The sequence below is a fragment of the Bos taurus genome, chromosome 10 (genome assembly GCF_002263795.3).
Source record: "Bos taurus isolate L1 Dominette 01449 registration number 42190680 breed Hereford chromosome 10, ARS-UCD2.0, whole genome shotgun sequence".
In the NCBI taxonomy this organism is placed as follows: domain Eukaryota; kingdom Metazoa; phylum Chordata; class Mammalia; order Artiodactyla; family Bovidae; genus Bos; species Bos taurus.
The window spans coordinates 65,511,956-65,656,134 of NC_037337.1; the positions used below are offsets into that span (position 1 = coordinate 65,511,956).

The 144,179-nt window shown below is 39.8% G+C and overlaps 2 protein-coding genes across 9 annotated transcripts; one reads left to right on the forward strand and one right to left on the reverse strand.

Moving 5' to 3' along the window:
- Positions 1-7,582: 7,582 nt before the first annotated feature.
- LOC613752 (putative histone H2B type 2-D) lies at positions 7,583-7,958 on the forward strand (the record flags this gene model as incomplete). Its single annotated transcript, XM_024998220.2, is given in 2 exon segments — positions 7,583-7,858; positions 7,860-7,958. Coding segments are annotated over 2 exon segments (375 nt in total), but the record flags the coding sequence as incomplete, so codon positions are not given.
- A 17,830-nt stretch (positions 7,959-25,788) lies between these two features.
- Positions 25,789-102,956, reverse strand: FERMT2 (FERM domain containing kindlin 2). Of its 8 annotated transcripts, none has more exons than XM_010809381.3 (18): positions 102,710-102,956; positions 100,911-101,076; positions 74,281-74,514; positions 59,517-59,651; positions 47,826-47,858; positions 47,272-47,497; positions 46,809-46,911; positions 44,348-44,455; positions 40,774-40,908; positions 40,018-40,067; positions 38,625-38,749; positions 32,236-32,342; positions 31,746-31,967; positions 29,753-29,776; positions 29,200-29,220; positions 28,496-28,620; positions 28,032-28,173; positions 25,789-27,072 (listed from the first exon to the last, which is right to left on the reverse strand). In XM_010809381.3, exons 2-18 carry the CDS (start codon positions 101,065-101,067, stop codon positions 26,899-26,901), a joined length of 2,121 nt encoding a protein of 706 aa, XP_010807683.1. In that variant the 5' UTR covers positions 101,068-101,076; positions 102,710-102,956; the 3' UTR covers positions 25,789-26,898. The 8 variants fall into 8 exon arrangements, with proteins under 8 accessions (XP_010807683.1, XP_005211919.1, XP_005211921.1 ...); XM_005211862.5 differs by lacking the exon at positions 102,710-102,956 and adding an exon at positions 101,471-101,602; XM_005211864.5 differs by lacking the exons at positions 47,826-47,858; positions 102,710-102,956 and adding an exon at positions 101,471-101,602.
- Positions 102,957-144,179: the final 41,223 nt, after the last annotated feature.

The following is a 144,179-nucleotide window of genomic DNA, read 5'->3' on the forward strand; positions in this document are numbered from 1 at the left end:
TTTTCATTCCCATGAACAGTGTAGAAGAATTCCTTTTTTCTACACGTACAGCATTTATTATTTGTAGACTTTTTGATGATGGCCATTCTGACCAGTGTGAGGTGATATCTCATTGTAGTTTTGATTTGCATTTCTCTAAATTAGCAAAGTTGAGCATTTTTTCATGTGCTTATTGATTCTCTATATGTCTTCTTTGGAGAAATGTCTATTTAGGACTTCTGCCCATTTTTTGATTGGGTTGTTTGTTTTTTTGATATTGAGTTGTATGAGCTGTTTGTATATTTTGGGGACTAATCCCTTGCCAGTTCCATTATTTGCAAATATTTTCTCCCATTCTATGGATTGTCTTTTCTTTTTCTTTATGGTTTCCTTTGCTGTGCAAAAGCTTAAAGCATTTTTTTCTTTACTGTAGGATCAAGTTATCATGACTCTCTAATCTGGAACATTTCCACAGCATTTCTTTGACATGTATGACATAGGAACCATCCATTTTAATGCAAAACTTCCATGGAAATTGATTGCTTAGCTAATGCTAGTTTTAGCAAAACTCAGGGTCAGAGATAAATAAATTTAAGATGCAGTTTTCCTCCTAGAACATCATTAGGATCACACAGAATTCTGAATATGAAACACACACCCTAGGGATGCCTGCTTGAATCACTTCATGTCCCATTGTTCTCCCTATTACACTTTTCTAATCAAGGTTTTCTCTGCCCTGGGCATAGTCAGTGGGTAAGACAGACTTTGTGTCTGAAGTCCTATGACTAAAGCTTATTCTCAATTAGAGCTGGGTTTGGGAATTAGAACCAGATCTGGTTTTCTGTTAATTAACTCATAAGAGAAAACTAAGGGCCTGAGTTTAAAAAAAAAATTAATGAGAAGACATTGAAGTCACTGGGAATAGGCTTTTCCAAAATATGTTCTCTTCAGCTTTATTTAATATATTTTATTTAAAAAAAAACTAATACAATTAAGCTAGATTTAGCCCATAACAAGCTCTGGCTTTTTTCTTTCTTTCTTTTTTTTTTTTAAACAGAGAGGAACATTTGATTAAATTACTATTCATCTGAAAATATTATTTAATGGGGAAAAACCCATTAGATATATAAAGACAGACAACATTAAACAGTAAATTGGGAACAAAGAATCACATGATGTAATGTAGATAACTGAGAAAGAGCTCTTGGCTTTGAAATACATTTTTATGCAATGTCATGTAGCTAAAATCGCTGTCATGGTACCTTCTTGTCCAAAAATGGAAGTCATGTAATTTCCTCACTTTGGCTGACTCGCTGTCTTGGCATGATTTTTGCTGCAGATGAATATAGAGCTGGTTCTTGTCATACTTTAGAAAAATGTCATTGGCAAATAGAATGGAAGCACAAGTAAATTTCTGAATTTTTAGATTTTTTTTAAATAGAGAATTTATTTAAAAATATATTCTTGTGACCAATGAAAGTAACTATTTTTTTTAAACAGGAAAAACATTAAAATTTGATGGGTGATGATGCAGACTGGGGAGGGTTGTACATGTTTAGGTGATTAACAGCTAATTATCAGCCAGAAATCCGCCCCCACTGTGGATATTAGTTTAGTGAAAAAGAAAACTTTTTGTTTGTTTATAAAACTTAATGAATAAAATGATGGCCATTTAAAAAAACTGAATACTATTCTCATTCAGAGACCAACTAATTTTGGGGCCTATAACCAAGGTCAGGAAGTTAGTAATCAAGTTCATTAAGACAAATGGCTCACTTATTGAATTTAGCCAACACCCCTTGCTCTGGAAACCAGAATGGCCTCGGGGCTAAGAAAGATCTGCCCGTACTAAGGGTAAAGCATCTATGATGAATTAAAGGTGTCCAGACGCATCTCTAAGACATTTTGCCTTACGTACTACCCAGAAGGTTAGGCATGATGCAAGCAAAGGGTAGTTATTTTCTGTTTGTGAGAGCCACCCACATTTCCCTGGAACGCCTTTCTCATCATGTAAAGAGAATAAATTGTTTCCTTCTGAATGGGTCTGTACCCATTTGGCTCAGTGCACAAGCAGTCGTGTGCCCTGGGATAAGTTCTGGCCTCCAGCTTCTTTAAGTGGTATTCCACCCCTTAATGTACCTAAATGGAATTCTGAGAGGCGGCTCCCCACTTCCCCCCAGAGAGACAGCTTCTCCAGTGAGTCACGCAGACAGACACACGCCAACGTCTTGGGCGTTTTCTCTACTGAGCAGCAGGCTTGTGTTGCACCAGGATCCCGCGCTGCCTCCAGCGTCAGCAGCCACCTCCTGTTTCCCAGACGAGGCTGCCAACTCTGCTTGGTGCCACAGCCCTGAGGAACCAAGGGCTGGGTCTGAGGATTCAACAGAGTGGGAGGGGAAGGGGGTAACTGATTTCCAGTTCACAACAGGAGCAGCAAGGGTAGGTGCTGGAGGTGGGTAGAGGTGGATTGGTGAACACAGTAAGTGAGTCTAGGGGATTCAAGTGCCTGCAACAGTATTTTAAGCCCCGGGCATTGCTTTTTAAATCACCATGAATAATTTCTTTTCCATTCTCTCGGGAGACCTCGGATATGAGCACTAAATTTTCTTGATTTTAGAAAATTATGAACCTACGGGCTCAGCCACTGTTGGGTTTTAATTACCAGAACACAGTTAGATGATTGGGTAAATTATTGGTTATTTTGCCAGTAGCTTTGAACTCTCCCCGCCTCCATGGGATTATTGCCTTTAAAATGCTAAAATATTTTTAAGTTCCCAAATTCCTGCTGTTGTGTTAAAGAAAGAATGACTCTAACACTTGTCTAAACAGTAAGGAAAGCTTTTCCAGGGCTGTTGTAAGTTGGAGCGTTGCAGTAGGGAAGAGAGCCGAAGTTCAACTCCAAATACAATAGACAACTGGGAATTACAGCCAAAGAGCAGAGGGAGCTAGATGGAAAATTACTGAGAGGAGAGAGACTTCAAAGGTGGGGAGACTTACTAAACTGACTTGAAAGGATTCTTGCTGAAGGCAGGTCAAGGACACAAATGTCAAAGTTGGGAAATGAAGAACTTGATTGCAGCAAGGATGAGGGTTGAGCTCGAGGCTGGTGGGGGCAGCTTTGTCTTGTGTGGTAAATTGTTCTTTCCACTGCAGTGAGGGGCAGAGGGGCTCTGGTACCATTAATCTGAGAGGGAAAAGGCCCTTCTCAGACTTGTACTTGGCAGGTAATAGACACTGGATTGCTCTGCAAAGCCCAGGACTTCCCTTCTGGGCCAGCAGGATCAGAGAGTGGGCCGATGGTTTTCAGGGGCCTGACAGCTTCCAGGCCTCTGCCCACTATGCACCATCTTCACCCAGTCCAGCCAAGCAATTTGTTGTTAAACTGGATCCAGGGAGACTTAGGAGTTTTTAGTTTTATGTTCCAGAGTCAAAATGGAAGAATCAGATCAACTTAAAAATAAATGTTCTTTAGATTATTTCCTTATTACAAAAAATACACCCATTCATAGGAGAGAACAAAATTGATTTTAAAAATTAATTGAAAAATTAGAAAATACAAAAAAGATAAGAAAGACAATAAAGCAGCTATCATCCCGCTGCAAAAGACATCCTCTTTTTTTTCTGTCATTCAGGTCAGGCCATGTTGCGTTAGTCGCTCAGTCATGTCCAATTTTTTGTGATCCCATGGACTGCAGCCCCCCAGGTTCCTCTGTCCATGGAATGCCCCCGGCAAGAATACTGGAGTGGGTTGCTATTTCTTTCTCCAAGGGATTTTCAACACCCAGGGATGGAACCTGGGTCTCCTGCATTGCAGGCAGATTCTTTACCATCTGAGCCACTGGGGAAGCCCACAGGCTATGTTATGTTGTAGTAACACACAGCCCCTGCTTTTTTTTAATCATTTAAAACTGTAAAGATTTATTTCTCACTCACACAAAATTCCTTGGTGGGTTGGCACGAGTTGGGTTTGATAAGCTCTCAGTCAGGGATACACACTTGCCATCTGGAACAGAGCTGCCGGCCTCAGCTGAGGAACACCGCGTGGGGAATCACACCTCAGCTCTTCAGGTTGGCCACCAGAAGGGATCATCTGTCACATCTTACAAGCCAGACACGTGCCTGACTTCTAGGGGATCAGGAAGTACGAAAAAGACTAGAGCGTTGGCGAACACTAAGGATTACCGAAGCTGTCCTTTCCTTCTTCCTCCCTTTGTTTCCTTCATTCCCTCCTTTTCTTCCTTCTTTCTTTTAATTCAGGTCATGTATTTTACATTGGACATAATATTTTTACATTGAACTTAATTGATGGCCTGCTCGATCCTGGTGAAATAATATCAGATCAGTTTTATTAGTTTATATATTTAAAATACTGGAAACACAATTTTAGATTATAAACTTGAGCTTGTCAAGTAAAGCTTATTCCATTTTTTTTTAACTGAGGTAAATAAAATATACATGGAATACACGGAATAAATTTATCATTTCAACCCTTTCTGAGTGTATAATTCAGTAGCATTAAAGTATATTCATATTCATCGCTATCCATTTCCCAGTTTTCCATTATCCCAAACTGAAACTCTGTATCCATTAAACACTAATTCCCCATCCTCTGCCGCCCCTTAGTCCTGGGCAAACATCATTCTACTTTCTGGGTCTGTGTATTTCTGTCCTCTGTGAGTCCTTCTATCTCAAGTGAGTGGAATCATGCAGTATTTGTCCTTTTGTGACTAACTTATTTCTTACTTCACTTAACATATTGTCTCTTTTCATCAAAGTTGTAGTATGTATCAGAATTCCCTTCCTTTTAAAGACTGAATAATATTCCAACGCATGTATATATCATATTTTGTTTATTGATTTTTCTGTCAGCAGACGCTTGGGTTACTGCTACCTTTTGGCTATTGTGAGTGATACTGCTATGAACACGGGTGTGCCATTCTCTGTTTGTGTCCCTGCTTTCAAGTCTTGTGTATATATTAGATCATTTGGTAATTCTACTTTTTATTTTTTTTTTTTTATAGTTGAGAGTTATGTTTTATTTGGTGATCAAAACTGAGGACTTAAGCCAGGGACACAGCCTCTCAGATAGCTCTGAGGGACTGCCCTGAAAAGGTAAGATATAGGATATAGATATCGAGGACATAGAGGAGTTTTTGCAACAAAGACCAGATAGTCCGACTTCAAAAGATTACTGTCAAATAAAAAGAACTGGTGCAGGGAGGAAGCCAGTTCTGACTCCGTGTTGGAAACAGTTTCTTTGACTTGCTTTTATTATTATAATCAGACTCAGTGGCTTGCCTGGAGGACCCTGCCCCTCTGCTTGACTGTAAAGGAAAGTGCCTTTGTTCAGCTCAGGGAGAGAGAGTTTGTCCCTGCCCACCTGTGAATAGAAGAGATTAATACACCCAGTCCATCCTAAAGGAGATCAGTCCTGGGTGTTCATTGGAAGGACTCCTCTTGAATCTGAAACTCCAATACTTTGTCCACCAGATGCGAAGAACTGACTTATTTGACCCTGATGCTGGGAAAGATTAAGGGCAGGAGGAGGAGGGGATGACAGAGGATGAGATGGTTGGATGCCATCACTGACTCGATGGACATGGGTTTGGGTAAACTCCAGGAGTTGGTGATGGACAGGGAGGCCTGGCGTGCTGCGGTTCATGGGGTCGCAAAGAGTCGGACGTGACTGAGCGACTGAACTGAACTGAACTTTGAAGGCTGGACATTCCCTTGGAGATTTTTACAAGACTGAGGACCCTTTCACTTTACTTCCCCACTGCATCTCCCTCTCTATTCTGCCTTTTGACTTTAGTTTCTCACTGCTTCTTTCTCTCTGATCTATAAAAGAACCTGGCATCCAGATCCCAATAAGATGGTTATTTTGAGGTGCTAGCCTGCCATCTTCTCAGTCTGCCTGCTCCCCGATTAAAGTTGCTTTCTTGCCTCAGGACCTTGTCTCTTGGATTCATTGGCCTATCGTGTGGTGAACAGTGAGCTTGGACTCCATAACAAAACCAAATATCTCAAGTTAATGAATTTAGCACTTGTCTATGTATGGGAAGATGCAAGAGCTTATTATGCTCACTAAGATCACTCCTTTGATGTGCACCTTGGCTGTCTGGGCCCAGTGTCCAGTGCTTTTACTTTTCACTTTTGAGAAACTGTCGTACTGTTTTCCATAGTGGCTACGCCGTGTTTATATTCCCACCAGCAATACAAGAATCCCAAATTCTCCATATCCTCACCAACACTTGTCTTCTGTTTTCTTGTATATAGCATTCCTAATGGGTATGAAGTAGTATCTCATTGCGGTTTTGACTTGCATTTTGATTTCCCTTCTAATTAATGATGTTAAACACTTTTTCATGTGACAGTGGCCATTTGTGTATCTTCATTGGAGAAATGTCTATTCAGATCCTTTGCTCATTTTTAAATTGAGTCATTTGTCTTTTTGTTGTTGAGTTGTAGGATTTCTTTATATATATATATATATATATATATATATTCTGGATACTAATCTCTTATCAAATATGTGATTTGCAAATATTTTTCCCATTCTGTAGATTGGCTTTTCACTCTGTTAATTGAGTCCTATGATACAGAAAAGTCTTGGATTTTGACAAGATCCAATTTACTTTTCATTTTGTTAGGTAGTTAGAATAGGAAAAAGGAGTCCAAAATGGCAGTGGCTAAAAGACAAAGTAGGGAAAAGCCTGCAAAAATAGAACAAATGAAGGTCTGAGGACCAGAGTGAGGACCTCAGGGAAAACAAACAGCCCTCCTGGCTAGCCCAGTTTACACAGGGCAGGCCCAGCGGGGAGGAGACAAATGTATAAAAGGAGGAAGCCTAGAAGGATTGAGGCCTCTCTTCTCTTGTCTTTTGGGTTGGCCTGGCCTCACTCCTTGAGGGTGTACTGTCAAGGGTGTACTATCCTTTGCTTTTCCTAATAAAACTGAGCTATAACACCACTCTGTCTATTGCTTCAGATTTTCGCTGTGGTGAGACAGAACCAAGGAAATTACACACTCCCCTGACAATTTGTGGTCTGTGCTTTGATGTCATACCTAAGAATTCACTGCCAAAATCCAGTGTCATGAAGCATTTCTCCTATGCTCTCTTCCAAGAGCTTTATAGTGTTTAGCTCTCACATTTAGGACCTATCTTGAGTTAATTTTTATGTATAGTGTAAGGTAGGGGTCCAGTTTCATTCTGTTGCATGTGGTTATTTGTTTCCAAGCACCACTTGTTGAAAAGACTGCCCTTTTCCCATTGAATGGTCTTGGCACCCTTGTGGATTATTCAGTTTTATTTTACACTGAGAAGGGGAAACTGTTAGAATTACATCTCATCTTTTAGATTTCAGTCAGTTTAGTTCAGTCACTCAGTCGTGTCCAACTCTTTGAACCCCATGAACTGCAGCACACCAGGCTTCCCTGTCCATCACCAGCTCCTGGAGCTTGCTCAAACTCATGTTTAAGTCAGTGAAAACATCCAGCCATCTCATCCTTTGTCATCCCCTTCTCCTGCCTTCAATCTTTCTCAGCATCAGGGTCTTTTCCAGTGAGTCAGTTCTTCCAGTTGTTGGATGTTGTCATTATAGACATGCCTGAACCGGCTAAGTCTGCTCCTGCCCCTAAAAAGGGCTCTAAAAAAGCTGTGACCGAGGCCCAGAAGAAGGACAGCAAGAAGCGCAAGCGCAGCTGCAAGGAGGGCTACTCCATGTACGTGTACAAGGTGCTGAAGCAAGTCCATCCGGACACCGGCATCTCGTCCAAGGCCATGGAAGTCATGAACTCCTTCGTCAACATTTTCGAGCCCATCGCTGGTGAGGCATCGCGCCTGGCGCATTACAACAAGCGCTCGACTATCATATCCAGGGAGATCCAGACTGCCGTGTGCTTGCTGCTACCTGGGGAGCTGGCCAAGCACACCGTGTCCGAGGGCACTAAGGCTGTCACCAAGTATACCAGCTCCAAGTAAATCTAATATGCCTAGCCGCTGTTAACTGAGAAGGCAATGGCACCCCACTCTAGTACTCTTGCCTGGAAAATCCCATGGACGGAGGGCCTGGTGGGCTGTAGTCCATGGGGTCGCTAAGAGTCAGATACGACTGAGCAACTTCACTTTCATTTTCAGTTCTTTTAGATTTGCATTTCACTTTTTCATAGGTTTTCAATAATCTATCCATCTGCCAGTTTTTCACTAGCCCTTTGCTTGAGAGTCAATGGGGGTAGTAACTACCTCTATTAAGTCTGACAAAACTCTGCCAGTCTAATGGTACTTGGATGGCTTGGGGAAACCCAGATTGCTCCAAATTTTCTCTGTTGGATGTTCTACAGACTGAGCTTTCCTTCTAAGGAACACATTCCTTTAGCTTAACAAACTTTACAATGCCAGTGCACATGGGCGGTATATAAAATATTCATTACTCACATGCCAGAGTGAATTCATTTACAACATTGCTTTCTTTCCAGTTGATACTGAGAAGATGAGAATTTTAACTTTAACTTGATTTGAGGGTTGGGGCAAAGTAGAAGGAGAGGGAGAAATACTATTTTAAGGACAAAGCTGCATTTCAAGGCGGGCAGGCCTGGGTATGGTGTCACCCTGGGCAACATGAAGTATCAAGCATCATGTACGGACCCAGAAAGAGTGCCGTGGCCCAGACGGGGAAGTAGGAGAATCTAAAGATAAACTTTGCCTACTCCACAGCTGTGCCAGGGAGGGGCTGTGGAAGTAAGCGTGAGTAACCCTGGGATGTGCAGAGCCAAGGCCCGGCCCATTTGTGGTTATTTTTAAGCAGTAGCACATTTTCCTGCAGGCCTGGAGACATTTCTTTTGGTGTTGTCTATCTAATCCTTCTTTTAAGGAACAAGTGAAAAGAGTGCAGTGTTGAAGAACATCTAATAGAGAAAAGGGGGCTCTGGGACAGTTAACGTTTCTGTGACCCTCACCTCCACCTCCCATTCATACACACAAGCACACAACTTTCTTGGTGATTTGTCCTGATTTTGTAATAATTGTAATGTGAAATGATTGCACATATTATATAATAGATATTTAAAATGTAGACTACATTGTTGATGCTGGTGTACCTCCGGTGAGGACTGGGTATTTTAATAGTTTCATTCATATGTTTTGAGAATTAGAATGATTTTTTAATTATTAAAGATTGACATTTTATTCTGCAAACTCCTGTTTCTAGCCAACATCGTCCTTACTATACAGTAAAGTACTTTTACAGTTTGGTTTGGTTATCTTTAAAGCACTTTTTATTCACAAAGGGAAAGATGTATCTAGATCACATTCAAACTTGCATTAATGCTTTATTAGTCTAATTAATTTGGCCACATAAAACTTGACCTTTGCTGAGTCTTAGTCCCATAGAAACTGCTGCCGATGTTACACCCTTAGCAGGGAGTTAAGAACTGCTTAGAGAGTACCTTGAACTGCAAGGAGATCAAGTCAGTCAATCCTATAGGAAATCAGTCCTGAATATTCATTGGAAGGAACTGATGCTGAAGCTGAAACTCCAGTACTTTGGTCACATGATGTGAAGAACTGACTCATTGGAAAAAGACTCTGATGCTGGGAAACATTGAAGGCAGGAGGAGAAGGGGATGACAGAGAATGAGATGGTTGGATGGCATCACCGACTTGATGGGCATAAGTTTGAGCAAGCTCCGGGAGTTGGTGATGGACATGGAAGCCTGGCGTGCTGCAGTTCATGGAGTCACAAAGAGTTGGACATGACTGAGCAACTGAACTGAACTGAACTGAAGAACTACTTATCTCTCACTTCTCAGTCTTTGTACTGTTACAAGAGAGTTGACTTGTACCACTAGAGTGCAGGATATCACAAAGCACTCCAGCCCCATCCAGAATTTTTTTCTTTAACAAATCACACTTGACTGTTAACAAAAGAGGCTATCTTGTGCCATCAGCTAGGGCTTCCACTTTCCATTATCTTTTTGTCAGCATCTTTTTTTTCCGACTTATGTTGTCCAACACTTTGTGTGTGAGTGTTAATTGCTTAGTTGTGTCTGAATCTTTGTGACCCCAAAGACTGTAGCCCGTCAGACTCCTCTGTCTGTGAAATTCTCCAGGCAAGAATACTGGAGTGCACTGCCATCCCGTTCTCCAGGGGATCTTCCCAACCCAGGGATCAAACCCGGGTTTCCTGCACTGCAGGCAGATTCTTTACCAACTGAGCCACCAGAGAAGCCTTGTCTAACACTTCAGGTCCTCAAATTGTGTGACTAATTTCCCCGACTTTCAGGTAGACTGTGTGACCATCCCCTTATCAACTGCAAACACACACACACACACACACACACACACACACACACACACACACACACACATATACACACCGAACAAAGATATACTTGTTTCAGTAGTACACATTTTGTTTGATTAGCTCTTATATATTTCCTTTATTTACATTTTGAGGAACTCATTTTTTCCCTATTTGAAATTATTACTATTATTTGAGGTAATCTCTGACTAAAGTAATACAATAATCAGAAAGCTTTTGTGTAGGGTAGAATAGAATATAAAGCACTTTTAACCTTGGAATAAGATTTTTCTGATAACATTTTTTTTCCTTTTAAAGATTCCAGTGTGGTATCATGGGTGTACACATATGTCCAGACTCATCAGATTGCAACATTAAATATGTGCAGGGTTTTTAATGCATCAGTTATGCCTCAGTTGTTGTTCAGTCGCTAAGTATCCAACTCTTGGCAACCCCATGGACTGCAGCATGCCAGGCTTCCCAGTCCTTCACTATCTCCCAGAGTTTGCTCAAACTCATGTCCATTGAGCCAGTGGTACCATCCAACCATCTCATCCTCTATCACCCTCTTCTCCTCTTCCTCTCAATTTTTCCCAGCATCAGGGTCTTTTTGAGTGAGACAGCTCTTCTCATCAGGTGGCCAAAGGATTGGAGATTCAAGCTGCTTTAAAGAAAATAGCTTTGTTTCTGTTAGATAAATAGCGACTCAGTCTTGCCCCCCACCCAAAAAAATTCCAATAAATGGTAAGAGATACCATATTATTGATTGGAAGGCTCAATATTGTTAAAATGTCAGTTCTCTCCAAAATAATTGTAGCAATTCAATATAATCTCAGCAGGCTTTTTAATATCAAAATTGACAAGATAATTATAAAAGCTACACAGAAATGCAAAGGACCTAAGCTTTGCCAGAATAATGTTTAAGAAGAATAAAGCCAGGGAATAAAAAGGAAAGTACAGATTAAGGACAGACAGAAAGTCCAGAAATAGATCCTCACTGATGTGGTCAGTTGACTTTTTTCAAAGAGTTAAGATAATCCAATGGGGGAACAATAGTGTTTTCAACCAAGGGTGCAGAATAACTGGGTATCCTCGTGTAAAGAAAAGTGAATCTCAACCAGTACCTCACAGCATTTACAGGCTTAATTTAAGATGGATCCTCGACATAAATATAAAAGCTAAAACTATAAAGCTTTAGAAAGAGAACAGTAAACATTCATGAGGTGGGGGGAGGCAACTATTCTGATAGGACTCAGAAAGCAATAACCATAAAAGAAAAAAATTATGAATTAGACTTCTTTAAAATGAAATATTTCTGTTTATTAGAAATACAGTAAAGAAAATAAATAAGCATCTATGGCCTGGAAGTAGGCAGTGGCAAATATGTATCTAGTAAAGGATTTGTATCCCAAAGATGTAAAAAACTCCACAATTCAGTAATAAAGACGACCCAGTTTTTCTTTTAACCTCATCAGTATTTATTGAATTGTGAGTTATTGCAGACAGTGCTAATATCTCAGACTCACTCATTCTGATCCTTCTCTCAGCTTCCCCTTGAAAAGGAAGCCTGGAGCGGGACCACCCAAACACCAAAGGGTAGAAGTGAGACACAGAGGAATGCGGGGAGTTGCAGGGAGGGGAGAGGCAGGAAGCAGCAGGACTGGTGCATGGTTAGCCTCTTAGGACACACACACACACACACAGACAAAGAGCAGGGGTGTCCATTTCCGCCCTCCCCAGCAGCCATGTGCACATCAGGGTGGCATCTATGAGATGATTCAGTCCTTCCTATCATGAAGCAAAACACAACTCATTTTTAATTTATTTATTTACTCACTTATTTTTGGTTGTGCTGGGTCTTTGTTGCTGCATGGACTTTTTCTCTAGTTGCAGCGAGCGGGGGCTCCTGGGGCTTCTCACTGTGGTGACTTTTCTTGTTGCTTAGCACAGACTCTCGGGGACATGGGCTTCAGTAGTTGCAGCACATGGGCTCAGTAGTTGTGGCTCCTGCTCTAGAGCACAGGCTCAATAGTTGTGGCACATGGGCTTAGTTGCTCTATGGCATGTGGGATTTTCCCAGACCAGGGATTGAACCTGTGTCTCCTGCATTGACAGGTGGGTTCTTTACCACTGAGCCACTTTTGGAAAGCCCCCAAGACAACCCAGTTTAAAAAAGATGGACAGAAATCGTAAACACACACTTTACAAAGGAAGATAGATGAATGGTCAGCAAACACATGGAAAGATGCTCAACATCATTAGTCATCAGAGAAATGCAAATTAGAACCACAATGAACTGAGACTATACACCCATTCAGTTCAGTTCAGTTCAGTCACTCAGTCGTGTCCGACTCTTTGCAACCCCATGAACTGCAGCATGCCAGGCTTTCCTGTCCATCACCAACTCCTGGAATCCACCCAAACCCATGTCCATTGATTCAGTGATGCCATCCAACTATCTCATCCTCTGTTGTCCCCTTCTCCTCCTGCCCTCAATCTTTCCTAGCATCAAGGTCTTTTCAAATGAGTCAGCTCTTCACATCAGCTGGCCAAAGTATTGAAGTTTCAGCTTCAACATGAGTCCTTCCAATGAACACCCAGGACTGATCTCCTTTAGGATGGACTGGTTGGATCTCCTTGTAGTCCAAGGGACTCTCAAGAGTCTTCTCCAACACCACAGTTCAAAAGCATCAACTCTTTGGCGCTCAGCTTTCTTTATAGTCCAACTCTCATATCCATATATAACCACTGGAAAAACCATAGCCTTGACTAGACGGACCTTTGTTGGCAAAGTAATGTCTCTGCTTTTGAATATGCTATCTAGGTTGGTCATAACTTTCCTTCCAAGGAGTAAGCGTCTTTTAATTTCATGGCTGCAGTAACCATCTGCACCGATTTTGGAGCCCAGAAAATAAAGTCAGCCACTGTTTCCACTGTTTCCCCATCTATTTGCCATGAAGTGATGGGACCAGATGCCATGATCTTTGTTTTCTGAATGTTGAGCTTTAAGCCAACTTTTTCACTCTCCTCTTTTACTTTCATCAAGAGGCTCTTTAGTTCTTCTTCACTTTCTGCTATAAGGGTGGTGTCATCTGCATATCTGAGGTTATTGATATTTCTCCCCGCAATCCTGATTCCAGCTTGTGCTTCTTCCAGCCCAGCGTTTCTCATGATGTACTCTGCATATAAGTTAAATAAGCAGGGTGACAATATACAGCCTCGACGTACTCCTTTTCCTATTTGGAACCAGTCTGTTGTTCCATGTCCAGTTCTAACTGTTACTTCCTGACCTGCATACAGGTTTCTCAAGAGGCAGGTCAGGTGGTCTGGTATTCCCATCTCTTGAAGAATTTTCCACAGTTTATTGTGATCCACACAGTCAAAGGCTTTGGTATAGTCAATAAAGCAGAAATAGATGTTTTCCTGGAACTCTCTTGCTTTTTCGGTGATCCAGCAGATGTTGGCAATTTGATCTCGGGTTCCTCTGCCTTTTCTAAAACCAGCTGGAACATCTGGAAGTTCGCAGTTCATATATTGCTGAAGCCTGGCTTGGAGAATTTTAAGCATCACTTCACTAGCATGTGAGATGAGTGCAATTGTGTAGTAGTTTGAGCATTCTTTGGCATTGCCTTTCTTTGGGATTGGAATGAAACAGACCTTTTCCAGTCCTGTGGCCATTGCTGAGTTTTTCAAATTTGCTGGCATATTGAGTGCAGCACTTTCACAGCATCATCTTCCAGGATTTGAAATAGCTCAACTGGAATTCCATCACCTCCACTAGCTTTGTTTGTACTGATGCTTCCTAAGGCCCACTTGACTTCACATCCCAGGATGTCTGGCTCTAGGTGAGTGACCACACAATTGTGATTATCTGGGTTGTGAAGATCTCTTTTGTACAGTTCTTCTGTGTATTCTTGCTACCTCTTCTTAATATCTCCTGCTTCTGTCAGGTCCATATCATTTCTGTCCTTTATCGAGCCCATCTTTGCATGAAATATTCCCTTGGTATCTCTATTTTTCTTGAAGAGATCTCTAGTCTTTCTCATTCTATTGTTTTCCTCTATTTCTTTGCATTGATCGCTGAAGAAGGCTTTCTTATCTCTCCTTGCTATTCTTTGGAACTCTGCATTCAGATGGGTATATCTTTCCTTTTCTCTTTTGCTTTTCACTTCTCTTCTTTTCACAGCTATTTGTAAGGCCTCCTCAGACAGTCATTTTGCTTTTTTGCATGTCTTTTTCTTGGGGATGGTCTTGATTCCTGTCTCCTGTACAATGTCATGAACCTCCATCCATAGTTCATCAGGCACTCTGTATATCAGATCTAGTCCCTTAAATCTCTTTGTCACTTCCACTGTATAGTTATAAGGGGTTTGATTTAGGTCATACCTGAATGGTCTAGTGGTTTTCTCCACTTTCTTCAATTTCAGTCTGAATTTGGCAATAAGGAGTTCATGATCTGAGCCACAGTCAGCTCCTGGTTTTGTTTTTGCTGTATAGAGCTTCTCCATCTTTGGCTGCAAAGAACATAATCAATCTGATTTCAGTGTTGACCATCTGGTGATGTCCATGTGTAGAGTCTTCTCTTGTGTTGTTGGAATAGGGTGTTTGCTATGACCAGTGCATTCTCTTGGCAGAACTCTATTAGCCTTTGCCCTGCTTCATTCTGTACTCCAAGGCCATATTTGCCGGTTACTCCAGGTGTTTCTTGACTTCCTACTTTTGCATTCCAGTCCCCTATAATGAAAAGGACATCTTTTTTGGGTATTAGTTCTAAAAGGTCTTGTAGGTCTTCATAGAACTGTTCAGCTTCTTCAGCATTACTGGTCGGGGCATAGACACACTCATTAGAATGGCTAAAATTTAAAAGACTGACAACATCTAATGTCAATGAGTCTATAACCAACACCCATCAATTGCTAGTGGAAATATAAAGAGAGTATGTCCACTTTGGAAAAAGGCCTAGTAGTTTCAGATAAAAATCAAACATACACCTACCCTTTGACTTGGAAATTCCACTCCCAGAGAGAAATGAAACACATGTTCACAAAAAGGCTTGTATAAGAATGTTCACAGTAGCTTTATTCATAATAGCTTGAGAATGGAAACATCCCACATGTGCCTCAGTAGGAGAATGGATAGACAAATTGTGGAGTGTTCATACAGACAATGAGCTTGTGATATATCCAACAACTTTGGATAAATCTCAAAAAGCCAGACGAGGACATGCTGTGTGATTCCTTTTATAGAAATTCTAGAAGAAGAAAACCTAAGTTTAGAAAAACAACAAAAAAGAATGGTTGCCTCTGAGGACTGGGAAGACATGGAGGTTCTTTCCAGGGAGACAAAAATGTTCTGAATTGTATGAGGAATGTGGATTACAGGTTTGCATCCATTTGTCAGGCTGTACAGCTGAGATTCATGCATGTCAGTGAACATAATAATTGAGTGAGGAATAGGAAGAGGTAAAGGAGATGCAAAAATGATAGGATATTGGTAATTGTTAAATTCATATGATGGATACATGGGAGTTCATTATACTGTTTTCTTTATATATGTTTGCATTTTTCCATAGTAAAAAGTTTTAAAAATGTGTATAAAACTTAAAGGGCTTCCCAGGTGTCTCAGTGGTAAAGAATCCACCTGCAAATGCAGGAGATGCACATTCGATCCCTGGGTCAGGAAGGTCCCCTGGAGAAGGAAATGGCAACCCACTCCAGTATTCTTGCTGGGATAATCCCATGGACAGAGGAGCCTGGTGGGCTGCAGTCCATAGGGTCACAAAGGGTCAGACAGGACTGAGCATAAAATTTAAAAAGTGAATTGATGCATGGATCATGGGCTGTTCTGGTTGTTGCACTTTTCTAGGCAACATCCAATTATCCATATTAATGGGGGAGAACAGTGGTTGAAGATTACAAGCTTTGGAACCATTTATTAGCTCTGTGGCTTTGAAAAAACTCCTTAATTTCCCCATAGTTCCGATCCATCATAGGGTTTTGTGAGGTTTAAATGAGATGAAGTATGTGTAAAGTGCTTGGCCAAGTTCTTGCTCAACAAATGTTAGTTATTATTAGTGGAGAAAAATGGGGCAGAGATCACATTTTAAAAATTTATTTGTATTTGTCTTTGAAAAAACTTTTCTGTTTAATTCCAGTGTGACTGCCTCTGATATTTGGGGAATTGACGTGATGAGATCCCACTGGGGAAGGTTTGGCTGAAAAGAAATTAGAAAAGGGCTCCTGCCCTTTCAGTGAACTTGGAAGTTAATACCTTAATTTTATCTCCATCAGATTGGCTTCAAATTCCTAGCATGAAATGATAAACAACCCCCAAATCTTTTTTTCTTGTTTGCTTTTTTAATAATACTATTTATTTTTATTTCTTTTTTATCTATCCTTATTTAGGCATAACTGACAGATAAAAATTGTGTATAATTTAAGCTTGATATTTTGATGTATCCATATAATGTGAAATGTTTGCTTTTTTAATTTTAATTTTTTTTGTTTTGAGGGCACCTGTCTCTGGGATATTTTGCTGGGGCCAGTATTCCAATTGGCTCTATTTTGTAACTTCAAAACAGCTAGCGGTAGGGAAGAGAAGGCTAAGATTTTTGGACCTAAAAATAGTAAAATAAATAATCCCCAGCTGGCTAATAAAAAAAAAACCAAGTATATAACCATATTCACCCTCAGGCCTGGAGTACACTTCCTTCTGAGTATCTTTCATTAGCAACTGCCACCTCCCAGCCTTCACATTGTTAAAAGAAATCTTTCCCTTTTGTTTGGAATTCCTAACCTCATTCATTCAGGGAAAATGTTTCGAGCACCTTGTTTTTCCTAGTCCATCAGGCACTGGGGAGGCATAACCGGGCACCTCTCATTTCTAAGGCTGGCACTCACTTAATGAATAAGGAGGGTCTTGGGGGAACACAGAGGATTGTCAGGGCAAGTGCCTCTGAGACTCATGGTCGCCCACCCCGTGGGAAGAACAGGGCTCCATTGGTCTCTGTTTCTTGTTTTACATACTGTTGGGGTTTGGTGTCATATTTCTTTAAAGGACCTAGATGGAATTTGCCAGAAAGAACTCTCTTTGAAGACTTATTTGTGGTGACAGTCTTTTCAGATCCCTTCACAGAAGTTTCTCTTAGCACCACAACTTGTTGTAGAAAAACAGAACTCGGCCCATCTGCTCACGGTCAGAGTTCCCACACACTCACGTGAAGCAGGGAGCTTCCCACGCTCCACTCTGGGCGCCGGCCTGTGAGTCCCTCCTGCTCTGGATCCCTGAGGACACTCACACGCTCTGGTCTGTTTCCGGTGTCTCCCTTCTCAGCCTGAAATGCGAGGACCATCTTTTCAGATGGATGTTGGCCTTCCCAGGGGTCTTCTCCAGGACATCTTGTTTTGGAAGCTTCAGTGTGCTATCCTTCTTCATGTTGTGTTTTTATAAGACCTCTTTTCTTGCTCTTGTTGCCTTCTCATCTTCGTCCCTCCACTGCTTTTTGAAAATATGGATATTTACACTAAGGTTATAGTTGATGCTTTACATGTGTGTATTATTTCCCGTGTTTCTTCAGGATGATTTTGAAGGGCTTGTCTCCCTCACATTCTGGTTTCCCCATCTGTACTTCTGAAACAGGTGGCTAAATTTAGCTTCATTTGAATAACTCAAACACCACATTATTCCACCGATGTCTCTGAGCATTTTAATCATTTTCTTTTTTTTTAATCCCTCTTTTAGGGTTTCACATGTATTTATGAAGCACCTACCATTTCCTCATGTCAGGACTGGGATTTTTCTCAGTCACCTGGAACTTTGCTTCCAACCCTCTTGCTTCCAGGGCTGCCCCCCTTCCCCGACCCCTGCACCCCCTAGGCTGTCTCCATGTCCTTCAAGGCCCCACCAGTGTCCCTGTGGTCAGGCATTGCTACTGGGCTGCTCTGGCCCGTGGCCTCCTCAGCCTCATGAGCGCTTATCACTGCCATCGCTGGCTTGGCAGTTAGTCGTAAATAGTCATGTGACAGGTACCAAACCTCCTGTGCTGTCTTCCACGATTATTACAGTCTCTTCATTTCTGGACCCTACGTCACAATATAGTACTTTCTTCTTGATTGTTTTTAAGTTAACAGCTCTTTGCCTTCTACTTCTCCAGCTTCAATTTTAGGAATCTACATTGATTTTCAAATTACCAGGAAAATTTCTCCCTTTTTCAAAACACTAGTGAACCATGCGGCTTTACATGCTTCACTGAGGAACTCATCTGAATTTATAGATTCTTGGAACAAAATGAACTGACTGGCCTCCAGTAATTTGTGACCTCTTACTTAGAGACAGAATTCAATTAATCATGTACCAATCAGTTATTACACACACATAATAGTGTGTGTAATAGTTTTTTAAATAGTTGCCTAACAGGTTGCAAAATACTGTGACCCAGGCTTTTATGGAATACAACTTCTTAGTGCAGTTTCTCGGAATATAAATCAAGGGCAAGGTTTGTAATCACATCTCATAGGTTAGAAGTCATTTTTGCTTAAAAATCAACATAATTTGATCTCAGGCAGTTCTTGGGACTAGAAGAAACATTTAAAATTCATTTTGTTTGCCTAAAAATACAAACAAACAAACAAAGAACCCTATAAAATTTCTGCATTCCACAGATTTATCTTAACTAGTGAAGATGAAAGAAAACATCTGTCCAGTCCCCTCTTTAAAGATCTTCATAGGAGGAATTCTGGGCATGTGGAAGGAGTCAGGCTCACAGAGTAGGCCTCCATCTACACAGTACAACCAGGCCTGGGTAGGGCGTTGCAAGGAACTCAGTTCCGGCTTCCTGCTAAGGATAAGTAGACGGCATTTACTCTTCATTATGTGGTTGCTTTCAACAAAATTTATGAGAAAGCAAAAGGAAGTTTCTAAACTACTGCCAGATGGCAAGTACTTGGAGCACTGAAATGAGACTGAAACCCAATCAGAAAGAAGCATAACCTATTTAGGGCAAGACATTCAGGCTGCTTTTGAAACTGAGGCGTTTCCAAATCTTCTGTAAAGACATATAGGCTGATTATACAAACTTTGAATAATTTCTTGAGTATAACATTTAGAAATAAAAGTCGAACCTGAGTGACAAAGATGACCTCATAACAGTCTCCAGTATTTGCTGTCTGTTCTATGTTCTTGTTAAGTAAGTTTCTTCCCTGTTGAACCTACTTTTGAAGCTTCCTTTTCCCTGCCTTTGGTACAGATCAGCGGTATCATCACCCCCTGGTACAAATGATGGCTTTCCCAAATATACCCTTGAAAGAACACCTGATATGTATCTTGTTTAGTCCATGATTCTACGTGTCTTTTTCTATCCTCAATGAAGCAGCACTGAATTAGTCTTACTGAGCCATTATTTTTAAAAAGTCTTCTATCAGTTTTATTTACCTATCATCATTCCTTACTCTGGTACTTTCTGTATGAATAGGAACATTTTAAAAACAACAAATCAAAATAGATCCCAGGTATTTTCTGCCCTGCTTACGTAAGCAGTGGCTTTTATCTTCATTCCTATCTTGTTGTCTTCCTGATCAGATATTTATAAAGCACTTTCCAATCATAACAGCCTAATTTCTTGAGAATCAACATTTCGTTCAGAATCGCTGTCTTATAAAGTCAGCACCTGTAGAAAGCTGGATTTCAAGAACACAACTTAATACTAAAGTAGGCATCAAGGGAAAGTGTCAAGTAAGTTACCTGATTCCTCTCCTAGGACCTGGCTGGTTTAATAGGGTTTTGGGTTGACATCTTCACAAATGCTTAACAATGCTGGTATTTGTATATTGACCAGAGCCTTGAGCTAGCTTAATGTTGATTTTCTGCTTGAACTGATTGATCTGTTCTTGGTCTGTTCATTGGTCTCACTCATGTGACTCAGCCTGCATGTTTACAGAACAATGGTGCCTCCTGTGAGCATGAAACAGAGCAAAGCCAACTGGGCCACATGGGGACTGAACCCCTGACCTTGGGCTCGTTAACTCTATTCATAAACCAGGGCAGCACAACAGTCAACCAACTAGTGGTTCACTTGGCAGGAGGGGCCACCATGTGCTGATCTAGTTCAGACCCAGGAAAGTCTATCAGAAAGACAGAGTGTCAGCTGTCAAGAGCAAGACTCACTTGCTTCCATTTTTCATGTTAAAACATCTTGCACATTTTAAAACTAGAATCATATTATGTATTCTACAAACTAGATTTTTGATTCATTAGGTTGAGATTAATCTGTTCTTTTGTGTATTGGAATGTATTCACTATTTTGATTCCATTTTATGACTGTCTTATATTTTACCCATTCTACTGTGATGGATGTTTGATTTCTCCGGTTTTGCTTTATAAGTAGCTCTGCAATGTGTACTTGCATGTATGTCTCCTGGTTTGCACATGTGCGTTTCTCCAGGTTCTGCACATACTTAGGCGTAGGGTTGCTGGCTTTGAGGATACATCGTCCATTTTACCAGGTGATCTCAAAGTGTTTGTGCAGGGCTCTGTTCCAGTTTATACTCCACCAAGTATTCCGGTTATCTCACATCCTGGCCAATATTTGATATTGTCAGACTTTGAAAATTTTGCCAGTGTGGTACGTGTGAAGCTGTATTTTAATTGTATTTAAATACAACCAATTTAATTTTGCTTTTTCCTCCGTTTTCTAGAATACTAGTAGAGTTGAACAGATTTTTTTTTTTTTTGGTAGATTGGCCATTCAGCTTTCCTCTTTTGTCAAGTACCCATTCCAGTGTTCTGTCCAGTTTTTAAAAATACTTTTATTTATTTACTTTTGGCTACATTGGGTCTTTGTTGCTGCATGGGCTTTTCTCTAGTTGCAGTGAGCGGGGGCTACTCTCTAGTTGTGGAGCATGGGTTTCTCACTGCAATGGCTTCTCTTGTTGGGAAGCACGGGCTTTAGGGCTCATGAGCTTCAGTACTTGTGGCCCCCAGGCTCTAGAGCACAGGCTCAATAGTTGTGGTGCACAGGCTTAGTTGCTTCGTGGCATGTGGGATTTTCCTGGATCTGGGGTGGAATCCGTGTCTCTTGCACTGGCAGGTGGATTCTCTACCACTGAGCCACAAGAGAATGGACAACCATCACATGTCCATTTTTCTTTTGGCTTCATCAGCACGCATGTGTATTTATATTCCAGATGGTAATCCTCTGTCAACTATGTGTTGAAAATATCCGGTCCAGTGTGCCTTTTTACACTTCATAATATCTTAGTTTTCATCTTAATGTAACTGGTTTGTACTTTTTGTGTCTTAATACACAAATCTTTCCTCACTGAATGATCTCTTATGTTATCTTTTAACAGTTACATGCTTTCCCATTCTCTATTTAAATATTTAATCCATTTGGAATTCACCTGGACTACTGCATTCACAGATGAGGTCAGTGATCCAAATTCCTTCCCTAAACACCAGCAAAGCTCGGTGGGAAGTCCTCCTGTTTCACACTGATCTGCAAGGCTGGCTCTTGGAAATTGTTTCCCTATGTGGGCATGTTTGCTTCTGGGGTCTATTTGGGATCTCTGTGCCAATGTGACACTTTCTGTCTAGTGTTAAGTATACTATAGTTATAGGACTTCTTGCTGTCTGAAAGGCCATACTTGTTCTCTAGGAGTGTCTTGGCTATTCTTGGCCCTTTGTGCTCCTGGAATACAAAACATGCTGTTTTCTAAATATTCCTTCTAAGTGCTAACTGAATTTATAATTAGGCAAGGGTAGATGTTCCAATCAATAAACCTGATAGTTAATGTGTTTACTTCAATTTTACTTGGTCATAAAAATTAAGTTCATGAAATTTGGATTTGAGATGAGAATTTATGCTCAAGAAAGTGTTGTTTTTTTTTTTTAAATTGTCCAATATCTGCAAACCATACTAATACAGGTATGCTAAACCTGTCTGGTTGGTTGTGGTGTTTTTATCACAAATTTAATTAACACTGAACTTGGACCATTTCCCTGAGTAGTAAGAGATAATGCTTGGCCAGTGAAGCTGAGATTATAATTAGATCTCAAGAAATAATGGTCTCAAATTATTTTAAGTGCCTGTAATTTTTAGTAATATGCAGGCCCAGGCACAGACATCAAAAGAGAAACTCAACTAGGTGAGTGTGTGTGTGTGTGTGTGTGTGTGTGTGTGTGCTGATAACTGTTTATTACAAGAATAAATAGAGAATTTTAATGTACACACTCAGCCTGGGAAACTTAGTGTTGTTTATTAAATAAAGCAGAGAAAGCAAGAGAGGAATCAGCACAACGGGAAATCAGGTCACCAGATAAGGCTTTTTTGCTACCCTGTTTCCTGTGCTGGGTGGCTCTGCCATCCACTGGGAGAGATTCATTCCTCTTACCCAGATTGACAATTTCCCATTTCCTGTCACTCTCTCTGCCACCTCCCTCCCCCATTCTTGACCTGCCAGGCCAAAGCAGTTCAAACAGATAAAGTTAATTTGCTGAAGAGCACAGAGCTTTCAGTAAACAACTTTTTCCTAGGCAGTTCTGTGTGGAAATGACAGGAACTTTATCAGCAGAGTAAGAACTGAATCCACTTCTTATTGTACATGTTTATTAGGCCTACACCCCCCACACAGCAAGTCAGTTCATCCCTGCCTTTCCTTTGCAACTTTATAGCCACTAAAAGAGGGAACAGCTACAGGAGCCACAAAAACATTTTGGGAGAGGGGGTGGCGGGATTATTTGGAACCAGCATCTGCATTTTTAGAATAAAGCATAGATGATAGGCGGCAGCTGTGCAAGGTCATGGGTGGAGGAGAGGCATTCAAGAAGTATCAGTGATGATACTATGTCACAAAGGGATGGATCTCAGAAAGTCCTGTTCTTATTTTCTGAATTATCAGAGCAGTGAATGTTACCATGTTTCGACTGATGGTCAAACACAGCAGCAGCCCTTGTCCAACAATTATAGGGGGTAGAAACAAAAGTATAAGGATGCAATCCAGAGTATCAAAGAAGTTTTGAGTTAAAAAAAAAAACCCTAATATTTTGCTGGGAAACTACTACATTTAATACAGGTAAATTGTTGTGTACTTGAAACATTTTCTTTAACTCTGTGCAGTTATCTCCCAGATAAATTAAAGGCCAGGAACCCAGATTGGTCTGATCCCACTACATCACTAACTGATAAATGATTAAAAGCACCTCAATAAGACTTTTAACATAAAAAAGCACAAAACTATGGAATACAAAATGAAATAAGCACTATTTCTACATTGGCCAAGAACTGCCAAGTGGCTTTCCTTCCACAAAGTTCATGTCTCTGAGGTGGTGATGTGTAGAGTGTATGATCTACATCCTTCTAGATGTAGATCAAATCACCACAGTGTACACTGTAAATCTTAGTTTTGCAAATTATCCCTCTGTAATACCCGGGGAAAAATAAGTTCATGTCTCTAAGTCCTTGACTTTCGAAGTTCGAGGCTGCGTAAAAAATAATTTGTACCAAGCGAAGATTAGTGACCAACTGCGTCAGGGGCTTCCAGCTGGTCTTTAAACTGCTGTTGTTAAGAGAACGAGTTGCAAGAGAGCTTAGTCTCTTGTCCCCTGTGCCTTCGTGTCTACCTGAAAATGAGTTACTGAGCAGAAACCAGAAGCTGTTTCTGGAGGCCCTGCAGTATTCTTTTCATTGACTGCTGTCATCTCTGTAGAGACCACCATCAATAGGGCTCCCCAGGATTCACTAAGTACCACTGGATAGGGGGATGGAAATCAGGGTTCCACTTCTAGCTCTGCCTTGGCATGTCAGTTATAGCCATGTGACTTCAAACAGGTTACTTGGCCTCACTGAGCTTCATCTATAAAATGAGGTGGAGTTGCATGAATCTTTTAAAAAGGGCTTTCCTGGTGGCTCAGATGGTGAAGAATCTACTTGCAATCCATGAGACCTAGGTTCTATCCCTAGGTCAGGAAGATCCCCTGGTGGAGGTCATGGCAACCCACTCCAGTATTCTTGCCTGGAGAATTCCATGGACAGATGAGCCTGGAAGGCTACAGCCCATGGGGTTGCAAAGAGTCGGACACGACCAAGTGACTAACACTTTTAGAAGAGATAATGTATGTGAAAGCACTTAGCATGCCTCTTAGTGCAGACAGTATCCAAAATGTGTTTTCTCCATATTAAACTGAGGCTGAAAAGTTCCAAGTTGTAACAACCATCACTATATTCAATAAACAAATATATGTTAATAGATCCTAGGTAGAAACCATGATGCTCAGATCCAGTTCTCAAAGAAGTAATAATTTAAGTAATAATTTATTAGGGGCAATAGGATATACTCAATTCTAATAAGGATGACTGCTCTTAAGTTCCAAAAAGGACCAAATTCAGTGGCAGTTCAGAGGAGTAAGAGAAAATGTTTGGCTACAAGGAAAGTTGGAAGTATTCACAGATGAAAGAACATTCGACCTCTAAAATTTCTAAAAATGCTAGAAAGCTCAGATGTGAACAGGTGGCGACTAGAAGGTTTGGGGAATGAATGGAGATTGGTGAGTGCAGTGTGTCTGCAGTTGCCCCGTTTGAGCTGGGGAACAGGCCACAGAAGACCTCTGAGCGTTTGACTGGGGACCATTAGCTTTTATGCTGTGAGCAACCCCAGGATTTACTAGAGCTGAAATACAGTTTAGCTGTGTTGGGGCTAAACTAATCTCAAAATCCCTGGGAGGGCAGAAGGGCCACCAGAGGCCAAACAATCAGCACAGAGGCTATTCTCCCTTGTGGGGAGGCCGTGGGACCAGCAAGGACGCAGGTATGTGCCATAGACTAAATACATTTGGGGCTTTTAGCAAGTGACTGTATAAACTGATGACCTGTACTTAAGATGAGGAACGGGAACATATTATTACATTTTTTTTTTTAATGGGAAGGAGCTCTTAAATTTCTGAGCAAGGCCTGTTATGACCTGGCCTTAGAGTACAAAGAAAAGCCATGGAGAATGTGACATAGGCCAAAGATCTGAATTCAGGGGACAGTGAGAACAGTGATAGAAGAAAGACATTGGGCTGCATGAGCGAAATATCACCAGGGCTTGGCCTTATTAATTGCAAGGGGTAAAGGAGAAAGTCGAGAACTGAAGTTTTGAGTCTGAGTGATGATGTGATAGCAGTAACAATACAGAGTAAATTCATTTAAAAATGTGTTTTCTTAAACTGAGTCATTTTGCTGTTTAAAATCAGCTCTCCTCAAGCCAGCAGTGTCAGTTCATCTGTTATATTTCTATTTATAGCTACATTTCTAACGTAAATATTTTACAGTTCATCCTTAAGTAGTAGGAGAAATGAGGGGTTTCGACTGAAGTGGAAGACTCCATCTTCGAGATTAAGTACGCCTGTCTGGTGACACTGCAGAATACTAAGCACACTGTTCTCACGAGCTGCAGGTACAGCACTTACAAAAGCGCAAGTTCATGTCTACACAGTTAATGTCATGTGAACAGTAAAAACAAGAAGTACAAAAGAAACATTAAATAAAAGATTTTGCTTTTATTTAAAATAAAATGCATTTATACAGTCTTTAAACCATGGATTATTGAACAATACTGGTAATCTACCCCTCCCTGGCACCCTTTTGGGCTATGTGAGCTAGGAATTTTCTGACTAGCACCAATGCAGGTTGTAACAGCGCAACAGACTAGAACACGGCCAGTCCAGGCATTAGAGTTAAGGACATTGTGGCAAATCATGACTATAATGAAGTCATCCTTAATTTAGCAGATATTAAAACTGCACATTAATTATATTTTAAAGAGCATTTAATTAATGCAAAGATGCTACATCTAAGCCATTTGCTAGTTGTGAGTAGATTTTTAAAAAACTGTACAATTTTATAAAATTTGTGTTTGTACATTAGTTACACAAAATGCATACTTCATAGACCTTTACTTCATATTGTAATGCAAAAGTTGCATGTTTTAGGCAGACAGTGAATATGCTGGTGAATACTAAAAGTGTTGTAATACAATATGGTGTAAAAATAAAAACACAAGACAATATACATACATGCTTATTCAAGGACAAAAACAAACCAGGCATAACGACTAATAGCATTTTCCTTCAAGATCAAACAATGACATTATTAAATACCAGGCACCTTTTGTAGGCCTAATTTATTTTGGGGTTGGGGGGGGAACGCATGACAGATGGCTACCAAAAGTAGGATATTTGAAAAATTATGAGGTCAAATTAAACATACATTAAAACACATGCATTAAACATGATAAATAGACTTCATATAGCTTAAGCCCTGAATAGCTTTAAAGTAGATGGCTTGAGTTTCTTACAGTTCGGCTAGCTTGAATCAGTGATGTTTTGTTCCTAACTTACCCACTACTTCAGTTTCAATTCCTGGCTCTAAGGAACATGTGCCATATTCAAGTCCGTACATTGTATCATGATAGCAGATTAACAGTCGTGCTTGTTAGTGCACATATTAACTGGTCTGGTAAGGCAAAAAAGTTTTCATGATAAAATAATGAATTTCAAGCTTACTTTATTAAGCAGCATATAACAAACAACAGCTTTTAAAGTTAAACAACTGTTATGGCCACGGAGTTTCATTACACAGCATTTCTGTTCACACCCAACCACTGGTAAGTTTGTAGAACATCTCTTCATCTAAACTCTCATTTTGGTCTTTTGCACGTGTTGAGAGAAATATGTAGCCACCAATGAATTCATGAACCACTTTGCAATCTACTTCAGTGCAAATGAAGGACAACCGTACTTCATCTGCAAACTCTACAGTGACCTAGAACAAAGACAGAGAACCATCAGTCCCTGCAGAAGTCCAGACGGCTGGGTCCAAGTGAGGCCACTACACTTAAGGTCTGTCCTGATCACAAAATACTCACTGGTCCTCAAAATTTTTTTTTTTAAATCCTAAACTAATAATGCCTTCAAGTCCAAAAGCATAAGTAGTTTACTAGCCCCTCCCCTCCTCCTTTTTAATTTTCTTTTTCTGAAAAGGAAGGCTGAATGCAAGGGGCTTAGGTCATTAAGTTCCCAAAAGGTCTCTGGTGATTCAATTAATGAGTGTCTCCCTTCAAGTCCTGGGAGAAAACCTATTTCCTGTGTTTAGCTATTTAACCTTTAGATTTCATGTTTGAATATTTCAGAAATACAAGATTCTATGAAGTAATTGAAATCAGTACAACAAATCCAATGACCCTAAAACAAAGGACTTATTAGGGAAATATTCTGTTTAAATGAGAGTCATGTACTCCAAGGCGAGGGGTAGCATGATGTGTCAGGCTTTAGAGCCCCAAGTATCCCAGTTTGAATCCTAATTCTCAGTGTGTGGTCAAGGACAACGATGGCCTTCATTTGTACCATGGGGATAATCCATGTACCTTGCAGGGCTGGGGTAACGTTTAGAAATAGGGTACAGATGTAAAGCATCTAGTATCATGCTTGGCACAAAGTAGGCATTCACTAAAGAGTAGCTGCTATTTTTGAGTGGAAAGCGTTTATTCATTATAGAAAGACAACCTTAAAGATTAGCCAATATTGTAACATATTATGCTCTTATAAGTATCTGGGCTACTTATAAAATAGGCAAATAGGAAATGAACAACCAAGCATGTTTTATACTTTAAGAGGAAATGGCACAAAGAATCTTAAACATTTATAGGGCATTTTCTTCTTAATTAATTCATTTTTAGCAGATCGACTATGTGTGTGTGTTAAAGAAGCATGGTTACAGCTTACCATTTTTATTTCCCAGTTTACATTCCACTGTTTCATATTACTGAAACGCCAGGTTTTAATTGCATCTCCCGTGCTGGCGTCCATCCTAATCAGTCTATTGTATGCAATTCCAATAAGTTCTTCTTTTTTGCCCCCTTGGAACCTATAGAATTAAAAACATAAATACATGTTTTAAAACAGGGGTGGTAGGGGGACATGTTGGTCTGTTTTTCTTGAAGATATGTACTTTTTAACTCTTAAAGTGCTATTCTTGCCTGAGTAAAAAGAGAAATGAAATCACTTTAAATTTTTGATGAAAAAATGATAAGCATAGAAAATACATTCCAACATTCTTTAAATTTTACTGTGTAATAGGTTAATGGGTCTCAGTAGGTAGCTTTAAATGTTTAATTTCTAATTATACGAAGTCGATTAAGAAGGCACAGACTGAGGTTTACACACCAGTGCTTAGTAGAACCACTGACCTTGCAATAAAGTGTGTGATGCCGAATTCTGGTAATGATTGCCAAGCTTGAATAAATCTCATCTTGGCTTCAATTAAACTCATCTGAGCTACATTCTGATGGGCCTCCAAGATTCTTGCTGTTATCTAAACATGAGTAAACATCATATTTACTATCAGATATTATTCTTTCATGGTAGAATCAAGACAAAAAAAGATTAAAACATTGAATTATGTGCCCCATGCCCCAAAATTATGTATTGCGAGAGATGAAATTAGAAAATATCTGAAGCTACATTTGGGAATTTTAGTAAACTAATGACTTTCCAAACCAAACTTCAATACATAGTTTTTCTTAATTTTAGTTCCATATGTCAAGAAAGAATAAGTACTACTAGTAGGTATATATAATTGTTGAGACTTATTCAAGTACATACACATATGATAGCACAAGTTCTAATCCTCATATACATGATGGGTTTTAAGTTCAGTACCAAGATATCCGATCAGAATGAGTGCCTGCCATACAGGTTTCTAGCACTAGAAATCACTGCAATGATTTTAAAATTTTTCTAAAGGAGTAATTAGGTTAGTTTTTAAATTTATTCACTTTGGGGTGCCTATTTGCTCAAAGAGTAGAGGGAAATTAATTCATGAGGGGAGACTGTAGCTAGGGCTGTAAATATTTTTAATTCTTTCTTTTTTTTTTAAATATGGAGAACTTACCAAATCTCTTATATAGCCTGGCTGTAGATGGCAATGCGAGGAAAAGAAAAAGGAAGCAGAAAGAAAAAAAAGGCAATCAGAAAAAATGGCAATGAAGCAAAGAAAAAGTTGCGGTAACCTGTAAACCAAAATTCCAGCCAAAAACCATGCAAAAAAATGACTTTAGTTGGAAACCAAGCAAAGTAAATGCAAGTATGAAAATGAAAATGAGAAAGCAGTGATTACTTTTCATTTAGAATACTGAGAAACACTCCACATTATTTTAGATTGTTAAGTGTTACTAAAATTAAGGGTAGAAATTTGCAGGGAGAAAATTTAAAACGCAAATAACCTTTTCCCCTTCATGTACCAGTTCTTACTGATTAGGGTAAAGCTAATTATTTTAGTAGCAAGATAAAAAAAATTAATATTCAAAAGCCTTTAATCTTGTCTTATATTGAGTCAAATAATATGATCCATGCACAGCTTTTCAGAAAATAGTTGAAGGCATTAAATAAGTGCAGTGACCATACTGTTTCTTTATTTACAGAAGAAAAGCAAACCCCTCAATTACCATCTTTTTTTTGCATCCTTTTTCCTGGAAGGGAAAATAAAAATATGCCATACACTACACTAGGAGTGGTGGCTACAAATATATCAGTTCATTTCAATTTGGATTAACATGAATAAAACGAAGAATAAATCTTTCCTCTAAAATGTAAAAATCCAGTTTGGGAGTCATAGTTATGTAAAAAATATCCATAGCAAGTTTAATAGATAGTCTTGGGGAATTAAAATAGATTGTAACAAAGGCTATATGCGCCTGAAGACTTTATGCCCTGGTAGGGCTGAATGACCCCATGGCCTGCACAGCTTAGACCTACCTGACTCCTAAGTGCCACTGCATTATATAGTTTAAAAAATCCAATTACTGAGCCACTAAGTCCAACAAACAGTACAGTACATGACACACAATAGCAACTAAACTCTGCTTATCAGCACTTACTAGGTGTCAGGGCAATACTTGACTCAACCTCCTGGTTAGGGAAAGGAGAATTCAAAATGAATGTGCATTTGATAAGATGACAATGTGGAAGACAAGGCTAGAAAGCTCCTTAACCTCAGACCACACACATACTACTATCCTGTCAGTTAAGGACAGCCACACATTCTTTGTCCTCAAGAGAATCTTCAGTTGACTTGTAGTCAAGAACTCACCAAAAGAAAATTTATCTTTTTACAGCTAAACCTATCATTTTAAAGGCTTCTGGGAAGACAATTCAGTACCTGTCTGACAGCTAAACTAACATTTGGCAATCTTCACAATTATAGTTTAAGATCTTTTATTCCTAATACCTGATGGTGAAATGGTAAAACTGCTAAGATTTGAAACTATTCATTGACTTTGAAGGCAAATGAATCCACTTTTACAAACAAGTCTCTTCATAAATAACTTTAAAATGAATTAACCTAAGAATTAAAAAATGAAATTAGTACTCAATTCACTTTCCCTTGTTAACTTACAATCTACATTCCACTCAGCTCCAAGGGCATTTCCTCCATTCCTCACTACTCCCACATCATATGACTATGGGATAAACAATTTCCATGTAGCTTACACAACTTCTGCAACTTAAAAGACAACTACTTGGTGATTAAAACTTTTGAACATTTCCAGCTAAGGGATTTCAGACCCATATGATATAAACACTGTATTTAAAGTTAAGAATTAACAAGTGTTCTGGGTATATCATTGGGCCTTTCCCGTAACGTTTTAAAATTACTCCTTAACAAAGATAAAAATGAAACTAGATAAAAATGAAGTATTTATTTCAAAGTTCTTCTTCACCCCCTTCCTAAGTTGGAGCCTCTTCCCTTTTAAGGCATGATGTTGGGTATCAAGTCAAGAATACTGGGGGCTATCCCAAGTGAAACTCCCCTGGCAAAGAACCTTTGGTGTTGGACCGAAGAACCATTTTCCGAAATAGCAATCCTTTTACGGTAGTCATTTCCAGAAAAGGAATTCTAAACAGAGGGAACAAAAGCAGTGAATTTCCATGAAAATTCACCAAATGTTGTCACATGCAAATCGGGCTTAGGTTTTCACTGTTAATGTTAAGAAAAGGCAACATCAAACGTGGACTATAAACCACGTCAAGTTTATTTCCAAAGCTGGAAAGGTCCATTTCGACGGCAAGAAGAGTCATCAGAGATTTGGCTGGGAAATGCTGGCTGTGCTCTGTATCAGACTTACTTTATTTAAGGAATAAAATGGCATGGAACTGTGGAACACAAAGCAGTAAGACCATACTCAATTCCCTGAAAAGAATATCCTGTTAGCAGAGTGATTTCCTCAGGTGGCTTAGAATAAATATGCTCCCAACTACTCTACCTCATTATCCATCCTATTAAAATAATAAGACTTTTCTTAAAAGACCAATTTAAACTGACTGAAAGCTATTTTTTCCTTATATTTTAACCACCTGATACAAAATTAAGACTACCAATTAAGACTAAAAAGTTGTGTTTAAGAGGGGAAACTAAAGTATATGTAGAAAACCGTTTACCTGCTTGTTCTTGTACTTTTTTAGATAGCGAGGGGACACCAGACATTCAGGATTTATATCAGTTGTGATCTGCTCTGGTATTAACTGAGGATCTGGATTTAAATGCTGCATCTTCAGAAAGGAAAGAATATTCTGAACTTCTAAGTTGTAAGAACTGTCTGCCATGGTCTTGCCTTTGGAGGCCAATCTGCAGGCTGCCATCCAGTGTGCATACTGTTTTTCCTGTGAAAAGAAATACTGAGGTTTGGAATCTATCACATGATAAATCCTTTGAGTATAAAACATAAGAATGAATGATCAACTCACTAAGGAAGCAAAGAAAACCTAGGTTTACTTTTTTTTTTTTTGGCTGCACTGTGCATGTGGAATCTTAGTTCCCTGACCAGGGGATTGAACCCATGACCCGTGCATTGAGAGCGCAGAGTCTTAACCAATGGACCCACCAGGGACATCCCCCAAATTGAGGTTTATTTTTAATCAGAAAACTTACATTGTCACAACGAAGCCAGATTTCATTCATGCCCTCTGCAACCGGAATGAGGAGTTTAATGTTAAATTTTTGGCCTGAAATATTCACATCTGGGGTAACTTCACACCCTGTATTTAAAAAAATATATATTAAAATGGTTACATTTAGACTTAAGAAATCCCAAGCCAATACAGGCAGTTCCCATTTTATGGCATCTTAACATGCTGATTTTGCTGTCATGGAATCTACAAATCAGGGAATTCTTTATGTTCAGTAATTTCGTTGAGGGTGGAGCGAAGACTCAACTCAGACCTAATATACAAGAGATGTAACTGCACAGTTTGTGGCCCTCACAATTCACAAAACTTGATTGAGAAGAGAAGGAAAGAGTTCTACCCCTGGGACGACCCAGAGGGATGGTATGGGGAGGGAGGAGGGAGGAGGGTTCAGGATGGGGAACACATGTATACCTGTGGCGGATTCATTTCGATATTTGGCAAAACCAATACAATACTGTAAAGTTTAAAAATTAAAAAAAAAAAAAAGGATATTATACAAAGAAAATTTGCACTCCGTTCCCACAAGTTTCACACATTATTATTTTAATATCATTCAGTTCTTTGAATCTTAAGTTATCAGGGTTTTTTTTTTTTTTTTGCTAAGTTTCTAAATGTACAGGGATTTAAAAATATCTTTCCATAGTAAAATTCTAAAGTGTGTTCTGGTCAGAATAAATGACTTTATGATGCCTTTTAAGAAAGGCACACGTGTGGGGAACCAGCCAGTGTGAGCTAGAGTCCTCTATGAGGGCCCCCTCAGGGCCCCACTGCTCCCTCTCTCAGCTGCTCTGGCCTCCTACTGCCGGTGCAAGGAAGACTAATGGCACAGATGCAGGGGGCAGGGAGCACAGGCTCTCCTGATTTGCACAAAATTTTAGGAGTCCATCTGACACAGAAGGTAATATAAACTTACATACATGGGAAGTCAGTATGAAAATAAAGGCATGCAGGATTTCACTTTACTGTCAAGTTTTCAGGAATACGTACATTTATGGACTGTACAAAATCCCCGTAATGAACTCTGTTAACCATTAGTTTATGGCTTTATAGGAGAGAAAACAGATTTACTGAATGTATACCCAGATAGATAATGGGGCAATGGTCAGCCTAAACTAGTAACCAGAATAAAATAGTGAAGAAGAGCTCTGTAAACAGACAGATTGGGGTTCCAGACCTTTCTTGACCACTTAATAAGCATATCATATTTACTTATGCCCAAATTCCCTGACCTTAAGCTCTATCTCACAGCAGTGCTGTAAGGATCAGTAAGATAACGATTACGCCAAAGCTTCCTAAACAGTATTCCAATTGTTAGTACTTAGTTCATGTCACCCTCAATGCGTGTTAAGACCATCATGCAGACTCTGGGGAAGAATGCAAACTTGTTAGCAGGGCCTGCTGTTGCCTTTGTCCCTGAACTGAAGCAACTTCTCCTGACAAAGAAAGTACAAGCAACAAGATAATAAGCTTCTATGTATCTGAACAAATGTTTAAACTGTCATTTTTTCCCTCATCAAATAAATGTTTTAAATAGCAAATGAAAGAAACAAAACATTTTAGATAAAGGAGAGATCCTCTCCTCTCCAGAATTAACTTCAATCACTAATTTGATGAACTTTCCCTCCCTCTTTCTTTTTAGAATATTTACTTCACATTAATAGCTACCACATGTAACTCCTACACAATCATTACAAACACTCAGGAAGTTGTGTGGCAATGTGTTTAACCTGCAAAGTTAAAACAAAGAGATGTATCTTTCTTCATTCCTAAATCCCCTCAAAATCTTTGGGAGACCCAATCCTGTGACCCCACAACTCTCTCCCCATTGGCTCCATGTTTCCACCTTTTCTCTGCAGTCCAGCCTGGACCCTGCTTCACTAGCTGTCACCTCCAACTCTCCAGACTCACCGTCTCTCCATTACACACACTTTGCAAAACCTTAATCCTGGCTCAACCCAACCACCTACCTCTCATTTGCCTATGCTCTGGGTGCTGAGCACTCTAAGATGGGGGGGTGGGGGTGGGCGGGGAAAACATCTCAAAACTGAGCAGGTAAATTTCACTAGAAACATGTAGATTCCCAACATGAGTCTGCCCCTGAACATTTGCAACCCTTCTGTGTTGATATCCTCAACAATGTTTATTTCACATCTTCTCAGGCCTCCTATGCTACTCTTAGAGAACAACCTCACCTGTTATTTTTCCAAGAACACGAAAGCCATCAGAAATGAGGTCCCCCAACTTCCGGCCACCAAAACAGATAAACCTGGCCACCCTCACTTCCACACAGAGGAAAAGGTATCTCTCCTATCCGAGCAGGCAGAGTTTCCTACCATCTGTCAGGTAGCTTGTTCCATCACAGAGATCCTGTCCTCCCACCTCCCTGCCTTTCTACATGACAGTTCCATCAGCATTTAACTTCCTTGAGTCTCCCATCTTAAACCATAAAATACCTCTCCATTTTAGGCCTCTCTCTTCTATTACTGCCCTCTTTCCTCCTTGCCTGTCACAGATGAGGTTCATAAAAAAGCTATCTTTGTTTCCCATCTCAGTGACTGTACTTTGGCTCCCATGCATAAAAGCCCACTGAAATCTGCTAAATCTGTTCTTAGTAGAGGCCACGAACCACCTCCATGTGACTAAATCTTATGGAAGCTTAATCTTAACTTTTCTAAAGCATTTGATGCTACTGACTACTCTGTCCTTTAACTTCTATCACACCTCATTTCCATGGTCTTCCTAGACATTTGTTTGTTGTTGTTTATTTCCCTTGCAAGTTCCACCTCCTCTAATCTGCTCTGTCCCTTAAACATTGGTATCCTGCAGGGCTCTGCTCTCAGCCTTTTCATATTACAGACAACTACTACAAAGGTTGCATCTACTATGAATACTCACTGCTGCCACGTCAGTATCTGCAGCATGGATCCTACCCATGCTCCAAACAGATACACCACCAGCACCTCAAATTTAAAATAACCCAATTAAATTTAGCTCATCTTCCTCCCCAAACTCTGCTCTTATATAGTCTCAATCTCAGTATTACCCTATCCACCCAACTGTACAAGCCCGGATCAAGTCACTTCCCCAGCCTCTCCCAGCTCAATCATCCAGTCTATTGACTGAACGTCCTGAGAATCTAACAAAGTTGCGCCCTTTTCCCACCCACGCTGATAAGCGTAACCTGGATCGGTAGCACTACTCCAAAATTACTCTTCTACATTGCAGCCAATGTAAGGATGATGAATCTTATCATATTCACAATCCTTCAGTGTCACTTCATTGCTGCCAGTTTAGAAAACAATCTCCTTAACAGCTTTATCCTCTAGCTCCTGCTGTCACCTTTCTTCTTAGAAGGAATGGATTCAGCAGCTCTTAGGGAAGGATTCATCCTCTCTGCTTCAACTCCATACTCCAGAAGCATGCCCCCTCACCCACCCTCCGCGTGACTGCTGATGATTTTCCCCACACAATTTTGCACATCAGTCTCTTTTATCAACTCTCCTCCTTCCTCTCATGGATTGTAATTTTCTTTTTGGGATCTTAACTCCAATGTTATTTCCCCTATTAAGCTTCCCCTAATTCTCTCCAAAATCACTGAAGATTGATACAGCATCCTTACCTCTTTGTTCCTTTGACCTACTGTTTACTTTTAAAAGTACTACTATTGCCCAAATTCTAGTAGTTTATTTCCTGACATTCTCTGACATCCTAGGGATATGACTATAATCTGGTCTCGCTCATGACTCTAGTACCTGGCACAGTGGGTGGCGTGGGTGACCACTCAGCATCTGCTGACCTGCATTTTTTAGAACTGTGCACTTTAGATTATCTTAGGGGCCTTAGAGAGCATCCAGTCCAACACTCTCATTACTCAGAGAAAGATATTAAGGTCCTGACAGTTATTTTTCCAAAATCACAGGGCTTGTTTTGTGGCAGAGCAGAACCTAGGCCATTTGATTCTTAGGCTAGTGTTACCCTCACCAGTGTGATGTGCTAGAAAAGTACTCCTTTGGAAAGATGTGGGAGAAGTGGGATTAGGACACTCTGTAAACTGTTTTCCATCCAGGACTTAACTTCTCAGTCATACAGAGAGAAGAATAAGGATGTAACAGGGACAGAGAAGACAGGGTCCAGAAGACAGATTAAGCCTCTAAATAGAGAGTGGATAATCGGAGTGGATCCTGGGCAGCTTGGAAAGGAAGCAAGAGGACAGCTGCAATGTATTCTCAGAGTAACAAATAACAGTAAAGATCCAAAAGTTAGAACTCCTGACCTAGGGAGAAAGGCAGTAAGTCTAACTAGAAATTTTTGGAAAATTACAGAATTTCAACACATGGGCATAGCAATCTTCTACCCCAGAGCACAGGTTTTCCTATTTATTAAAATGTGGTGGTTGTGGTGGTGGTATAGTTGCTAAGTTGTGTCCGACTCTTGAGATCCCGTGAAGTGTAGACTGGCAGGCTCCTCTGTCCATGGAATTCCCCAGGCAAGAATACTGGAGTGGGTTGCCATTTCCTTTTCCAGGGGGATCTTCCCAACCCAGGAAATCAAACCCAGGTCTCCTCACTGCAGGTAGATGATTTACCAACTTAGCTATGAGGGAAGCCCCTTATTAAAATGTATGTAACTATAAATGGGCTTTACAGGTGGCACTAGTGGTAAAGAACCCGCCTGCCAATATAGGAGATATAAGAGATGTGGGTTTAATCCCTGGGTAGGGAAGATCCCCTGGAGGAGGGCAGGGCAACCCACTCCAGTATTTGTGCCTGAAGAAGCCCATGGACAGAGGAGCCTGGCGGGCTACACTCCATAGGGTTGCAAAGAATTGGACACAACTTAGCACACACACATGTAACTATAAAGCAATAGTTCACAGATGACTACTAGGCAGAATAGAGATAGGGTAGAGATTTGGACATTTTGCTGAAATATACTAAAAATACTCTAATACACAATGTACTAAAAAAATAAAGAATACAGATCTACAGATGTAACTCCAGAGCCCGGAAACACTTAAATCCTTTTCTAATTGCCTTTCCAACCCCTTAACTCAGTTGGGAATTCATCTGACTAGAATGCAAGAATGCATCTGATTGGAATCTCAGTCTCACTGGAAATGAGTCTGGAAAATGTACTTCAGTCTTCCAGCTTCTGCTATGAGGGAAGGCCAGTAAAAAGAGTGTGAACAGTGAGAAGCCAATGTGTACTGCATCCTTCAGCACACATGCTGGGGACCAAGGGTGTGGTGAGTGCTGTGTGAACCTGTAGGAGAACAGTTCTCAGGGGTATGGGTTCCTAGAGGAAGTGGTGTCTAAACTAGAAGTGAGCTGGCAGCTTTAAGTAACATCACTGCAAGCGAGAGGCTCATGGGCAATCTGCAAGTACAGCTGAAGGCTGTGTAGAGAGAATCAGAGTAAGGGGCAGCAGGACATCCTCCAGCTGCAGAAGAATCAGACCAGCCAGGAGAGGAAATGCTCCTCCCCCTGAACCAATGCATCCAACAGGTTTTTTAAAGAGGTGAAGCAGCAGCGTGAAGAACAAACAGAAGTCACTAAAACTCAAATGAAGCTGTAACTCCACAGACCTGAATGGGGAAAAAAAGACTAAAACCAGCAGTTCTGAGCCCTCAGCCAGAGTCAGTCCAGGCCACAGGACTGTGGGAACAGGTGCAGCAACGTGTGCTCAAATACTAGCCCCTGTTCTGAGATAGCTGCAGATCTACAGAGGCAAGAGGAAACCAACGAGATTTAGGCCGTCAGCTAGGAGGGAGCCTCAGAGGGCTCCTGGGGCTGCCCCGGGAGCTAGGATAAGAGCACTGTTGAAGACAACAAAACTGTGCAGGCGAGAGGTGTTGGGAAAGGGGAAGACCTCAGTTAAAACCCTGCGGTGGCTAACCCACTGGTAAGTCAGAAAGCCAAGAGACTGGGGACTTGAGCTGAACCAGCTGGTTACCTGTTAAGGTGAGGAAGAGGAGCAGGATGCTGATGATGAAGGGATACAGCAGCGAAAACTGGGAGAGGACTACAGTAGAGATGAGAATGAGGCAGAATCTGAAACAGATATGCGGGCGGCTCCCACAGAATGAGAAAACCTACATGTCCTCATGCTGAAGAACAGAAAAGGGACGCCACAGATTTACTTGGGATAAAAGTAGAAACACACCCTTCATGTGAGGCCTGCACAGAGATTAGAACAAAATATTCAAGGGAAGCTGAATACTGAACTTAAAAAAAGTACCTAAAGGAGCAAAAGGAACTGCTAAAAGCTTTACCCCCCAGCAAAATGAAGTTTAGTGAATATTAGCTAATAGATATTCTACCATCAATACGGTCATTCCAAGGCTTTCCTTACCTCTTAGGTTCATCTGATGAGCTGGTGTGCCACTGGATTCTTCTTTGCTCTTGTAACAAGAAATAGATGTATCTTTAAAGGTACACCAATACTGCTTATAACCTTTTAGAGTCAGCTTTTTTGGCCTATGTGTCAAACAGAATTAGAAGGGGGAAAAAAAAACACTTTTGAAATAACTTTATCAATGCTATATTTTAGCAGCAAAATCTCACAATGTTAAAAGTCTGAGGCCAAGTTTTATATATGCTGAGTTCAGTTCCCTTTTCGTCTTGTGTGTGATATTCAGTTGTTGCTGTTATTGGATTTTCCTCTTCTACTCAATCTGCTCAGGAGATATTACAGTGAGTGGGCAGAGGAAGACCCTAAGGATAACATTCCCGTGTTTCTGTCAGTTGTAACTGTCCCGATCACTAGCAGGTCACATGGAAAGGACAGGAAAGTAAAAGTAAAGGAAATGTCAATAACTGGAAGGTTCCTGGGTTCTGCAGGTTCGTGGTGTCCGCAGGGCTGCCTCCAGAGCCTCTCTAAACAGGCAAGTTTGCCTGGCAAGTCTAAAGTGCACGAAGTGCTTATCTCTAAGGATGTACTGCAGTGGTGACTTTCACTTCCCACTCCAAAGCCAAACATGAAGCATGGGGAAGAGGATTAGGAAAACTGTAGGTAGATGAAAAAGGTGGGTAAAAGGAAAACAAAGTGAGGTAGGGAGCAGCATCTGAAATCAGGTCAGTAGCTTAGAAATATTACTATGTGGAGCTGTTTTATGTTCAGCTACAATAAATGGTTTATTCCAGAGCTTATATTCCGTATCACCTCCTTTCCTCTTTCTGCTTTATCTTGATTCTGTGGAGTATGACTAGATCAACCAGTTAAAAATCTAGATAAGATACTCTGGAATCTTGTTGTAAAATATCCCATGAACAAATGAATAGAATCCAATAAATTCTGGGGCTCTGAACAAGGAAATAACCACAGAAAATAGCAGTTCATTATGTACTGCTTTCACCCAGGCAGGATGATTTATATGAACCGTATGTTTCAGAATTTGCATGATGCAATCCACCTAAGTTATACAATCTCCTCCCTGCCTTAAGTAAAATGTTTATCAGATAAAATAACTTAAGTTTTATAAGTACAGGAATTTTAATTTTGTAAAGGTAAAATTTTTATAAGTACAGTACTTATTTATAAGTTTTATAAGTATAGTACTTATAAGTACAGGAATTTTAATTTTCTAAAGGTAAAATTTTTCCGGGTTATAATTTAGTGTTCATAATAACTGGCAAAAGCTTTTAGAGATGCATTTGCCAGTCACATAAATTTCAAGAATGTGAACATGACTATAAAACTGACATTTATTTATTAATGTTTGGAATTCCTTCACTTTTGTACTTACTTGAAAACTTTAATATAGTCAGCAAGTTCAGGAATGGAAGTGATGTCACCCTAGGAAAAGAATGAAAACATTTTTTTCTCACTTTTAAAAAATCTGAAACTCTGTTTAGCATCTGATATTAAGAACCAGCTTGTTCAATCAACAAGGAAAATTACATAAATTACAGATTATAAAGATTTTAAAGGTATTATATACATGGTCATATAGTACAAAGGTATTTTCAAATGGCATAAAAAGCTATTAAAAATTTGATCAATACAGCAATTTAGACAATCCACAAGAATGTAGTGTTGATTCTAATATGACTAAAACTGTTTATAGCTGCATACAGAAATTTTCTGACTCTTAACAGTCCTGAGAATAGTGTTTCTTCTGTAATAACTAATATCTAAGCATTTAAAAATTTTACTGAGATCTATTTATTCTTCTTTTCATAATATTTCAAATTTGGAGATCAATAAACGGATTTTACCATGGCTTGAAGTTAACTTTTCCTCTGCAGAAATGTTCTCCCACTACTTGTAAGAGAACATGCAGACTGTACTGGCAGAGGATCTCTCTCTACTGTGTTGGAAGCACTAGAGACTAAACAGTATTGATGTAAAAAACTTCCCTGAAAATTTTCTGGAAAATCTATGTCTGTATTTTCTAAAGCATTAAATATTTCTCTATATGTCCCAAACACTTCATGAAAACCTAATTCCAAAAAAAGGTACAAGCATCAGACTAAATTAATAGGCAAAAGATTCACCCTACCAAAATTGTTGATGTTTTCCCCCCTTCCAAAGTAATCTCCAGGTCTGAAAGGGCAGCATCAACTTCATCAACTTCTTTGTCGCTGTTGTTCAGATGATTCTCTGACGTCATGATCGACAGCTTATTGATATGATACTAAAACCAAAGTGACATTTAAATGACTTTTTTGACTATGAATTTTTAAGTGAGATTATTATCTGTATCTATATTGAATGCCTTTTGCCACCTAATCTGAAAGGCTAAAAGTCTCCCAAGATTTAAAGGATAGAAAAATGGTGGGCATGGCACCTGAAATCAGTGTCCTAAACTTGCTAATGAATCTTTACTCAAAAAAGGATTTTTTTGACAAACACAAATGAATTTAGTTTAGGAATCCCTAGGATTTAGAGTTAACATCTCTTCCACTGAACTCTACACGAGCAGTGACTTTTAAGTGCTCCACTCCCCCTGCAGTATTCCATGTCTAGCACACAAGCTAGAAGCAACAGGTACTGGATGAATTGAACAGACTATGCATAAGGTCTGAATAAATGCATTAACACTGGTTACCTTATCTTACTTACTTATCTTACTACTATTACTACTTACTACTGCTAGGTACTATTACCCTGCAGCGGGAAGTTAGTTATCGCTATTATGTTGAAAACTAAAGTTCCACTGCCTCCCCCCCATCTTCAATTCAATGCTGAAAACCTAATTTACATTGTCATTTATACATAAGAATAAACATGTTTATATGTGAATACATACACCACCCTGACACACATGAATACTCGCATATACATATATGTATATACATAATAAGTAGTGGTAAGTCCTCCTATATGTACATAAAAAAATCTTTGGGTGTAAAACTAGTCATGATTTTAAACACACTTAGATAAATGGTTTAGAACAAATATTAATGATTAGATTCTGAGGCTAAACTTAAGAGGTTTTGTACAAAGTTAAGCAGAACTTTTAAATCACTTAATCATTTATCTTTCAGACCACTAAATAAGTAGCAATCATTGTTTCTTAAGGATTCATTCACCAAATACAATCTGTTCATGGGAACAATTAGTAAACTAATGCTGAGGCCAATTATCTAATTAACTAATAGAGGCCAAGAGGCTCCTCTATTTTAAGATTTAGTGAATTAATAATGACTAGTCTCTAGCTATGGTCCCTCGTGGCTCAGTAGTAAAGAATCCGCCTGCCAATGCAGGAGACACAGGTTCGACCCCTGGGTCAGGAAGATCCCCTGGAGAAGCAAATGGCAACCCACTCCTGTATTCTTGCCTGAGAAATCCCATGGACAGAGGACTACAGCTGGGCTATATAGTCTATGGATTACAGTTGGGATACAGTCTATGGGGTCACAAACTTAGCAACTAACAACAACTACTCTCTGGCTGTATCTTCAGTTGTGCTGAAATGAGATCCTTATAATGGTAGAAACTTTCATATTCACAAACCATGAAGAAGGAGGTAGGTTGAGGCTCTCAGGCAGTGGTCTCAAATATCAGAGTATAATAAGAAGCATATGGAGATCTGATTAAACACAGAGATGCTTAGGTTCACCCTCAGAGATTTTGACTCAGCAAATCTGGAGTCCAGCCTGGGCCCCAGGCTGCTAAGTGCCTTAGATGAATCTGATGCAGAAAGTCCTTATGAGTTATACTGGAGAAATCCTGGCTGTGAATGGGACTGGTCATAAAATCCAGCTTTGCTTTCAAATGATACAATACATGATTGGACCTAAATGCTTAAAAAACAGTGTTACTAACTTTTCTAACTTTTCAAAATCCACAGCTTCTTACTTTGAAGTACTTTGTTTCTTTTTACTATTGTAGATTTATTTTACACAAGGAACCAGAAGCTCTAATAAGAGAATAATTCAGGGTGCAGCCTATGTTTAAAATAAAAAATACTAGGCATCTCCTTGCCATATTTTCCGAGTTTCCCTGTTCTTGTGCTGGATGGCTTCCAAGAGGCTTTGGTCAGTCTCTGGGAAGGCTTCTGACAACTCAGGGGATTTGTAGTCCAAATTTCTCTCACTGAATCTAGATTCTAAAATGGTCCAGGGAAAGCTATGCTTTGGGGCATTTAGTCTCCATGAATTAAAATCCAGCATTCTGAGGTGTTTTTCTACTGAATTGAAATGGAATATCTAATGTTTACTGGATGGGGTGGGAGCTGGGGAAAACCGCAGAATAGTCCCATTTCTGTGACAATTTGACTATGTGTATACTCATTCAATAACTACTTTTTGAACACCTACTATGTGCTGGGCACTGCATGTAACTATTGGCTTTTTTTTAAAAAAATGAAATAATATATAAGAAAAGCTGTGGTTTTCTCCATATACATTTTACAAGTTTTCTTATTACTTTGTCATCAGCAAAATTTTCACTAGACAATTAAAAGCCCTTACTCTAAGTGGGAAAAATGTAGAGACAATGCTGTAACCAAGTGAGATATCTTCCAAAAACTATTCCAGAGTTTAATTCAAGAAATTCTTCAGGTAGCCTTAATGATCCAGAAACATAAAGAAGAGTCTTAACTGATTAAGCAAGTCTCTAGAAAATAAATAATTAAACTAATTCATCTGTCATTCATTTTCCATCTGGGGTTCATTTTGATTTCCCTCTTTTAGAATATAAACAGAGAAGAAATGAGCTGTTCTTCCTCTTGAAAAAACAATGTTGTGAGTCTTAACTGAGAAACTTCTGGGTACATAAAAGAATATGGAAGATGGAGAGCATTTTTATTTGTGTTCTAATGAAGAATTAAATCACTGTTAAAGCAAAAGACATTCAAAACTAAATGTTCTTTTTGCTTACAATACTCAAAGAACATCAACTTAATCAGAACTTTACACGAAAATGGAATTCCACCATAATCCGAGAACACTTAGATAGCTGAAATGATTCATCTAGAAAGGTTAATCTAGTGGTCAGTCAGACCTCAGTGTCTCTAAGAATGCGGAACTGTGGGTGCTGTCCTAATATTACTTTACCAGAGGGGAGATCAGTGGACATCAATTTCTTAGTAAGCCCTACTATAATTCTGAAATAGGTGGTATGCAAGATCCACATTTGGAAAAATACTAGTTTAATGTTAGTTACTTGCTTCTTAAGGAATTATCATTCTAAAGACTTACTATGTTTAGTTTCACTAGTCTATTAAAATTTTATCATCTTAAAAGGTATTAGTTTCTGCTATAGCCCATTTTATAAATAGTACCATTCCCAGTTATTTATGAAGTTATGCAAGGCTTCATTGCAGAAATCTGATTTTTAATATGGATTTTATTTCCAGGGGAAAAATGGATAGCTTTAAGCTAATATAGATCTGGGGGTCGGAGGATATAGAAAAGTAATTAAATATTTAAGTATGCCACTAAACTCTTACATAAGACAAAAAAAATTAAATTCACATATTTTGCCTTCTAAGTGTCTATTCACTTTCTACATAGCAAAAAATAAAACATTATATCAAAATACTACTGGAATTACTATGCCAGTTTACCATGTAAATAATCCCCTACTCATTCCCCTTTAAAGTCTAATTTACCAATACTCTTCACTACCTGCAAGGCTGCAAACATCATCATTTCTTCTTCGGTGCATTCAATTTCTTCCAAGAGAATAGCCCACTTGGCCTGCTCATAAAGCTGATTGATTCTGATTGCATCATACTGCAGCAAAAAGAGACACAATTCTTCTGTAATATGTTACCTTTAACATTAGCAATAAGGAAAAAAGCTACTCTTAGGGTTATACATATCTATATACACCATCTCTATTTTTTCATTAAAAATGGCATTAAAATATGCCAAAAGATTTTTACATATTCAGTATTAGAAGTAGACTCTGTATGTTATTTTCCAGGGTAATAACCATTAGGTATACTAGCCCTTAACAAAAGGAATTTAACTTGAAGACATTAAAGTAAGGCAGAACTGACTGCTTGTCAGTATTGTTTTGCAACTTACACTAACATGTCATAATCACAGAGTAAATTAATTATTTCAGGGAATATCTTGCTTACTGCAGAAATGTATACCCAGACAAAGCAGCAGGTCCTTGGAAACAGGAATTATTTTAAAAATTCAAAATAAAGGGCACACACACATTTGTGGAAAAGACTTACTTAAGTGTTACTGAATTATCCAGTTATATTAATAAAAACTAGTAGTAATATATCTTAGAATAGTAACAAAATGCATAGCCCCTTCCTACCCCATGCAAATGTAACTGTGTTCCCAGAAAACTTTGGGTTTACCAAAATTAGGTATGATATAGCCTAAAAAAGAATTAAAATGATTTTTTATAATTCTATATACATTTTAGTGTTGTACAAAGTATTATTTAAGCACATAATTTAAGACGATAAATACATACATTAAAATCTAGGCTATAATCTAGACATGAAAAGTATGACGGGCAGACAAGATAAGTCCCCCCACCCACAAGGATGATACGAAAGCAAAAGATCCAAATCTCTGTCATGTGTTTTCTGGGGGAAACACTCCAGATTTTATAGCAAATTTACATCTTATCAGAAAAGCACAGTATTTCAGTAGCAGAGATGATGACAACCACTTGACAGTAAAAACATATTACAATGTTTGGCTGTGAAACTAAGAGAAATGTAGACTTAAAAAGAATTTAAAAAAAAAATTTTTTTTTGAAGCAACATCTGGGATATGTAATTAGAAATTTGAAAGTAACTGAACAGGTAATCTTTCAGAAAACTTTTCTTCTACCTAAAGTAGAGTTGAAGAGAGATTTTAAAAAACATAAACTAACTTTACCAACTCTGTAGTAAATACAAACCATGGGACATAGTATGGAGATTCCTTAAAAAACTAAAGATGGAGCTACCATATGATCCCGCAATCCCACTCCTGGGCATACATCCAAAGAAAAACATGGTCAAAAAGGATACACGCAAGCTTATGTTCACTGCAGCACTGCTTACAATAGCCAAGACATGGAAGCAACCTAATATCCATCAACAGAAGAATGGATAAAGAGGACGTGGCACACATATATACAATGGAATATTATGCATATTAATATTGTAATATTAATTAATAATGATATTAATAATATCATTAAAAAGAATAAAACAGGGTTTCCCTGGTGATCCAGTGGTTAAGAATATGCGTTGTAATGCTGGGGACACCAGTTCAATCCCTGGTCCAGAAGATCCCACATACTGCAGAGCAACTAAGCCTGAGCACCACAACTACTGAGTTCATGCGCTCTAGAGCCTGTGGTCTGCAACGAGAAGCCTGCGCGCCACAACTAGAGAAAGCCCAGCACGCACAGCAACAAAGACCCAGTGCAGCCAAAACTAAAATAAAATACAGAAATCTTTTTTAAAAAAAGAATGAAATAATGCTATCTGCAGCAACATGGAGGAAACAGATTGTCATACTGAGTGGTAAGTCAGACAGAGAAAGAAAAGTATGGTATGATATCACTTATAAGCAGATTCTAAAAAGAAGTGGTACAAAGAACTTATAAAACAGAAACAGACAGCCTTACAGAGCAAACTTATGGTTACCAGTGGGGAAGAGTGGCAGAAAGAATAGTTAGGGACTGACATGTACACACTGCTGTGTTTAGAAGTTATAACCAAGAAGGACCTACTGTACAGCGCAAATAACTCTGCTCAATATTACCTAACAACCTAAATGGGAAAAGAATTTGAAAAAGAACAGATACATGTATAACTGAATTACTTCGTTATATACCAGCAACTACCACAACATTGTTAACCAACTATATTTCAATATAAAAGAAAGTTAAAAATACAAATCAACCAACAACTCAATTATCTTAACAAATAGAAAACAGTTTAGTTATGCTTCCAACCTATTAAAACAATAGACTTCTTTAAAATACCGGCAATTGTGTCCAAAGTTTTGAGTTTCTAATATTATATTCAAGACTTGCTATCCATATCCAAGCAATTCCTTAACCCACCAACTTCCAAGAAACAAAGAGAAACAAAAAGAGACCCCTCTAAACCCTCGGTACCTTTGGATTCAAATCAAAAAAGCTGTAATACTTGAATCGGAGCAGCAAGGCCTCATTTTCCTTCACATCTTGTTCCATGAGAGATCTTGAGGAATCAAGCCACCTGGACAAATTAACAAACACAGTGGAACAGAGCAAGATAGAATTAATTTTCTACCTCTATGTAGATAAAGAAATTCTTAAATTGTATCTATATTTTGAAACTTACCCTGGTTGGGAGGGATAAATTAGGAGGCTAGGATTAACATATACAAACTATTTATAAAATAAGACAATCAGCAAGGACCTATTGTATAACTGTGTTCAGTTGTACATACAGACAGACAGACACACATGCATATATATGAAACTGAACTGCTGTGCTGCACAACTGAAACACTATATTGTAAATCAACTATGCTTCACTTAAAAAAACCTTGTAATTTATAATAGCAAAACAACAACAAATGAAACAAAAACTTACCCTTGGTTGATTTTTGCTTTGTCAAGAAGGGCTTGAGGTTTGAACATTTTCGCCAAGATTTCTGGTGATGTTATCGGCTGACTGACAGCAAGTATACCAGGGTTGCCTTCTGACAAAGCACTGTCACCAAACCAAGCAGAAGTTGGTGACAAGGGGCTTCCATCATGAGCATCGTAAGTAGGGGTCATTGTTTTACTATAAAGTCCTGGGCTTGAATATATACTTCCTAATAAATAATGTGAAAAATAGGTAGTAAGTATGAAGGATAGTTATCTTAGTTTCCAGTAATACATGCTATAATGATGTATAACACATTGTGAAACACAAACTTCGTTCTGGAAGGGAAAGCTTTAGTACATTATTTTACCTGTCTTAGAAACATGTGAAATTAACTTTACTTGAATAGCATTAAGAACATGTAACAATAAGGTCAAAAATATAATTAAGTTGGTAGAAATTCTAGGGAAAACAGTTCAAGAGAGTTAGAATACGTTAAGGATATTGCTGAAGCAGACAGACCAACACTTTTGTTTTTTAATTGTGCCAAGGCTCACCTTTCAGAGGGCCAATGTAAAGAACATCAGTGCCTATAGAAAAGGAAAGAAAGGAGTTCAGAAGGTAAAGGAAAGGCAACAATAGAAGACAGAAACAAAGAATGAAAATGAAAAGAAAATAGGAAAAGGAAAACAGATTTTCCTGTGAATCATAAACTGAAATAAATATTTTAAGTGAATTTAAGAGTAAAGAACCTTAGAAGCTATAACCTAAAATGAGCTTTTGTTCAACGCAAAAAAATGAGGTTGTGCTCTTGGCACGTGTTTAGTGACAAACATGTATATTTATCACCCTCTGAAATCACCATACCCTGTTTTAAGACAGCTCAATGTAACTGAATAAATTCACATAAATTAAGATAATAATTTTATGTTGTTGTTTTCTCAATGAATAGTTGAACTGGCTCCAACAGTTACAAATAAAATATTAAAGCAAAAGGATATATAAATTTTGCCCTAGAAAGAGGCTAACAAAAGTGCATTTTATATTTAATCCCCTGAAGTTACAGAGATGTTATCTTTTTAATCTTTAGCTTCCTTAGTGTTAAAGGGCTAGGCATACATTTTTTTAAATACTTATTTTAAAAAAAGAGGCTACATTAAAAAAATTTTTTAATTAGTCCAGTGATGATCTATTCTCTGTCATTTAAACCACAAAAATTGAGACTTGATAAAGACTTTAAAAAAAAATTCAGAATGACATTAAGCAAAAGCACATCCCCTTCAAAGTTTCAACTCTGTTAATATATTTTATCCTGTAGTAATAATTTTTAAAAAGAAAATGTATAAATGGGTGTCACATTGTTAATGGATGCTGTTAATGAAATAGCTGTTTTCCTTACCTAACTTAGGAATATGCTTAGGAATTTCTTTCCTGTCATCTCTAACTATACACCACCCATAAGCACAGAATGATAGAAACAACTACCCATGAAAAAGTGATGGTAAGGCTAGAGATGTTTAAAGTTGTCAAGACAGAGTCTAGGAAGAGAACATAAAGTAAAAAAATAAAAAAACAAATCAAAAAAAAATTTTACTAACCACAGGGTTATCTGATTTGATACCTCTAAATGTGTTCTCCCAAAGAATACTAAAACAATTTGTAGAACGTGAACATGTAGAATGTGAAGAAACAAAGAAGGCTGTAATGTTGCCTTTTAGCCTTTGAGGAAGAAAACTGGAATATTTAGTTGTAAAGCAAAGAACCTTAAAATACAAGGGCATTTTGTGAAAGAATTACTTATAAAAGGGCTGAGAACAATACTCCAGCTCAAATGTGCAAAGGAAAATTCTGCTATAGACGATACATGTAAATAAGGTGTGCAAATGAAACTTCTTTATGAAGTTTCTAAAACAAAATCTATTTCCCTACGTTACGCAACACCTAATATCAGCCATTCAATCGATTCCCTTCCTTCTTATTTACCTATACTTTGTATAATCTACATTCCATACTTTCATTTCATTTTGCTATTTGTTGTTAGGCAGCCTACAGTAATAGCTCATATGTCGTCATTTGAGAGGAGCAAACTGAGGCACAGAGAAGTTCATATATTTGTCCAGTGTCAAGAACAATTAAGTTGCAGAGCCAAGCTATAAATCAGCAGTCCGACTCGACTGCAGCTAAACACACTGCCTCCCAGGTACCATAACTTATTTAAGCCATTTCCAATCTGTGTGCATTTATTCATTTTAGAGTTTTATTACTGATGTCACCACTGCTACTGCAGACAGTGCACTCCAATAACCATTTTTATACTTTTTCCCAATTCTAGCAGCACTAGGTCAGAGGGTATGTGCATTTTAAACTCCTTTTAAGTCCCAGTTCAGTGACAATCTCAACCAGCCTGTACTCCTGATTGCCCAATTTAAACCTGATTGCCCAACTTAATTTTATTTCAAATTAAATATTTGAAGCAGAAAACTAATAAAGGGTACGATGAGGTAGCATATGTACTCAGCAACAAAATATATGAGTTTGCTGGACACCACAGAATGATAACTTAAAAACTATAAGGGTGAAAAACAAAGACTTTATTTAACAAGCACTACAGTATGGACCACCTACTATAAATATTAAAGACTCATTACTTTTATAATTAAAGAATAGTTTTTAAAAAATGCTTTGATGTTTAAAATGGCAAATTCTAGTTAGGAACAATGGTATCCTGCATGGTGATTTTCCTGATTTTCTCGATTACCTTAGGACCGACTTTTCCTTTGTCGACCTGCCTTTAAGATTTCCTAGAAAAGTTCCTAATGAAATAATTTTCTACTTCCATAGTAAATCTTGATTTCAGTTCAGTTCAGTCACTCAGTCGTGTCCGACTCTTTGCGATCCCATGAATTGCAGCACACCAGGCCTCCCTGTCCATCACCAACTTCTGGAGTTCACCCAGACTCACGTCCATCGAGTCGGTGATGCCATCCAGCCATCTCATCCTCTGTCGTCCCCTTCTCCTCCTGCCCCCGATCCCTCCCAGCATCAGAATCTTTTCCAATGAGTCAACTCTTCGCATGAGGTGGCCAAAGTACTGCAGTTTCAGCTTTAGCATCATTCCTTCCAAAGAAATCCCAGGGCTGATCTCCTTCAGAATGGACTGGTTGGATCACCTTGCAGTCCAAGGGACTCTCAAGAGTCTTCTCCAACACCACAGTTCAAAAGCATCAATTCTTTGGCATTCAGCCTTCTTCACAGTCCAACTCTCACATCCATACGTGACCACAGGAAAAACCATAGCTCTGACTAGAAGAAACTTTGTGGGCAAAGTAACATCTCTGCTTTTGAATATGCTATCTAGGTTGGTCATAACTTTCCTTCCAAGGAGTAAGCGTCTTTTAATTTCATGGCTGCAGTCACCATCTGCAGTGATTTTGGAGCCCCCCAAAATAAAGTCTGACACTGTTTCCCCATCTATTTCCCATGAAGTGATGGGACCCGATGCCATGATCTTCGTTTTCTGAATGTTGAGCTTTAAGCCAACTTTTTCACTCTCCTCTTTCACTTTCATCAAGAGGCTTTTGAGTTCCTCTTCACTTTCTGCCATTAAGGGTGGTGTCATCTGCATATCTCAGGTTATTGATATTTCTCCCGGCAATCTTGATTCTAGCTTGTGTTTCTTCCAGTCCAGCGTTTCTCATGATGTACTCTGCATATCAGTTAAATAAACAGGGTGACAATATACAGCCTTGATGTACTCCTTTTCCTATTTGGAACCAGTCTGTTGTTCCATGTCCAGTTCTAACTGTTGCTTCCTGACCTGCATACAGATTTCTCAAGAGGCAGATCAGGTGGTCTGGTATTCCCATCTCTTTCAGAATTTTCCACAGTTTATTGTGATCCACACAGTCAAAGGCTTAGGCATAGGCAATAAAGCAGAAATAGATGTTTTTCTGGAACTCTCTCGCTTTTTCCATGATCCAGCGGATGTTGGCAATTTGATGTCTGGTTCCTCTGCCTTTTCTAAAACCAGCTTGAACATCAGGAAGTTCATGGTTCACATATTGCTAAAGCCTGGCTTGGAGAATTTTGAGCATTACTTTACTAGCGTGTGAGATGAGTGCAATCGTGCGGTAGTTTGAGCATTCTTTGGCATTGCCTTTCTTTGGGATTGGAATGAAAACTGACCTTTTCCAGTGCTGTGGCCACTGCTGAGTTTTCCAAATTTGCTGGCATATTGAGTGCAGCACTTTCACAGCATCATCTTCCAGGATTTGAAATAGCTCAACTGGAATTCTATCACCTCCACTAGCTTTGTTCGTAGTGATGCTTTCTAAGGCCCACTTGACTTCACATTCCAGGATGTCTGGCTCTAGGTCAGTGATCACACCATCGTGATTATCTGGGTCGTGAAGATCTTTTTTGTACAGTTCTTCTGTGTATTCTTGCCACCTCTTCTTAATATCTTTTGCTTCTGTTAGGTCCATACCATTTCTGTCCTTTATCGAGCCCATCTTTGCATGAAATGTTCCCTTGGTATCTCTAATTTTCTTGAAGAGATCTCTAGTCTTTCCCATTCTGTTGTTTTCCTCTATTTCTTTGCACTGATTGCTGAGGAAGGCTTTCTTATCTCTTCTTGCTATTCTTTGGAACTCTGCATTCAGATGTTTATACCTTTCCTTTTCTCCTTTGCTTTTCGCTTCTCTTCTTTTCACAGCTATTTGTAAGGCCTCCCCAGACAGCCATTTTGCTTTTTTGCATTTCTTTTCCATGGGGATGGTCTTGATCTCTGTCTCCTGTACAATGTCACGAACCTCAGTCCATAGTTCATCAGGCACTCTGTCTATCAGATCTAGGCCCTTAAATCTATTTCTCACTTCCACTGTATAATCATAAGGGATTTGATTTAGGTCAGACCTGAATGGTCTAGTGGTTTTCCCTAGTTTCTTCAATTTAAGTCTGAATTTGGCAATAAGGAGTTCATGGTCTGAGCCACAGTCAGCTTCTGGTCTTGTTCTTGCTGACTGTATAGAGCTTCTCCATCTTTGGCTGCAAAGAATATAATCAATCTGATTTCGGTGTTGACCATCTGGTGATGTCCATGTGTACAGTCTTCTCTTGTATTGTTGGAAGAGGGTGTTTGTTATGACCAGTGCATTTTCTTGGAAAAACTCTATTAGTCTTTGCCCTGCTTCATTCCGTATTCTAAGGCCAAATTTGCCTGTTACTCCATGTGTTTCTTGATTTCCTACTTTTGCATTCCAGTCCCCTATAATGAAAAGGACATCTTTTTTGGGTGTTAGTTCTAAAAGGTCTTGTAAGTCTTCACAGAACCATTCAACTTCAGCTTCTTCAGCGTTACTGGTTGGGGCATAGACTCGGATTACTGTGATACTGAATGGTTTGCCTTGGAAATGAACAGAGATCATTCTGTCATTTTTGAGATTGCATCCAAGTACTGCATTTCGGACTCTTTTGTTGACCATGATGGCTACTCCATATCTTCTGAGAGATTCCTGCCCTCAGTAGTAGATATACTGGTCATCTGAGTTAAATTCACCCATTCAAGTCCATATGAGTTCGCTGATTCCTAGAATGTCAACGTTCACTCTTGCCATCTCGTTTGATCACTTCCAATTTGCCTTGATTCATGGATCTGACATTCCAGGTTCCTATGCAATATTGCTCTTTACAGCATCGGACCTTGCTTCTATCACCAGTCACATCCACAGCTGGGTATTCTTTTTGCTTTGGCTCCATCTCTTCATTCTTTCTGGAGTTATTTCTCCACTGATCTCCAGTAGCATATTGGGCACCTACTGACCTGGGGAGTTCAGTATCCTATCATTTTGCCTTTTCACACTATTCATGGGGTTCTCAAGGCAAGAATACTGAAGTGGTTTGCCATTCCCTTCTACAGTGGACCACATTCTGTCAGATCTGTAAATCAGCACTAAACAGTAAAGTTAATTCTTACATGGAAAAATTGTTTTCCCCAGACATGGGATCATGCTACTTCAAATGGTTCCCTCCTCACAGGTACTTGGAGAATAGATATTTACCTAGTTACAGCCAGCAAGTGGCAAAGCAGTAGAGAGTGTGTCACCTGAGCACAGCCTGTAAACAAGGTATGTAAACACTCAGAATTTTATCATATTTCTGTGTAAGAATCTGACTAAAGCCTGAGAATCGCTAATTCACTCATGATCCTTTACCTTTTTAAACATTAAATAAAAAAAACTTTGTTGAAGTACAATTTACACACCAATATTTCACAAAGTATTCACCTTTAAATATTAAATACTGGAGAAATGATGTTACATAATGGTTTGACATATGAGTGCTAGACCCAGACCAATCTGGATTTGAATCCTAGCTGTGTCCTGATTAGCTTTGTGACCTTGGGCCAATTACTTAACCCTTGTAATGTTCTTTCCTTGTAAGTAAAGTGGGGATAATGCCACCAAAATCACAGATATTCTGTAAGGATGAAATGAAAATACACAAACACATAAATACATAATTGCTAACCATGCTCACATAGATGCTCATAATTCAGGAAGCACATAGGCACTAAAGGAAACTGAGCCTGTTTCTGCCTCAGTAGAATGAAAATTACACCTATGCCTTACCAAGCCTGCAGTACAGGAACCTCTGTGTGGCACTGAGCACAGTGTCTGACCCCCAGAAGACGTCATAAGCTGAGATGTACAGACCTGTTGCTATTTATATGAACATAATATGCAACTGATCAAATCTGTCAGCATTTGGTCCAAACATTGACTAATATGACTGACAAATCATAAAAGCAGGCAAACTTGATATTTAGTATTTCTTTTAAAAATTAATCTCTCATTACTTTTCATGTGTGTATGGGACTTCTCTATAGATAATCAGTCCTCTACATATCACTATCTTTGTGTACTTTCTTAGCATTTCACATCAACTCCTCAAATGTTTTTAAACTGTTTGGATGTAGACAACTAGACCTATTAAAAAAAAAAAAAACAAAAAACTCCTTCAACTGAAAACAGTCACTTCACAGACACAAGAGAGCACACCAGTATATGACTCCATTCACATGAGGTGCAAGAACCAGCCCAACACTATTCTGTGGTGAGAGAGGCACAGGAAAAGGCATGCAAAAGGCCTTCTGGGGTCTTGGTATCATGTTACATGCCATACCTAGTTCTGGGTGGTGACAAGTTGTATGCATTGGCAAATATTAATCTATAATTTAAAATCTGTTCATTTTACTATATGTAACACCTCAATTTAAAACAAGAAAGAAAAGAAACCCACAGTTACTTACTCTAAAATATTTGTAGCTTTCCCTTGTCTTAATTCATTATCTTTTGTCTCTAATTGTCTTTTCTTAAAGCACTATATAAAAGCTCTTCCTTGCAGTTCTAAGACCAACCCTGCCTGATTTCAACCACTCTAAAACCATCCCATAAATATACCTTTCTATGTAGTTCTTCATCTTAAGAACTGAGTGAGTTTTCATTTAAACAAACAAACAAACAAAAGACAACTGAAAGCAGAGAGTCTGTCTACTGTCACATGGCTTCATCTACATAAACCATCAAGTCTAAATCAGATTTCAATTGTATTCTAATGACAGACACATTCTTTTACTGTCTTTGCTTCCTTAGTCTGTAGGTTCTACCACTACTCTTTCCCCTCATTCCCTCCTCCACATTTTACTGGAATTAAAATTGATATTCTTTCTAAGTAATGATTTGCTCATTTTGTACCATATTCAGAAACCAGTGACTCTACAATGCACTAGCCTATATTTCTCGGCCTGACATTAAATACCCTCCAGTGTGATCCAAAAGTTCCTTGGAGGTCTCTCCCCCATGAACTGGCTCAAATGGTTTCTTTACACATCTTGTACTTTTCTTTTGCCAGGATGTTCTTTGTTAATATCATTCTTTCTACTTGGATCACCTATTCTTCTTATCAAAATCCTAGCCACTGGAATCCTAGCCAATTCACAAACTTACTTTCCCAACCTGAAAACTGAATACACCCTACTTGGAATTGTTTTGTCTTCTGAATTCTTACAACATTATTTCTATAATATTCATTTAACATTTATGTATTACCTCTTTAAATACAGTAACTATGGTTTCCCACTGCCTATAAATTACTTAAGAGTAAGGACTACCGTATTTCTTGGTAGCTCCCAGATATAATCAGTACATGAGCAGTGACATAAAGGTTACAAGGTATGTGACCTTAGACGTTCCTAATCTTTGCTGTTCAGTAGCTATGTCTGACTCTTTGTGACCCCATAGACTGTAGCATGCCAGATTTCCATGTCCTTCACTATCTCCCAGAGTTTGCTCAAATTCATGTCCACTGAGTTGATGATGCTATCTATCCATCTCATCCTTGGCTTCCCTCTTCTCCTGCCCTCAGTCTTTCCCAGTATCAGGGTCTTTTCCAGTGAGTCGGCTCTTTGCATCACATAGCCAGAGTATGAGACATTCAGTATTAGTCCTTCTAATGAACATTCAGGATTGATTTCCTTTAGGATCGACTGGTTTGCTCTCCTTGTAGTCCAAGGGTCTCTCAAGAGTTTTCTCCAGCACCACAATTGGAAAGCATCAATTCTTTGGTGCTTGGCCTTTTTTATGGCTCCTAACCTTACTGTTAAGAAAGAGCCAGACATGATTGAGCGAGTGAACTGAATCTTACTGTGCCATATTTTCATCCTTATATGTGAATAATAACAATCTACTTCGATGGGTTGTAGTGAGGATTAAATGAGTTTCCACGGGTAAGGTGCGTGAAATAGTTCTGGGCATACATAAGTCTGTGTTCATTGTTTACTATCATTGCCATCATCATGACCCCAGAATTTTAAAAAATAGGAATGAACTGAATTAGTAAAATTAGTTTATTTATTTGCTTCTAAGATCTATCCTAAGAAACTGATTTATAAATGTGCAGCCAATGGAAACATGGAAAATAAATTTTCAGGAACCAAAGAATCATGTAATCTAATTGATTAGTCATCTAACTTCTCAACAGACACTGCCCATGTTCCTACTGTATGACATACGCTGTTAGTTCCTAGTAACAGAAAGGTAAGAAACAGTCTCTTCATGCAGGACCTCACAATTATTAGGGGAGAACACATGATATAATACCAAACACAGAGAAGTCTGGTGACTTATGACAGCAGGATACCTAATTCAGGTTGGGGAGGTAATGGAAGGAAATCTGAGAAAGCTTCTTCAAGAAACAAGAGAGGCACTAAGACACTAGCGTATGAAAAGCATAGAAGTTTTAAGTAACCTGATAAAAGTAATAATGTCTTAACTAAATTAGTGGTGGTTTCCACAAAATACACCCAAAATGGAACTAAATGCTAAAAAAACCCTCCAATTTCTGCAATGCCGAGAACTGAGGCAAGTTAAGGTACAGTCTCCTTTTGACTTTTCCTGAGCACAGAACCAGCTTTTCTTATTATTGATTCAACTACTAACACCTGACACGATGATCCGCACATGACAGACTCTAGTGATGATTTAAAGACTGAGGGAAAAGATGCAGAAGGAGAGCGTTCTTTAACCTGACCACTCTCCAGACTATTCAGTCCATTTATACAGATATCAAAAACACACAGGAAGACCCACTGTACAGCACAGGGAACTGTACTCAATATTTTTTAATAACCTATAAGGGAAAAGAACCTGAAAAAGAATATATCATAACAAACACCCTCTTCCAACAACACAAGAGAAGACTCTACACATGGACATCACCAGATGGTCAACACCGAAATCAGATTGATTATATTCTTTGCAGCCAAAGATGGAGAAGCTCTATACAGTCAGCAAGAACAAGACCAGAAGCTGACTGTGGCTCAGACCATGAACTCCTTATTGCCAAATTCAGACTTAAATTGAAGAAACTAGGGAAAACCACTAGACCATTCAGGTCTGACCTAAATCAAATCCCTTATGATTATACAGTGGAAGTGAGAAATAGATTTAAGGGCCTAGATCTGATAGACAGAGTGCCTGATGAACTATGGACTGAGGTTCGTGACATTGTACAGGAGACAGGGATCAAGACCATCCCCATGGAAAAGAAATGCAAGAAAGCAAAATGGCTGTCTGGGGAGGCCTTACAAATAGCTGTGAAAAGAAGAGAAGCGAAAAGCAAAGGAGAAAAGGAAAGATATAAGTATCTGAATGCAGAGTTCCAAAGAATAGCAAGAAGAGATAAGAAAGCCTTCCTCAGCAATCAGTGCAAAGAAATAGAGGAAAACAACAGAATGGGAAAGACTAGAGATCTCTTCAAGAAAATTAGAGATACCAAGGGAACATTTCATGCAAAGATGGGCTCGATAAAGGACAGAAATGGTATGGACCTAACAGAAGCAAAAGATATTAAGAAGAGGTGGCAAGAATACACAGAAGAACTGTACAAAAAAGATCTTCACGACCCAGATAATCACGATGGTGTGATCACTGACCTAGAGCCAGACATCCTGGAATGTGAAGTCAAGTGGGCCTTAGAAAGCATCACTACGAACAAAGCTAGTGGAGGTGATGGAATTCCAGTTGAGCTATTTCAAATCCTGGAAGATGATGCTGTGAAAGTGCTGCACTCAATATGCCAGCAAATTTGGAAAACTCAGCAGTGGCCACAGCACTGGAAAAGGTCAGTTTTCATTCCAATCCCAAAGAAAGGCAATGCCAAAGAATGCTCAAACTACCGCACGATTGCACTCATCTCACACGCTAGTAAAGTAATGCTCAAAATTCTCCAAGCCAGGCTTCAGCAATATGTGAACCATGAACTTCCTGATGTTCAAGCTGGTTTTAGAAAGGGCAGAGGAGTATACGGCCATACCACCCTGAATGCGCCTGACCTCGTTTGATCTCGGAAGCTAAGCAGGGTCGGGCCTGGTTAGTACTTGGAAGGGAGAAAGGGCAGAGGAACCAGAGATCAAATTGCCAACATCCGCTGGATCATGGAAAAAGCAAGAGAGTTCCAGAAAAACATCTATTTCTGCTTTATTGCCTATGCCAAAGTGTTTGACTGTGTGTATCACAATAAAATATGGAAAATTCTGAAAGAGATGGGAATAGCAGACCACTTGATCTGCCTCTTGAGAAATCTGTATGCAGGTCAGGGAGCAACAGTTAGAACTGGACATGGAACAACAGACTGGTTCCAAATAGGAAAAGGAGTACATCAAGGCAGTATATTATCACCCTGCTTATTTAACTTATATGCAGAGTCCATCACGAGAAACGCTGGGCTGGAAGAAGCACAAGCTGGAATCAAGATTGCCGGGAGAAATATCAATAACCTCAGATATGCAGATGACACCACCCTTATGGCAGAAAGTGAAGAGGAACTAAAAAGCCTCTTGATGAAAGTGAAAGTGGAGAGTGAAAAAGTTGGCTTAAAGCTCAACATTTAGAAAATGAAGATCATGGCATCGGGTCCCATCACTTCATGGGAAATAGATGGGGAAACAGTGTCAGACTTTATTTTTGGGGGCTCCAAAATCACTGCAGATGGTGATTGCAGCCATGAAATTAAAAGACGCTTACTCCTTGGAAGGAAAGTTATGACCAACCTAGACAGCATATTCAAAAGCAGAGACATTACTTTGCCAACAAAGGTTCGCCTAATCAAGGCTATGGTTTTTCCTGTGGTCATGTATGGATGTGAGAATTGGACTGTGAAGAAGGCTGAATGCCGAAGAATTGATGCTTCTGAACTGTGGTGTTGGAGAAGACTCTTGAGAGTCCCTTGGACTGCAAGGAGATCCAACCCATCCATTCTGAAGGAGATCAGCCCTGGGATTTCTTTGGAAGGAATGATGCTAAAGCTGAAACTGCAGTACTTTGGCCACCTCATGCGAAGAGTTGACTCATTGGAAAAGACTCTGATGCTGGGAGGGATTGGGGGCAGGAGGAGAAGGGGACGACAGAGGATGAGATGGCTGGATGGCATCACTTACTCAATGGATGTGAGTCTCGTGAACTCCGGAGTTGGTGATGGACAGGGAGGCTTGGCGTGCTGTGATTCATGGGGTCGCAAAGAGTCGGACACGACTGAGCGACTGATCTGATCTGATCTATATATTCTACACATGTGTGTATAAATGAATCACTGTGCTGCAATACCTGAAGCTAACACAATATTGTAAATCAACTATATTTCAAATACACACACACTCACAGAGGCATACCCATACTTAGTCAAAGACTCACCTGATCCAGGAGTGATAAGAGGCCCCTCTAGTTCAAGTGCCTCATCTTCAGACTGATCATCTAGCTTTTTCTTTTTTTTCTTTGTTGGATCTCTGGGTTTTTTCAATAGAGAAAGCTCTTCAGGGTGTCTGATGTCTGTTACAATTAAGAAAAAAAACATTATTTTACTGGGATAATGGAAAGTTTAAACACATTACACTTGGTAAATCTACGAATCCATTTCAAAACAAGACCTGTAATTTCCTCCTGAGCATGTTTGTATTTTGCTAGATACTAACGCCATGCAAAACACTAGAATATGACACTTTCAAAAACAATATACCAAAGCACACTTAATTTGTAACTATCCAATAAATGTAGTTACCTAGTAGAAAGATAATACTATGGTACAGAAAGAAAATAATAGAGCTCTTATTTATATATGTTTTAAACCAAAACTCTATGTAAATAGGGTTTATATTATATGGTTGGTTCATTCTGTATATAAGTTATACTGGATATATGAAGTAAATGTAAAGAAAATATTTTCACACCATTACCAAATCTCAAAATTTTAATCAACTCAAGCTTTCCTACCTTGATACCAAATGTCTACAAGTTTCTGAATATTCTATTCATTTTCATGTGAAGAACCTGATGTGTACACATAACGAAAAATGGGCAAAATAACAAAGATTGATATTTTCCTGTGTCTGCTGTCTGGTCTTCTACAATTCCGTATCTCTAACAGTACAGTTAGTGATAGCTAGGAGTATAAAGTTGTCACCCATCAAAAAAAAAAAAGAAAGAAAGAAAATCACCAAGTGGGTTTTAAAAAACCAAAAAATATATAAGCAGCAAAATGGCTACACAAAAAGAATTAAAAATGACCCAAATAAGTTTATATATTACATTACATATTATATACCATGTCCATAAACAGCAGGAATGACTTAAGAAGTCAGTGATGTTGTTTAGACACTAAGTCATGTCCAACTCTTTTTCCACCCCATGGACTGTAGTCTGCGAGGCTCCTCTGTCCATGGGATTTCCCAGGCAAGAATACTGGAGTAGGTTGCCATTTTCTTCCCCAAGGGATCTTCTAGACCCAGGGACCAAACCTGCCTCTCCTGCATTGGCAGGCAGATTCTTTACCACTGAGCCACCAGGGAAGCCCAAGTTAAGAAGTCAGTTCCTCCCAAATTGAGCGAAAGATTTGATGAAATTCTAATCCAAATTCCAGCTTACTCTTCTGACTGTAGAATTGTTCTCATTTCCTTATAAATTTTATAATAGTGAAAGCAATTTTGAAAACGAATAAAATTGGAAGACTTAAACTACCTGATTTTAAGACATCATAAATCCATAGCAATTAAAACTGTGCAATTACTGGCTAAATGATGAGACATATAAATGAATGGATCAGAAGAAAGGACCCAGAAACAAATCCAGACACAGCCAATTATTTTGGACAAAGGTGCTATGGCAATTCAAAGGAAAAGGGAAATCTCTTAATTCAGTTAAGTCGCTCAGTCGTGTCCAACTCTTTGCGACCCATGGACTGCAGCACGCCAGGCTTCTCTGTCCATCACCAACTCCCAGAGCTTGCTCAAACTCATGTCCACCAAGTCGGTTATGCCATCCAACCATCTCATCCTCTGTCGTCCCCGTTCTCCTCCTACCTTCAATCTTTCCCAACATTTGGATCTTTTTCAATGAGTCAGTTCTTTGCATCAGGTGGCCACAGTAGAGCCTCGCAGACTAAAGTCCACGGGGTCGCAAAACAGTCGGACATGAGTTAGTGTCTTCAGCATCAGTCCTTCCAATGACTATTCAGCACTGATTTCCTTTAGGATGGACTGGTTGGATCTCCTTGCAGTCCAAGCGACTCTCAAAAAGACTCTTCTCCAACACCACAGTTCAAAAACATCAATTCTTTGGTGCTCAGCTTTCTTTATAGTCCAACTCTCACATCCATACAGGACTACTGGAAAAACCATAGCTTTGACTAGACGGACCTTTGTTGGCAAAGTAATGTCTCTGCTTTTTAATATGCTGTCTAGGTTGGTCATAGCTTTTCTTCCAAGGAACAAGCATCTTTTAATTTCATGGCTGCAGTCACCATCTGCAGTGATTTTGGAGCCCCCCAAAATAAAGTCTGTCACTGTTTCCCTGTCTATTTGCCATGAAGTGATGGGACCAGATGCCATGATCCTAGTTTTCTGAATGTTGAGTTTTAAGACAACTTTTTCACTCTTCTCTTTCATCAGTTTCTTCAGTTCTTTGCTTTCTGCCATAAGGGTGGTGTCACCTGCGTATCTGAAGCTATTGATATTTCTCCTGGCAATCTTGATTCCAGCTTGTGCTTCATCCAGACTGGCATTTCTCATAATACACTCTGCATAGAAGTTAAATAAGCAGGGTGACAATATACAGCCTTGACGTACTCCTTTCCCGATTTGGAACCAGTCTGTTGTTACATGTCCAGTTCTAACTGCTGCTTCTTGACCTGCATACTGATTTCTCAGAAGGCAGGTAAGGTGGTCTGGCAATCCCATCACTTAAGAATTTTTCACAGTTTGTTGTGATCCACAGTCAAAGGCTTTGGTGTAGTCAATAAAGCAGAAGTAGATTTTTTTCTGGAACTCTCTTGCTTTTTTTTAATCTCTTCAATAAACAGTGCTAAATGAGAGACTCATGTATTTTTCAAAAAGAACATTAGCTCTCATCTAATGCAATATGCAAAAATTAATTTTATGTATCATAGGCCTGGGCTTCCCAGGTGGCACAGTGGTAAAGAATCTGCCTGACAATGTAGAAGACAAGGGTCTGATTCCTGGATTTGGAAGATCCCCTGGAGGAGTAAATGGCAACCCACTCCAGCATTCTTGCCTAAAAAATCCCATGGACAGAGGAGCCTGGTGAGCTACGGTCCATGGGATTGCAGCGAATTGGACACGACTGAGCAACTGAGCACATCATAGACCTAAAGAAAATTTAAGTAGACAAATATTTCTTAGATAGGATACCCACACCCCTTATTAAAAAACAAAAAAAAACCCAACAACTGCCCTTTACTGTAAGAAAAAAAAACTGTTGTGAAAACAAAAAGGCAAGCTGTATACTGGGACAAAATATTCACATAATATATTATATCTGACAAAAGAGTTGTATCCAAAATATATAAAGAACCCATTCAACTTAATAATAAGAAGACCAGTGGGCTGAAGATTTGGATAGGCATTTCACCACAGAATACATAAGAATAGCCAAGAAGCATATGCAAAGATGCTCAATATTAATGGTCATGAAACGCAAATTAAAATGACAAGACACAAATACACCCATCAGAGTGGCCAATATGAATAAGACTGATAATACCCAGTGTTGGTAAGGATGGAGAGTAAGTGGAACTCTTATACTCAGTTGCTGGGAACATGAAATGCAAAATTTTGAAAACACCTTGGCAGTTCTTTATAAAGTTAAACATGTTCTTTATAAAGTTAGACACTCCCCTCTTATTTAAGAAAATGAAAAGCATATTTATAATAGTTTTACTCACAAAACTCAATAGAAATAACACAGGTGGAAGAACATGTTATATTTTCGTTATCAGTGAACACTACTCTTAGAATGTAATACAAGTCATCAGTAAAAAAAAAACCCACAATACTACTGATATATTCAATAACATGAATGCATCTCAAAATTATTATCTAAGTAGAAGAAGCCAATTAGAAAAGGGTACATATACTGCATGATTTCATTCACAACATTCCAGAAAATGACAGCAAATCTACAGTGACAGAGCAGATCAATGACTGTTAGGCTAGAGTTTGATAGTTAATGGAAATGTTCTATATCCTGATTGTAGTATTAATAGTTTCAGAGATGGAAACATTTGTCAAACTCATTCAACTGTACACTTTAAATGAGTAGAGTTTATTGTACATCAATTATACAAAAATAAAGTTAATTAAAAAATAAAATGTAAAGAGAGGGAAAGCCAAGGAAAAAAAGCAGCAGAAAGAAGTGCTAGTTGTGTTCTTGGAGTGTTTGGTGGCATCTACACCATCTGTCAGTATGAGGAGAACAGACAATGAAATCCAAGTCCTGGCCTAACTTGTAATGCTGCAGACTGCTAAGTCACTGGATCAGAGTTTGACAGCAGGTAATCTGTACTTTCAGAAACCCACAGTCTCCACTGTGTATTAGGAACTCCACCCAGTATTAGGAACTCAGGAAGCTTTTTATCTAGAGGAAAATTAGAACTAGGATCGGCCACACTGCTGCAGAGCTGATGATGCACAATTTGAGGCAGAAGCACACAGCCAAACTACCTGGATTCACATCTCAGCTACACTATTAGCTGCATGACTTGGGAAAGCTACTAATTAGCCTACTAGCATCCAAGTTTCCTCATATGTAAAATGAAACTACCACCACAGGAGGTGTTTATGAGAATTCAATGATTGCACAGGGCCTGACACACAATAACTACTTCGTAAGTATTAGGTATTAATGTTTTTTACTAATTTAAAAAAATATACAATCATGGTATACATTTGGAAATTACAAGAAAGTATTAAGACATTTAAACCCTGTTTGTGAAAAATGGAATATGACTATGTGATTCAGTGATTCTTAACAGATGTACAAAACTGTGCCCATTATAAATAATGGTTCTGCAAACATCTATATATATCTACTTTTCCACATTTTATCTCTTTAGAAATTCACTGGAATAGAATTACTGGATCAAAGGTTAAATGAATTTTAAGGCCAAAATGTAGCAACATTGGGCATGTGTATTATTTTTTTAAAGCTTTATTTTTAAAACAGTATGTTTATCTCCTTGTTTTAATTTACATTTCTTTGATTATTAGTGATAATCTATACTTCCCCATGGGTTTTTAGCTATTTATATTATTCCTTCCTTTGCTCATTTTTCTACTGCTGCTGCTACTGCTAAGTCGCTTCAGTCGTGTCGAACTCTATGAGACCCCACAGATGGCAGCCCACCAGGCTCCCCCGTCCCTGGGATTCTCCAGGCAAGAACATTGGAGTGGGTTGCCATTTCCTTCTCCAATGCATGAAAGTGAAAAGTGAAAGTGAAGTCGCTCAGTCGTGTCTGACTTGTAGCGACCCCATGGACTGCAGCCTACCAGGCTCCTCCGTCCATGGGATTTTCCAGGCAAGAGTACTGGAGTGGGGTGCCACTGCCTTCTCCTAAATTTCTTCAAATCAGGGCTTCCCTGGTAGCTTAGCTGGTACAAGAATCCACCTGCAATGACGTAGACCTGGGTTCTATCCCTGGGTTGGGAAGATCCCCTGGAGAAGGGAACAGCTACCCACTCCAGTGTTCTGGCCTGGAGAATTCCATGGACTGTAGAGTCCATGGGGTTGCAAAAAGTCGGACACAACTGAGTGACCTTCATTTTCTTCAGATCAAAGTTATTTTGCATATAAAAGTTAACATGGTAGATACCACTGCAAACCACACTGAACTTTTTTACTCATTTACACCTTGAACCATGTTTAAAAAAGAAATCCAAATCTTTCAATAACTAAATGGATTTTTTTTTGTTTCTCTGTTGGTTATTTGAAGTTTACTATTAGGAACACTCTGGTATACATTAGGTTTTGTTTTGTACTTATTTGCTATTTCGGGGTGAATACTTTTCTGAAACATGAACATGGAATTAGTAGTAAAACTGTCCTGAACAAATTACTTTACCAAAGAGCAGATGAACATCTTAGGTACTAAACAGCAGAGATGATATTAAAAATAAATGTTTGTTCCTTAAATTCTGTCACTTAAGCTTCCAGGCAGGTCTTTTTAAAGTTAAAAGTAGTACAGTGACTTCTTTAGCTAAAGTCATAAAATTAAAAATCAAAGATTTTCTTCGTCTTGTATATTCAAGTTGAGATAGGGCTGGGACCTCGGACCCTTTACCGGAGTGCTTGCACCTGGACAAATGTCTCCTCAAGCAACAAAGAACTTATAAGGAATTAAAAACAACTGCATGCATGCGCAGTCAGGGCAATTATGAACAATAAGATACAAAAAGGCCTCAAACCAACTTTCATTTTGCAGGTGCTGGGAGCTGAAGGAGGGTACTGAGCATGATCCCTGCACACAGCACCAAGGGGTGAGCAGATCACCTAACCAGCCCTCCAGCCCAACCCACGGATCTGCTCCCACCAGATCCCCACTTAAGGATCCCACCCTCCCTCAGAGAGTGAGCAAGGGGACTTGTTACCTGTTTTTGCTCTGGAATAGCATGAGTCCCAATAAAGCCATGCCTGAATTCCTCTTTTCAATTTCTATTGATTAAAGAGCCCAAGGACACAATTCCATAACAAAGGTAACCTATTTATCCTTGAAAGTAATTTTGGGGATTTGAATCAGTAGTGTTAAGTTGTACTATGTAGATTCAGAAATTCAGAAGATATTTCAAGTATGTCTTTTGAGCCATATTTATTTAATTAACAGAACTGAATCATAATGGCCTAGAATACTTTTAAAAGAAACAAGATTTAGCATGCTAAGAGATCTAATGATTTATGGATTGTACTTTCAATTCTCAGTGTACCCTCAGCTCTAAATGCCACCACTGCCATGCTGGGAGTAAATAAAAACATTAGCAAATTCCAAGCTTCTGAATAATCACTTGTCTCCTCTACTTCAGTATTAAGTGGGGGCAGGGTGGTGGTGGTAATCTGTCTCTCCACCCATTCATTTCTCCAAAGCAAATCATAAACTGGTACAGGGTGGAAAATCTAAAAAGTACATAGGACATAAAGCTAATCACGCCTGAGATATGACCTGCTTCTACCACAGTTCACCATTACCAAGTTTGGTGGGAGAGAGGAAAGCAAGCAGCACGCCTCCTAAATCTCTAGTACGTCCTTTCTTCTTGAGAATCACTGCACTACATGATTCATCCTTTGAGATTTTTGTTCATGGGCCATTTCCTGTCAGCTCACAAACCAGTCATGAACATTTTTAGAAAAATGAGTACTGTTAACTGTTAACTAGCTTTTTGCTCATAGGCAGATGAAGCAGTTCCTAACTATATGTGCCTGTGAGAACTGCTTGTGATGTAAAAGTAATTATATTAAAAACATATGTTTAGGTCACACCCCCAGATAATACTCTTAGTGACTCGGGGGCTCCAACAGCTTGTTTTATAAAAGTTCTAGTGATGGATGTTAACTAAACTTATTGTGGTGATCATGTCACAATACATATAAACACAGAATCATTATGTTGTACACCTGATGTTTACGTTTATGTGTCAATCGTATCTCAATTTTAAATCTCTACAGGTAATTTTGATTCCAACTTTTTCTTGAGAACTTGCAGCTAAGGGAAAGGGTAGGAAGAGGAGAACGACATCTTATTTCTCTAATGATAGGCGGTTCTATATGCAGCAAGGTAGCTGTTGGCTACACATGAAGTCTGTGAGTAAGTGATTTTCATTTCATTACAGCAATAACCAAAAAAGGTAAATCCATATGCGATACTATTTTAATGCCACAGGAACTTAGGACTTATGTATTTACTCTGTGTCTTACATCAGGAAGAAATTAAACTAGTGAATTTAGGAATCTGAATCACATGTGTAAGAGTGGGCTTGGTGAAGAATACAAATAATTAAATAAGATTTAGATTAAGATAAAATACACTTACAGGACTATGAGATGTAAAATCTTTAAAATGGGCATACAAAATACAATGCTGCCTTTCCTTTATGCTAAATTATAGTTCAATAATAAAGAGATAGCAGCATTTATGAGTCACTACAAAAAACAGTCAGAGAAGGCAATGGCACCCCACTCCAGTACTCTTGCCTGGAAAATCCCAAGGGCGGAGGAGCCTGGTAGGCTGCAGTCCATGGGGTCGCAGAGTCAGACACGACTGACGCAACTTAGCAGCAGCAGCAGCAGCACACAAAACAGTGATCTAGGATCTATTTATAACAAAATGATAAACTATACAGCAATAAAATCCAAGGTTCAAAATCAATGTTATCAAGTAGAGTACAAGTCTAGTGGAAGACAAGTAACATAAATTACCTATATAATTATGTAATATACATAGTGCATATGTATCTCAAAAATTATGGGGCTGAGGAAATGGGAAATGAAGGAGGGGAGAAGGGTACTCAGGTAAAATAATAAAACAGATTTTGTTTAAAAGCAGAGTTTTCTTAAGAGTTTCCAATTAAACATGTAGGTTGAGTTCTTGCATTTACTTTCACTCTTTTCCAAAAAATCATACCAAAATGTAGAGAAATAAAATATGAACCTAAAAGGACAAAACAGGAGAAAAACATCAGATCAGCAACATCAGAAAAATGTTGAGACAAAAGCCAGATGGGAGACAAGCAAATTCTTAGTAAACACAAAATCAAGGTGTCTGCAGGAAACACCAATGGGAAACACATGGACTCACTATGCTAAACATCAAGCATGATCATGTGCTCCAAAGAGAGACAAGAAAAATGAATCCTGTCCCATACTAAATTACACCTACCCCTTAGATACAAGCCCTTTAGGATTCCTTAGAGGAAAATCTGAAAAGCCCCAGAGAAAAGATCCTTTAGATACTGACATTTGAAAAGGTTTGCTCAATGTCTAATACCCCTTAGAGGGACAAGCTAAACAAGCTAAACCCCATTCAACTAGAGCTTCCTATCAGGTATCTGTATGAATGGAAAATCAGTGACTGATAAGACATTATAGAAAGGAATCTGTGGCAGGCAGAAAATTCTAGAGACAGCCCCTTAAAATTTTTGCTCCTGATCATACACTAATCTAGCAACTGCTGTGAAGAGACTTTGCAAATGGAATTAAGGTTACTGATCAACTGATTTTAGGGAGATTAGCCTGAATTCTCTCAGTGGGTCCAAAGCAATTACAAGAAGCCTGCCTAACAGAAAAGAAAGGCAGAAGGAAGCAGAGGAGAGATAAGACAGGAGAGGTCATATAGACTTGAGAAGTAAGAAGAGCTGGACTTGCTATTGCTGACTTTGAAAAAGGAGGAGGGTCACAAGTCAAGGAATTTAGGAGGCCTCTAGAAGCTAACAAGGAGATCAAACCAGTCAATCCTAAAGAAATCAACCCTGAATATTCACTGGAAGGACTGATGCTGAAGCTGAAGCTCCAATACTTTGGCCACCTGATGCAAAGAGCTGACTCAATCATTAGAAAAGCCCCTGATGCTGGGTAAGATTGAAGGCAGGAGGAGAAGGGGGCAACAGAGAGGATGAGATGGTTGGATGGCATCATCAACTCAATGGACATGAATGTGAGCAAACTCCAGGGGACAGTGGAGGACAGGAAGCCTGGTGTGCTTCAGTCCATGGGGTTGCAAAGAGTTGGACACGACTTAGCAACTAACAACAAGACAGAGTAATAAGAATGTGATTTAGCCTCCTGCTTTATTTAAACAATAAAGGAATAAGAAAGAAAGTTTTTCAGATATTAGACAACAAGGAGCACAGGAGAGGAGAGAAAAAAACAATGAGCTGTTTGAGTATACCAGTTTACTGTCTAGAAGTAGTTCAGGGTGGGGAGGGGCAAACAGAGTCAGGTCTTGCTGAGTTGAGACATCTGAGATGGAACCCAGGGAGGCCAAGATGACTAGAATTTGTGGGTCAGAGTACCAGAGAGAAGACAGCTCTGGAGATCTGCAGGGATCCTCTGGGATCTGGGTGAATACAGATCTGTGTACCTGTGAGGTAAAGTTTTCCTAATACACTGGATATTGAGAAGAATCCCCAGAAGAAAATCAGCTCCAGACTAATGGACTTGCCCTTAACGCTTAAAAGCAAGTATCAAAAGGATTCAACTGATTCCAGGTAATCTGACTGAAAAATCTAGCAGAAAAAAAACAAAACCCCAACATTACTTAAAGGAATACACAAAGAAATCCAGCCAACAGTGTAAAATTAACAGACTCTAACATTCAAACAGAAATTACCAGACAAAAAAGAGGCAGGAGTAAAGTTGGAGGGGGCGGTATAACAGATTATATAATCAATTATAGAATTGATTATATAAACAATTATAGAATCAGTAATCAAAGATATGAAAATGGCTATTTTAAGTACACTCCACGTGTTTAAGAAAGCCATACAAATAATGAAAACAAATTAAAATTTATGTATTTTTAAAATGCCAAAACCAAACTTGTAGTGATGAAAACTACATCTGAAATGAATACTGGATGGGATTAACAGAACATCAATGAATTTGAAGATAGCAGTGAACACTATCCAAGATGAAACTTAGAATAAAGACCAAAAAAAGGAAAAGAACATCAGCAACTTACAGAAGAATAACAATTGCTCTAGCATATATGAAACAAGTCCAGCAAATGATAGCAAGTGTGGGAAGGGACACCAAAAATTATTTGAAGAACTAATGGTTGAAAATTACACAAATTTGATAACTGTAAATCCATAAATCTAAGAATTACAATAAAAACAGAATAAACTTAAAACTAGGCCAGGACACATCAGAATATGAAGTAAAGTCAGACAAGGAGAAATATTCATGTATCATTTACATGTGGGATCTAAAAAATGACACAAATGAACTCTCCATTTACTCTTAATAAGGCTCTTCACTTGTAAAGCCTGCATGTCAGAACTCACCTTATATAAAAGAGCTTTTATGTAAGTTCTGGCATGCTTTTGCCAGAAGTGTTTCTTTAAAAAAGGAAAGTAAAATATAACAAAGAACCTCATTTAATCACGACACAGGAGCATTTTCTTATATAACAAAAGAAAACCAAGATAATTTTTACCAAATAAAAAACTAAGAAAGTAGTCGGCCAAAAGTCACACAAGAAAAGAAACAGACAATCTGAGTAAGCCTTTACCTATTAAAAAAATTGAATCAATAATAACCTTCCAAAACAGAAAGCACTAGGGCCAGACTGGTTCACTTAAATTCTACCAAACATTTTTTCTAGTTTTATTGAGGTATGCCTGACATACCTCAGGTATGTCATACAACACTGTGTAAGTTTAAGGTGTACAGCATAATGACTTGACGTACATATACTGTGAACTTACATATACTGATCACCACAGTATTTTCCTTGCGTTAAGAACTTATGACTTACTCTCTTAACAACTTCCAAATAAACCATACAGTAGTGTTAGCTCTCGTCAACATGCATATACCACCTTCCCAAGTACTTAACTTATCTTGCACCTTTTGACCTTGTTTACATGTCTTGGCTATTATAAATAATGCTGCTATGAACATGGGGGTGCAGTTACCTCTTTGACCCAATGTTTGAATTTCCTTTGGATATGTTCCCAGAAGTGGAAATGCTGGGTCATATGGTAGTCTACTTTTAGTTTTTTGAGGACCCTCCACAGTTTTCCATAGTGGCTACACCAATTTACAGTCCCACCAAGAGTGCACAAGGGTTCTCTTCTCTACATCCTTGCCAGCATTTTATCACTTGGCTTTGTGATGATACAGCCATTCTAACAAGACTAACATCGCTGACTCGATGGACATGAGTTTGAGCAAGCTCCAGGAGTTGGTGATGGACAGGGAAGCCTGGCGTGCTTGTAGTCCATGGGGTCGCAAAGAGTCAGACACGACTGAACGACTGAACTGAACTGAATTTTAACAAATGTAAGCTATATCTCCTGTGGTTTTAATTTGTATTTTCCTAATGATCAGTGGTGATGTGCACATTTTCACATACCTCGTTGACCATTTGTAAAACTCCTTTGGAAAATGTCTATTCAGGTCTTTTGCCCATTTTGGGGGGATTTTGATATGGAGCTCTTTATATATTTTGGATATTAACTCCTTATAAAATACATGGATTGCAGATATTTTTTCCTATTCCATAGATTATATTTCATTTTGCTGATCATTTCTTTTGCTGCATACAAATTTTGTTGTTTGATGTAATCCCACCTGTTTATTTTTGCCTGTGCTTTAGATGCTATATCCAAAAAATCATTGCCAAAACCCATGTCAAGGAGCTTTCCTCCTTGACCTTTGAGGAAGAAATTATACTAATATTCTACAATCTCTTTCAGAAGACAGAAGCAGAGGAAATACTTCCTAATGCATTCTATGAGGCTAGCATTACTTTTAATGCTAAAATCAAACAGAGACACTGCAAGAAAACTATAGAACAATATCTCTAATGAACATAAATGCAAAAATATTTAATAAACTACTAGAAAATCAAATTCAATAATGTATTTATAAAAAATAATTACACACCATACTATTAAAGAAATAACTGATATGCTAGACTTTATAAAAATTAAAAATTTCTGCTCTGTGAAAGAAACTGCCAAAGAAAAAGAAAAGATAAGCCACTGACCAGGATAAAATATTTGCAAGTCATATCTGACAAAGGATTGTTACCCAAAGTATACAAAGAACTATTAAAATATAACAGTAAAAAAAAACAAAAAGCTTGACTAAAAAATAGGTCACAGACTTTTAAACAGACACCTCACCAAAGATGCATAGGTGGCAAATGAACATATAAAAATATGTCCGACATTTTATGTCATAATTAAAATGCAAAATTATAACAGTGCTAAGCCACTACACATCGATCAGAGTGTCCACAATCGAGAACACTGACACCACCAAATGCTGGTGAGGATTTAGAGCACTACTGAATGTGAACACAGCATGACATGGCTACTTTGGAAGACAGTTTAGCAGTTTCCCACAAAACTAAGCATTTTCCTACCATATGGTCCAACAACCATTCTCTTTAGAATCTACCCAAAGGAGTAAAAGCCACATGTTCACAAAAAAATCTGCACATAAATGTTTACGGCACCTTTATTATAGTTGCAAAACTTGGAAACAACTAAGATATCTGTGAGTAGGTGTGGAAAATAAACTGGCACATCCAGACAATGGGATATTATTCAGCGCTTTAAAAAAATGAGTTATCAAGCCATCAAAGGACATGAAGGAAATTTAAATCTGTATTACTAAGCAAAAGATAATCTGAAAAAGCTATATATTGTATGATTCCAATTGTACGACATTCTGTAAAAAGCAGAATTATGGAGACAGTAAAGAGATGAACTGTTGCCATGGGTTGGTAGTGGAGGGATGAAAAGGCAGAGCACTGATTTACAGAACAGTAAAACTATTCTGTATGGTATTATAATAATGGTTATACATTCGTCCAAACTTGTGGACTATACAATATCAAGAGTAAACCCTAATGTAAACCATGCAGTCTGGGTCATAATGATGTGTTAATGAAGGTTTATCATTATAACAAATGTCCCATGCTGGTGTGGAGTGTTGACAGTGGGGAGGCTGTATGTGTGGGAATGAGAGTAAACAGGTACTTTCTGCTATGAGAGTAAATAGGTACATTTTTCTGAAAGTAAAAATGTACTTTCTGTTCCATCTTGCTGTGAACCTAAAACTACTCTAAAAAAAGTTTATTAATTAAAAAAAATTGATAAGTGATATAAACAAGCAATTCAAAAAAGAAACTGAAATGGCCAGTTAAGACATAAAAACATAGTTATCTTTATAAACTAAAATTTTTTTCACTCAGAGAAACAAACAATAAAAACTGACAACATTCATGTGTTAGTGATGGCTTCGGGCAGTGGGTTTTCACACAGTGCGAGTTGGAATGTAAACTGGTATAACCACTTGGGAGTGCAATTTGGCAGTATCTGAAATGAATTATGTATACACTTAAAACAAAACAATTCTACCTTCTACTTCTACACCAACACAAAAGAGAAATTCCACCACACATGTACAAAATAATGTAAGATACTGTACAACAACTACAGTAACATATTTTTTGAGTATATACACTCACAGATATGAATATGTTTATGTGTATGTATGTGTCTTTATGTATTTTCAAAAGTACTGGAAAGATACACACTAACCTTATGACAGTAGCTGCTTTATAAAGGGAAATTAGACAAGAATACGAATCAAGAACTTTACCTATATTATTTGACTTTAAAAGTTTAGCAAATGACAAAATATCAACTATTAATTCTAGATGATATTTAGGTGAATGCTACATAGGTCTTAATATTTTTCTGTATTTTTATTTTTCTTCTTAGAAATTCCATTAAACATAAAAAAACCTTGCAATTTGAGTTATTAGATCAAAACAGTAATGTCCTGTATTTCCCCCAAATCTATGGTATGACAGAATTATGTACTAATGATGACAGTGATTCAGATTTTCTCTGATGGTTAAATACTTCCTGTCATATGACAGAACTGGGTCAACCAAACGTAATCCACATCTCATTTCAGAAAACATAAACAGAACTGCTACAAGAGTGGTCAAACTGTAGACTGGTTAAGGAAGGATGCCAACACACGTGGTCATTTCCTTAGGAACTGTGTCAGCCCTTCAGTGAAGGAAGTGACACAATCTGCCTGAATCAATGCAAATACTGATTTGCACTGAAACACTACAAAAGCTACATTGCTCTGACTGCTCCCTTCTCCTTTCCATAAAAATAAAGTCATCAGAAGGAGGTATTCAATAATAATAAATATACGATATACTTCTAGAAAGCAAAGAGCTCTACCAGACTCCTGTTCTAGTTTAACTCAGTATTTCTTTATCTTAAATGTAAAAACGTTAAAGAATAAAGTAATAATTTCACATACACACAAGCACAGATTGCTCACCCCAATCCCTACTCCTCAATGTCAGCCATATACATATCATACAACCCATAATTTCATGAAGAACTGATATAGTACTTACTAAATGTCTTACAGATGTCAGAAACAGCTTTGAAGACTCTATCAGAGAAATTCACTTTCACCTTCACATACTTCATGTTGGGAAGTTGCAGGCGGAGCAGCTTATGTTGGGGGGTGAACTGAAGCTTAGCATCTGCCTGAATGCCATACTTATCCAAGGTCCAATGCGTCTTGAGAAGCCAAGTTCTCTTCTTTTCCCACCACAGAGCATGGTCAGACCAATCTTTTTTTACATCTATTAAAAAAAACAAACAAAACACTTAAAAATCTGCAGGACTGCCTTGAGAGAAATTACAAGCAGAAAACTAAGCAACTAGGTATTTAATATGAACAATTAGTTAAATACTACGTGCCTGTTATGTGATAAGTAATACTAAAGAAATCCTAAAAGAAATACCAAACAGCTGAGAAAACACTGCCGTTAAAAGCTAATATAGAAGGCAGCATAGGCAGAATACACAGGGTAACTAATAATGCTTAAAGTAGACACACACATGACAAAGGAAGCATGACACACATATAACAGAGTATGTACTCTCTGTAAGCATTCAGAGAACATAGAGGACCCTGGGGACTGGAATCAAAAGGACGTATAAATAATGACATGGAGTTGGTGGATTCTTAGCCCAGCTTTGAGCAATGGACATTCTGATGATAAAGTTGGTGAGAAAGGTGAGGTATATGAGGCTGCAGAAGCATGTTGAGGCTAAGGGGTGGTGAGAAGTAAGATGGAACGAAAAAGAACAAAAACCACTATCCTAGGTAAAGAAGAGCCTGGAAAAGAAAATATCCATGAGTAACACTTAACTTGAGAGAAAACAAAAACAAAAAACTACATCCCAACCACACACCCAAATATATTCCAAGAAAAGTAACTATTTCCCCCCAATATATTTTGGCACAAGAAAAAACGTTAATACCTGTTAAACTATTTAACACTCATAAACAATTAAATTAAAAGAAACTAAATAAAGAAAGAGTTGGGACTATAAAGAAAGCTGAATGCTGAAGAACTGATGCTTTTGAACTGGGGCGTTGGAGAAGACCCTTGAGAGTCCCTTGGACTGCAAGGAGATCCAACAAGCACATCCTAAAGGAGATCAGTCCTGAATATTCATTGGAAGGACTGATGTTGAAGCTGAAACTCCAATACTTTGGCCACCTGAGGCGAAGAGCTGACTCATCTGAAAAGACTGATGCTGGGAAAGATTGAAGGCAGGAGGAGAAGGGGACAACAGAGGATGAGATGTTTGGATGGCGTCACTGACTCAATGGACATGAGTTTGAGCAAACTCCGGAGTTGGTGATGGACAGGGAGGCCTGGCGTGCTGCAATCTATGGGGTCACAAAGAGTTGGACACGACTGAGCAACTGAACTGAACTGAAATATAGAAAAGTGTAATTTACAGAAGATTTGGCTCCCTCCAGATACAGATCATAGCAATAAATTTACAAATAAAATCCAATTTCAGCTGGTTATTAAAGTAGCAATAAAAGTAAAGAATGTGGGGATCAATTATATGATGAACTAAGAACCAAAAAGGGGGAACAGGATATTAAAACAACAACAACATAGCAAAACAAAGCTTTCCAGAGGGCGGGGCGGGGGGGGGGGGGGGGGGCGCGCGCGGGGGGGGGGGCAGGGGGAGAAAACTATCATCATGATTCTGATATAAAGCTCATTTGTATACAGTTTTAAAAAGAACTGGTCTATTTTAAGAAGATGAGTTTAAAAGTATATACTAAACCTGAAACTTTGTTTAGCACAACTTGTCTCCCTGAAAGCCTCAGATAGTAAAACATCAAATTACCACACTATAAGCCTAGAAACACGTTCTATAATGGTGAAAGGTAACTGATATAATTCTCCTCATTACTGAAGAAACAGATCACAAGAGGGAAAAAGACCTTCAGTTCCCCCAGATAGTAAAAAAAATATTTTAATGAGTAAGTACTTTAATGGGAAAACTGTTACTTGTGATTTTACTGCATTTTGAAATTTCAGTATTTGTTTTGGGAAAGCCCTGTCAATTATGTTATTTGAAGTTTGGCTGCAGAAATACATATTTTACAACTACTCACTTGTGACACAATGTATTCAATATATAGTACCTGGTCTCTTAAGTTACTTTCCAGCACAGAATTTATCAACTTTTAGAAACAGTAAATCCAATCTGGCTCACAAGCAGAAAACCAAGACTAGGACCTTTTTTGTATACTATGAAGTAAATGTCTCACATGTTACAGATGGTTTACTGTTTTCTTTAGGAACAAAGAGCTGAAGACAGAAAAAGATCATTTGTAAAGAATGACAGTAACCACTGACTTCCCTGGTGGCTCAGATGGTAAAGAGTCTGCCTACAATGTAGGAGACCCGGGTTCAATCCCTGGGTCGGGAAGATCTCCTGGAGAAGGAAATGGCAACCCACTCCAGTATTCTTGCCTGGAAAATCCCATGGACGGAGGAGCCTGTAGGCTATAGTCCATGGGGTCGCAAGGCTGAGCTGAACTGAAGAAATGGTAGATTAGTATCTAATACTTTGTTCTTCAGCCCATTTACTTCTGCTACCAATGTCAATCACTAAGGAAGCCACAACATATATTCCCAGTGCAGGGAGAAGAGAAGAAAAAGCTGTATGCTGCTAATAGTAATAGTTTTGTTAATACTGACTTAAGTCATTTGGATTTCCTTTGTCTTAAATCAAAAGACAACCCTGAAATAAGAACTCTGGTGCAAGTAGCTTATTGAGGTGGGATGGGGGAGGGAGAGATCCCAGGAAGCATACCTTAGGGGATTAGGAAAAGTGAGACACGGGAGAAAAGTCTATTAAGAACCCATTAACTTCTGTGGATAACTGGAGTTCAGTCCTGCAAGAGCCCCTCTGAGGAATCACATAAAACATGACTTAGAATTCTCCTCCTAAGGAAAGAGAAAGGTGGAGGATCTATCCAGTTGGTTGAGGGTTGCTCTTAGGGTCATTAAATTCCCAGCATTTCCCCAGCTGCCATGCATGGGGCTGACCACCCTGCACTCAAGGACTTAACTCACCAAACCCTAAATATTTACTACATGGATTTTTACAGAAAGATTTTACAGGCCCAGATTCAATAAAATCTCAACCTTGCATCAATTAGGGTTCAAACGCTGACCTCAGAAACAAGTACTTCCTATGATCTTCCTCTTTAGAATCTAACCCTCCCCATCAATTCCACCTTGGTTTTTTACACCAAAGGAACAGCAACCACCCCCCCCCCACGGCATCTATTAAGAATAAACACAGGGGAGAAGGACATGTAATCTAAAGATTATGTACTAGAAACACTATGAACAGTTTGTTTACCCACAGAAAGAGAAAGACTCTCTTACCGACTGGAAACACTGGTAAGATCAGTCTTTTTTACCGACAGAAAACAGTGGGTAAGTATCAATATAGGAAAGAAAAATTACCCCAAATAAAAAGAGAAGCAGGACACCAGGAAAGATCTGAAGTGTCAACACTGCACACGCCAGCAAACAAAAACAGAAAAGCGGGCATTCTGACAGTAAAAAAAGCAATCAGTTTTAGAAGATGGAATAGTTGAAGGGACTATAGTCCAGTGGTTAGGAATCCGCTATCAGTGCAAGAGAGGAATCTGTGTGATGCAATGAAGACCTTGCATGCCGCAGCCAAGACCCAAAGCAGCCATAAATAAATGAGATGGAATGATGAGCCTGTGATGTTTGTTCCAACAGTATAATTTTGGTAGCATTCCTGAAGACTCAAAAATGCCAGCAACCTAATCAGCCCTAATCACAAGATAATCAAGAAACAAACAACATCTGTAAAATATTCATTAATTACACAAATATCTACTGAACATTTACCAGAAAGCACTATTCTAGTGCTAGAAATACAGTGATGAGAAGAACAAAGTTCCCACATATTTGAAGAAAGCCAGTATGACTCGAATTGAAGAGGTAAAACACCAGGGAGCTTGGCAGGAGCCCTGTATCCCATAAGGTTGTTCAGCTTTTAATCTTTCCGAGTGTGAGAGAGGCCACTAGAGCAGTGTTTTCCAGCCTGTTTGGCATTAGAATTATCCAAGCAACTTTTCAGAGTAATGCCTGGACTCAGCCCAGACCACTTTGCGTGTGGGTCTAAAACTTGATTTTAAGCAGGGGAGTGATTTTTTATTTCAAAGTCATCAAATAATTTTGAAGAATGCAGGGGTAGGGCTGAGCATGAGTGAAATTCAGAGGCCATGCAAGAAGTTAGCATGGGAGTGGACAGGATGAAAGTTTGAATTGCAATGGCTGGGCAATGAGGAAGTAGAAATAAGGAATACAGACAACTTTTCCTGATCATTTTGTTATACTGGGGAGTAGAATAATGGATGGTAGATGAACAGAAAGGGGATAGAAAGTCCAAGAAGCACTTTCAGTCTTGTTTTTAAGAACAAAAGGTATTTCAATGTTACTTAAATAGTGATAATCCGGTAAAACTTAAAACACATATCCAATTATTCTTTAACTTGACTGCCCCTCCAGAGAGTCATTGTGTCACAGTGTCATTTCAAAACTTGTTAGAGGCTTGACTGAGCTCTCTTAAATATGCAAGACAACATTTTCCTACTTACTAGAAAATCTTTCTTTAGTTTGGCTCTGTATTACACTGTATATCTTATTTTGAAGCTAATACCTACACGTCATGTCCCACAGCTGGCTCCACTACAGATATCACAAGAATATATTTATTCTATTCAAAAGTAGCAAAAACAACTTTACACTCTGATGAGAATCCTGAGGAAGATGATGATAAACCAATTGAGACTCATTCACCAAGGCAAATGTAGAGCTAATAACACCTCAAAAATACTTAACTATACAAATTGTGTGTGTGTGTATGTAAAGCTGTGTATCTTAACATAATAGCTCCTTCATTTCAACCCAGGCAGATTGAAACATTATAAATATAAGGCCAACAGGATCAGAGCTAGTGCTGGGTAATCCTACCACGTTTCTTCTGTTCACCACTGCATCTCAAACTGGCCAACCCTCCTCAAATGCCTGTGTACCCTCCTTCTCCTCAGCAGACAACCATGGATTCTACTTCAGAAAATAGAGACGCCATCAGATTGAAACTATTTCACCTAAGGGCCAACCAAATGTACAAAGCTTCTTGCATCTGTGCCAGTATGGGTCTCCTGCCTTTGACTTATGATGAAAACATATCTCCTCCTAATTATCTGAAACCAACCCAGCTACATATGCTCTGTTGCCACTCCCACCTTCTAGAAACCATGCACTCCTCACTCTGGCTCCTAGGTATTTCATCCATTCTTGTGACTTTACATGGCCTCTATGCACTTACCTTCCTAGTTTTTATCTCCAGCCTACCCTTCTGCTTAGAGCACCAGTTTATACATCCTACTGACTACCCCACATCTCCACCAGGATGTCTCAGAAGAATGTCAAACTTAATATATACAAAGTGTGTTGGCCACTCAGTCATGTCCACCTCTTTGAGACTCCATGGACTGTAGCCCACCAGGCCTCTCTGTCCATGGAATTCTCCAGGCAAGAATACTGGAGTGGGCTGCCACATTCCAACCCAGGGATCAAACCCAGGTCTCCCTCATTGTAGGCAGATTCTTTACCATCTGAACTACTCAGGAAGGTCCAATACATGCAAAACCTAGCTCTACTGTCATTAAGTAGGCCTAAGAATCAACCCAAGCTGCTCATGCTAGAAAGCTAAAAGTAGTGAATTCTCTTTCCCTAGTCTGCACATTCATCAAGCCCCTCAGTTCCACTTCCCAAAATCTCCACTTCGGTCTCCACTGGCACCACCCTATTTCAGGTCATCATTATTATCTCTTACACCAACTACTGCCAACAGGCTCCTGTCTAGTCTCCTTGATTCCATCCAGTACTTTCTACGCGACAGCCAAAGTTATTTAACACTTTCATGTTAATCCCCCAGCTGAAAATCTTTTAACAGCTTGCAACTGCACTGAGAATGAAATCCAAATGACTTCTAGTCTACAAACTTTCACCCAGTACAGCCCGTCTCCTCTTCCACACTTATCTTGCGCTACTCTTCCTCTGCCAAGGCCACACCTACCTTCCTTTTATCCCAAGAACTGTCTAGTAAGTAAGCTTTTTTGCCTCAGTGGCTTTGCAAGTGTCACTACACTCTCTGAATGTCTAGTTTTCTGTCTTCCAAATTTTAAGTTCCATAGTCTCAGAGTTTTTCTTAACCACTCTAAGACCTCCAGTGTCCTATGTTCCTCCTTTATTCTTTATTTCAGTACACTGTAGCATCACTTATCAAAATGTGCATTCATTTCGTTTGTTGTTCCTGGGATGGGGGCGGGGGGTTTCTTAATTTCCTACTAAACACTGAGAAGACAAGGACAATGCCTATTTTGATCACCATTATATTTCTAGCACATTGCACAGGTGACTGGCACACGTTTGATAAATGAATCCTTATATTGAAAAATTTAAAGATCCTTCATTACATCAAGAAAACATTAATCCCAGAATAAACCGATGAGATGGCTGGATGGCATCACTGACTCGATGGACGTCAGTGTGCGTGAACTCCGGGAGTTGGTGATGGTCAGGGAGGCCTGGCGTGCTGTGATTCATGGGGTCGCAAAGAGTCGGACACAACTGAGCGACTGAACTGACTGAACTGAAGAAGACACAAGACTTGTACTCTGAAAACTATAAGATGCCGATGAAAGAAACTGAAGAAGACGTAAACAGATGGAAAGATATGCCATGTTCATGGACTGGAAGAATCAACAGTCAAAATGACTATACTACCAAGGCAATCTACAGAGTCAATGCAATCCCTATCAAAGCACCAATGGCATTTTTCACAAAACTAGAAAAAAAAATCTCAAAATTTGTATGGAGACACAAAAGACCCCGAACAGCCAAAGCAATCTTGAAAAAGAAAAACAGAGCTGGAGGAATCTGGCTCCCTGACTTCAGACTATACCACAAAGCTACAGTATCAAAACAGAACAACAGCCAACAACAGAAATATAGATCAATGGAACAGTATAGAGAACCCAGAAATAAGCCCATTCACCTATGGTCAATTAATCTATAACAAAGGCAAAACTACACAATGTTGGAAAGACAGGCTCTTCATCAAATGGTGCTGGGAAACTGGACAGCCACATGCAAAAAAAATGACATTAGATCATTCCTTAACTCCAGACACAAAAATAAGCTCAAAATGGATTAAAGACCTAAATGTGAGACTGGATACTATAAAACTCTCAGAGAAAAACATAGGCAGAACGCTCTCTAACATAAATCACAGCAACATCTTTTTTGATTCATCTCCCAAAATAATGAAAATAAAAGCAAAAATAAACAAATGAGACCTAAACTTCAAAGCTTTTGTATAGCAAAGGAAACAATAAACAAAATGAAAAGACAACCTACAGATTGGAAGAAAATATTTACAAATGATGTGATCAATGAGGGATTAGTCTCCAAAATTGAGAAACAGCTCATGACACTTAATAGCATCAAAACAAACAACCCACTCAAAAAAATGGGCATAAGAAAGACCTGAATAGACATTCCTCCAAAGAGGACACACAGATGGCCAACAGGCACATGAAAAGATGTTCAATATCACTCGTTATCAGAGAAATGCAAATCAAAACTACAGTGAGATATCATCTCACACCGGTCAGAATAGCTATCATCAAAAAACCCACAAACAACAAATGCTGAAGAGGTTCTGGAGAGAAGGGAAACCTTCTACACTGTTGGTGGGAATATAAATTGGCACAACCATTACGGAGAACAGTATGGAAGTTCCTTTAAAAAAAAAACAAAACTAAAAATAGAGCTACATATGACCCTGCAATCACACTCCTGGGCATATATCCAGAGAAAAACCCCAATGTTCACTGCAGCACTATTTACAATAGCCAAGACATGGAAGCAACCTAAATGTCCATCGACAGAGGAATGGATTAAGAAGATGTGGGACATATATACAATGGAATATTACTCAGCCATTAAAAAGAATGAAATAATGCCATTTGCCACCACATGGAGAGACCTAGGAGTGCCATACTGAGTGAAGTCAGTCAGAAAGAGAAGGGGAAATATCATATGACATCCTTTACATGTGGAAACTAAAAAGAAATGATCACCTGAACTTACAAAACAGAAAGAGACTCACAGACTTAGACAATGAACTTACGGTTGCAGGGGGAAGGGATAATTAGGGACTTGTGGCATAGTAATGTACACATCGCTATATTTAAAAGGTATAACCAACAAGGACCTATTGAACAGCACATGCTCAATGGTATGTGCCAGGCTAGATGCGAGGCAGGTTTGGGAGAGAATGGATGCATGAGTCCCTTTCACTGAAACTACCACAACAATGCTCACTGACTATACCCTAACACAAAATAAACAGTTTAAAGTTTGGGAAACAACAACAACAAAAAGAAAACAACAAGGAAGTTACTCTGAAACCAACATGAAAAATAATATGTAAAATTTATTTAGTTCTATGTTCAAAAATTCATTTTTTCTCCTTCAAATTCAGAATTAAAACATGTCTACACTAAGTACGGCACAGATTCTCCTAGACACGGGGCATCAAACCATATCAACCTCCTCTTATTTCTCACATCATCTTTTGCTCAAGACAATCCTTATAGCATGAAATGATTATGTTCAAAAAATTCCTTTGAGTCTTAGAATTTAGATTTGCCACAAGGAAACATTATAAATAGATTCCAAATCAGACTATTACCCAAATCTAAAATAGTCCAAAGTATACTATAAGAAATATTCCACTAATCATAAGGCTTTTTGCAGAATATATGGTCAAAAAAAAAAAAAAAAAGAATATATGGTCAATGTTCAACTAGAGATGTAAGGAAAACTGCTAAGTGGCACCTGCAGTGTGGGCTGGAGGGAAGAGACGCTTAAAAACAACGGAGGTGTTAAGTGGTGAGGGAGAGCTCTTCCTGCTAAAAGTAGCACACTTGGCTACTTCCCCCTCATCCTTCATTTACTGTAGGAATTGACTGGCCTCCTTCCTCAAAGTTTCTTTCCTCTGCTAAAAAAAAAAGTTCCTCACAATAGAAGAGCTTTACCTTCTGCTTTCCTCACCAATTCCTGAAACATAGTACTCTGAAGTTCTTGTCTTTTTAATCACTCAGACTTCCAAAAAGCAAATAGGCAAACTGGACAAAGTGTTGCTCTTTGGATACACAACCAATACGCGAATCGATAAGCATTTTCCAAGGACCTACTATATGCCAGATTCTAAGCTAGGCCATGGGGATATATACTTAAGTTACACTTATCTCAGAATTCCCATCCTAGAGGTTCTTGCTGTTCAAGTGAGGGAAACATAAATTTAACGAGCTAAAAAGATAAAAGAGCAAAATGCAACAGGAGCAAACAACTTTAAACGTGGAAGACTGATAAGGCTCTGAAGAAAAGGGGACATTTTACCTGGGTCTTAGTGTGGGAGTTCTAACACGTAACTGTTCTATAGACAATGAAAGTGAAAGTGAAGTCGCTCAGTCATGTCCGACTCTGCGATCCCATGGACTGTAGCCTACCAGGTTCCTCTGTCCGTGGGATTTTCCAGGCAATATTACTGGAGTGGATTGCCATTTCCTTTGCCAGGGGATCTTCCCAACCCAGGGATTGAACCTGGGTCTCCCGCATTGCGGGCAGACGCTTTACCGTCTGAGCCACCAGGGAAGAAAAGGGAGGTAAAGGGATTATTAAATGAAGTGGAAATACCCCAGGGCTTGCCAGAGGGACTGGAGAGTGCTGAGAAGTGAAATATGGAGGCTGTATTTCATTCCCGCCCTTCCTTAACATGGTACCTGCCATTCCTAACTCAGAGCTAAGTGGCCTGCACTGGTAGCAGGACTATTGTGCAGTAGACTTCAAGTTATCTTGCAGGCAAAGAGCCGAGTAAAATTCTGGTGGGAGTTTCAACATACTTTCCATAAGTCTGACATCATGGATCTTTCTACAACTTGCTTATTAGTTTGTGCCTTTCCCTGCCAGTATCACAGGAAGGCTTACAAAGACCCAAATAAACTGGGAACTGAAAAGGTCCTTAGGAATCAACCCAATCTAAAATTCTTCATATAGATAAGTAAACCAGGTTCAGTGGGGTTAGGTTCTCGCTTGAGGCTCTACAGATCCTCAGGGGCAGAGAGATCAGATTTCAGTTCTAATAGGCACCTAACTGAAATCTCAGCTAAGAAGTCGGCAAGATGAAATGGGTTCACAGTCTAAAATTATGTTCACTCAGCTCTGCCCAAGGGAAACAAACTCCAGGCGGAGAAACCTTGTCATCAGAGACTGCTCTTTTATTAGGGTCTCAAAGAACTATGGGGAAATAGTCACTTAAACGACTCCATTTCTCTATTCCAATACTATCCATACACTGGAAATGTCAATTTGTATATGATGGACCCCAGTCCTCACAGGCACCAAGAAGCTAATCAATTCAAGATATATCCTAAGATACATATATATGTATGTGTGTATATATATATATGTGTGTGTGTGTATATATGTATGTATGTGTGTGTATATATATATATATATATGGCATTTCACCAGATAATAAGAACTGGACCATGGAAATTGTGATTCAAGTAAGACTGGTTTCAGGAGGTCGTGCCTAGAACCAGCCAACACTGCAAAGTCACTCATCAGTTCACTCTCAAAACACCAAATGTGAAGGAATATTTATATTATACATATATTCAATTGACTTAATAATGACAGCTATAGACAATAAAATTCAAAAAGGTTATGGCTGGTAGCTATTTAATTATTTGAAGAATACATATACTACTAAACAAAATTAAACTGAGTTTAAAACAAGTGAAGAACAGAAACAGATTATCAACAGCAAAGAGGCAATTCAGAAAAATAATGTAACTAACCACTTATTTTATATTAGAGATTAAATAAAAGTATATTATAAACTGAATATTCTGTATCACATAAAAATAACTGAAACAACTTCTAAATCATTCTTCTCTTCCTTAAGACTGTTCTAGAGAGACCAGAAGTAAATTCCTCAGTTATTTTTAATCTTATTCTAGAAGAGCAACCCTCCTTCCAGAATCATCCTTTACTCTAGAAGAATAATCCAAGAGATTCTCAGCAGTGCATTCTATACTACATCACTACCACATGATCTATGACTTAATTCAAGTAACTATAATAGGATTACTAGTATACCAGAAATAAGTATATTCCTGATTTTCCACAGCTATGAAAAGCAGAAAGAAACTGCTTTTAACCAATCCCAGAGCTAACTCAGCTGACATACACTTTTAGTAATCAATAAAATGACAAGAGCAAACACTGGCAATGACGCATGTCAATATTCCAAAACTCAGTAACTGTTGCCCACTCGCCCCATCCATTCAACAAATTAAGCGAAGACTACCAAGATCATGGAGGAGGAAATGGCAACCCACTCCAGTGTTCTTACCTGGGTAATCCCACAGAGAGAGAAGCCTGGCTGGCTACAGTCTATGGGTTCGCAAAGAGTTGGACACAACTAAGCGACTAACACTTTCCCTTCATACCAAGATCATGTGTGTTTGCTAAGCCACTCAATCATGTTGAACTCTTTGCAACCCCATGGACTGTAGCCCAACAGGCTCCTCTGTCCATGGGCTTCTCCAGACAAGAATACTGGAGTGGGTTGCCATTCCCTTCTCCAAGGGATCTTCCTGACCCAGGGATCAAATCCGTGTCTCTTATGTCTCCTGCACTGGCAAGTGAGTTCTTTACTACTAGTGCCACCAGGGAAGCCCCTCCAAGATGATACAAAGAGTAATTATATTAACCTAATCTTTAAAATCTTTCAGTTCAGTTCAGTTCAGTTGCTTAGTCATATCTGACTCTGTGACCCCATGGACTGCAACACACCAGGCTTCCCTGTCCATCACCAACTCCTGGAGTTTACTGAAACTCATGTCCATTGAGTCGGTGATGCCATCCAACCATCTCATCCTCTGTCGTCCCCTTCTCCTCCCACCTTCAATCTTTCCCAGCATCAGGGTCTTTTCTAAGGAGTCAGTTCTTCACATCAGGTGGCCAAAGTATTGGAGTTTCAGCTTCAGCATCAGTCCTTCCAATGAATATTCAGGACTGATTTCCTTTAGGATGGACTGGTTTGATTTCCTTGCAGTCCAAGGGACTCTCAAGAGTCTTCTCCAACACCACAGTTCAAAAGCATCAATTCTTCGGCGCTCAGCTTTCTTTATAATTCAACTGTCACATGACTACTGGAAAAATCACAGCTTTGACTATACAGACCTTTGTTGGCAAAGTAATCTCTGCTTTTCAATATGCTGTCTAGGTTGGTCATAACTTTTCTTTCAAGGAGCAAGCGTCTTTTAATTTCATGGCTGCAGTCACCATTTGCAGTGATTTTGGAGCCTCCCCTCAAAGAAAAATGTTGAATATATTTCTCTAAGGCTGAACTTACAACTTCTCCCTGTTTTTCTTTCTATGCAAATACTATGGAATTTACCTCTCAAATGGCTGTTAAATGTGTCCCTTTCTTTCCTTTTATTACATTGCTTTAGTTTAAGTCCTCAAAATCTCTTGTCTGAACTATAATATCATTTTTTACAAAACTATCTGTTACTTTTTAAAATGCAAATTTGATCATTTTACTTCTCTACTTAACTTTCCAAGTCCCTCTGTTGCTGAAGTGTTTCATAACCTCTCAGTAGGTTACATAAATCCTAACCTTCTGTGCACCTCGATGCTTAGTTGTCCCCAGGTTCTATAACTCACTTTCTGGCCTAGTTGGTGAAACAACTTGATGTTTTCTGCCTCCTTGGTTGTATGCCTTTCTCTTTCCTTCTTATCAGGCTGACAAAATCCTACATAAAAACCAAATATTACCATCTCTATGTCTTCACTAACCCTCTTGCCAAAGCAGTTAGGTACATCTTAGCATTCTGAATAATGTATCCCAATCAATTATAATTGATTTTATGTAACTCCCTTCCTCCACTCAATTAAGGGTCTTTGGTCTTATTTATCTTGTACTTCAAAGGCAAAGCCCAGGGCCTTGTACATGGAATTAAACCAATAAATATCTGTAATATGCAAGTAACATGAAAACTCTTAAATGTACTCGTCTGTTACTGACACAGTGAATTGTATACTGAAGAGTTAGAAGCAAAGTTGGTATTTTATGCAATTAAACAAAAGTATGGTGGTAACTAAAACATGAACCATGTTGTTAGATAACTGGTGTTAACTAAACCATGATAACGAAAACTTGTATGTTGAAACTGTGCAAAATATTGATGGTTTCCAAAATTCTGATATGTCCTATTCTTAATAAAATGTTTGTCATCTGTTAGTAGAAGCAGTAAACCATTTCAAAGTATACATATCATTCAAACTGCCAAAATATTTCAATTAAAGTACTCCATTCAATTTTAGCATAAGAAAATTATTGTTTTACATTAAGATTTCAATGAGTGACTAAAACAGATGCATCAACCAGTGATTAAAAACATTTACAAACTAAACTTCTGATACAAAGTGACTAATTGACATTTCTTTGACATAGCTAACTTGATTGAAAATTCAGGAATTCGCCCATCAAAGCAAAACACAATCAACTAAGTTTACAAATCGCCTTCTGAAGTTACTCACAAACACAAAATAATGTTTATCAATTTCAGTATCAATTGAATACTATTTCAAATAGCAATAGTATTTGCTATTACAAAATACACTAATTCAAGTAGTTAAGAAGTTTTACCAGATGACATAAATCATGCATGCAATTACAGAGTGCACACAAATAGAAAGCATGTCAATTATTCATTTCCAGAGGGTGGGTAACTTTCTATCCAATCCTAAAGGTTTACTACAAATTTGGTTCAGTTTGGCTTAGTTCCTAGAAGACTGGACTCAGAGTCCATGCAATGTCAACATCTGACAAATTCTAAGAGTAACATCAAGGCTGAATTTATCAGTTAGTGTTTGACTCATGGAGTATTAAAACTGGATTTGTTTTTTGAAGTTAGTCAAAGGCACTAGCTATTCTATACTTCAAAAAAGAAGTATGGAAACAAATTCTATTACGGGACTAGAGCACAAGCTATGGAAAAAAATATTTCTTGGAATCTAAGAGGCTTACTCAGAGAAGGCAATGGCATCCCACTCCAGTACTCTTGCCTGGAAAATCCCATGGCTGGAGGAGCCGGGAAGGCTGGAGTCCATGGGGTCGCTGAGGGTTGGACACGACTGAGCGACTTCCCTTTCACTTTTCACTCTCATGCATTGGAGAAGGAAATGGCAACCCACTCCAGTGTTCTTGCCTGGAGAATCCCAGGGACGGGGGAGCCTGGTGGGCTGCTGTCTATGGGGTCGCAGAGTCGGACACGACTGAAGTGACTTAGCAGCAGCAGCAAGAGGCTTACTACTGCTTGTATCATATGTTACTGACATATATGAACATGATGTACTTCAAATTTGTAAAGATCTGATGTCTCTTTCCAGTTTAAAATCTGTTATTGGAATCTCACAGCTCTTACCACAATACTAAATCTTTTAAATTTGGTTTACAATGCACTTTAAGCATTTGCTTATTTCTTAAGCCTGTCAAGTCCCTGGTTCCCCAGGACCATTCCTCTATCAACACAGACTCAGTTCCTCAAATGGTGGCCCTCCCTCATCCCCATGCTTGCATGCTCGACTTCTCATGTTCTCCCACCTGCTGTTCTTTTATCCTACACCTCCTTCCTAAGATCTTCTGCCACTCACTCATCTGGCTCTTTCCTACTCCACCATCGGGCTTCCCTGGTGGCTCAGAGGTTAAAGCGTCTGCCTGCAATGTGGGAGACCTGGGTTCGATCCCTGGGTCAGGAAGATCCCCTGGAGAAGGAAATGGCAACCCACTCCAGTATTCCTGCCTGGAGAATCCCATGGACAGAGGAGCCTGGTGGGCTACAGTCCATGGGGTTGCAAAGAGTCAGACACCATCAGCCCTCGATTTAAATGTAATGTCCTCCAGAAACCCTTCCCCATATACTAGGTTGGGTTCCCCAGTATATATGCTCTCTGATAACTATTTTAATTATTATAACACTCACACATAACAGCAATTACTTATTTAAAGATTGTCTTACCCTTAAGACTGCAGGTCGAATGAGTCTAAGGATTAAGTTAATTTTGTACACTTGGTCTCTGCCATTCGCAGTATGGTATCTGGCACTCTAGTAGGTTCTCATTTAAAGCAAGTAGGTGAATGAAGGAATAACAGAAGAAAACAGAATATCATTTCCTCACTTAATGATATATTTCCTCTCTATAATCATATTTTCTGCTTCTCTTAGTCTCTAATACATCATAAACATCACAATTTTCAATCCAGAATACCTTTCTTCCAAACTTTTCACCCTGGCTCTCTTCAAATAAAGTCAGTCAGTCGAGGCTCATGCTTCTAAATCTCCACCATCTTTCTGAACCACGTATTTGGTGCTTCACATTGAGACTGTCAATTCAAAGCAATCTTCCGTTTTCACTGTTACTAGAAAGTCGTTCAGATTTTATGTGGGGACTACGTCCTATTACCTAATATAATGCTTCAGTTCAGTTCAGTCGCTCAGTCGTGTCCGACTCTTTGCGACCCCGTGAATCACAGCACGCCAGGCCTCCCTGTCCATCACCAACTCCCGGAGTTCACTCACACTCACGTCCATCGAGTCAGTGATGCCATCCAGCCATCTCATTCTCTGTCGTCCCCTTCTCCTCCTGCCCCCAATCCCTCCCAGCATCAGAGTCTTTTCCAATGAGTCAACTCTTCGCATGAGGTGGCCGAAGTACTGGAGTTTCAGCTTTAGCATCATTCCTTCCAAAGAAATCCCAGGGCTCATCTCCTTCAGAATGGACTGGTTGGATCTCCTTGCAGTCCAAGGGACTCTCCAGTCTTCTCCAACACCACAGTTCAAAAGCATCAATTCTCTGGCGCTCAGCTTTCTTCATAGTCTAACTCTCACATCCATACACGATCACTGGAAAAACCATAGCCTTGACTAGACGGACCTTTGTTGGCAAAGTAATGTCTCTGCTTTTCAATATGCTATCTAGGTTGGTCATAACTTTTCTTCCAAGGAGTAAGCGTCTTTTAATTTCATGGCTTGGCCCTCCATAAATGCTTGCTTGCTGCTACTACTGATGGGTCAAGTTCACCATCTCTTTGATCCTCACAAATGCCACATGTTGTAAGTCTCTCTAACCTACCGAAACAAAAAATGCATGTACTTATCTTTGGGTAGGAATATTTACACGTGAATGTCTCCTTTTGTTCTAAAGTCCCTCTTTCCTGGTCTAAGTTCTTTTAAGGCATTTATTCCCCAAATTCATCCGAGAAAATATTTAGTAGTGAGATATCCTAGCCATCCATTAGGATCCTCAATAAAATAAACACAGTCACTCTGAAGGACAGAGAAGCCTGACATGCTTCAGTCCATGGGGTCACAAAGAGCTAGACAAGACTGAGCAACTGACTGAACAACCACCACCCCCTAACAGTACTCACTATACACCACTGTGTACTTTACACATATGTATTCATTTAATCCTCACAACTCATATGAGGTAAATATACTATTACCCTCATTTTACTTATAGGAGACTAAGCCACCGCAAAGCTAAATAACTTGACCCAGGGTCACAAAGCTTATAGGGAGTAAAGCCAGTATTCCCACCCAAGCAGTTTAGCTCAGGGAACGTATTCCAGAGTTCAGAGCCATTAAACAAAACTTACAAAAGCAAGAAAATAAGAAGGGGTTTTGGTTAAGTACTACATAAATACAATGAAAATAAACCAGGCTACTTCAACCCACAATTCAAAACTAGGTTTACATAGTATTTGAAGGATAACTGAGGGTAACATTTTTTTTGAGTTCTTAATATAGGCATTCTACTTATTACCAGAGATTCTGTTAATATTGGGGTGGGTGGCCAATATTCATTCAGGTTTTTTCGTACCATCTCATGAAAAAGACCTGAACAAACTTTTTGGTCATCCCAATACTTTTTACATCATACTTAGTTCTTATATTAACTCTAAGAAGCAGGGAAGTAAACAAAGGTTAAGTGAGATTAATAATCAGGAGAGGTTAAAACAATATGCCAAGGTCATATATAACTCTAAGTGGTCACATCTTGGACTTAAGTCCTTAAACACTGACAAAGTTCACCTTTTAAAAAAGGCATTTGCTTAAACCAGAATACTAAATTGGAATAGCCTCCATTTAAGCATGGTTTATCTATAATTTTGTATATATTGGAATATAAAATCTACTGCTTGTAAACCATCTTTGTCATATCCAGGCAAGAATACTGAAGTGGGTAGTCAGTATACCCTTCTCCAAGGGATCCTCCTGACCCAGGGATGGAACACAGATCTCCTGCATTACAGGCAGATTCTTTAAAGTCTTAGCCACTAGGGAAACCCCATAGTGATAAAGGTAAGCACAATAATGTTAAAATATATTCCTAATATGGTAGAGAATGAATCAGTACTATTTGGCTTACCTTTATAAATGACACATTCCCAATCTTTTATATTATTTCTCTAGCTCAGTAAAAGGGAACATTTTACATAGCTACACTTCATCAACATAGCTCCATTTACAGAGGCTATTCTAAAATACTTCACATATATTAACTAACTGAGTCCTTCTAATAATCCTAGGATAAAGACATTGTTATTATTCCCATTTTCAAGATGAGCAACCACAGGCACAGACAGGTTAGGTCACACACCACAGGGCTGCAAAATCAGGATTGTGACACAGGAGGCCTTCCCACAGGCTATGCTCCACAACAAGGGCATTCTATCACAGCAACAGACTGCATCAACACCTTGCATAAAAGCTTAAACTGATACAGCAACTGTCCGCATTTTTCAAGTTATTTTTAACTTCAAAGGTTATGAAATTCAGGAACCTCATTAAGGAACAATAAACTGGGAGGCACTTATCCAACAGACATCTTCATCTGCAATCAATAATGCTAGCACGTCACTGCTGTTTTATTCATAACCTTGAATGCTCCATTAAGAAAAGATATCAAAACCATCATCACACTGATGCTTTAAAACTGATCTTTAAGATACCTCATGTAGCTTTTAGTTACAGCATAATATAAAAATAAGATAGGTAAATATCTGAGAAAAGATTCACTACAGATTCCAAAGCAAACGTCACCTCCTGTGGGCTGAAGGTTACCAGCTCTGTTACCTTCAACACTGTATAAGGGCTACCCACTGAAACTGGATGGTCTTTATAACTAAATAATAAATAATCGAGTCTGCAGACTAAATCATGAAAGGAAGGGAAATCTAAATGTAAACTTCCCATTTCAACCATTTATTGCTTATCATCTTCTCTTAAGAACACTAATTCACTGAGCAGAATTATTGAAACAGAAAAAGTATCAGAAAATAAAATTTTCAACATTTTACACATAACTCTGAGTCACTATGAATAAATAGTGTAATAGTCTCAATGAAGGAAGGCAGACAAAAAGCAAAGAATGAAGGATTCAAATAATGACCCTTTATACACAACGATACTGTTTAGAGGATATTATATTTGAAGAACAATTTTCAAAGAATTCCAATAACACTAAAAGACAAGGTAACAAACATAAACGAAGGCTTCTGTCTTTATCTGTATTGTACAGATAAGGAAACTGAGACCCTTAACATGAAAACTCTGACTTAAAAAATTTTTAAAAATCACAAAGCTATTAAGTAGCATGGTCAGGATTATAATCCAGACTTAATTCTTTTTATAACATTAAACCCTAAAATTTTAATTATTCAATGATGCTTTATTACAGATCTATTTTTATGACTAAAGTTCTAAAATATCTAGGTTTTCTAATGGATTGATGGTAAATTAGTTTTCACTGGCCTATTATTTTATAGCTTAGATTTTACCAAATTAAAGTTGTAATTACATTATTTCAAATTGATATGATGCAATTATTTCCTTTCTGATACATTATCACTACTATACTTCATATATTTCTCCTTTCAACATACAAAAATAAACAGAAGTTACACAACTTATAGGGCAAAAAGTTTCAAGCTTTGACTAAGCCAATTCCCTTGTGGAAGACAGTTTTTTAAAAGTTCAATCCAGAAAAAACTTGATAAAATTGGACTTCCTCAAAATTTAAAAATTTTGCTCTTTGAAAGATACTGTTAAGAAAATAAAAAGACAAGCCACAGACTGGGAGAAAATACTTTAAAATACCTATCTGATAAAGTACTTGTATCTGGCATATATTAAGTAATCTTAAAACTCAACAAGAAAACAAATAAAACAATTAAAAAAATAAGCAAACGATATGAAGACAGTTTACTAAGATATACAGATGGCATATAAGCCTGTAAAAAGCTTCCCATCATAGCCATTAGGGAAGTGTGACTTACAATCATAGTAAGATATCATTACATACTTTATTAGACTGAATAAAATTAAACAAAAATAAAACCAAAACCCTGACAATACCAAATGCTACTGGAGGACTTGGAACAATTGTTAACTCTCAGAAAATCTCTGCAAACGAGAAAAAACAGTGGTACTCTCAAAAGACTGCAAACAACTGGTAGACAGACAAACTGTGGTACATACTCATACAAAGAACTACAACTGGACAATAAAAACAACTACTCATATACAAGAATCTAAAATGTATTACGCTAACAATTATTTTTAAATAAAATGTACTACTAAAATGTAAAGAGCTTCCCTGGTGGCTCAGACAGTAAAGTGTCTGCCCGCAATGCAGGAGACCCGGGTTTGATCCCTGGGTTGGGAAGATCCCGTGGAGAAGGAAATGGCAACCCACTCCAGTACTCTTGCCTGGAAAATTCCATGGACTGAGGAGCCTGATAGGCTACAGTCCATGGGGTCACAAAGAGTCGGACACGACTGAGCGACTTCACTTTTACTACTAAAATGTACTAGTTGCTAAATTGTGTCCAATTCTTTTGTGACCTCATGATCTGTATGTAGCCCGCTCCAGGCTCCTCAATCCATGAATTTCCCAGGCAAGAACACTGGAGTGAGTTGCCATTTTCTTCTCCAAGAGATCTTCCCAACCCAGGGATCAAACCCATGTCTCCTGCATTGCAGGGGGATTCTTTACAGCTGAGCCACCAGAGTGAAAGAAACCACCCTTAAAGCTCCATTTATATGACATTCTGGAAAAGACATCCAGTGGTTTTTCAGGAGCTGGAGTTGAAGGGGTGGGCTCATTATAAAGAAACACAGAGACAAGTTTTTGGGGTGCTGGAAAAGTTCTGTGTCTTGACTGTGGTTGTTTTATGACTGCATGCATTTGCTAAAACTCAGCACAGTATACTAAAAAGTATGAATTTTATTGTATGTAAATTATACCTCAGTAAGCCTGATTTTAAGAAAAATTAACAAGCAAAAAATGCAGTAATTATGCAAAAATTTGTTACAAAAGAATTATGGTAGATATGACTTTGTTACCACAAACATGAGTGCAGAATATTATATCTCAAAAAGTTATCTTAAAATATTTTTTTAGAGTATCTGTTTACCTCACACTGGGCAAATATACCATTTTGTAATATATTATGGCATCAGCACAATTTTTAAATTATTTCAGTAAGATAATTATCTAAATAAAAATATTGCATATATTAGCTTTTTTCTTAAACCATTTCCATTAATTTCTAAATGGGCTCAATGTTTTCACATGCCAAGACACAATGGTATATCATTCCTTTGTTACAACTGAATAAAAAACACACTACTGAGGCCTTCATGGTTATAAATTTTTCAAATCTCTGGAATACCATTGTCCACTTACTGGTCCACTCCATTTCAGAAATCTCATGAAAACAGTAGTTAAATAGCTCTTTGCTACATTACAGAGGCACGTATGCTTGGAAGTGAGCGAAAGGGTGGAATGATAGCTATTTTCCTTGCTGTTGGGGGTTGAGAGCACAAAGCAGTCCCAAACTAGGCTCCTTCTGAGTGGTGTAATTCTCCACGATTAAAGCTGGAACCTTTTAAACAGTCTAGATTACATCTGAACTCCTTTTAAAAGGAGTTCCTCCCTGACCCCTGCCTCCACTTCAGGATATTCAGGGACTCTCAATGCCACTGAGAAAACGGCCACTCTTATCTGTGTAGCACAAATAGTCCATATAACGCATTTTCACATGTATTATCTCTTTTCTCACCAAGACCTATGAGAAAGTTTTTTTAAATTGGAATTTTACAGATGTCAAAACTCACTCAGAAGATTAGATTAGTTGTCCAAGATCACACAAGCCAATACATGGCAGAGCCAGAATATTATTTATTATTCTGTGTATCTATTAGCGTCTACTAGCCTAAAGACAACTAACACGATGGAAACCTATACCCAATGATGTGTAAAAATATTGTATACCTTATCCAATAGTAAGCTAAGAAGAAAACTAAGCTTTACTGATAAAGGTGTATGAAGAAGAACCTACAATCATTCTGAAGTGAAATTCACACTGATAAACAATTTTATTGTTGAAAAAAAGGTAAAACAATGTCTTGAAAAGACAAATGCTAAGGAACTATGCCATAGGATGGCTGTGAAGTATCTGGAAACAGGTACTATTACTTTACATATATCTCAATGTAATATTAATAAGCCACATATTACATAATCTCTTATGGTTCTAAACTTGGTAGCCATTGTGTATATTAAAGGAGACTAAGTAAAGAAGGCAATTTACTAACAGCTAAATGTAGAATGAGATCTTGGATGGAAAAAACAAAGGCTAATACTGGAACAACTGCCAAATATGAATCTGGATGCATGTTAGACAACAGTATCAAATCAATGTTTAATTTCCTGAACTTGATAACTGTAATGTAATATGAAAGAGAAAGTCCTTGTTCTTAGGTGACACATATTTTAAGTACTTAGAGATGAAGGGTTATGATGTGTGTAACTCCCTCAAATGGTTCCCAAAAGTGTGTGTGTATGTGCACAGAGAAATCAAATGAAAAATGCTAACAGATGATCTAAATGAAGACTATAGTATTCAATTATCATTCTTGAACTTATAAGTTTGAAATTACAAAAAATAAAGAGTTGAAGATAAAAGACAAAACTTCAAATTTTCTGTTTTTAATAGCTAATAGGCATTTCCAACACTATCTTTTCTAACAAACGGAATAAAAAAGATACATTCTTTTTAGTGCCTCTATAAATATAAGTTAACTCTACTTGGAATCAAACAGTATTTGTTGACTTTTTAAAAACTGGGTATAAAACACAGCAGCAAACAACCCATAATGTATCCAAAGAATAGCTTGAACTTTATTACATGCTATGAGAATTTTAGTAAAATTCACATAGTGTCCTTTATTTTTAAAGAGCTTCAGATGTGCTGAGAAACAGATAAAATTCAATGTCCAGTTCCAATGGATCATTATGAGTACTCTAATTACTGAGTAAAATTGCTCTAAGTACATATTTAACTAAAATTCAACTTATTCTAATATACATGATTTCACCATTAAGTGCTTCTCCCACCCCACTTCAAAAGATTTTCAGAAATTTTATCTTGATATAGTCCACTATGAATGCACTGACGCTGCATCATGCTGACATTTCACTTCCATGAATTCAATCATAAGCCCTCAGAGGAAAAAAACTGAGGATTTCAACGACATAGACACCATTTCACTAAATAAGCACACCCTCCCCAAGGAGCCCTAAGCAGGAGTGTAAGGGAGCTGTCCAGTAACATAAGCGTTTCTCCCTATGTGTATCTTGCCAAGCTCTGATCCTAGTATTTAAAGTATTTTTGTGTAACAAAGCCCCGAATGCAAGCCAATTTCTTCATCTGTGGTCCAACTAAAGAAATTTATTTTTGGAATTTCTGAAGGAAAAAATAGCTATTTTATAATTCTATGAGATGGAATGAATGAATGGAAACCATACTTCATGATCACTTATCACTTTAAGGGATTTTTAAGGTAATCTGAACCAAAAGCTTTGGGGGGTGGGTCATCATGTGTGCTAAAATCACAGTTTAACTTAATCCTAACACACAACTCCAACATAAATGTATTCTATTATTATAGCAAGAACATGATACATGATAAAGTGAGGATGACTTCTTTCCAAAGGCTACATCCAGAAACAGTAGCCTTTTGCTATGCAGTGAAACAAAGCATCTTTTGGCATTTTGAATCCTCAATACTTTCTAAGCTCTGAATTCTACAGAGTAGAACAGTTTTAATACTTCTTGGTGATCTCCAAAGGAACATCAGGGAATCCCATAAAACTGAGCCTCCTCCTTACCTGCAACATTTATTTTTAAACACAACTATTTTTATAATTTTATTCTCTGGTGTCTTATTTTTATAATCCTTAACCTTGATATTTTATATTTTAACTCTTTTCTTAAAAAAAAAAATCTATTAGCTTTGAAAATTGTTTTCAACAAAAAGTACAAAAAGTTTTAAAAATTTTTATTTAAAGCTTTCAATCTGGATTAAAAAAATCAAGTGTAATAACTTTTCATTTTCAGAATGGGGTATAAACATTGGGAAACTTGATATGGAGATTACTTGTCTAGTATCAACCTAAAGTCACAGATGGAAGAAGTTTCTGTGACATCAGGATTTAATTCCCGAAAGCCCACTTTTTCATGGTGTATACTCTATCTTCTTTTAAAAGATCTGCGCAGAATAACAAATGTCTTGTGTACTAAAATTTAAAAGGCATCATGTAGATCTTTGAATTAAAGTCATAAATCTAAGAATCACGGTTGAATGATCTTACCTGAAGCACACAAGTTCTTTATAAAATTCTAAATATAAAGATGTTGCTGGAAGCATTATTTACTTTTTTAGCTTGCTTCATTAAACTGCCTGAGTCTGAGATGAACACTGTACCTTCAAAATAAGGCTGACTTTCAAGGGCCAAATCGTTGTTTGATCATAGACCTCTTCGAAAACCTAATGAAAGCTAAGACTCTTCGCAGAAAATTTCATGTGTGTACATACACACAAAATTTTAACACAATGTTGAAGGAAGGAGTCATCATAAAATCTACCAATCCCAGAGAAATAACTGTTATCACTGATTATATGCAAGACAGCCTTAAAACATAATGCTCTGGTATTCATTCATACACACAATGATGAAAATAAAAAGGGTATCAAACAGGCATGTGGAGTTTGAAAACAGGTGAAAGTTGCTCTTCGGTACCATAACTGCTCTGAGTGCAGAGCAGCCTGGTTCTGCTAATTGTGCATCCCTGCTTTACAACCCCCTCAGACATGAGATCCTGTACCATCTGATCTGTGCCATGACCTCCACCTCTTTTCATCTAAACTCTGCAAGCTTCTTTGATCTACTTCGGCTGTTGACAAGTAACTAACCAGTCTGCCCAATACCTTCAGTAACACAACTTAGGGCTTCAGAAGGTAGGCCATTCCAGTTTTAGGCAACTCTGAAGAACTAAAAAGTTCTTTTCTAATTTGACGAGCCTGATTTCTAAGTCAAAATGCTGTCCAGAATTTCTCCTCTATTTACTTGCCAATAGGTAACAAAATAGCTTGCCATTCAAAATATCTAATCCTAAAACCAGGAGCAAAAATTCATTAAGCCCTACTTTTACCAAAGGGGAAAGTCAGAATTACGCTAAAGAACATTTTCTACTTGAAAATCAAAATCTAAGAGGATCAATATTGTTCAGTTCAAGAAAGATGTAAAGCTTTCATGTACACATTTCCTACCTTACTGGGTTTCTTGTCACTGCATAAAAAAATTTAAAATATATCAACATTAAAAGATTAACATTATAGTCACTGCAAATTAACATCAGTTCTGTCTGCAAATAGTTTATTCTCTGTATTTCTATTTATGCCTGTGATTCTACAATAAACAGCTCCAATCAATGCAACATAGTCATTATTTATTCATTAGATAAAGCCTGGCTTTCAAGAACTACAAGTTGTCTCAGTCACCTTCAACAGCTCCTTTTCACAATAATATCTCTTTTTGAAACCAGTGTATTAATGAGGCCCATTTGTCATATACAAAGCAATCTCTGAAGCAAATGCTTACTCCCTTTGAAAACAAAGGAAATACAAACAATTATATTTGATATTTTCTTCCTTAAACAATCCCTTACTAGTGCTGGACAAAAAAGACTCAAATATTTTGCACAGTGACTGACTTAGTCAAATCAGGTAAGAACAATGATAACTAACAGTTATGTAGGTAAACACAGCAGAATCTCCTTTTGAAAGGGCTACAAAGCAGGGGGGCTCCCTCCTGGACTATGTCTCAGAGAGCCAAACAACGCACATTCCTAAGGAGGCTACCCTCTAAGGAGCTTCTTTATGGTCCTTCAATAATTAAACTCCCTGCACTGATCCAAAAAAGTTCCACCTAAATGAATGCTGTCTTATACTGGGGGCACAATTTCGGTAAGTTTATATGGAAAGTATACACTAATCCTTGGCAAGAAATACATTTTCTGATAAATAACCATTTTTCTTTTTCCAGAGTGGCCTGAAGAAGGAATACTGTGTTTTAAAAAGACACACATACAAAGCCCAGAGAGATAATGCCACAATGCCACACACTTATCAGAACTTGTACTACAAACAAATGACACATTAAAACTCAGGAACAGTCCTCCGAGCATTTCTCTTGTAATAAAAACATCTATTGAATAGTTTTAGTTGATTCTCCCAGCTGAAAATGGTTTCATCCATCACAAATGTGTACTGAAAATTTTCTTACACTTCACATTGTTGGATATGCTAGTATGACTGAGTCAGTGTTAAAATTAATCAACTTAACAGTATTAAATCAATATATTTGTACCCAATCAAGTATTGCCAATCTCCAGTCAATAATATCTGCTTTTTAAAACAAAATTCTTTCACTAGCTTGTTATTTACCTAAATCCAACGCTCGAAATAACTTAAAAGCACGGACTATTACAGACAAATATTGCCCCACCCCTTCTAACCGTGGATGACTGGAACATTTAAATATACTCCATCACGTAGTAGCACAGCTACACAACTTTCATATTAACGACAGAAGTTGAACATTTTTCAACAGAATTTAATTTTATATAGATTTTGCATCATCCTCAATGTCAAACGTCACCAACATTCAGGTACACTGAAGGTAAGGAACCGATAACCACAAACCCTGTAATATAACCCTCTCAACCTTCATTTGCGCACTCTTCTCACTTCCTTTAAGAATTAAGTTTTTTCTATTTCCTACGCAATTAAGAGTACTAGTTAGGAGACTGAAGTCACCAAATTATTAAAATTTCAAAGAGTAACAATACAAAAAAGAGGCAAAGGGGGAAAGCCTATTTGTTTAAATATTAACGGAATCTTACACTAGGAAAAACAAAAGCATTTGCGGGATGCCAAGCAAGACTTCCAAAACCCACCCCTCCTCCCGCCTTAAAGTCCCCCCCTCCCCACCCGCGCGCCCAGCCTGAGAAGTCGTTACTTTGACGCGGCCGGGATGCTACTCACCGAGTTTTTCCACCAATTTGAGCATGACGCCTCCAATGTGCACCTCCCCAGTCACTCTCAGGGTGACATCGCGGTTCAGGTCCGTCACATGAACGCTCAGTTCCCACGTCCCATCCGCATAGCAGCCATCTGGCATCCTTATCCCGTCCAGAGCCATGGCTCCTTCCTGCGAGCACGGAGGAAATGGCTCTCGTCAGCGTCACTCTCCCAAAGGAAAGCAAATCCCACCGAACTCGCACAGTCAGCCGCGGGTGAGAGGACGCAAGGGTTTCCGCACGAATTCTGGAGAGCCGGCGGGGAGGCCAGCTGCCGGCAGGACTCTACGCCCCGCGCCCCTTCCCGCGGTCACCCCGGCTCCCGCCCCGCGGCGGTCCTCGGCGGACACGGCGCCGCCCACCCCGCGCGGCCCCAGCCTAGCGGCCCTCGCCTAGCGGACCGCGGCGGGCTTCACCTGCCCGCCTGCCGGCCGCACCCAGGCCCGGGAGAGGCCGTCCGCGGGCTCCACGGTCCTCCTCCCCGCCCGCGCTTCCCCTCAGTCCCTGCCGGGCCCGGCCCCTCACCGAGCGCTTCTTGCGCTCCCGGCCCGGACTGGAGCAGCAACGGGCGCGGAGCGGGGGCTTGCCCGGCAGCGGCGGTGGTGTCGGGTCCCTCCTCTGCCGGCGAAACGCGGCGTCCTGGCCCGAGCGACTAATGGAGTCCAGCCGTCGCTGCCCCTCGCCTCTCCCTCCGCGCTCCACCCCTCTCTCCCCGCCCCCTCAGTCCGAGACCAGCTCCCTCCTCCCCGCCCCGCCGAGCCGCCCTCCGCGGGTCCGGCCGCCTCGCCCCTCCCCCGCCGTCCCCCCGCCGCCGCTCTCGGGGCCGAGGCCGCGCGAACTCCCGGGCTGGGGAGGGGTGGCGCGCGGCGGGGAGGCGAGCCGTGCGGGGGAGGCGGGGGCGCCCGCGGCGGCAGCAATCTCGGCCCCGCCGAGTCGCTGCCCTTTTATGGAAATGAAGGACCCGGCGTAGGGATTGAATCCAACATCCGGGCTCTCGGCGGCGGGACCTGAGGAGGGGGAGCCCGGGGAGCGCGGCTGCCTCCCACCCGGGTGCGGGAGGGAGCCAGGCGTTCCCTTCCACGCTCGCGTCTCTGGCTCCGGGAGGGCATGCAGCGGTGGGTGTCGGTGCTTCCAGCCGGAGGAGGGGGCTGGTCCGTGAGAAATGGCCACAGGAAATTCCCAGGGCAAGGTCGTTTTCGGGGAACAAAGTCCCCCCGCCCCCTCCCCACGGCTGGAGCGAGCCCAAAAGTCTCGGGGCGGTGAGAAGTGCCGCACTCCGGGAGCTGGAGACAGGGGATTGGGGACGTAAAAACTTTTAAAAAAAGTAAATGCCCAAGCCAACTCCGCGAACCTCCAACAAAAGAATGAGAAAAAGCGGAGAGAGGTGAACCGCAAAATTGCTTTGCAAGCAATGTCCGGCACAATCAGCAACTCCTACCGGACTCCCAAGAGTTTACTTGCGCTCTTAACCCATTCGGAAGCTGCAACCAAAAGTGAGTCATTTAGGTCCACGATGCTGTAGTTGCGGGGCGCGGGGCGGGGGCGAGGATCAGGACAGTGAGATTTATTCGGAAACTCTTTTCTCCAGCCTTTTCGACTCTGTGTACGTATTTGTGTATTTTTATTTGCATTTTAGCAATCCCAGTCTACTAAGTTATTTAGATGGCTGGACATCACTCTACCCCACCCTCAGCCACACCTTGAAGGAATTTTAATAGCTCTGAACCGGTGCCAGCAGGTACGGGAGGAACTAAAGAATGTTACCTGTTGAGACTGACCAGTGATGGAGAACGGTCCTCCAGCTTCCCACTTCACTTCCACTTCCCCCTTTTACTATCGCACTCAATCCAGAGGGCTCCAGTCAAAAACGGCTACTGGAAAACTGCCTCGCTGGCAAATAGAGGGCTCGACGAATTTAGGTCAGGAAGACGCAGATAAGATATCCCAGATCCCATAAAAGACCCCCGGTTTTAAAAGCCTCCAAGTCTTCTTGAACTGTGTCAGACTCTTCAAAGAGGACACCCCCACCCCCACCCTAGGCAAATAATCCTGTGTTCAGCAACACTATTGGGAAACGAGGTTAGAGGCCTCAAGAAAGGGGTGGGACCCATAAAGGAGTAAAAGAAAAGCAGCGAAGTTTAGTCAGATCCCAGAGGTTTGGCACCAAAAATAGGGAAAACCACTACAGCATTTTCAGCTAGTCATCATGGAGAAATTGATGCCTCGGAGTCTGTAGGCTCTCCACTCTCCAATCATTTCTTCTCATGGAGGTTCTAAATAGTTCACTTACAAACAGTATGAACGTCCAGAGAGGAGGCGATGTTTATGTAAATTGTGGTGTTGCAAGTATAATAGGAAAATGTTTTTAATAAAATAGAGAGTAACTTGTTAGGGTAAAAAAAAAAAACTGTACAGAACTGTACATGCAACTGTAAAAAATCACAAGCGTATCTAGTTCTAATTATTAAGAGAAAAAAGAGCGAAAGGAAATACACCAAAATGTTAACAAGCTCTCTGGGTGTTAAAATCAAGGGAGGTTTTTTTGCCTCTCTATTTTTGATTTTCTAAAAATTCCAAAGCTTTGCATTCAGGACTTGTCTGTCACCACCTTTAATTACATCCAGCATCTCAGTTTCTCTGGGCATGCCATTACCTTCACAGTGATAGACACAACTGATAGAGCAGCTGCTGGACACATGGACAGGACCTTCAGGGGTTTCCTATTGTGTTTTTAAATATCCCCAAATAAGACATGAGTTCTTTGAGAGCAGGGACCTCAAGTTCTTTGTCTTGCCCACAAATTTACAAATACCTTGGCACAAAGAAAATGAAAGACATGCTAGGAGCAAATCAACTCAAAAGGCTAGGAAACACTATGTCTGCCCCATGGAGATATTTCATTCTGGGGGGAAATCCTGGCTTGGAAATGTATGTGCTTATTTCTACACCTTATCCTCCAAAGATTTATGGCAATATATAATGATGCACAAACTATGAGATAGCATACATTATAAAGGGCACAAAACAACAAGGAAAAAAGGTGGGAAGTGGAGAATTAGAGACTTAAAATGGAGCCAGGAATGAGGCTGAGAATTGTACCTCAACAAATTGTGCAAGTGCTCCAGCAAGCTCTGAATGACTATGACTTCTTAAACATGCCTTTGTAGAACCAAAAATATCCACGTCCTTTCTGAATATTCCCTTTCCTTCAGGCAAATTTGTCTAAGCCAACTGTTGTGTTTCAGAAACTCTTTGAATGCTCAGTTTCCACATTCTAGTTCTCTTTTTCGAACTCTCCAGTGAGTTACTTTCTGAACAGCCTCCCACCACAATGCCTACTCCTATGACAGCTGCTGACTTAAGTGAATGTTTCCTGCATTAGGATGGGGAGCTGGGAGCCGGGTGTTAATATTGCAAATATCAGCCCCGTTTCTTAGCACTGAAACAGCTTAATTATAGCTTTACAAGCGACTTTACTAGCTTCAGATAATCAGCAGTTGGTGTTCGAGCCAACTGGAAGCACAGGGTAGGCAGTGACCCCCTAAAAGAACTATTAGAGGAATAGTTAGGCTGAGTTGGGTGCAGCTGGTCCCTGTAGGCCCTCTTTTTGAGTGTTTCAAGCTGTTGCTTGCTTTGAAGATTAAAGAGGAGTCAGACTTGAATCTCTGAAACTGGGGTTTTTTTTTTTCTCGATAATTGAGTGAGACCTTCAAATACATTTCTTAAATGTTTACTTCCACCTAACGTTTCCCAGTGTGTTCAGATGTGGAATCTCATCTGAAATGCTCCACTAGAACCTCTAAGACAATGCAATACTTGTGGTACTTACATCATACTGAAAAGTAGCCGAGAACTCCAGTGTTTGGAAGAACAGCTCAAGCATTGAAAGCAGCAATATCCAAATAAGGTACCAAGCACTGGGCTTAGGTTTAGACCAAATGATACCTCACAGATCTGCCGTCAAACGCAGCCCTCCGGCTTGGTAGTCCACAGGTTGACTTCAGCTTTTTCTCTGAGCCCACTTAAACTGTGCTTTACAGTCTTAAAAGGTTCGTAGCAAATATAACCACTGAGTTTGAACTATAGGGAGATTGGGGGATAGAAGAACATAAGGGAAGGTTTGTGTGGGTAGGAATGTGTAGAAGTATTTTAAAATGCACTTAAAAATACCATTTGAGGCCAGCAAGATGAAATGTAATGAATTATTCCTGTCAAATACCAGGTGAGCAGAATTCTCTGTTTGTCTCAGGGATTACCAAAAATGGAGCTCCCTGTGAAAGCTACTAAGGAGGTAGAAATCAAGGGGCATGGAGTGTGAACTAATAATGGGAAGGAAGGTTGAGGGGGCCACTTTTTTGATATAAGTGTTATTCAAGGTGGACAGCAAGGAAAAGTCTGGCAAAATGAGCAACAAGGAAGACTTGCTTCAGGGTGGGGCTGTTTTGACACAGACCTAAAGAAAGCCTCTGAGATAACATTGAAATCTCTACTTCAAGGGGAAAGAAATACACTCTTGTATTTACCGCTCTAGATTACAGAAAGCTGTTTGGTAGAAAATCATGCTGGTTGATCCTTAGGAAACAGTTTTTGAACATCACATCATCTTGTGAAGTGTTCTGCCTCTGACAGAAATATGAACTGTTCACACACACACACAAACACGGTGGCTAGCTGTGTGCTTAGCGCAGTGCAGGGCCCTGAGACATGTCTGTAGATGTATAACACATGTCACGAGCTCTTAAGGAACATTTTTCTAATAGTGGAATATTTAAAACACCAGAAAGGCTATCCATATGCATAAAGAGTTAAATTAGACCTTATACCATTTACAAAAATTAACTGAAAAAGGATCATAGACCTAAATATAATATTTAAAATGTAAAATTCTTAGAAGAAAACATAGGAGTAAACCTTTGTCACCATAGATTAAATAATGCCTTCTTAAACAGGACATCAAAGCAAAAACAATGAAAGGAAAACTAAGTTGGGTTTTATCAAAATCAAAAATGCCAGTATTTCAAAGGACAGTAACAAAAATGTGAAAAGAGGCAGGGAAGGGTTAGGTAGAGAGTTTGTCATCAATACACACACACTGCTTTATTTAAAATGGAAAACCAGTAAGGACCTACTGTATAACACAGGGAACTCTGCTCAATGTTTTGTGGCAGTCTAGATGGGAGGGGAATTTCAGGGAGAATGGATATACGTATATCTATGATTGGTCCCTTTTCTGCCCACCTGAAACTATCACAGCATTGTAAATCAGGTATACTCCAATATAAAAAAAAAATTTTTTTTTAATCTCATTTTAAAAGTGTGAAAAGAGGGAATTCTCTGATGGTTCAATGGTTAGGACTCTGTGCTTCCACTGGAGGGGGTGCCTGAGTTCATCCCTGGTCAGGAAACTAAGGTCTCATGTGCTGCAGAGCAACTTAGGCTGTATGCTCCTACTACTGAGCCCACGAGCCACAGCTAGAGCCTGTGTGCCACAGCAAAAGATGCAACGAGAGATCCCATGTGACACCACAAAGATCCTAAGGGTGGTAACTAAGACCTGACACAGCCAAGTAATTAAGTTTAGAATGGGCAAATGATCTGAGTAGACAGTTCTTCAAAGAAGATTTACAAATAAGCGAAAAGCACCTAATAAGATGCTCAACATTATTAGGCATCAGGGAAATGCTAATCAAAACTGCAATGTGATAACACTTTCCATCCACTAAAATGATATAATAAAAAAGATGACAGTAACAAGTATTGGCTAAGATGTGGAGAAACTACAACCCTCACGCATTGCTGGTGGGAGTGCAAAATGGTCAGCTGTTTTGAAAAATGATCTGGTAGTTCCGTAGAAAGTTAAATATGGAATTCCCATATAACCTAGCAGTTCTGCTCCTAGATATATACCCAGGAGAATTGGAAACATATGTCCACACAAATACTTGTATACAAAGATTGTTGTTTTTGTTCAGTCGCCCAGTCCTGTCCGACTCTTTGCGACCCCATGGACTGTGCAGCACGCCAGTTCTCTCTGTTCACCACCATTTCCTGAAGTTTGCCCAAGCTTATGTCCGTTGCATCAGTGATGCCATCCAGCCATCTCATCCTCTGATGACCTCTTCTCCTCAATCTTTCCCAGCATCAGGGACTTTTCCAATGAGTCAGCTGTTTGCATCAGATGAACATAATACTGGAGTTTCAGCTTCCGTGTCCGTCCTTTCAACGAGTATCCAGGGTTGATTTCCCTTAAGATTGGTTTGATCTCCTTGCTGTCCAAGGGACTCTCAGGTGTCTTCTCCAGCGCCATAGTTTGAAGGCATCAATTCTTTGGTGCTCTGCCTTCTTTACGATCCAGCTACATTAATAATAACCAAAAGATAGAAACAACCAAATGTCTTTCAAGTGATAAATGAAGGACATTTGGATTATTTCTACCTTTTGACTATTATTAATATTCATATAGAAGTATTTCATAGTGATTCATTAAAAAATTAAAGGGGAGGGGCCTCTCTGGTGGCTCAGTGGTAAAGAATCCACCCACCAATGCAGGAGACAGAGGTTCAATCCCTGATCAGGGAAGATCCCTCATGCCTTAGAGCAACTAAGTAAGCTGCAACTTTTGAGCCTGTGCTCTAGAGCCCAGGAACTGCAACTACTGAGCCCATTCGCCACAACTACTGAAGCCTGCGTCCCTGAGAGCCACCGCAGTGAGCAGCCCCTGCACCACAGCTAGAGAGCAACCCGTGCTTGCCATAACGAGAGAAAAGTGCGCAGCGACAAAGGCCCAGCACGACCAAAAAGAAAATAAATTATTTTAAAATGACATTAAAAAATCAGAAGCGATAACAATTCTATTACTGTAATGACTAAATTGTGAAGTACAGACCCACTTTGAAGATTTGTGATAACCTAGCCTCCGAAAAAAGTCATCAAGACAGTCATGGGAACGTGTTCTGAAGATAAACCTAAACAGATCTGAAATAGTAGATGGAGTTAGGTCTATCCAGAGGGGTGGTATGTGAAATCATGAGGCAGAAGAGAGCCTGGCATGATCACCAGCCAGAGAGAAGAAAGGAAGAAATGCCGCAGAGTTGCCCTGGGGAAGAGTGAGCATGCAGTGAGGCTGACTAGTGAGTCTGGAATCTGAGAAAGAGAATGGGGAGCCGTTAAAAAACTGGCTCACAATAGTAACATCATGAAAGCAATGTTCAATGAGATTAATCCAAGAAAAATATGCATGATGGAAGAACAAGAGACTAAAGTCCAGAAGTTTGCTTGCTTATTACTTAGATGCAAGAGAAAGTCTTGGGTTGGTAAGGTAAGTAATAGGGGGTGAGAGATGGAGGGAATTCAGTATGTCAAAAGTTTTGGTGCATTTTTGATGTTCTAAGTGCTGCTGTGCAGGACACTTTACATGTACCTCACAATAACCTTGAGTTTTTATTATTATCCTTATTTAATGTGAGTTAACTGATAGCCAAACTGATTATCTGGTTGTCTAATTTGTTCTAAATGACATGGTTGGTACTTGGAAGAAGAGGATTTAAAACAGGTTTGAAAACAGAAGATCATAAATGCTTCAAAGTTTTTACCATTGGGTGACCAGAAAAAACAGTGGAGTTACTGAACTGGAAAAGAAAAATTGGGAGGGGCTGATTTCAGGGACCAAGGGAAATGTGAAGCTTTTTTTTTTTTTTTTTAAGAAATATTGAACTTGAGGTGAGAACTGTACATCCCAGTGGAAACACTTGGAGGACAATTAGATAAACAAGCCTAGTAATCTTGTGAGAGGATCAGATCACACAGAGAAAAATCATTAACATTGAGGCGAGCCTTCATGGGTGTCTCAACTTCGCAAATGAAACTGACCCTTGGGGAAGGAATTGCTCTCCAAGGATGGAAGCAAGAAGAAGAGACGTCCAAGGCAACAGAGAAGAAAGGATCGGAGTAAGGAAAAGAATCGTTAGTCCAGTGTCATGCCAACCAAAACAAAGAAAGAAGCCATTCCAAGAAGGAAGGGTGGTCAGCAGTATCAAATGATGCCGAGAAGTCCAGGAGAATAGAGTACCAAAAGAAGATGAGGCTGGTGAGAATCATTGCTCACCTTGGAGAGATCACTTTCCAGCTAACCCACTGAAGACAGGGTTCAGACAGCCAAAGAAAGGGAAGTTTATCAATAAAAGGAAAGCAAGAAATAGGATGGTAATTTGGGGGTGCCACAGGAGCAGAGATGCTTTTTCAAAACAAAGGGGGCCTGAGCATTCATAAAGACCATGGAGGACATAAGAGGGAACTGGTTGCTTAATAACGAAACCAAATTACCTCTGGGATTATCTGGGATTGTACCAAAGCTTCAGGGGGAATAGGAGCAGCCCTTGCCAAGACAGAATACAGACTCACAAACTTGCAAGGATAAAACTGGTTTATTGGAAGGTTCTAACCACCTTGTAAGAGTGGAAGCGCATGGCAGGACACAGCAAATTGGTGCATAAACTTATTTAAATAAATAATGTCTATATTAGTCAAGAAGAGGGTGGGGCTGGCTGAGTTACTGTGCTATTCAGATGGACGCCCTCCCAGGAGGTCAGATTGGGGCCAGGATGTAAGAAAGGAAGGATGTGATTAAGAGATTATTTCAGTAGGACAAGGACAGAAATTCAGAGGCCTGTAAGGAAAACCAGTGGTGGCAGCACAGATGCCAACTTTCCTGCTCCAGAGATGCTGCAGGGGCTCAGCTGGCCTGGGGACAGTATAGCTGTCACGTGTAAGTCACTGGAAGTCTACAGGTCAAGAGGTCAACCCCCACAGCTGCCTTCTGCAGTCAATTCCTGCAACACAGCAAAAACTCCCACTTGATAAGTGTTTCCCTGTTAATGAACACACTAGGCTCCTCCCTGATTTTCAGTGTTATTTACTCTAGCCAGTTCCTCCCTGTTTTTAGTGGCAGGTAAATTGCTGACTCCCAACCCCTATTCGGAGGAAGGATCCCTCCCCTTTGTGCTTTGTATCACAATGCCCTCTTCAAATGCATAAACCCTCTATTCTTCCCAAACTAGGAGTTGCAATTCCACTAAAAGAGCCAAACCAGAAAGTCACCCACAATTCCTGTTGCCCTGAGGCCAACTCAGTTCAACTTGGAAGGACAAAAGTGTTTTTATCCACTTGCTCCTAAACAGGTGCTCAGGTGACAGAAAATTGACCACAGCTGAACATCACCACCTGGTGCCTGGGAGGTGTCACTGCAAATCTTTTCTCCCCGTTGAATTAAATTCAACATAAATTTCATTATGAAATTAGTGAGCAAATGGAAAAAAAAATGCATCTATGAAAATATAAACTCTTCATTTTGGGATCCCATTATTTTTTTAGGACTGTGCTCTTGGAGATATCCACACTATTCCTGCATCAGCAATTTTTCCTGCTTCATCTAGTTCTCCGCTTGCTTCAAATCATTGCCATCACCATATAGACAGACTCTGTGCTGTGCTTTGTGCTTGGTTGCTCAGTCTTGTCGGACTCTTTTCAACCTTATGGACTGTAGCATGTCAGGCTCCTCTATCCGTAGGATTCTCCAGGCAAGAATACTGGAGTGGGCTGCCATTTCCTACTCCAGGGGATCTTCCCAACCCAGGGATTGAACCCCTGTCTCTTGTGTCTCCTGCACTGGTAGGTGGGTTCTTTACCACTTGTGCCGCCTGGGATGCCTCTACCCTTTTGCACTTAAAGAAAGAAGAAGGTCATTCTTGATGACGTATATCCCTCCACTACCGATCCTGCTATGGTCTCCTTGAACACAAAACCACTTATATGAGATACTTATGTGCAACATATCTATTTCCTCAAGTCTAAATTACTTTTTAATTCACCCTCAAATTAGTCTCTGTGATCACCTCTCCACTGACACTCATGACTTCTCTGTTGCAAAACATGCAGTGCCTTTTCCATCTTCTGAAACTTTCAGCAACATTAGATGCTGTCTGCTCTCTTTCTAATTTCTTGCTCCTCTTGGACTCTGGAAATCACCATCTCCTTATTTTTGTTCTACCTTTCTGTCTTCTTTTTTCAGTCTCCCTTGCTGGCTCCTTAGCCTCTAGCCAAGCCCTAAATTCAACCTGGGACCTCTTTTCTTTTCTATATGCATTCTCTCTCTAGCCTACTTTCTTCTACTTTAAGACTTAAAATGTTGTCTCTATGCTGATGATTCCATGTCTCTAGCCCAGATCTGTCCTTGGAGCTCCAGACTTAGAGATTCATGCATAAAAAATATTTCACACTAATGTGTGCAATTGACACTGACTTTCCTTCAATATCTGTTCCCGCTCCAGTGTTTCCCATCTCAGTAAATGACACCATCATTCATCCATTTGCTGAGCCTAAAAGCTGGGTTTCCCACATTCCTTCACCACCACTCCACTAAGTACATGCTAAGTCCGTCTGTAAAATAGATCCTGAATTCATCCACTTCTCTACAACTTCACTATCACCATCCTGGGGCTGGCCACAGGTTGGGTTATTTATTCTCAGTTGGGTTATTTATTCAAGAGCCTCCTGAGTGGTCTCTCCACTCTTCCCCTCTCCAGTCCATTTCCTACAGAGTACCTAGAGTGATCCTCTAAATATGTAAATCACAAGATTTACCCTTAGAAATATCAACAACTTTCCATTGTGCTCAGAATAAAATTGAACTCCTTACAACGATGGCTTAAATGGCTGTCCTCTGCTCACTGTCTCCAGTCAGAACATTTTGTCTTCCTTTCCTTATTACTCTCTTACTACTGAACCCATCTCATTCTTGTGCCTGCCTCCTTACTTCACTGAAGTGGCTCATGTTAGAATTACCTCCATGTCACTAAACGCAAAAGGCATTTTTAACCCTCATCTTGATTTATTGGCAGTTCTTAACATTGGCGATCACTTTCTCCTTGCAACATTTCCCTTGCCTCCTGTCACACCATATTTTCCTGGCCCTTCCTTTTTAATGGAAAAGTTGTTCTTCCTTAACCTACTCGTTCACTCTTAAGTTGTGCGTGCGTGCTCAGTCGCTAAGTCATGTCCGACTCTTTGTAACCCCCGCGACTGTAGCCTGCCAGGCTCCGGTCCATGAAATTTTCATTCATTCTTAAATAAGTCACTTGTGCCCAAACCCTTGTCTTAGGGTCTGCGTTTGGGAAAATGCAGATTAAGATACACAGTGCAAATACTCCATGTAAGGGAAGCTTTCCTCCACTCCCAGACTAAACTGGTTTACTCTGCTACAGGCTGTTTTTAAGCCCTCTTCTTTCATATCACAGCACTGCTCACAGTTTACAATTAGATATTTGCATGATTTTTTGGTTAATGTATGCCATCCCTATCTTGAAGGAATAGTGTCTATCCCACCCTGTTTTGTCCTCAACACCTGCCAGTACCTGGCACAAAAATAGATACCCAATAAATATTGTTGAATGAATGACAGCCAATGGATAGTATGTTTTCACCCATAACTTCCTGAAGGTCTAGCTGAGAATTTCTCAGGTTATCTGTCATTACATTTCAACATATTTTTCTTTTACATTCCTTCTAGTCTCTTTCCTTTAATAAATGTCAATGTTTTCATTTTATATTTAGGACAATAACATTCTCCGCATAATACTAGGACTCTCCCTTAATTTGATCCAAATTTATCTCCTTTCCAACCAAAGTATTTGTCCTCCTAACTATAGAAACAACTCCTTCTGTGATAGGACCTTAAATTTCAAGTCACAATATTTCTGGACATCCATCCTCAAAGCCTATAAAAGCTTTTTTTTTTTTTTAAGTTTTTTACTGAAGAATAATTTCTTTACAGAATTTTGTTGTTTTCTGTCAAACCTCAACATGAATCAAGAGTATAAAGGCTTTTAATTGCAGGCTTCTATTGGCATTCCAGTACTCTTGCCTGGAAAATCCCATGGACAGAGGAGCCTGGTAGACTGTAGTTCATGGGGTCACAAAGAGTCAGATGCGACTGAGCGACTTTACTTTCAGTTTTCACTTTCATGCATTGGAGAAGGAAATGGCAACCCACTCCAGTGTTCTTGCCTGGAGAATCCCAGGGATGGCGGAGCTTCGTAGGCTGCCATCTATGGGGTCGCACAGAGTCGGACACGAATGAAGTGACTTAGCAGTATTGGCATTCCACTCTAGTATACTTGCCTAGAGCATCCCATGGACAGAGGAGCCTGGCAGACTACAGTCCATGGGATTGCAAAGAGTCAGACACGATTGAGCAACTAACTAACACACTATTGGCATTCACAATTCTACAGGATGTGGACATGTGAATTTGTTGTTGTTCAGGTACTAAGTCCTGTCCAACTCTTTGCAACCCCATGGACTACAACATGCCGGGCTTGCCTGTCCTTCACTATCTCTTGGAGTTTGCTCAAACTCATGTCCATTGAGTCAGTGATGCCGTCCAATCATCTAGTCGTCTGTCATCCCCTTCTCCTTTTGCCTTCAATCTTTCCCAGCATCAGGGTCTTTTCTAATGAGTTGGCTCTTTGCATCAGATGGCCAAAGTATTGGAGCCTCAGCTTCAGCATCAGTCTTTCCAATATTAAATAATTTTGCATTCCTGAGAATTGGCCCTTATACATAATTTATTTTTGAGTGTGAGAAAATGGGGAAAGGACATATCTCCCTTCTCCCCACAACTCCTAGGTCTTTGCCCACAAGGGAAGAGTTGTTAATATGTAGATTAGAGCCCACATTATTAGCTGGGGAGGTTTGTTAACAGGCAAGTTTAGTGTTTGTCCAAGTTGGAACCTATCTCCAGCATCTTTTGTGTGGTAGCCTTTCTCCACTTGGGGCAGACTCCGTGCCTCCTCTCTTCCATTCTATACGCCCTCCAGAGGTGCAGGCTCCTCCTATTTGGAACAAAGAAATGAAACCTTACGCAGAAGCCACATTCTCCAATCCAGCCAGAGACTCCCTCCCTCTCTGTGGGAGTATGAAGTGCTGGCTCAGATGTTAATGAAAGGGAACTTCGCTGTGAATTTGGATCTTTCTTTTCGTGTGGTTGAACCAACTGAGCATGAAGGATGCTTGGCAGTGCAGGATCTGAGCATGCCCGAGTCTCTAGTTTAATACATTCAAAATAGGACTCCAACTGATGCTGAAGCTGAAGCTCCAATATTTTGGCCATCTGATGCAAAAAGCCAACCCATTGGAAAAGACCCTGATGCTGGGAAAGATTGAAGGGCAAAAGGAGAAGTGGGCAGCAGAAGATGAGATGGTTAGATAGCATCACCGACTCAATGGACGTGAATCTGAGCAAACTCCAGAAAATAGTGGAGGACAAGGGAGTCTGGTGTGCTGTAGTCCATGGGGTTGCAGAGTCAGACATGACTTTGCCAATGAACAGCAACAGTCCTGTCTCCAGTCTCTATTAACCTACTGGTTTTTTTTTTCAGGAACTCTGAATAGCAGTTTCAGAGTTTAGGCCTAAGTTGAACGTATGGATTTTGCTGCTTGGCAGAATCTTTCAGATGAATAATAGAAAAGCCCCAACAAGTCTTCCAGTCTGTCTCCCCAAAACCAGGACAGGATCATTTCCTACATTAGGCCTGTCTGATGTTTTATCCGATTTAATTTTTAATATTTTGGATGATGACTTTCACAATTTCCCTGAAGAGACCATTTCATAATTCAATATTTATCTCCTAGACAGGGAGTGTTTCCAGTAATCAACCCAAATTTCTAACTTTCATCTTGTTCTCTTGGAGGTTATTTCCTCTCTGGGAGAAGATACAATTTTTATATATGGTATAAATGTACCAACGATGTTTCAGTAGGCAATATATTTCTTTAGTCTCTTCAGTGAAATTAATACCCTTAACCATTTGTTTTTATTGTTTTTTCTGAACACCTATCTTTTTAAAATTCTTTTCACATCTATATGAACTTATTTTCTACTTGTAGTCTCATTATTTTATTTAAATTTTTAAAAAATGATACAGATAATCAGAAGACTTTCTTGTTTGTTTTTAAAATATTTATTTATTTAGCTGCACTGGGTCTTAGCTGCAACCCATGGGATCTAGTTCCCTGACCTGGGATCAAACCTGGGCCCCCTGCATTGGGAATGTGGAGTCTTAGTCACTGAACCACCAAGGAAGTCCCTGATAATTTTTTTTAAATTAACTATTTTTAGTAGTGACTTTTTGGTAGTAAAATAGCATAAGATAAAATTTACCATTTTAGCCATTTTTCAGTGTACAATTTAGTGGCAATAACTACATACACATTGTCCTGCAACCAGCACCACCATCTGTCTCCAGAGCTTTTTCATCTTCCTAAACTGAAACTCTGTACCTATATAGAAGCACTAACTTTCCATCCCCTCAACATCCCCTAGCTGTTTTACTTTCTGCCTCTATGAATTTCACTATTATAGTCACTTCACGTAAGTTCATTTTTATTTCTTTAAGGGACTAACACCTCTAAACTCTAACATACCATGATTTTAAATGATGGCACAACTAAAAATAACCTTATTACAGTTGTATTAATTCAAGACTGATAGTCAAAATAGTTAACAACTGGCATTCTAGGGATCCTGGATCCTGGTGGGATCCAGGAACAGAGGATCCATGGAGTTTCAGAGAGTTGGACACAGTTGAGTGACTAACACTAACAACTGGCACGGCAGTGACACTGGGCAATGAGAACAAAGCGCAGCCCAGGCAGAGTGGATGATGGATGTAAAGAACAGCACAGTCTAGCCTGTTCCTACAACTCCACAGCAACTCTTTGTTGCTCATATAATTCACTCTTCTAATGTTGCTGTTTGTTTTATATTTTTAGGTATTTTATTTTCATGTAATATAATTGTGCAGTTGATTTTATTGGCTTTGTAGATTTTTTTTTTTTTTTGCAGGACAAATGGAATTTTAATCCTTTAAAATACTCTAGGGAGAGAAATAAGTTGCATGTCTCAAGGAGAATGATGGGTAAGAAAACTCCATTGGAGTCATCCCATGCAGGACAGAGTTGAAGGCTTGGTGTAAAAGAGCATTAAGAGAATTTATGGTGATAAAAGAAATACATTTTTTTTTTTCAAAGGAAACTAGGAGATAGCAGTCTGGAGGAGGTCACAATATAATTTTCAAAAACATGACTTACACAGAAATACACAATATGTCAAAGATGTATTTAATTATTAATGAAGAAACAGGAGGATGGTGAAATTTATCCAAAGAGGATCTAGGAAGCTGATATATAGGATCAGTGAAAAAAAGAATGCTGGAATAAGATGGCAAAATTAGATACAAAACTGGTAGATGTCCTAAGAGTAAAACCATAATCTTTGAGATTATTATATTGACTGGGCAAAAATCATTATCAATTTTCTATGGTAATATTTAACTTCACAGAGTCTAGGCTCGAATCAACAGTAAATGGCCAATCAAACAAAATTACATTTCCTAGACCATCAGGCTTGTTAGGCAGTCTTGTTAGAGATAATGCTCTAGGAGAATATTGAAAGGGCGCACAGTACTTTCTGTTTTATTTGTTAAGTTTGGGGTACTTTTCTTTACAGTGATGTGCAGAGAGTGTGTGTTCTCAAATCTCCCCACTATCTTTACTAAAGTCACGTTTATGTTGGTGGAAAATCCTTCCTGTCCAAAATGAGGCCTGAAGGTTGGGAGAAGACCTGAGAGGGTCACCATGAGACTCTAGCAACCTTAGATAGTTATCCACCTTTAATAAGTTATGTCACCTGGTTCTAGCATTTGGGTTCCAGGTGCAACCTCTTATACTGTGTCACCAATGCCACAGGAAAATTGCAAGAATTAATACTATGAATACCCACATATCTTCTGCTTAGATTCACTAACTGTTAGCATTTTGTAAATTTGCTTTATCTCTTTCTCCAATTCCCACAAGTATATTTTCTGGAGCCATTCGAAAGCTAATTATATTTATTATGAAATTTCACTCCTAAATACTGTGACGTGTAGTCTTAAAAATAGGAAGGTTTGGACTTCCTTGGTGGTCCAGTGGTTAAGAATACACCTGCCAGTGCAAGGGACACAGGTTCAATCCCTAGTCTGGGAAGATCCCACAGCAGGCTGTGCACAGCCTACTGAGCACATGTGCCCTAGAGCGCGTGGTCTTCACAAGAAAAGCCACAGTAATGAGAAGCCGGCACACCACCAACTAGAATACTCCCTGTTTACCACAACTAGAGAAAGCCTGTGTGCTGCAATGAAGACCCAGCACAGCCGAAAATAAATAAATGAATATTTAAAAAGAGAACCTTTAAAAAGCAGAGTAGATACTATGATGCTTTCCCTGGATTCCCCTTCAGGGATGAAGAACTTATTCCCCCCTATTTTGGGAGTGCCTCTGGCAGGTAACCCTTAGCTGTTGGCCTTCTCTGGAAGTTGTCTTGGCTGGGAAGACCATGTAGCCCAAGGTCACAACTTTTCAGGGGCCATCTGCATCCCATGACTAATTGATGTAGAAGTTTAAAGGCCTGGACTCCTTCCTGACTGAGGACAACTCGGAAGGATCATTCCAGCTTTAGCTCCCCAAGCAGTCATGAGGCCGTAGCTGAAACATTGAATTGCAACCCAAACTTCCTCTCTGCTCATTTCTGCTTTGTTCCCTCTTCTGTTCTTTTCCATAGGTATTAATTCCAAGAGCACTTCCCAATGAAATTCCTGCACATTAATCTGTTTCAGAGTTGGCTTCTCAGGATCCTCAACCAGAGAGGTGCCAGAAATGGTTTGAGAGAGCTGAAACTAATATTATTAATTTTAGTGACTTATTTCAAAATTTTTATCATCATGGAAGTTAAAAAGTACTTTCTCATGTTAGATTTACAACTCTCTTGTTTCAAAGGTCTCCAAGATGTATTGCTTGAAAAAATTAAAATGCGGAATATTGTATATCATGAGCTTCCATTTGTGAAAAAAAAAAAAAGAAAAATGGAGAATACAATTACATATAAGCTTCTATGTGCATGAGCTTCCCTTGTGGCTCAGCTGGTAAAGAATCTACCTGCAGTGCAGGAGACCTGGGTTCGATCCCTGGGTTGGGAAGATCCCCTGGAGAAGGGAAAGGCAACCCACTCCAGTATTCTGGCCTGGAGAATTCCATGGACTATCCAGTCCATGGGGTCGCAAAGAGTTGGACACGACTGAGTGACTTGCACTTCACTTTACTTCTATGTGCATAGAATATCTTTGTAAGGAAATACAAAAAATTTGCAGTAGAGGTTGCCTTGAAATAGAAGATTAGGGGTCTAGGGGTAGGAAACTGACTTTTAAGCCCTGTCATATTATTCTAACTATCATGTACTGCATGACCTTTTATTAAAGGCTGGAAACAAAAAAAAGACAAAATGATAATGGTCACTAATTCTGGCTGATAGGAATGAATATGGGTTTCGTTGTAAAGGTTGTCATTTTCTGTAGTTTTAAAAATTAACATTTCTAACACCCAAAACTCATCTGTTTAAATTGATTTCTCCTTGTGGATATAGAGACCATTCTACTTACTGAAACATTTCATTTATTTGAACATGTTCTGTGAATGAATGAATGAATGAGAGTTCATCTTCATCAATTATTATTCAAAGAGGGAAATATGCTATCATCTGATAGAGGGCTACTGAAATTGGGCCCTGTGCCAGGGACACAAATGTGCGATGTCACAAAACGTTTGTTAAAGCCATCTGAATCCTCTCCCTCCTGCTTCCAGTTTGAACAAGTGTGCACGAGGCAGAGCTTGACGAACTTCTCCGCTGATGAGAAGGCTGGACGTTAAACCACAGAAAAGGGAAGAGCTAGCACTGCTTTGCAATCAGTACGTGTTTTTTGACTCACTGATGACTACTTGGACGCTATCAATGGATTCTAGTCTCTGGGTGGGTCTTTTGTCTCTTGGGACGCATCATGAATTAGTTAAGGTCACAGTGGTGTTGCTTTGCTTGCGGCAGCTCCTGAGGACTAATACATTTCTGAAAATGGGAAAAAGGCCAACTTCATGTCTTTCTGAATGAGGGATGAAGGAGATGACTATGAAAAGTATTAAGCCTGAGGCAATATCCTGAAAAGTAGTGCAATAAATCGGCCAAATATCACTTTGGAAGCGCTGAGAAGTGAACAAAGCATAAGGTATGGTTTTATAATAAATGATCCTTGTCCAACTCATCTAATTTCCTTTTAGGCAGAGGGATAAGCCTGGCTGAAGGAAAAGAAACAATAAATTAAACAATTTTTTAACCTAAGAAAAATTTTCATTTTAACAAATTAAAATGAGAAAAACATATTCTAGGCAGATATACTGGTAGAAGGATTAAACTCTAAGAAGAATCATTGTCAACCTTACAATAAATGTGTTTTAAAGGAATTTCAAAGGGATTATGTAGATACTGGCTCTACATTCATTTTAAGCAAGACATGTTTATTGAACACTTAATGTTTTCCAGGCTCTATTCTAGATGCTGAGGACATAATATTGAGTAAAACAGACTAAAATTCTTGCCTCCGTGGAGCTTACATCCTAGGGGGAAGAGAATATATACATATGCTTTGTTAGATAATGTTAAGAGGTAAAAAAAAAAAGTAGTGATAGAGGATAGGAAGTATGGGGAAAAGCCTTACAATTTTAGATAGAATGGCTGTTGGAAGGCCTTATGAAAAGGTGATGTTTGTGTAAAGATTTGAATAAGGTGAGAGAGAGTCATGCAGATACTTAGGTAAGAGCACTTTAGATGTGAAAACGGCATGTACAAATGTCCTGAGGCAGGAGCATACTTGGTGTTCTGCATTGAGGCGGCAGCAGAGTGAATAGGAATTGAGATCAGAGAAGTAGCAGAGGCCAGATCAGGACGCTTTATTGACTTTAAACCCCAACCTTTGAAGGGGGAAAGGACCCTCTCCTCACCTCCTGGTCAATGAGGGAGCAGGTAGACTGGACAATTGATTGTTCTTACTCAGGACTCGGAGCCATGAGAAAGCCTTTGTCACAGGTGTGGTTGCAGTGAGACTCCATGGCAGCAGTGTCCACTGGGTCGGGAAGATCCCCTGAGAAGTAAATGGCAACCCACTCCAATATTGTTGGCTGGAGAATTCCATGGACAGAGGAGCCTTGTGGGCCATAGTCCATGGGGTTGCAAAAGAGCTGGACATGACTTAGTGACTAAAAACCTAGCCAGAATTGCTTCCTTGGAACTAAAGGAGCTATTAATAAAAATACTGATGGATACTCGTGAAACGCAGGATTATTGTTCAAGTCATTCTTTATAGCTCAGATACTATTAGTAAAAAGCAGACAGACACACAGAGAGAAAACAAACTAATACTCGATTCATTACTACTGACTATAACTGTTGTTTCTGGTGGATTACCAGCTAACATAAAATAGGTCTGTATAGTAGTTCATGTTCCAAAGATGGCTGTAATGACATCTTCCCTCCCACATGCTCTTTTGCATCTTGAATTTTGCATTTTGAATTTGCTATTCCCCCAACAATAAGTGAGTGGCTTATGTTTCCTCTCTCTTTGAATCTGTGCTGGCTCTGAGATGTATTTTGACCAATAAAATGTGACAGAAGTGATATGCAATTTTCAAGGCTGGTCTTCCATCTTGGAAGCCAGCTGCCATGTAAGAAACCCTCTGCTCTGCTGGAGAGAGACCAGTGGAGAGAAGCCTGAAGACACCTTGACCACTCCAGCCCTGACCAAACTGCCAGCTGAATGTTGTAACCTCATGAGAGAGCCAGACAATGTTATATGAAGCAGGACCACCAGCTGAGCCCAGCCCAAATTCCTGATCCAGAGAATCTTGAGCAAATAAAATGGCTGTTATTTTAAGCCAGTATATCATGGGGCTGTTTATTACACAGCAATAGATAACTGACATGTGTAAATATTGTCACAATACAAAACCTTAATCACTTAATTGCATGAGTTTTCAGGCAGGAGATTTTAAAAATAGGGGTGTGTGTGTGTGTATTGGGGGAAAGTCAAAGAGATGTCTTGGAAAATTGAAGGAGGAGAAAGAAAAAAAGGAAAATAGTTAACAGAAGGGCTCACTTTTTTCTCAGGATCATATTTGAACTTGAGAATTGGAAATCAGTTTACTAAACTGACCTGTGTTCAACTATTGGTCATAAAAAAAGCATTTATCTACCACCCCACCCTTCAGTGGAGAAATTGGTACAGCATGATTTCACTGGTTTTGCTCCCTGATGCATCCCCAGATGACTGGAACAGGAACTCATAAGTGCTCACTGAAGACTTGTGGCAGGAAATAAACACACGAAACCATACTATAATTAAAAAATTTTACCTACTAAATATCAGAAGTGAAATAGAGTAGTTCATCCAGTTTAGGGTTTCCAACCTGATAAGATGGGAAGAGGTGGAATGGGTTAATTGGAGAGAGTTCCAGAAACCTATAAAAGAGATAAAATACCATTACCAGAGACTTCAAAGGGTCAGGAAGGCTAATGGTCAGAATAAAAGCAAGGTTTGTGAAAACTATTCATAAAAAGGCTTTGAGCCTGTGTTTTTTAGCAACAGTTCTCTCTGATTTAGACCTCTAATTTTATCTTCACCTTTCTCTTTTGTCAGAAAGAAAAAGATGAAGGTAAAATTTTTCTTTTGTCTTATTTTCTCAGAAAAAAAAGGCTTTCACTTTGGAAAGTATAAAATATACATGTAAAGAGATACAGGAAGAGACTTCCCTGGTGGCCCAGTGGTTGAGAATCTGTCTTCCAATGCAGGGGATGCAGGTTCAATATTTGGTCGGGGAACTACGATCACATGTGCTATGGGGCAACTAAGCCTGTGTGCTGCAACTGCTGAGCCTGTTTGCCTCAGAACCCAAACCATGCAATGAAGACTCACGGCAGCCAAAAATAAACAAATTAATAAAAGAGATACAAGAGATGGAGCATCTCACTGTTTTAGAGGAGTTTAGGTTTCTCAGCCCCAAAGCAAGGTTTAGCAGAGGGTGGCATGGCCCCACTGAGTGTTCTCAGTTGGTTCTAGTCAGAGGGCCTGGAGGCCCAGCCTTCCTGAAGAGAAATGTGTCTCATCTTGAGGTTAGGTCTAAGGCCAGACAGTCTAAACAGAAGCTGTTTAGACTGAACAGCTTCGTAAGATCCACAGTCCTCCTCTTTGAGGAAAGGAGCTCCTACAAGCCGTTAGTAAGTTCTAGTAATAGTCTATTGGCCCCTTCCACCCATCACTGCCCTCTAGCAGATGTAGCATGTACCATGCCCAAAGGCTTGCCTCACTTATCAACCCTGCCAGGGGGCAGCTGGACAGAATTCCTTGTGGCCAAGTGGGACACCAGTCTGTACAGCAGCAGGATAAACATACAGAATCCCACACACATCTATCTTGTCCTGGGGAGCAGATGAGGAACCCACAACTGACCTCTCAGCCTCTGGAATGAGCATGGTCTTGAAGCAGAGGGCAGAGTGCTCTCTTGAAGCAGTGTGCCTTCCTTCAAGGGCTCATGGTGCCCTGGATGTGGATGGACAAGCTCAGTCCTTCCCTTTCTTCTAACTTCTGAATACACCACATTAATATTCCAAGTCCCATCACTTCATGGCAAAGAGATGGGGAAACAATGGAAAGAGTGACAGACTTTATTTTCTTAGGCTCCAAAATCACTACAGATGGTGACTGCAGCCATGAAATTAAAAGACGCTTGCATCTTGAAAGAAAAGCTATGACAAAACTGGGCAGTGTATCAAAAAGCAGAGACAATACTTTGCCGACAAAAGTCCATATAGTCAAAGCTATGGTTTTTCCAGTAGTCATGTATAGTTGTGAGAGTTGGACCATAAAGAAGGCTGAACACCAAAGAATTGATGCTTTTGAACTGTGGTGCTGGAGAAGACTCTTGAGAGTCCCTTGGACTGCAAGGAGATCGAACCAGTCCATGCTAAAAGAAGTCAGCCCTGAATATTCATTGGAAGGACTGATGCTGAAGCTCTAACACTTTGGCCACATGATGTGAGGAGCTGACTTATTAGAAAAGACCCTGATGCTGGGAAAGACTGAAGGCAGGAGGAGAAAGGGAAGAGAGAGGACAAGATGATTAGATGGCTTCACCAACTCAAAGGACATGAGTTTGAGCAAGCTCCAGGAGATGGTGAAGGACAGGGAAGCCTGGCTGCTGCATGCATCGGTTCTCAAAGAGTCGGACATGACTGAGTGACTGAACAACAAATATTAAAATGTTACTCATTATCAAAAGTACTAAAACAATTGAGGTTTTTTCCCAAGGGGAATCCAGAATGCTTCTTTTTCCAAATGACCTTGGCAGAAATTGCAAAGTTTACACATCCATCCGCCTGCTCCATTGAAATGAACTCATACTCTGCTATATCGTCCAACATTCTATGGATAAATGCCCAGAAATGAACTCATAAAGTTAAATAACTTTCTCAGGTCATTGATTTGTGGTCTAGCCTTAATTTATCCTTTAGCAAATGTCACGTATTGATTGGTCAACAGATGAAAAGTTTCTGAAATAAAGAATAAAGTCAAAATGTTAAAAAGAATTATACATCGAATCATATAGCATCATATCAAGATTGGATATGCATCATTATCATAGAAAACAAACTTATGGCTACCAAAGGGGAAGTGGGGGGGGATAAATTGGGAGTATGGGATTAACAGATGCACACTACTATATATAAAATGCATAAACAAAGATTTACTATATAGCACAGGGAACTATAGTCAATATATTGGAATAAACTATAATGGAAAAAAATTTAAAAGGATGTGAATATACACATAGATATAAATGAATCCCTTTGCTGTATACCTGAAACTAATACAATATTGTAAATCAACTCTATTTCAATTAAAAAATAAAAATTTAAAATGTGCATCACTACAGGCATTACTTACAAAGAAAGATTAGAAACAATTCAAATGTTTATAAATAAAGGTTTAGTTAAGTAAATTCACACATTGGAATACTGTGCAGCTGTACAAAAGAACAAGGAAACTAGTTATGAACAGGTAAGGAAAGTTTTCTAAAACATACTAAGTTTAAAAAAAACCCACAGTTCAAAAAAGTATGTCATGCTTTGGTAAAGAAGAGAGAAATATAAGAATGGATATTTGAAATTTGTTTGTGTGTGCACTAAACAACTCTGGAACTAAGTACATGTAAGAAATTAAGAAGAGTGGTTACATATGGAGGGTATGAACTGGATTCATGGAAACATGGGGTGGGTGAGGGGAGAAATTTCACTCTATATATAACTTTGTATATGTTTTGGTTTTGACCAGTAAGAATGCATTACCTATTCAGAAATCTAAATAAAAAAAAAATACCTAGAAGTGTGTAAGAGCAAAACCTTGAGTAATTCAGGTCCTATTCATTGGGAATTTGCAGTGAGTTGAACAAGTTCAAGGGCTTCTCAGATGGTGCGGTGGTAAAGAATATGCCTGCCAATGCAGGAGACACAGGGGAGGTGGGTTGAGCCCCGGGTTGGGAAGATCCTCTAGGGGAGGAAATGGCAACCTGCTCTAGCATTCTTGCCTGGAAAATTCCATGGACAGAGAAGCCTGGTGGGCTACAGTCCATGGGGTTGCAAAGGGTCAGACACGTTAAAGACAAGAATGGTGAGCTATGTCTTCATTCCACGAGGAGGAGGGAAGTGATGAAATGCTGTAAGAGAAATAGACTCTTCTCCCAAGTCTCCAGCTCTTGCAGAAGGTGAGTGGGGAGAGAAGAGGAACATGTAACTATCTTGGTCCCAGCTTTATCTAGGTCTCCTATGGTAAGTCCAGTTCACATGCAGGCTTTTAATAAAAGTGTAAAGCCACTGGAGACATGCTTTCAACAAACTTTTAAAGTACCTACTATGAGCTTACAGACATTAATAACAGTCAACTCCAGTCCTTAAAAGAATCATGATCCAGGAGTCAGGGGACAGGAAAATAAAGTGGTGTAGGGTAGAGGGACATGAGTGTCTTCCAGCCTAGGAAGGGATGTGTGTGTGAAGATGGGGAGGGGTGGGGGTTTAGGTGTCAGGATTCCCTCAGCAGGAGAGAGGTGAACTGAGTTTTAAAGAACTACTTGGCACAAAGTGAAGAGGAAGACAGGAGGGGATTCAGAGACAGGGCTCGGGGCATGAGGCAGTAGGGGGAAGGGGGCAGGAAATGGCATCGATAACACTGGAGAGAAGAGATCAGATAATGAAGGGCCTTGAAGGCTGGGCTAAGGGTTTCAATTCTGGCAGAAAGGCTAAGGGAACTGACATACTAGGTTTGGGTTGGGTTGGGTTGTGGAGAGAGTTCTGCTATACTGAAGAGGGAGATGGAATACTTTGCCTGTGAATTACTGCTTGTGATTGTTATTGTCCTAAAACATACCATAGCCTTACTAGGTTCCGGTGATATGTACAGTATTTGTTCCTGTCATCTTTGAGAGTTAAAACAAAACAATATTGTTTCAGTTGGAAAGCTAACAGGAAACAGATGGCACGATCAAAGGAGGATGATTCCAGGAGGGTTTGTTTAAAGATGGGCAACATGCAGGTGTGGGCACAGGGTAGGTGTGTGCGAGGGATGCTACAGTGATCTGGGTCTCATAGCAGCCTGGCCGACAACACATGCTTAGGCCTGTTATGAACTAAACGCTGTGATCCCCCCACCCCCCACTCCCCCAGGCAGCCCCTAACCCCCAATGTGATGGCATCAAGAGGTGGGGCCTTTGGGAGGTAATTAGGTTTAGGTGAGGTTATGCATGTAGGGTCCTCATGGTGGGATTACTACCCTTATGAGAAGGGACCAGAGCTCACTCTCTCCCTCTCCCTCTCCTTCTCTCCCCCACTGCCATGTGAGAACAGGGCAAGAAGGCAGCTGTCTGCAAGCCAGGAAGTGGGCTTCCACCAGAAGTTGACCATGCTGGCACCCTGATCTCAGACTTCCCAATTTCCAGACTGTGAGAAACAAATGTCTGTTTTTGAAGCCACCCAGTCCATGGTATTTCCTTATGGCAGCCGGAGCTGACTAAGCTGAGCTGACTAACGCAAAGCCCACGTGGACAAGGGCAGGGAGCCGCTGCTTGAATCTGAAAGTGTGAGATAGTCATGGGAAACAGTCAGATTGGGAGCAGCAGAGAACTTCGGTCAGGACCTCACAGGGAGCAAACCAGGGCAAGACCTCCCTTCCCTCCCTCCCACTCATCTCCCAGGCTCTCAGAGGCCCGGTGATGTGGGTCAGTCTTCAGGGACTGAAAGCAGGGTATGGAAAGATGGAGCATGGGTTTAAAGGGGCAAATGACAGAGGCTCAGCACAAGCAGTATAATTAAATTTCCCTGTTTGTCCTTTCTTGTGCGTCTCCTCCCTCCCCCAAAAAAGCGAAAGGGAAGAATTTTGCTAGGCAAGTATATGACTTAGAAAACGCTACCTATTGCAACAAACTGACCCTAAAATATATTATGACTGAAATACCACAGAGTGATTTCTTGTTCTCAGAATAGGACTGGGTAAACGGCCTGAGTCAGTAGGGCTCCTCCTTGTGTATCATTTGGGCAGCCAGGCTTTAACTGGTGGCTTCCACGATGTTGCTGGGGGGTCATCTGCATTCCAGCCAGCTGCAAGGGGCAAAGAGCATGGGGTTTCATGGACCAGGGCTGATCGTGGCACACACCCCTCTAGCCCCTCCCACTAGCTGGGGCACAGTCACAGGGCTCCTCCTGTTTGTAAGTGGGGAGCTGGGCCATGGGGTACAACCATATGGCCAAGAAGAAAAGTGGCTAGCTTCTCAGCCATGAAATGGAAATGATGTCCTTTTGCAACGACAGAGGATGAGATGGCTGGATGGCATCACCAACTCGATGGACATGAGTTTGAGTGAACTCCAGGAGATGGTGATGGACAGGGAGGTCTGGCGTGCTGCGATTCATGGGGTCGCAAAGAGTCGGACACGACTGAGCGACTGAACTGAATTGAACTGAAGTTTGTACTACAATATGCTAATTTTAAAAAATCTTTTGGCTGTGCTGCATGGCCTGTGGGATCTTAGGTCCTCAACCAGGGATAGAACTTGTGCCCCTGCATTGGCAGCTTGGAGTCTTAACCCCTGGACCACCAGGGAAGTCACTGGACTACAGTATTTTTAATTTAAGAAATTCTTTAAAATTTTTAAATTCTAAAACCAAGACTAAACTCTTGCTAGAATGACACTATTCAAAATGGTTCTATAACGTTTCTTTGTAGCTCTTAATAGTGAGAACTGTAATGTGTCGTGCAGTACATTTCTCAATTAGCCAACTGTCAGATTTTAATGGCAAAATGTGAAGCTCCTAAGTTTTACTTCCTTACAGAGGAATCTCTCTCTGCTTCCAATTTATATCTCTTGTTGGATGGTCATCATTCTCCCACAGACGTATGTGATTGAGCCCAGTGAAGTCTTTGATATTTGCCAAGAGTGCATCAGGAATATACACTGCCAAGAATCACAGACGTTCCTAAAGAGGAAAAAACAATTCTGTTTAGATGGCCTGGAATTATAGTTATTGTACAGAAATATCGCCCATCACGGAGCCATTAACAAAATCAATCATCTCTGTGAGGCAATGGCACCCCACTCCAGTACTCTTGCCTGGAAAATCCCATGGACGGAGGAGCCTGGTAGGATGCAGTCCATGGGGTCACTAAGAGTTGGACATGACTGACGACTTCACTTACACTTTTCACTCTCATGCATTGGAGAAGGAAATGGCAACCCACTCCAGTGTTCTTGCCTGGAGAATCCCAGGGATGGGGGAGCCTGGTGGGCTGCCGTCTAAGTGGTCGCACAGAGTCAGACATGACTGACACGACTTAGCAGCAGTAGCAGCAGCAGTGACTTTTACTCTCAAGTCTCCCCTTGAAGCTCCACAAAGGTCCCTGGGATGGCAGTTCACCCCTTCCTTGTGGGCTCACTAAGCCCATCATTGTGAGTCATGCACACTCAGTTAGAAGTCGTCCCATCTTGAGAGAAGATTCCCTGCCTTATTGCTTTTATCCTTAGCCTCTGACACATTCCAAGGCACATACAGGCACTACACTTGAATTAAAGAAAGAAGAAGTGAGTATCAGTGAGTGCATTTTTGTCTTGGATCTCCCAAAACACTGACTTATTGACAGATACAAAAATCATTATCTTTACGTTAACATTCACACATAAGCCTATCTCACCTTTCTATTTGGAAAACAAACAAACAAACACCAAAAAATGGCCTGTGTTCTGTGGTCATCATCTTTTTGGGGTGCTGTGCCTGTGATGGAAGTGCAGAGTCTTAACTGCTGGACTGCCAGCAAGTCCCTGTCTTTTCTTTATTTAAAGAGAATCTAGTGGTAACCATCATTCAGCGTGCCCTCACTTTCATCTATCCACATTGTAGAAGGTGCAAGCATACCCTGACAATCCTAAGCTATGACAAAGAAGTTAAGTAAGTGGAGGGAGACAAATTTGATGTGTAAACAGATTTCAGGCAGTAGCAATGTAACAAAGCAATGCCTTTGCTACATTCTCACTACTGTGTGCCAAACTGTTATTAGTAATATCACAGTCCTTTAAAATTTAAAAAAAAATAATTTATCTGCCTGCATTGCTGCAGGTGGGATCTAGTTCCCTGATCAGGGAATTGAACTTGGGCCCCCTGCATTGAGAGAACAGGGTCTTAGCCACTGGACCACCAGGGAAGTCCCTTTTAAAAATATTTTTAAATTGAAGAATGCTTGACATACAAAAGAAAGCTGTACATATTTGCTGTGTACTCCTTGATGAGTTTGAAAGTAAGGATACAGCTGTGAAACCATTACCACAATCAACACTGCTGGAAACATGACCATCAACTCTAAACACTTCCTCCTTGCCTCTGTTTTTGTGATAAGAACATTTGATACAAGATCTACCTTCTTAACAAGTTCTGGAATATGCAGAACAGTATTATTAACTATATGCACTATACTATAGAGTGGATTCTCTAGAAATGACTCTTCTTGCATAACTGAAACTATGTACCCTTCAACCAGCATCTCCCAATTTCCCCTCCTCCCTGTCCCTAGGAACCACCATTCTATTCTCTGCTTCTATTGCAGTTCTTTTTTTTAAAATAAACAAGTGAACAGATTGATGTTTGCTTTTGATTAAGCAATTGTTGGCTAAAAGGTACTCTTACATAACTCTGTGAAAACTATATCCCAGTTTATGGAAGCAATAGGAATGCTTTGTTGTTTTTTTCCTAATTGTGCGTTTGCAGGTTAAGAAAAGGAAGGTGCAAGATAAAACCTCAAGCAGCACAAAAGGTACTTACTTCAGAATGTCTGCCTCCTGAATTTGCTCCTCCATCCTTGTCCCCTTCAGCAGAGACATCAAATGATACCATTTCTTGTATATCCTGAATTTAGAATTCTGAGCATGCTTCCCTGATAGCTCAGTTGTTAAAGAATCTGCCTGCAATGCAGCAGACCCCAGTTGAATCCCTGGGTCCAGAAGATCCGCTGAAGAAGGGATAAGCTACCCATTCCAGTATTCTTGGGCTTCCCTGGTGGTTCAGCTGGTAAAGAATCTGCCTGCAATGCAGGAGACCTAGGTTCGATCACTGGGTTGGAGAAGGTAAAGGCTACCCACTCCAGTATTCTGGCCTGGACAATTCCATGGACTGTATAGTCCATGGGTTGCAGAGTCAAACACGAAGGAGCAACTTTCACTTTGACTTTCTTTCTGAGCATGTATAAGCAAGTTGGGGCTTCCCAGATGGCGATAGTTGTAAAGAATCTGTCTGCCAATGCAGGAGACACAGGAGACACAGGTTCAGTCCCTGGGTTGGGAATATGCCCTGGAGTAGGACACAGCAACCCACTTCAGTATTCTTGCCCGGAGAATCCCATGGACAGAGGAGCCGTGCAGGCTACAGTCCTTAGGTTTGCAGAGTCGGACATGACTGAAGCAACTTAACAGGTAAGCAAGTTGTGTTCAAAAAGTTATATGTGTAGTTAGCAATATGATTTTGCTCAGTCACTAAGTCCTGTCTGACTCTTTGCGGCCCCATGGACTTTAGCCCATCAGGCTCCTCTGTCCATGGGATTTTCCAGGCAAGAATACTGAAGTTGGTTGCCATTTCCTTCTCCAATATGATTCTAAAGGGTTTTTATCTGGCATGTAAGTTATGAAAACTGATCTGAGTCATTAATTTTTATCTGAGTCTTGGAGATGATTCTTTTAATCACTTATAATCAGAGGCCCAAGGAAAGGGTCTCAGAGAAGTGCTTAAATCCTGTATTAGCTTCCTAGAGCTGCCTTAACAAATTACCACACACTGGGTAGCTTTAAACAATAGAAATGCATTCTTCCTTGGTTCTGGAAGCTTGATGTCTGCAATTAAGATGTTGGCAGGGCTGCACTCCCTTGGAAGGCTCAGGGGAAAATCCTGCCTTATTCCTTCTGGCTTCTGGTGGCTTCAGGCATTCCTTGGTTTAACCACAGCAAAAATACAATCTCTGCCTCCATCTTCACTTGGCCTTCTTCTCTATGTGTCTTTGTATTACGGATCTCCCTTTCCCTCTTATAAGGACACCAGCTGTTGAATTTAGGGCCCACCCTAACTCCACAATGATCTCATCTTGAGATCTTTAACTTAATTGCATCTGTAGAGACTTGATTTTCAAATAAGGTCACACTCATAGGTACTATGGGGTCGCACAGAGTCGGACACGACTGAAGTGACTTAGCAGCAGCAGCAGAGGTTAGGACTTGGACATGTCTTTTTCTTATTTTGTTAAAACTCACCCCAGAAGATATTTTTTTAAGTTAATTGATTAAATAATTTGGCTGTGTCGGGTCCTAGTTGTGGCGCGAATCCTGAGCGATATTTTGTTGTGTCCCACGGACTCTCCAGTTGTGGCGCACGGGCTTAGTTGCTAATCAGCAGGTGGGGTCTTAGTTCCCCAACAAGGGATTGAATCCACATCCCCTGCATTGCAAGGACCACCAGGACCACTGGACCACCAGGGAAGTCCCATGAATTTGGACATTTCTGACCTTTCGTCCGACACCTGGGATTCCTCCAGACCCAAGGGGTTGGATAGATAGTTGGCTCCAGACTTGAACAAGGTCTCCAACAGGAAGACACTAAAGACAGGGGCCCCCTTTCTGGGATTTCCTTCTCCCTTCTCGCCCTACAAGTATTTATTGAGTCAGTGAGTCAGTTATATGCCAGTCAAAGTTCTAGGGTACTGGGATTCAACAGCAAGCCAAGCAAAGTTCCTACCTTTCTCAAGCTAATAGTCTAGTGGGAAGACAAATTATAAACAAATAAAATGTAATATGTCAGATGATAAAGGCTATGAAAAAAACAGAGGAAGGGAACAGAGAATAATGCTGTATTAGACAGGAAGGTAATGAGAAATCTCTCTGATAAGCAGAGACCTGAACGAGAGGAGTCAGCCTTGCAGGGAGACCCCAGAGCAGATGGAATGGGTGCAAAGTTCATGATGGTTATAAAAACTATTTCAGCAACACTTGGCACTCTTTAAGAAGTGGAGCTCGACTCCCCTATCCTGGAGTGTGTGCTGCATTTGAAATAAATGAATATGGCAGAACTGATGGTGTGTTACTTCTGAGATTAGCTTTTAAAAAGATTACAGCTTCCACTCTGGGTGCTCATTTCTCTCAGATCACTCTCCCTGGGGAGCTGCCAGGAGAGTTGCTCTCTGCTCTACAGAGAGGCTCACGTGGCAAGACACTGAGTGCTGTGTCTGGCTAGCCGTCAAGGAGGAAAGGAAGTCCTTAGTCCCCAAATCCACGAGGACCTGAGGCTTGCCAACAGCCTCATGAGTGAGCTTTGAAGTACTGATATATCCTTCCCCAGGTGAACCTTCAGTTGACACTGTACCCACAGACGAAAGCTTGACAGCAATCTGATCGGAGATCTTGAGTCAGAACCCCATAGCTCAGCCACTCTGGGCTGAGCTGACCCTCAAGAACTGAGAAATAATACAGCTTTGTTATTTCAAGATGCTAAGTGTTGGGGTAATTTGTTATGCAGCAAAGTATAATTCATTAAGGCCCCAAGGCTGCAGCTTGCTTGCCAAGTTGGAACATGGCTGGAACAAAGTGAGCAGGAGGGAGCATGATAGGTGATGATGTCAGACAGCGGACGGGGAGGCCAGCTCAGTGGAGTCTCATGAGCAACGGTAACACTCAGGCTTCTAATTGGGCACCTAATGAGGTGAGAATGCACAGTGCAGAGTTGTGAGCAGGTGGGTGACATGATGAAAGGACAGGCTTGATGGCAGAGACTGTACAGGGAACGTGTCAAATGTGGGAGACCCATTGGAAGGTTAGTGTCATAGGTGACTGCTTGGATTAGAGGAGAGGACTTGGGTTACAGAGGTGGTGGTGACGGTGCTGAGAGGGAACTGGACTCCAGATAGATTCTGATGGAGGAACTACTCTCTGAGGAAAGAGTGGCACATTTGTGAAGAGGCTGGTCTGTTTTCGAGAATTAGGATAATTCTATGAAAATTCAAGGAAAAAGACAAAGCAATAAAATTGCTTTCCAAAGCACCTGGCAGCCTCTTCCCTGTCCTTTGGGCTTCTTGCAGAGCCTTTTGTCCTCACATGTATCTTCATGCTCTTTTTCCTCCCCACTTTTACTGACTAAAATCTCTCCCAGGGAAAAAATCTATGGAACTTGTTTCCAGTAAGGTATAAATAATTGATGAGATAAAAGTCAATAGCATTTCTTTATACTAACAATAAGCAACTATAAAATATATAATAGAAAAAATAACATATTTCATAGTAGCAACTGAGACTATCAGAATATCTAGGAATTAACAAAGAATATACTAGAGCTCTATAAGAAAAAATTTTAAACTCTATTAGAGTACATAAAAGATCTGAATAGATGAAAAGGTATTGCATACTCATGAGTAGAATGGCATAATAAGAAAATGCAGATTTTCTCCAAATTAATCCATAAATTTAATCTCTTTCAAAATGTAGTTTGTTTTCTGAGAAACACTGAAAATTTATCCTAAAATGAATTTGGAGATACATGTCCATGATTCAGTGAAGTCCACTTTGAGAAAGAAAGACAAAGAGGGAATATTTAGGAATACTAATACTAAGCCATGATGATTCAAACATTATGGTACTGGTACAAGAACAGACAAAATGAATAACTGGAACAGAATGATAGAACACAGAGGTACAACTGTGTTTAGATTGGAACATATGTGTGGGAAAGGATGGACTGTTTATCAGACGGGAAAACTTGCTCACTGTTTTGAGAAAAACTAAACCGAATCCCTGTCTATTACATAAATGAACGTTGGCTCCCAATGGGCTAAAGACTTATTTTCAAAGCTATCATGAAGCTAATAGAAAAAATATATATATATGGATCCTTGCGACCTATGTGTGGAAAAGGATTTCTTAAAATGCAAAATGCACAAACCATGAGAGGAAACAAAATTTACTTGACGTTATTGAGGTTGTCCTTTCTGCTCCCTGCTCCAGCTGTCAAGGGCTGGGCCTCCAGGGTCATCTACTCAGATAATTTTATCTGCACCAACCTGGTAGCTCTTCAGAGTGGTCCACTCTGCTGATGGGTAAACTTATTGCAGAGACGCAGGCATCCCCTCAATTCCTTATTTGAGACATTGTGTAAATGGAGTCCTACCCTTGTCACTTCCTGGAAGACTGTGAAAGCTGCCCGTTCCCAGCCACTCATGTTTGGGGAAATGCCCAGTTCCAAGCCCAGCCTTATCCCATCCTCCTCTGGACTCACTTAAATCAATCCTCCATGCTGGCCTTGAAGTACAAAAGCTCTTTACTTTTCTTTAGGAAAAAAAGAGTAGAAAGGACCACTCAGAAACAATATACAACAAATTTAGCACACACAACACAACAAATAATTGAGGAAGAAAAACGCAGATTTAACATTTCTTCCTGCACTCCACCATGGCTATGGGTTTTGAAAATTCAAAGAAGTTTTTACTCAGCACCCTTTCTTTACTATTCTGATTTCAGTTTTTATACCTGGGGTATCTTAAGGGCCTTCAGAATTACTCTGACATGTGGAGTGCTTCATGCTTGGCACTCATTCCCAAGCTGAAGGTACTATACTAAGACACTGGAAAGGAGAACCCAGTTCCTGCCTCTAGCACCCCACATCCCCTGGTGGTGGGTGACTGACACTGCAGCGAGAAAGTCCAAGGTGGCCTGTCCACATGTAATGCTGTAGGATGCCCCTGCTTCCTTGAGTATGACAACTACTGCAAGGCTGAGTTTTCCCTGGCCAATGCTTTTGCTCTGTGTTTGAAGCTAATCATATTTTTTGATGGTTTACAATTCTGATTGAACTAGTCGAGTTCATGGAGGTAATTTGAACTGCTCTGCTCTGCTGCTCAGTCACTCAGTTGTGTCCCACCAGGCTCTTCTGTCCATGGGATTCTCCAGGCAAGAATACTGGAGTGGGTTGCCATGCCCTCCTCCAGGGGATCTTCCTGACCCAGGGATTGGACCTGCATCTCTTGTATCACCTGCATTGGCAGGCGGATTCTTTAGTTTTTTGAACACCTTCAAAAATAAGTGGAAAAGCTAAAACAATAAAAAACACAAGGTACATCTTTGACCAACCTAGGCAACTTCTTTAATTCTGTACTGATTAGGAAGCTTTTGACTACAAGTAATAGAAAGTCTGACTCAGACTGGCTTAAAAAATAAGGAAATGCATTAAGTCATATAATAGGAACTCCAAAGATATGTCAGGCTGGACAGTATCATCAGTGTTATTTTTTCTGCCTCTCTTTGCTGTTGTCCTAAGGATTCGTCTAAAGGCTGCTCCCTGTTATGTTCCCTCTGTGGCTGCCCAGCAGTTTTGGCTACCTGATTCCCTGTTCACATCCTCTAGCGGAGAGAGCCATGAAAATCCTGATGCCAAGTTAGTTCACATGCCTTCCTGTGGATCAGTAAGCATCACCAAAGAGATTGCCACATGCTGTTTGGCTCAAACTTTGGTTACTTAACTAAATACAGGTGAAGGAAGGAGTTTAAGCCACTCCTATTGAAATAGGTTTAGGCCAACCATAGCCTGTTCCTTGACTGAGAATAGAGGGGATGGAGCCATCTTCCCTGGAAACTCCTGGGCTGTGGGTGTTTGGGACGCCTGAAAAAAATTGATGTTCTATTAGAAGGAGGGCAGTGGGGAACGATACTGAGTGGGCAACCAAAAGTGAGAACCACAAACCCTGATCTACAACAGTGGAAATGGAGGCCCAGTGCAGTGAGGATCAGTGAGGGGTGGTGAAGGTAGCAGGAGGAGGCCTGCAGTGCGGCTCCCAGATTCCCACATGTGGCATGCCTTCACGTGATGGAGAATTCCACACTCCCCGGTCAGAAAGGGATGTGAACAGGCTGGTTTAGGGGGGCTGCAGGAGTTCCCAGGTGGCCCTGAGGAGCGGCAGGGGAGGGATAGGTAAAGAAAAAAGACACGCCCTTGCTGTACTTGCTGAAGCAGCCTGTTGGTGAAATAGGGTTGGAAAAAAATACCTGTGAATTGTGAACAGCCCCACAGTTGTTGATTGCTGCTGACTGGGGAGCAGAAAGGGTTAAACCGTCACACACACACACACACACACACACACACACACACACACACACAACTTTGTGTTATAAGGAACAGAGAAGAAGCTTTGCCAGCTGACAACACCTGTTAGTCCCTCCTTCCCTCAAACCTCCTACAAATTGTTCTTCCATGAACACCCATCTTATGTCTGACTCTGCCACTTATTACCTGTACCTTCTTGGAAAGTTGTTTTTTAGATTTTTTTATCAAAAAAAATTTTATTTTAAAATTTTTATTTGGAGGATAATTGCTTAGCAGTGTTGTTTTTGTTTCTGCCATACAATGATGTGAATCAGCCACAGGTACACATATATCCCCTCCCTCTTGAGCCTCCCTCCCATGTCCTCCCTGCCCCTCTGCCCCCAATCTCACCACTCTAGGTCATTGGAAGTTGTTTAACGTCTCTGCACTTCATTTTGCTCTCAAGTAAAATAAGGAGAACGAGAGTATCTACCCTCATTAGATTGCTCTGAGGGTTAAATAAGTTAATATGTGTAAGGTACTTAGAAAAGTACTCGGAATTAGTAAGCACAGTGTAAGTGATGATGATGGTGTGCTGCATGTTCAGTCATTCAGTCGTGTCTGGCTCTGTAACCGCATGGACTGTAGCCTGCCAGGCTTCTCTGTCCATGGGATTCTCCAGTCAAGAATACTGGAGTGGGTTGCTATTTCCTTCTCCAGGGGATCCTCCTGACTCAGGGATTGAACCCCTGTCTCTTGTGTCTTCTGCATTGGCAGGCAGATTCTTTACCACTGAGCTACTTGGGAAGCCTGATGATGTTGAGGGTGGTGATTAAAAAAGGAGTAATAAAAAGGAAACTACGTATTTATAAAGAAAAGACCAGGAAAGAGCAAATGCACAAAATAGAATAACATTGCTATTGAGCTCTGGACATTTTGAACAAACCCAAACGTGTGCATTGCTACTTGGACAGTGACTCCATTGCACACCCTTCCCCCCACATTTTCTCCTGTTTTGACTGGGAGTGGCTCTAGCTGCCATGCTTTGCAGTCCCACCTTTTTATGTCGGGTGTGTGGGCTGATGACTTGTGTCATTAGTCTCGCAAGTTCACAGACAGAGAAGAATTGTGTTCCAGGGGCTGGACTTCATGAACTACATCCCAGGCACCTCAGTCACACCTGGGACTGATGTAGATGTTGAGATTCTGGAGCTCAAATTGATGCTATAATGGGATGAGACCCCTGGAGAACTTGAGAGGCGGGTGTGTTTTGCATGTGGGAGGAACAGCAATCATTGAAGCCCGGAGGAAGAGTCTAGGATGGCACCCAATCAGTGCCTCGTGTAGTCCTCTCCCCTTGCATGTGGGTAGTGCCTGTGAGTTGCTTCTAACCGATAGGTTACGCTGTGGGTGACAGAAGCTGAGGCCTCCATCTGACATCCCCTGGAGGAACTGAATCCTGCCAACAGCCACCTGAGCTTGGAAGCAAACCCTTCCTCAGGTCAGCCCCAGCTGAGACCCCATGCTTTGTAGCCTAGTGAGAGACCCTGAAGCACAGGACACAACCAAGCTGTGCCTGGATTCCTGACCCACAGAAACTGAGAGGGAATAAATTGTGTTACTTTGTTCCGAAATCTCAGATGATTTTTTTTTTTTTATGTAGCAATAAAAATATTACTACACACATTTTTATGAAAACTTACTAATAGAGGGAGGATTCCAGCATAATGGGTGAGGACTTGGTTGTTCAATAAACGGTGTTAGAACAACTGGCTAATCCCCTGGAGGGAGATATAGAAGGAGCACTACTTACCCTGCCACTGCAATAAATCCTGGCTGGATCAGATTAAAACACTCAACACAAAATAACAAATCTTCAAGGAAAACACATGGGGGGAAGTTTTGTCGTTTTAGGGGAAATACAATCTAAATGCTAAACTTTCTGGATGACAAGAATGAAAAGGTAACTTCAACAACATAAAACTAAAGAGAGCTCAGTATGAAATAAGCAATGTAAGTACAAACAAGATAGAAAACAAGTGGGAAAAAAGCGTCCTGTATGTTTATTGACAAAGAGCTATTTTCCTTAATATATCGAGCTCAATGAATCAGAACAAACAATGCCACAGAGAATGGGCAGAGAACATAGTTCACAGAACAGAAAATGCCAGCAGCTCTCAGCCTCATTTGCAATAAGAAGAAACTGAATTAAAATTATGAGATGCTATTTTTTAACCTATCAATTGGCAAAGGCAAAAAGAGTTGGCCAATCATGCTGAGGAATAGGGGATGTGAGTATATATTTGAATAATCTCTTTGGAGGGGAATTAGACAAAATATCTATGAAAATGTTAAAATATGACATAGCAATCCCACTGCAAGAAATTCCACCACTAGAAATCCAACCTATGTATATACCTATACATGATACATATTCAAAGATATTCAATGAAGCAGAGTTTGAAATACAGAAAGATTGAAAATAACCAATATGTGTATTAACAGGCTACTGTTTAAATGTCTAGTTAAATCAACAATAAACAAGAGAGTTCTATCTGAACTGATATGAAACAGTTTTCTAACGTTATTAAAAACAAAGAACGGGGGAGGGAGGTGGGAGAGGGGTTCAGGATGGGGAACACATGTACACCCATGGCTGATTCATGTCAATGTATGGCAAAAACCACAACAATATTGTAAAGTAATTAGCCTCCAGTTAAAATAAATAAGTTAAAAAAAAAACAAAGAACGGAACATTGTGTGATGTATGCTATTTGTGCAAAAATTTACATATACCAGACATGCTTGTACATGCAAAAAACACTTCAATAAAAATACCCAAGGAACAAATAACAATACTAACTTCCAGGGTGTGAAACTAGGAGGCTGGGGTGGACAGAAGTGAGAGGTGCTCTTACTTCTTATTTTATAGTTTTTCAAATATTTTGGATGAATATTATGAACGCTTTCTCTATTCATAGTGACGAATAAAAACATTGAAAAGAGGGTAATGTTTTGACACCAAATACTCTTTCCAGGACTTAAAAGGGAGGAGTGTCTTCAGGCAGGAAGAGCCAGTGAATGCCCCCTCTGTTGGTGTAAAAGGAAAGAACGCCCACTGCATTTTTAAAGAGTGTCTTAAAATAGTGTACTGACTGCAAAGCTCAGTGGGCTCAGCTCCTTCTGGTTGTTGGTTACAGGACTGTCAGGATCATTTCCTCCAGCTAACTTGCAGCCTTCTACAGTCCACGTTGTTTTTTCCTGGGAAAATGTATGGGGCTTAGAGGATGAGGCTAGAAGAGCTGGCAGCTCCATCCATGCGGAGCAGGTGGAGATGTTTCAGAGGAGTGGTCCCTGTACAGATTTTTCCTGGTGGTTTTCTTTCCTCCTTTTAGCCAGTGTTGCCGCGCCTCTTTCCTGGTCCAGCCTTTGACACAGGCTCTGCAGCTGCCCCTGACCCCTCCTCCCTCATTCCCTCTCTCAGTCTGGAACAGCCCTCGCTGGCACCTCTGCAGCTGTGACTCATTGCAAATGCTTTGCATTCCGGGATGTTCTGCAGGGTTTTGGGTCTCCCCTGTGGCTCGAAGCACAAGGCAAGTTGAAAGAGAGGAGAAAAAGAGGCTCTGCAGCTGCCAAAACATTGCAAGGATGAGGGAAAAAATTGTTAGGGAAACTGAAAACGTTTTGTGCGGGCAGGACCTCAGCCAGCCGCTCCCTGGTGTAGGCCTGCTGGTAATTTGAGCAAGGCCGGGGGATGCGGTGGAGGCTGAGTGGAGGGGGGGAGGAAGGGATGTGGAGGGGGTTGTTCAAGCCCCAGTGAGGCCAAGTCATGTATCCAGAAGCCCCACAGGCCATCTGGAGACCATCTCCATCTGTCCAGGAAGGACCTGAGCTGAAGCCACGCTGGAAAGCAGGAATGTGTGTCTCATCCAGAAATGTTTGCTTCAAATATGTTTACCTTTAATTCACTAGAATTACTTTGTTAGCTCATTTCTCTTACCCACCATGTACAGTCATACACAATATTTTTGTATTCAGGTCATCTGATATCTATTAATACTTTTAAAACAGTAGTGTCTTTTTTTTTCCCCCGTCCTTAAAGCTATGGAATCCTGTGTTGAAGTATGTGTAAAAGAAATAAATGCCAAACTGCCCAGGTTAATTAAACAGATATGGGTGGGAATTGGAGGAGAAGAAAACCCTGTCCACTGACATTTCACCCCTGATGCTCTAGATAGGCTCCAATGGGACATAATCTAAACAAATCACTTAAATACACCTTCTTAACTAAATTTATACACAATAAAATATACCCATTTTAAGTGTACAATTTAATTTAGAGTTTTGGCAAATTGTATATACCCATGAAAGGTATAATTTGAAATCATTAACTAGTTGATATGAACACAATGAAATAAGTGTACATTTTTATGAGTAATCTTTAAAATTTTTTTAATTTTATTTTTTATTTATGGTTGTGCTGGGTCTTCATTGCTATGTGAGGGCTTTTTCTAATTGCAGTGAGTGGGGGGCTAATCTTTGTTGCAGTGCACAGGCTTCTCATTTTAGGGCTTCTCTTGTGGAGCACAGGCTTTAGTAGTTGTTGCTCGCTGGCTCAGTGGTTGTGAAGCATGGGCTTAATTGTCCCTCTGCATGTGGTATCCTTCTGGATCAGGGGTCAAACCCATGTTTCCTGAACTGGCAGGTGGACTCTTAACCACTGAACCATCAGGGAAGCCCAAAATGTACATTTTTTAAAGGGAGGAATCAAGAGTATTTAATATTCTCCTGTATTGCCCTAATCCCATGGATGTAACATCATATTAAGGCTCCTTTACTATCAACAAAAATAATAGCATTTGATTTGATTTCACTTGAATTTCATGGAAGAAAATAACTTGGATTTCATAGAAAACAAAATTGAAGTGGAAAGAATTGCTAAAACTCCAATAACTTTTTCTTCTTTCAAGAAATATTAGTCCCTAAACAATCTCTTTAAGATTGAGAAGAAAGGGTGGGATGAATTGGGACTGACATATGTACACTACTATGTATAAACTAGGTAACTAATGAGAACCTACTGTGTAGCACAAGGAACTCTGCTCAGTGCTCTGTGGTGACCTAAGTGGGGAGGAAATCTAAGAAAGAGGGGATATATGTACACATATGACTGATTCACTTTGTTGGACAGCAAGAAACTAACATAACATTGTAAAGCCACTATACTCCAATAAAAGTTAAAGACAAAAAAACGATCGAGAAGAGATTTTGGAAGTCACTAAGCGTGTTTAGTCATTTCAATTTCATACATGGATTGACCCCTTCTGTGAAAGATGGGGATAAACTGCATACATGGTCTCCCACCTCACATCCTCTCTCCCTGACTTTTATAGTACTCTTTATGTTTATTAACAGTCTCTTCAGGAACATTAACATTCTCTTCAGTGACAGTCCAGCAGTTTTTACTGGTCTGCATTTATATGGATTTGGGGTTCACTAAAAGTCCTCTATATGCTTCTTTGTTTCTTTTTCCCCCTTAAATTTGTCCTTAAATGCCAAGATATCACCAAGTAGTTTTTTTGAGAGACGTTCATGGGCATTATGTTTCCTGGTTTTTTTTTTTTTGTATGTTTAGATAAGTCCATTTTGCCTATGTACAGGAATGATAACTTATTTGGATAAACCACTCTTTGGTTGCATTATTTAGTCATTGTTCCTATTTTCTGTCATTGAATTCTGAGTCAGTTCATCTCCTGCAGATAATTTGATATTGTTTGCCTGAATCCTTGAAGAAGTCTTACTTTTGAATTTCAATAGGTTAAGTTTAAGTCATGATATATCTCAGTACTAAATGTTACATGGTGAGGTTTTCTGAAAGTGTGTTTTTTAATTCTGCAAATTCACTTTCCTTTGTTTCAGGGGTATTCTCCTGAATATTTTTTGTTTAATTTGATGGGTTTACTATTTCTGGGACATCATTTATGATTATATTATGCTTCAAACCTTTGCCTGTTAGTAATTCAAATTTTTTAGCAATCTCTACTCTGTTCCTTGCTGCTTTTACTTTTATTAATTTTGTAATTATGTTGTTTGGTCCTCCTTTCAGCTCATTATGCTTTTTTTCTTTTATCACAGTGTATTTGAGCTCTTGTTTTATTTAATTCATGTTCTTAAAATGACTTGAGATCAAAACCATCTGTAGTCAATTCCCTTGTTCCTAGGGTTCTTCTAAATTAGGCCCTTTATCATGTTTATGCTATTTTCCTTTCTTTGAATGTTGGAAAAGCAAGTGTTTGTTAAATCACTTTACAATTTTTTTCATCCTGCTCACATTTTATCTAGATTGTCTACATTGTATTTGCTTTGAATCAAGATTCTTTTTCCTCTATAAATTTCAGAACCCAGTTAGTTCTATTTGGTTTTCCTCTCCATATCATGGTTTGAGGGCTGGAAATTTTGTGTCTTCATACTTTTGTGTCTGCGACTTGAAGTTGATGGTAGTGGGTAGAGAGGATAGACATTAACTGAAGCAATTCTCAGCCTTAGAATACTTGAGTCCTGCTTTTCCGAAATGTTGTTAGATATCCTATACCAGCTTTCTTTCATCCAGCTAGAAGTTATGTTCTCTTCTTGGGGGTGGCAGGAGGAATACATTTCCTGAAGATTAATATGTGGTCTTCAAGTCAGAGGGAAGCCTGATTGCAATGCTTACTTTTGGGGCTTTCCTGTGCAATCCTTTGACTGAGTCTGGAGAAACACAAAGAAAGTATGTAGAAAGTGTGTGGTAGCATATACCTGGGAATGAAAGCTAACTGAATGACAGCATCATTACTTGAAAGATACTAGTCCCAAGTTTGGAGCCCAAATTCACAAAATGAAAATTTACAGATAGTATTTATAATCTGGGTTGCCCAGTGTTGAAAAGCTTTTCCTATTTGGGAGGAGCCCTAAGATCAGTTCCCATGGTGCAGTGGTAAAGAATTTGCCTGCAATGCAGGAGACATGGTTCAGCCTCTGGGTCAGCAAGATTCCTTGGAGAAGGAAATGGCAACCAAGTCCAGTATTCTTGCCTGGAGAGTCCCATGGAGAGAGGAGCCTGGAGGGCTACAGTCCATGGGGTTTCAGAGTCAGACACAACGGAGTACACACACACATATACACACTAAGATCATAATAGGGAAAACGCCCCCCTACTCTGGAGGCCCAAAAGCCAATTAATCCCTCCACAAACAAGGACAAGATCAAGCACAGCCAATCAAATGCTGCCACCTGGACTGTATATCTTGAGGGGGTGACAACACAGCTCCGGTCAGTTAGGAATGCCTCCGGGTGTGCAGGGAGGAGCGTCTGGAAGGGCAAAGTGCATGTCCAGTGACAATGGAACCCAGCACAGGGACGGTAGGTATCCAGTGGTGCAGGTGCCAGTCTTGGGGCGCCAAATTCCTTGTCAGTAAGTGGCACGTCCTGAGCAGCCTGGTGCTATGGTGAGTATCTGGTCCATTTCTGCTTTGTTTGTTTGTTTGTTTCTACGAGTCACCAGATACCCCGTCAATTCCATTTCCACTTAAGGAACTGTAGGTGGTTTTTGTTATTTATAATCAGAACCTTGACAAGTATAAAATATTTTGGGTTCAGGATTCAAAAATCAAGTGAGAAAAACTGGGCACTTGGCAATCCATGTGAAAAAGACCTAGGGATTTTTTTAAAAAGACTTAAAAAATATTTAATTTTATGTTTTTTGGCTGAGCTGGGTCTTCCTTGCTGCACACCGGCTTTCTATAGTGAGCGAGGTCTACTCTTTGTTGCAATTTGCAGGTTTCTCATTGAGGTGGCTTCTCTCGTTGCAGAGCACAGGCTCTAGGCAAACAGGCTTCAGTATTTGCGGCTCTTGGGCTCTAGGGGCGGGCTCAGTAGTTGTGGCACACGGGATTAGTTGCTCTGCAGCATGTGGAATCTTCCTGACCATGCATTGAACCTGCGTCCTCTGCATTGGCAGGTGGATTCTTAACAACTGAAACACCAGGGATGTCCAAAACTTAGGAATTATCAGGCACCATGATATAACGAGTTTTAATAATAGAGTGGTGTGCCTGCCAGAGGCTACAGTGGGCAGGACAAGGACAAAGAAGGTCAGAGGCCTGCTTCCTTATCCTTCTGCTCTTGTTAGCTACAACTAGAGTGTATTTTCCTGTTTTAAGCATTTTATTTTAATGCAGATAGGGACAAATTAAAATATGTCCAGTAGGAGAGTGATTAGGAAGGTGATAAGTCTTTATATGAAGAAATGGAGAAATTTAACTTAGAAAAACCACAAGGAAGACAGTCTATGATTCTGTTAAATTATGTTACCACTGAGATAACTGTATAAAAATGTAATGGTACAAAGACAGATGAAATATGTCTTTAAAAATAAAACAACATTCCCTCCACACAGATATTGATCTGTGGAGATATTACAAAATGTGAGAGAAAATGGGAGATGAAACTTTTCAGATGAGGCTATGAGATGAGACAACACGAGAAATGTGTGTTGTTTGAACAACTAACTTCTATCACTAGTAGAGCAAGCCTGGAGGAATCATTTCCTGGGTTCCAAACACTTTTTTTTTGGGGCCCTTGTTCATGGGA

Excerpts from the sequence above, each read along its gene's own strand:
- FERMT2 (XM_010809381.3), bottom strand. The coding sequence starts at position 101,067 with ATGGCTCTGGACGGGATAAGGATGCCAGATGGCTGCTATGCGGATGGG. Across the intron at positions 31,968-32,235 it reads TCTGGCTTCGTTGTGACAAT|GAAAAACAGTATGCACACTG; the intron begins GTAAGTTTTCTG and ends TTCTTTTCACAG. Across the intron at positions 29,777-31,745 it reads AAAAGTACAAGAACAAGCAG|GAAAAAGGATGCAAAAAAAA; the intron begins GTAAACGGTTTT and ends TTTCCCTTCCAG.